At 39.6% G+C, this 121,896-nt stretch overlaps 1 protein-coding gene across 1 annotated transcript; it reads left to right on the top strand.

The window, feature by feature from the left end:
* The first annotated feature begins 451 nt into the window (after positions 1-451).
* Positions 452-73,329, top strand: LOC136875634 (glutaminyl-peptide cyclotransferase). Its single transcript, XM_067149175.2, has 6 exons — positions 452-726; positions 20,189-20,332; positions 20,853-21,125; positions 65,351-65,512; positions 71,787-72,012; positions 72,091-73,329. Exons 1-6 carry the CDS (start codon positions 640-642, stop codon positions 72,240-72,242), a joined length of 1,044 nt encoding a protein of 347 aa, XP_067005276.2. The 5' UTR covers positions 452-639; the 3' UTR covers positions 72,243-73,329.
* Positions 73,330-121,896: the final 48,567 nt, after the last annotated feature.

The raw sequence follows: 121,896 nt of genomic DNA, 5'->3' as shown, positions 1-121,896 counted from the left end.
GGATCAAATAATTAACGCCAGTTGATAATTTTGAAACATTTTTGTAGATTAAAAAGCTATTGGTTATGTTTAATTGCTACATTCTACTACATTACTAGGTACATGAATTTGCAGTAGTATTATGCGACTTCTAAAAATATTTTAAATATTCCGCCTTTATAATATCATTGCGATATTCTATTTTTCTATAGCCAACTCATACGGAGAAAGTTCAATCGTACTTCTTGATGTTCCAAAGCGGGAAAGAAATTGTGAATACACAGGGGAAAATATGAGTCTAAATACATATCTAAAAACGTATTCTATTATTTAAAAATATCTCAATGTAAACAAAGATCCTGACGGTCCTATAAACTATTTGCTTCTGAATATTGCCTGCACTGTATTCCTACAACCTGTTGCAATATAAACACGAACTTGACGTAAGGTTTGCCAGTTCGGGGCAGATCGGGCATGGCTATGCAGGTCTGAGTTAGGGTGTGAGGAAGAAACAGTGTGTCAGGGTCGTAGGTTCGTGACACAAAGTATATTGTAGTCTAACAGGGAGCTGTGCCAGTGTGCCCATATTTTTGAAGGAAGGTGAAAGCAGCCGTGTAATTTCGATAGTTTCCTTACATTTCGAGATTTATTTGAATCAATATGCTTCCGTGCATGTATTTCTCACTTGTGTTAATATTGCTTTGTGAAATTCATCCCGAGAGTGCTGTGAGTTTGCTAAATGAACGTGTGAGTATAACATACGGTTGATTTTAATTTATGTGTAAAATGTGTAGGCCTACATTTAATTTGGTAATCCTCCTTGAGAACTGTAGCTTATTCTACTTGTTAAAATTTCTCTAATTATGAATTACCGTTATTGTTCTATTATTAAATATGATTGCTCATGACATTAGCCTTAGTTAATTTGGTCTCGGTGAAATGTAGGTTTTGTCATCTGCTGTAATTAAGTGAAACCTTCATACCAATCCTAAAGTTTCATGTTTTGGGGGGTATTCTTCAGGAACACACACACACACACACACACACGGTCGTTCAAAACACTATAAAATAAAACCCACCCAGTTTTAAAAAGCATGTTAAACGTAATTTTTTAGTGCTTCTACATAAGACTTATTTCGAGATTTGAGCTTTATAACTTTTTTTCCATTTCTAATTTCAAGGATGCAAGTTTATATTTTTTCTTATTGTCACAGCTTTTTAACCAGCTGTAAGTTTATATATACACCTCCAGAGTATAGTTGTCAGGCTGGTTGGTAGATGTTCCAATTTACTCTTATGGTATTTCATTGTTCATTTTCAATGCTGTACCCATTGGCTGTCAGCCAATCTTGCTGGGTACTTGGGCCCAGTAGGAATGATGAAAACAGTGACATAGCTTATTCTTTGTTCAGAGGTGTAATGAATATGATACTACCGAACTTGATAGCTACCTACAGTCACTACTTAAGTGTGATCAGTATCCAGTATTCGGGAGACAGTGGGTTCGTACCCCAATATCAGCAGGCCTGAAGATGGTTTTCCATGGTTTCCCCATTTTCACAACAGGCAAATGCTGGGACTGTACCTTGATGTTTTTAAAAAACAATTTGTTTTACGTTGCACTGACACAGATAGGTCTTATGGTGACGATGGGATAGGAAAGGCCTAGGAGTGGGAAGGAAGCGGCCGTGGCCTTTTCACCTGGTGTGAAAATGGGGAAACTACGGAAAACCATCTTCAGGGCTGCTGACAGTGGGGCTCGAACCCACTGTCTCGCAGATGCAAGCTGACAGCTGCGCGCCCCTAACCGCACGGCCAACTCACCCGGAGTACTTTAATTAAGGCCACAGGCGCTTCCTTCCCACTTTTAGTCCTTTCCTGTCCCATCGTTGCCATCAGAACTATCTGTGTCAGTGCAATGTAAAAAACAACTTGTGAAATATGATACTGGTCCACCTGCAGAAATGATAGTTGAGCCCCCTCAAAGAAATTGTATGCAACCTATCAGTAACATAGATATAACTGCAACAAATATAAACTCATATTAAATGCAAACTTTTAATGCAGTATGTGCAAAAGACTAACTTTATGAAACTGATCTTAGATTTTATGTAAGTATTTTTTGAGGGATTGAAATAAAACATTAGCTTCTGTTAAAATATTAAAACTTCACTGTACTTGCATCAAAGTGTAATGAAACAGCCATGCTATGTGCTTTCTTCAAAGTATTGGTTTCACTATCATCAGTGGATTTTGCTCTTATACATTTGATGCTCAGGAGGCTGATTTCAGCGAGTCTGTCTGGGGTCGTATCATTTCATAGTTGGTTCTTTATAAGTTATAAGAGTGAGTTAGTTCTTTATAAGTTATAGGAGGGACACGCGGCCAATCAATTTTCATGTTGACCCAACAGTTATCCCGAATGACTCAGAGAGATTTTCGCTTAAAGAAATATAAGAAACTGTTAAACGCCTAAAAAAATGGGAAAGCATGTGGTCCAGATAACATTTATAATGAACATTTGAAAGGGATATTCACAGTGTTGAAAGAATCCATCTGACAGTTATTGAATGAATGTTTACAACAGGGTAGGATACCAGACAGCTGGGCTAAGTCCACAATAAAAATGATGTATAAGGGCAAAGGTGATACAGCAGACCCTAATTCGTACAGAGGAATTGCTCTGGAATGCACACTCTTAAAGACACTGACTCAGTATGTAAGCGCCTCACAATATTAATAGACAAGCTCCCAGATTCCCAGTTTGGCTTCAGAAGAAGATCAACCATTCAAGCAATCAATTGTCTACAACAGTATATTAATGAAGCTCTCGCAATTCCAAAGGGAAAACTTCATGCAATCTTTATTGATTATTCTAAGGCTTTTGATACGATCAATAGAGTTATCGTATTAGAGAAGTTGCGAAACATCATCGGGCCTAGTTGTTATCTACTTCCAATCATCAAGAATCTCCTTACAGATAACTGGGTAGAGATTAGTGATGGCATCACCAAGTCTTATCCGATACTTCAAACCATTGGCGTCCTTCAAAGCGACCCCCTAAGCCCATTGCTTTTCATTGCCACTGTTGTATGTCCGGCGCTCCCTTTCTCGCTCAGCCAGCCAGCTGCACGCGCGCCTGTGTATCATTCTGCTAGCTTCGACGCGCAGCCCTCAGTGCGCGTGCCTGACCATCGAGTGTACTATAAATAGGAGCTCCCTGACTGCTCACTTGCCCACTCGCCCCGGTGTCCAGCTCCAGAATACACCCTACGTCGAGCACGGAGGCTACTCCTCTTGAAAATGTGCTTCGACCAGGTGGACTGAATTTCTGGCAGTACGAGGTTTCACCTCTGGTCACCGCTCCCTTACCTGTTTCCGCTGCCTATGTTCCGTAATTCTTTCACAAGCCAATTTCATTCCCTAAGTTATGCAAGCTCCCTTAGTTTCGCTAGGTGGAATTTCTTCAATCAATTGAACTTGCTTTTTAGGAATTCAGGCACTTCAACAAACAAGGACTCTCAAAGACATTCATGTTAGTGTGCCAGATAGTTCTCGACTATCAACGTGTCAATTCACAAAGACTATCTTTTCAAGATAGGAGTGTATATAAAGACTGTAAACCTGTACATATTGTATAAAGACAGACTTTTCTCAAGATTCAATATTCCTTTTTGCTTCAAAATAAATTTCTGTTATTTATGTAAATATCATAACGTGAAGCAATAAAAGTTGTGATTTGTAAACTTCAACCTTGGTTACAACACAACTCTATGGCGACGAGGTAAAAAAAAACAGCAACCTACAATTCTTCGACACCAGTTGCCAACTCTATGGTGACGAGGTCAAAAGCAACAAACTACACGTCATCAGCCCCAATCGCCAACTCTATAGCAACGAGGTAAACCACGACACTACAATTCAACAGGCCCAGTTGTCAACTCTACGGCGACGTGCTAAACAACAACGACACTCCAACCAGTTCTGACACACAGCTTACCTTACTCTTTCTTGCACGCATCTCGCAATGGCTACTGCGGAACAACTCGCTACGGTCTTCCAAGCCTTACAGCAGCAACAACAACAGTTTATGCAACAACAACAGGCAGCATTACTTCAGGCTATTCAAGCTATTTCTGTCTCTACACAGCCATCAGCTATTCCTCCGTTCTCTGCTTTTGATCCGGCTAAGGAAGAATGGTCAGTTTATTTAGCCCGTTTACAACAGCATTTCATCTGCCATTCTGTCACAGATGATCAACGCCGCCGCGCACTATTTCTTAGTTCGGTTGGCAATGCTACGTGTGAATTACTACGTAAATTAAGTCCGGAAGAACACTTATCTGAGGTACCCTTCACGCAGCTCTTGGCCCGTCTCACGGACCACTATGCCAAAGCTCCTCACATAGTGGCTGCTCGCTATAAATTTTTTCAGAGCAGAAAGCAACCCCATCAGACACATACTGAATGGATAACTGAATTGCGTGGTCTAGCTAAACCCTGCCAGTTCATCTGCTCCAAGGACGGTTGTGGTTCATCCTACACTGATTCTCTCATTCGGGACATGATAATTTTACATACTCCTGAAGACAAAATACGTTTTGACGCTGTCAAGCAGAGTAACCCTTCTTTAGAAGACGTCCAGCGTATTGCTACGGTTTATGAGCTTACTACCAAGACTGCCGCAGCCATAGCTTCTCCACACGAAGTTGCACAAGTCTCGCCTCAGGCCCGCAAGTCCTCTGCTACAGTGAACCGTACGGATAAGGCGCTCTCCACCAAGCATTCTCGCCCGGTTCCCTCTCGTAATGCTACACGGAAGCCCAATTCTAAAAGCACCTCGAAACTCCTGCCTTCCTGCCGAGGTTGTTTCAAGCATCATGAACGTCGTGACTGTCGTTTTTTCAAAGCTACTTGTGAACGATGTAAGAAACTTGGACACATTCAGACTGTCTGTCAAAGTTCGCCCCGCCCTGCTAAGACTACTGCAGCGCGCCGGAAGCATATACAGCCCCGCCAAGACATGGAAGTTGATCAGATCAATCTTATTCTTCCCACAAAGGATTCTCACAAAATCATCATTCCTCTCTCATTCTCTGATCGATCTGTCGATTTTCAATTAGATACTGGATCACCTGTCTCTATTATTAACCTGACTACCTACCACGACTTAGGTTCACCTTCATGCTCTCCAGCTGACATCCAGCTAGTGACATTTAACAAGAAGAAAATTGACATCAAAGGTCAAATCAAACTTCAGGCTAGTTATAAAGGAATTCAGAAGGCCATTCCTCTTCTCGTAGTTAACAACTACACTGCATCAAACATTATGGGTATGGATCTATTTAACTTATTTGGTTTCCAGATACATGACAACATTAACGTCGTATCTACATTGCATCCTACTTCTGACGTTACCGCTCTCCTAGCGCAGTTTCCTGAAGTCTTCGACTCTCAGCTCGGAACAGCCAAAGACTATACAGCTCACATACAGCTGAAATCCGGAGCTAAGCCTCGCTTCCTCAAATCACGTCCAGTACCCCTAGCACTTCAAGACCAGGTCACGAAAGAATTAGAAAGATGGATACAAACTGGAATTGTTGTACCAGTTACTTCTAGTCAATGGGCTACTCCACTCGTGATAATCAAGAAACCTGATGGTAATGTTCGACTTTGTGGCGATTTTCGATCTACAGTCAACGCACAACTCGACACAGATATCTTTCCTATTCCACGTCCAGAAGACTTATTCCGTCGTCTCTCTGGTGGACAATTCTTCTCTCGAGTTGATCTTAAAGAAGCATATCTCCAGCTACTTTTAGACGAAGAATCTAAGAAATTTCTCACACTCAACACTCCTCTCGGACTGCTCCAGCTCCAGCGGCTCCCATTCGGTGTTTCATCCTCAGCAGCTATTTTTCAGCGCTATTTGGCTCAACTCACCGCCTCCATTCCCGGTTGTGCTAACTACCTGGATGATATTATTGTGACTGGAAAAGATCGTCAGGAACATCTCACCAATCTACGCCTCCTTCGCCAGAAATTGAAAGACAATGGCTTACGAGCGAATCTCGCTAAATGTACCTTCTTTCAGCCTCAAATTCACTACCTCGGACATATACTTGATAAGAATGGAATTCGTCCTAGTACACAGAATGTCTCAGCAATAGTAAACATGCCAGCACCTCAGAACCTCAAGCAGCTTCAGTCCTTCCTAGGCAAAGCGAACTATTATAATAAGTTCATTCCACGCTTCGCTACAGTGGCAGCTCCATTAAACGCTCTACGTAAAAAAGGTGTTAAGTTTCAGTGGACTCCGCAATGCCAACAGGCATGGAAAACAATCAACAACGCCTTAATTCAAGCTATACAACTCACTCATTTTCAGCCTGACAAGATCATCACGCTAGCTACTGACGCTTCAGACTACGGTGTCGGTGCCGTTCTCTCCCAGAAGGATCGTTATGGACAAGAACGCCCCATCGCCTTCGCTTCGAAAACACTTAATGACCATCAACGTCGATACTCACAGATAGAGAAAGAAGCTTTAGCCATCATCTTTGGTATTCGCCGTTTCAATGAATATCTCTATGGCAACCATTTCCTGATCATTACCGATCATAAGCCTCTCGTACACTTATTCCATCCTGGTAATAAGATCCCAGAGAATTCCCTCAGAAAGCTTCAAAGATGGTCCATGTTCCTTTCTGATTATTCCTATCAGATTGTATATCGAGCCACATCCCAGCATTGTAATGCTGATGCCCTCTCCCGCTTACCCGTTGGTCCTGATACTGCCTTCGATTCTCAAGAAACTGAATGTCTTCAGTTGGACATAGAACTTGAAGATACTGTATCCAGTTTTCCTATTGATGCTACCTGCATAGCTAAAGCTACGGATAAGGACAGTACACTTGCTACTGTACGTACTTACATCCGCAACGGTTGGCCTCTTCAGAGCACACTTCCTGCCCACCTGGCACCTTATCATCGTATGCAGCATCGTCTCACGACTCGTGCCGGAGTTGTATTACTAGAAGCAGGCACCATCTTCCGAGTGGTTATCCCACTTAGCCTACAGAAACAAGTTCTCGGATTATTACACCAAAGCCATTGGGGTATCTCCAGAACAAAGCAACTCGCCCGTCAACACTGCTACTGGCCCGGTATTGATGCCGCCATCGAAAAGCTAATACGTCATTGTGAGCAATGTCAAACGAATCAGAACGCCCCGTCTTCTGACCTTGCTTCATGGCCTCCTGCTACTACTCCATGGGAACGAGTTCACATCGATTTCGCAGGTCCTTTCCTCAATTCCATGTGGTTAATAGTCATCGATTCACTGTCAAACTTTCCATATGTCGTGGATATGCATTCGACTACTACAACCGAAGCTACCATTCGTGCTCTCCAGAAAATCTTTACTACAGAAGGTTTACCACAAGTACTCATTTCAGACAACGGACCTCAATTTACAGCTACTGCTTTTCAGAACTTTTGTACACATAATGGCATTCGTCATATCCTAGCACCACCTTTTCACCCTCAATCTAATGGTGAAGCTGAACGCTTCGTGCAAACATTTAAAAGAAGTATGAAGAAAGCTGTCTCTTCAGGCTTAACTAAAGACCAAGCCTTGCTCCAACTCTTAAACAACTACAGAACTCTACCCGGCGCTGATAATATCACTCCTGCACAGAAGCTCCATGGACGACCTCACAGAACTTTACTTTCTCTGTTACAGCCTCTTCCGACCCAGCATAAGACATCACCAACGAAGTTCTCCCTCAACGACAAGGTCTACACCAGGACATTCAAATCCAACCCACTCTGGATACCTGGAGTCATCTGCAGATCTTTGGGTCATCGTCTATACGAGATACAGACTACGGAGAAACGTATCTGCCGCCATCAAGATCAGATACGTCTGCGCTACCGCCCCTGTCCAGCTATTGATGCTATTGCTCAACCTGATAAATCTATTGCTGAACGCGCTTTAGATCATTTAATAACAATGGGTTCCTTTCAGGACGAGACAGCGCCACTCCGCCCAGTTCCAGCTCCGGACAATACAACAGCTACTTCAGCAGCTCCGCCCCAGCATCGCAGTCGCCGCCAGCGCCGCCGCCGTTTCACGCCGTACCGGCGTATTTAGGAGGGGAGGGTGTTGTATGTCCGGCGCTCCCTTTCTCGCTCAGCCAGCCAGCTGCACGCGCGCCTGTGTATCATTCTGCTAGCTTCGACGCGCAGCCCTCAGTGCGCGTGCCTGACCATCGAGTGTACTATAAATAGGAGCTCCCTGACTGCTCACTTGCCCACTCGCCCCGGTGTCCAGCTCCAGAATACACCCTACGTCGAGCACGGAGGCTACTCCTCTTGAAAATGTGCTTCGACCAGGTGGACTGAATTTCTGGCAGTACGAGGTTTCACCTCTGGTCACCGCTCCCTTACCTGTTTCCGCTGCCTATGTTCCGTAATTCTTTCACAAGCCAATTTCATTCCCTAAGTTATGCAAGCTCCCTTAGTTTCGCTAGGTGGAATTTCTTCAATCAATTGAACTTGCTTTTTAGGAATTCAGGCACTTCAACAAACAAGGACTCTCAAAGACATTCATGTTAGTGTGCCAGATAGTTCTCGACTATCAACGTGTCAATTCACAAAGACTATCTTTTCAAGATAGGAGTGTATATAAAGACTGTAAACCTGTACATATTGTATAAAGACAGACTTTTCTCAAGATTCAATATTCCTTTTTGCTTCAAAATAAATTTCTGTTATTTATGTAAATATCATAACGTGAAGCAATAAAAGTTGTGATTTGTAAACTTCAACCTTGGTTACAACAGCCACCACAGCTGACATCGTACAAAGAATAGATTCAGAAAATGCCAATATTCTCATGTATGCAGATGACATGGTTCTGACGTCAATTTTTCAGTTAGATTTGCAGACTACTTTTAATAAAGTTACGAAATGGGCAGAAGAGAACCAGCTGAGGTTAAATGAAAATAAGACTGTCTCTCTGACCTTCAGAAAAAGAGGAAAACGGGGAAGATTCTTAATCAATGACCAGCAACTAAAGTCAGTCACAAATTTTAAGTACCTAGGAGTCACTTTTCAAACACCGAGGAACGTGTTCTCTTTACATGTAAAAGACCGACTAAATGCTGCCATAAAATCCATTAACGACATCAGATCTTTGAGCCATCTCTCACTTTCATGTGCCATCGAGCTATTTCATCTTAACCCAGTATGTCCCAGAATTATAATTTTTTAATTAATGAGTAACTCTGTCATAATTGGTCTCAGTGGTCCTAAATGAATATGAAAATAACAATAAAATTATTTTCAGATATAAGATATTCTCGCAGGAGGGTGTTGCCATATGGCAACGCTGGGTCATACTGGGAAATATTGAGGAAAAGAAAGAAAGACAAGAAGAAATGTTTTGTACAATGTTGTGTTTATTTTTGTAGTAACTTGAAGGGTAAATCGATTAATTTAAGGCATTATCAGTTAATTTGTTAAGGCTTTTGGGCCTTCCAATAATGAATAGATCACTGTTTGACTTATTCTATCGATGTAATGGTAACATGCTATTAAGGTCACAATTCTGTTCTTTTTCTAAAGGGATAGTTTACTATGTCTGCGGCCATACTATAGTTTCTACTACTCCTTTCATTCCGTGATGTGGTATTTCACGAAGCATTTGATGCAAAGCCCTACATCACATTTCTTGCAAGCAGTGCGACCGATTGTGGAGCAGTTGTCAGCGGCGCATCTCCTCTTCTTGTCAATGGGAATCGGCCAATGGTTTAGTCCATCGTAGCGTAGGTATTCCCGAGGTGTTATGTCAGATTTCCGTTTACGAGTAGGTCCTGGGTCTCTAGGGCCTTCATCAAAGTGGTTGCAATAGTAAACTGCAATTTGACGCCTAAATTCTAGTTGTGGCATACTCAGATGAGCTACTCTATGCAACTGCCACGCGTTGTGCACACATACGTCGCTCAACCAAGTGAAGATACCACTCCACCACTTCTTGCCTCGGTTCCCAATGCGATACAGAGACACATTCTGGTCCTTGTGATCAGCACCATCCATGTGCTTATTATATTTGCCAATTACATTTGGCCTGTTAACACCTATTTTCTTTCTTCGTTCCTTGGAATAGCGTTGCACTCTAGAAGTGGGATTCATTCCGAATGTGGTAGATGCAGCACTCACAACTGAATTATCGACCCATTGAGTCACACGTATGTCAGTTACTTCCATTTTCACTGAAGTGCAATATCCTTGAGACTTCATTTTTAGGGTCGGTTGGTTCTCAAGTGGACAGTTTTTGGGAATTCTGTTGTCGCGAATAGTACCTGTGCCCGAATAACTTCGAGATTTCAAATAGGCTAGCAACGGAAGGCCGGTAAATACATTGTCAAAATAAAATGAGAATGGTAGCTGCTGTACATCAAAGTGAACATCATCAATCATACTCAACAGTGGAGCTGTAGACTTCCCAAATCTCTCCTCATAAACTTCATTTGCTCTAGGATTTCTACCTTGATAAATTTCAAAATTTATCAGATAACCTGCTGGAGTACATAGTGACCAAACTTTGTACCCGAAGCGTAATGGTTTACCTTTTATAAATTGTTTGCAACCGTGACGACCAAAGTATGCTATCATGCTCTCATCGTAGGAAAGGTGCTGTTCAGGGTGAAAATGTTTGAGCATATTGCACTTCAAATGGTCTGTGATGGGTCGAAGTTTCCACATTTTGTCATTGTCATTTCCTGATTTATGGCTGTCTTCAGAATGAAGAAACTGCAGTATCTGTTGAAAGCGATTTCTGCGCACTGATTTTGAAACAATTTCATTCTTTAGCCTTACATCTGATCATCTTCACCACTCAAAGCACCACTTTCAACGTCAGGAGGCTCGATAAACAACGCTTGAGGTTCTTCATCATCGGACAGTATTTCTTCCAAGTAGTCAAGAGCTTCTTTTAGAGTCAGTTATTGTGCGCAAACAGTAGTATACGGACTGCTATGGCAATGCTAGGAACAGATAAAAAATTGAAATACCCATTATGGCCCAGCGTTGCCATATGGCAACAGCATCATAAATCCTTATATATATCTTCACTTTATAGGAGCCAGCATATTTTTCATTTATACTAACGTAATGCTACAACTTTCGAAAGAAAATAGCAATAACCAGAAAGGAAGAATTCCTTGCTGGAATGTAAATATACCTGTTCATGAAATTGTGGTCCTCTTGATTTGACATTTCTTTTTCTCACTCTAACTTTGTGATGTTACTGCACATAAACCACTTGAGTAACTGACAAAAAAACATTCAGAATTAACAAAACAGGTCCCTATAATGTACAATTCTGACAATGGTTTCATGAAAAGTGAATTGTTAAATAGCCAACAAATAAAACAGACAAATGTAACCCAGCGTTGCCATCGGGTTAAGGTTAGTCCTGTAGCCACCTATGGATTAGAAAATATATGGATATATCTTGGAAAGAGGCAACTACATAGTATAGAGAAGGTGAAAGCATTCTATTTAAAGAAAGTACTTTGCCTGTCAAAGTATACTCCATCACGCATCATATACCAACTGTTGAGGAATTATTCTTTGTGGAAGAGCTGCGTTTGAAATTACTGCTCCCGGCCACCCCAGCATATAAGGAACTCCTACAAGAGCTTCAACAAAAGGGAGACAGCATATGGTGGGACTTTTACCAGTATGATGCGATGATCAACTGCAACTGGACTCAGGGAGGCTATGAGTTGAGACACGTTGTGACCAGACTCTCAGTCCATGGGTTTCACAAACGCCTGTGTATTAAAGCGAGCTTTCATGAGCCAAGTCCGGACTGCAGGTGCAAAAGATGCGGCGAACTTTGTGAACGCTATCACGTACTTAAGTGTAAACTGAGAATAGAATCCTTAACAAAATTCTGTACAGACGACTGCTCATAAGATTTTTTTCCATGCACATTTGTGCGCAATAAAACATTTATTATTTATAAGTTCTAGTTCGAAAATTATCATTTGGCAGAAGAAGCAGTTACTGGTAAAACACAGTGCATAAGTCTGGGACACTTGTAGCTATGATTGAGTTAACTACTACTAATAGCTCTGTTAAGTCACGTCCAGAGGTTGTCATGGTGATTAGATTACAGTACTTTTTTCAGTGCATTTTGTGGGATAGCGTGCCACTCGTTACGAGAGATGGCTGTGCTAGAATCAACATAATAATAATATTAATAATAATAACAACAACAATTGCAGCTAGATGCATTCACCTGATATCTGCTTGATAATTGTAAAAACAATAATTTTCAACCCATTCTACAAAGGCATCATTGTATATAATCTATCCCCTTCAGAATGGCATGTGGGTAAATATTTTATTTATTTTTGCGGGGAAGTATGCGGGCTCCCTTAAGCCGCAGGCCCACCTGCATTGCAGACCTTGCAGGCTCTAATGTTATGCCACTGCCTCTGTTACAGAGAGTAAAGCTGAAGTTATGGTTTCTGTTTCACTGGCAGTTCTCATCAACCATATTTTTGTCAGGATTTTACATTTTATCCAGGAAATTGATTATATATATTCATTCTATTTTAGTGGTTTATATATTGAATAGAAGAGTAGAAAGTAGACCCTTATAATACGGTAATGAAATAATACTAAATAGGTACTATAACACTACCAAGACTCTTCAGAACGGCTAGAACCACAATAAACATAATAGCTGATATGTGACCTTTTAATTGTTGATTATGTCAGGGGCATTCCATGGTAACGGGTGTGACATATGGACTACAAAGTTTACTCTTTGAAACTACAAAAAACATATTTCTAAAATATATTTTCACATTTAATTCATATGGCTAAATGTACAACAGTCACTTAAATCTCCTGTATAAATTTTGACAAAAATATGTTTTTAAACATGGAGAGAATAACTACTGAATCTATGCAATGGGCTGTGATGTGTACAAATACAAACATGAATCTTTCACTCATACAATGATAACATTAAAATTCTGTGATTTTAGTGAAATTAAATCTAATTTTTCTTCATCATGAACTTAAAGCATTTTAGCTAACTTGTAGGCTACCTTATTTCCGATAAATTAAATTTAAAGTGTAATTTAATACGTGTTTAAACATTTGTGATAGGTGTGACGCTTAATAGAGTTGGTGCATTATATATGGTCCATCATGATTTAATACATGAACTTCTTTATACTTCATACATTTTCTGCAAAAACACACTGTATTATGTTAAAGAAATAGATTTTTTTTTTTTCAATTTGGATCAAAACTCGAATTAGAAAAATTACTACATTTAATGAAAATTGTGGTATGAAAACCTCATAAAAGTTATTGGCATACTTTACCTTATGCTAGTTACATTATAGCCAATGAATTGATTGAAAATAAATTAAAATTTACATAGACCTATAACTACCTAACACACCAAGCCTTCTCGCTTACATCCACATTATTTTTGAATTCGTAATAATAGATGCAATTCCCAGCATTTGTGATGGCTGTGCGAGTATGCCTTTTATCTGTTCTACTGTAACATATGCTACGTATTCATCTACAAGTTTAAATAACTTTCAGTAATTCGTCTTGACAGACTTCAAGAAAGTCACTTTTATTTTCTCATCGTCATCAATTTCACTTTGACAGATACCAACATACTTACATTTCTTGGTACATGTGGTTTTCTTCCTGCTCTCAGTAAATAACTCAACCAGCACAGATGTTCCATTTCTCAAGTTATTTACTGTAGCAGGCATCGTTTTCTGAAAAACATTTTCTGGATTCAAGATTTCATCCTCACTTGACTCTGAATTCACATCAGAATATGAAAGTTTGCTTTTTGCTTCCTTTGAGGGGCATATTTTTTGTAGTTCTGACTTAGCTGTGAGCCCAACAACAAGACGAAGGACTCGATTTTTGAAAAGTTGAAAAATGATGCAGAGACTGGAGCTGGGGAATGGGAAGTATATTGTGCCACCTACTACCAGGAATTTTATGAATTAATTTAGTTTCACTCCTTTAATGTGTGTGTGTGCAAATGGGTCTAGCAATCTTCTGCTGAATTTATGGCCTCCTACCTTGCTTTCATATCCACCCACAGTTTGCGATTGATGCGTCCTCCAATACCATCAACCGCACCCTTGCCATGGCTTGTAGCAAGGAAATCCCATTTAAAATCTATGAAGAATTTTTCCTTCATGAAGGTAAGGTTAGCCCATGTATATTTATTTTTAAATTGAGTTGCAGCTCCCTCACTGAAAATCTTTACTTTCTTAATACCTGTATTGATAGCTATAATATCATTCAATATTTTCTTCATAAAAGCATACACAGCATATTTATCATGCTTAAAACAGTCACTTATTACTGCATAAACTGTAATTTTATCACTAGTCCAGGCACAGTCTCTAAAAATGGTCACTTGTTGATAGGACCAGTGCGCTGACTGGATTTAGTCTAGCTGGATGATAGAAAAATTTTCAATGAAGTCCACCTGTAAAACACAACTTCATTTTTGAAATATTAGCTTTTGTCTTTTGAAAGTGCTCTTCTTGGCCATTTTTCACACAACAATGGGTCTTAAATTGTTCGTTTTCTGTGAAGTAATTCAGCTGCACTTGTAGTTCTATTATCTTGTGTCAGTTTTGTTCTGCCATCAATTACAGACCATTGTGACCAAGCAACAGATTGTGATTCTGAGTTATTTAGTACCAAATCATACACAGTTTTACATTCTGAACATAAATCTTTCATACATTTTGCACTTTTTATGTCACAACACAGAGCTTCCAAGCATTCCTCAGATGTAAATGGAAATCCAGGCACTGAATTTAATATAGTTTGCACTATAAAAGTAAAATTAGCATGATACATACACACATAGTGTGGAGTTTCAGAATATAAAAGGACATTGTAGGGATGTAAATCATAAAATATTGACTTGTGCAAATTTATCATTGGATAGGCCTACTCTGCCTGAGTTAAAATAAAGGCTTCAAAGACTGACATTATCAAATATCGCTTTTGTGTGAGCTGGATTTTTAATTGACTTTGCATTCTTACAGTCAGGTGACAACATGCTTACAGCATCTTGACAGTAAAATTCTAATAAAAGATTTTAGTTTCTTCACTTACAGCATCAGGTCCCTTAATTTTTTCTGGTAAGCCAGTACTCGGAATAATGTCTTTGAACAGTTTTCTTATTGCACCTACCTTTTTTACAAGGACTGTTTGGTAGTGCTGCTTTAAGCTTTGATACAGCTTTACTCAGTGATTGCCCAAAAGAATAAGACCCTAATTCTGCAGAGCCTGGAGAGAGAGGAAGTTCAGTTTGAGATAGGATGAGTATGCTCAGTATGAACTGAATAATGCAAATATATAACGCAGCATAACAGGAAACAAACATTTTCCACAGTCAGTCATCACTTTTGTTCCTTTCAGCATCTTTCCTGAAACACTGTTTTCAGGTTTGAACATTTGTAGCAGGAGAATGGAGGCCCCACTTGGTCATTCCATCCTTTTCTAAAACGAATGGAATACAGTCTTCAATCAACGAAAATGCCTCTTCTTCCTCAGAACTTGCAGACGCACTGTGTCAGAGTTAGGATCACTTTCGGTGTTCAAGTCCACTTCCTCCAATGTTTCACCCAGCCATGAAATTATCTGATCAGTGGATGCCATTATAACTTGTGTAAATTCACTAACAGCAGTCACAATATAAAAATTTCACATTAAACATAAGCAAAAGACAAACCATGACTTAGCCTACTACAATGCACAAAATTTTGTAGCACTGTTACTCACTACTGAGCGCACTGCTCACCAAATATGTACTATTACATAAAATCAGCTTCATGGTCCGTATCGCACTTCAATAGATTCACAATTAAGTATTTATTTATTTTCCACCTAGTCGATACAATGATTGCTTAAGGCAATTTTTAATGGTCAAAAGTGGTACATGTTTCGTATATTATCAACATCTTCAGCCACATAACACTGTTTAGATGAAAAATATATAAAATTGACAAAGTAATGCTTTAGAGGAAGTGACCTTAAAATTAACATAAGATTGACAAGATGAAAACAAACAAATAACTCGAGAGAAAATATATAAATTATTTCTACAATAGAAAGCAGTCGTCAAGGAAACACTTGTACAATATTCCATAGAGAAATTGTCCTAATAAATATTCTTTTCTTAATAATTCATGAAAAAAGATCAATTTATAAATTATAAATTATACAATTTATAAGTAATTATCGAAATGAAGAAATCCTGATATCACAGTGCGGCTCTTATTATTAACATAGATGAAAATATAACTACTAATTCCTAGTTGTCAAATCTTATTAAGCCTGCTTTCCTTTGGAACAGTAACTCCTGTCATTCTTTCACAGTTTTGCGCCGGGTGTAATATTGATGATGCGTTCTTCCTTGCTCTTGCACCTGAGGAGGTGGAGGAGCGGGGGATATAGGTGTGTCAAGAATTTCCTTGCTGTCACCTATAGCTTCAACTGAGGAGGAATAAGTTGTAGGGCTATATGTAGGTGGAGAAATTCCAATTCTTTTTTCTTGATCCTTCTCAATTTCTCCACCTACATATAGCCCTACAACTTATTCCTCCTCAGTTGAAGCTATAGGTGACAGCAAGGAAATTCTTGACACACCTATATCCCCCGCTCCTCCACCTCCTCAGGTGCAAGAGCAAGGAAGAACGCATCATCAATATTACACCCGGCGCAAAACTGTGAAAGAATGACAGGAGTTACTGTTCCAAAGGAAAGCAGGCTTAATAAGATTTGACAACTAGGAATTAGTAGTTATATTTTCATCTATGTTAATAATAAGAGCCGCACTGTGATATCAGGATTTCTTCATTTCGATAATTACTTATAAATTGTATAATTTTTAATTTATAAATTGATCTTTTTTCATGAATTATTAAGAAAAGAATATTTTATTAGGACAATTTCTCTATGGAATATTGTACAAGTGTTTCCTTGACGACTGCTTTCTATTGTAGAAATAATTTATATATTTTCTCTTGAGTTATTTGTTTGTTTTCATCTTGTCAATCTTATGTTAATTTTAAGGTCACTTCCTCTAAAGCATTACTTTGTCAATTTTATATATTTTTCATCTAAACAGTGTTATGTGGCTGAAGATGTTGATAATATACGAAACATGTACCACTTTTGACCACTAAAAATTGCCTTAATAAATCATTGTGTATCGACTAGGTGGAAAATAAATAAATACTTAATTGTGAATCAAATATGTACTGTCGCCCCTAATAATGGATTGAGGGTATCTGTTTTCAAAGGTAATGGAAATAACTGACATCTCCCCTTCCTAACAATCTGTTTGAAAGGTATATGGAGTTTCAAAAGTAGTGGTGTTATATTATTCCAACAACAAGCAATATACTATGGAGGTGAGTGCTGTGTTCACCATGTGAGTAACCTTACTTTCACAAAGCATCAAAGATCTGTAAAGTTTCATGCTCATTTTAAATACACTTTTAGCTATTTTATGTAACAGGTGTGACAAAGAATAACATTATTCCTAAATACAAATAAAAGTAAGAAAGACCTTACCTAGAAAATCCTGCTTGTGTAGAAACATTTAAAAATAGTTCCTCCGCTTCAACAATGCTTCCAAACAAAACACAAACCTAGGAATTTCAGCCATATCATTGTTGCCAAATACGATACAATGCATTCAAAATGGCATCCAGCCACCATTCCATTACAGAAAACAAGTCTGTAATAAGTGAAAAGCAGATCCTACACGGTCAATAAAACTGTCAGTACCAAAAAATATTGATAGTAATACTGATTGCGTGTGGACTGGAATGATGGAATGACGGCCAGTACTGAAGCAGATTCAGATTTCCTGATCCGCGAGCGTCAGTACTGTAGAGTGGTGGGGATGCTGACAGTTATACTGACCGTGTGAGTGCGCTCATCATTATTTCTGTCAGTATTAATGGAGCAGCAATGGACGACAAATGTGTTTCTCACCAAGGCCAAGTAGAGGTGCTTGCGGAACCTTCAGGTATTGCAAAAGTTTAATGAACTATATGAAACGCTGCCAGAATAAACGTAACAAAATACTTCACAGGTTTCCACAACTGCTGTACTGATGGCAACTGGTGACATTATAGTGGAAAACTTTAAATCTTCAAAATGTCTACCAGTTGCAAGATACCTCAATGTCACCGCTAATCTCTCTGCCACTGATACTTCAGTGTCACCGCTAATCTTTCTGCCGCCGATAAACAGGTCCGCATTTTGTATTTTGCCTTAGAAAAGGCGTTACCATTCCTAGTAATTTCGCAAAGGTACCCTCACTTATTCGGAGATAGTTCTGATAATCTTCTGCTTTGTTATATTGTATTTCCCTCAACAACTTCATATGAGAATACTCTTCTCTTTTTCTAAGCCAGTCTTTAATCCATTTAACACTGCATTTCATGCAGAGCGCTAACATGATAGCTATAGTACGCAAACCTTTTCTTGAGCCCTGAACTCTATAGTGCTGAATGGGAACTAGGGCTCAAGAAAAAGGTTCACGTACTGTACACATGCCCGTCTTTTATGATCCATTTTGATAGAATACTGCAATGGTAAGCAAGTGCACTAGTACTGACCAAAATATTGACAGTAATAATGATCATGTAACGTCGCTACAATATTGATTCATCCGATTCAGTATTACTGACCGTGTAGGGGCTGCTAAAAAACTTTTGAATTGTTATTGAACACAAATCATACCGTAAGGATTCTACTGTCGATACAAAAAGTTCTTTTCATTTGCTTCAAATTAATTTTTTCATGTTGTGGTTTACTTTACTGTGGAATGGCCCTTGGCAGTATAATATAATAACTTACACCTGCAAACTTTTAATACGTATTATTCACAGAAGAATGGGAAGATAAGTTGAGATTGAGTTGGGAGAAGGTCAGTTTGGCTTCTCAAGAAATGTACGAACACGTGAAGCAATCATGACTTTACGTCTGATCCTAAGAGGACTGAATTAAGAAGGATAAGCCTACATACATAGTATTTATAGCTCTAGAAAAGGCATTCAGTAATGTTGATTGGACCAAGCTATTTGAAATTCTGAAGGTTGTTGGGATCAGATACCAATAACAAAGAATTATGTACAGTCTGTACAAAAATCAGTCTGCAGTGATAAAAATCGAGGGATTTGAAACAGCAATCCAGAAAGGAGTGAGGCAAGGCTGCAGTTTTACACCCTCCTTTTCAATGTTTATATAGAACAGGCAAAATAAAGGATATCAAAGAGGAATTTGGAAAGGGAGTCACAATCCAGGGAGATGATATCCAAACTCTGAGATTTGCTGATGATATTGTTATTTTATCTGAGTCTAGAGAAATTGCTGGATGGTATGGACAGAGTCTTAGGGAAGGAGTACAAAATGAGAAATAAGTCCGAAACAAAAGTAATGGACTGCAGTTGAATGAAGTCAGGTGATGCAGGAAATCTTGAAGAAAGTAGATGAATGTTGTTACTTGGGTAGTTAAATAACTAACGATGGCAGAAGTAAGGACATAAAATGCAGACTAGCACAAGCAGGGAAGGCCTTTCTTAACAACAGAAATTTTCTCATTTCAAACATTGATATAGGAATTAGAAAGATGTTTTTGAAGCCTTTCGTTTGAAGTGTGGCATTGTATGGAAGTGAAACATGGACGATAACTAACTAGCCCAGAAAGAAGAATAGAAGCTTTGGAAATGTGATGTTATAGAAGAATTTGAAGATGAGATGGGTAGATTGAATCACAAATGAAGAGATATGGAATCAGATTGGTGAGAGGAGATCGATTTGGTTAAATTTGAAAAGAAGAGACAAGTTTTCAGACAGTCAGGGCTTGTTCAGTTGGTTTTTGAGGGAACTGTACGGGGTAAGAACGGAAGGGGTAGGCCTAGTATGAATATAACTAGCAGATGTAGAATGTAGTGGTTATGTAGAAAAGAAAAGGTTAGCACAGGATAGGGTGGTATGGAAACTGCATCAAACCAGTCTATAGACTGATGACTTGAACAACAATGTAATATAATTTTCTTAAATTCAAAAGATATAATATTGAAAATTTCATTTCTTTTTGCAGGACCATCATGAAGCAAAACGTTTGACTGACAGCGAGGTGCTGTCCGTTGCAGCTATGACAAACATGAGTCACTTTGAGTATGTTCTGGATACAATTTTAATTCCACGAGTTGTTGGAACTCCAAACCATCAGTTTGTTAAGGAGGTAAATTGATTTAATTCAGAGGTATTTCAAATTTAATTCCAGGAACTGTGCACTTTTCTTGGTGAGCTAACTCTAATGCCTTATTAAGTGTCCCATCAACCTGTCCTACCTAATTTTCCATATTTGCTAAATGAGTATATATAACATGTGTTTAGTCCCATTCTTTTCTGTTGCTTCTTTAATTCATATGATTTTACCACACTCTGGAAAAGTTGTTCAATGTTTTCCTCATTTTGCTACCTAAATTTTGGATTTTTTGTCAAATTATTTTTTGTAGAGGAACTTTCTGGAGTTAAATACCTCATCATTTGTATTTTTCTTAGAAGTGCTTTAAAATAATGTTTAAGATTATTTGAGTATCACAGTTTAGAATAATAATAATAATAATAATAATAATAATAATAATAATAATAATAGGTTCCATAGGTTCTTCCTGAATCTTTTTTATCTACCATTTCGGTAGTGAATCCTTACTTTGAGCATGGATAATAAATATGTTATGTTCTTTAATATGTTTTAGTTCCTCATTAACTCCATGGAGAACTTGGGCTGGGATATTGAAACTGATCGATTCCAAGCAGTTACACCTATTTTTGGCTCACTGGTATTCGAAAATATAGTGGCAAGATTGAACCCCAATGCACGCAGATATCTTGTATTTGCTTGTCATTATGACTCCAAATATTTTAGAGAAGGTGCATTTGTGGGAGCTACGGATTCTGCCGTACCATGTGCTATGATGGTAAATTTAGCACATACTATGAAAAGACCACTGGAAGGAATCAAACATAAGGTTGGTACTTGTAGACACTAAGATGAAGAGAAAATTGTTTTATTGTCTATTAGTATTTATTCATTTGTGTGCAAATGTATTTATAAAAAATTTCTTATCCAGTTGCTGTATTTAGTCTATATTTATAGTTCTTTTTATATACTGCAAAGCCTCCGTGGCTTAGACGGCAGCGCGCCGGCCTCTCACCGCTGGATACCTTGGTTTAAATCGCGGTCACTCCATGTGAGATTTGTGCTGGACAAAGCGGAGGCAGGACAGTTTTTCTCCGGGTACTCCAGTTTCCCTGTCATCTTTCATTTCAGCAACATTTCATTAAATAATTGCATTAACATTTCATCTGTCAGTCATTTATCACTGCCCCAGAGGAGTGCGACAGGCTTCGGCAACCTGCACATTTCCTATCCTTGCCGCTAGATGGGGGCTTCATTCATTCCATCCCTGACCCAGTCAGATGACTGGAAACAGGCTGTGGATTTTCATTTATATACTGAGCAAGTTGGCCGTGTATTTTAGGGTCATGCATTTGTGAGCTTGCATTTGGGAAATAGTGGGTTCGAACCCCAGTGTCGGTGGCCCTGATTATGGTTTTCCATGGTTACTCTTTTTCACACCAGGCAAATGCTAGGGCTGTACAAAGGCCACTTCCTTCCCATTCCTACCCCATCAATGCCATAAGACCTATCTGTGCTGGTGTGACATAAAGCAATTTGTTCAAAAAAAAAAATTTTTATAGATGTGCTTTGTCCTTTCATATGTTAACTTTTATACATGAATTCCATTCAGTTCCTAGATTTTCTTTGAGTCCTCCTTGATATCCATTCTAATGTTATTATTTCAAGTGGGAGCTTGACTCTTCATGAACATTAATTCTTTGACGTAGAGTGTAGCTGGGAAGTTGTGGCATCCAAATGTGCTTGAAGTGAGCTAGGTTGGTAAGAAGTGGGACGGGAAGTGCTGACAGAATGCAAGAGAATGGGACAGTAAGCTCGGCCTTGAACTCTTATTTTGTGAATGTAGGTTTGGTAGTACTGTTCCACTTGAATGTACAGCTGTATTTCTTCCTTGATACACTTACAAATCAAACTTAAAACATGAAATAATCAACTCCAGGAGACAGCAGAAATAACAGTAATGTAATCAAGGAGAGTTACTTAATAATTACATAAGCAGAGGTAATTTTCACATAAAAAAGAATGAATCAATATTTAAAAAAACCCAAAATGTATGCATTATAAAACAAACACAGAACGAGCACTCGGTTTGAGGAATTATCATGTTTATATATTTGGTAACAGTATATTAAAATTCTGCTCTACAACTACATAATAATTAAGATCCCCTAATGAGGTTTAACATCATGGAAGATGAGATGAGAGAAACTATGTGTTTACTTCATAGAGTATAACACAGAGCATTTGAGACTTTCACGGCCGACATTATAATATATATTTTTCAGGCTTATATGCTGTGGTCCAAAAACATGTGGCAGTTCTGACATTTCACCAAAAAATACGTTTGCATTTTTAGGGGGTTTCAGTGTCTTCAACTGCTACAAAGCTCTCCAGAGCCCAGAAAATATAGGTACCTTATATATTAGACCACACAGCAATCAAACTTACCTACTTGACTGCTTGTTACGGACTGAACTGGCGTCTCTCAACGGGCTGTGATGGACAGATCCAAAACTAAGTCTGTACGCAAGTGTCACAATTCTCGTCTTTACTCTACCATGTATAAACCATTAGTATTCTTTGCTAGTACGTCATTTTAAAACAATAACCACTACCACCCCCACAAACTCCATAAAGGCTTGCTTCAAGGAAAAACAGTTAAAGGATTTGTGTGTTGGGCATGCTCAACAACAGTTCATCTACCTGTATCATCATCATAATCATCAACAACTTTATTGGCTACATTGGACCACTTGTGCCTTGTGCCTTTCCTATCTGCAGGTGGTTCACAGTTGTAGGTAATTTCTCAAGGTAATGCTTCAGGATTTTACAGTTGGCCTGTGTGTTTGTCTCAAGTGTCCCGTCGGGTTGATGGAAACAAAGACTGGGTGGCTTGTAGTTCATCAGTTCTTCCCTAAATGTCCTGTAAAAATGTTGTGTGTTGTTGCTTTTGAAATCGTTGTCAATTTCCTCTAATCCTTTGAGATGGTATACCCGTTTAGTACATCTGATTGTTTTAGATATTATTTCAGTACTTTCTTGACTCCAAGATTGTATGTTACAATCACATTTTTCCCACCAGATACTCTTCTGTTGCTGTATGGTTAACACTAGAACAGCTGAAAATCTCACATACCTAGAACAGCGGTAAGGGGTCATTTTGACACTTCATAAGAAATGCTCGGAAACGTTCAAATTAGAACACAAAAAAGAGATGTATTTTCTTCTACTGTGTTTCTACAACTTTATTTTACACATAAATACCTGACATTAGTGTATGGACCTTTTATATTACTGATGGACACATGAATATTCACACACAACTCACCATGTTTCTGTTTCTCTAAGAAGTTTTCACAAAATTAACCAATTGAACACCTTTTCTTAGTTAGTCGTCGATATTACAACGATTATACATTTTCAGTAATTCTTTAGGAAAACTGAAAACACGCTAAACACATTTTGCACACACAACTTCTACTTTTCGTGCACATTTTCCGCACACTGCTTTGAGGCACTTGCTGCAGGCATCGCTAGACTTGTTGCCTTTACACAGACCAACTTGGCACTTCTGCTTTTTAGGTGGACATGGTCCTGCAACTTCCTCCTCATTTTGTTGTTGTTGTTGTTGCCCTTGCTCGCCCCGCCTTGTTAGTTCACTTGCCAGCTGGATGATGAACTTCTTCCGCTTTATCTTCCTACCCGTTACTTGCTTGTAAATGACCCAAGCATTGATAGCTGTTAGGTCAAGGATATTGTAAAAGACATGCATTGGCCACCTTCTGCATGGAGCCTTGGTGGTATATTTACGGGACATTTGGTCTACCACATCTACCCCGTGTTATGTGCCGTTGTAGAATGTTACAGTTTCTGGCTTCTTCTTTCGCTCTGTGCTGATTGTTACTTGAGCGTGTCGTGTGCTGAGAAGAAGGACGTTCTTGTTCTTCTTTCCTTGGTACACTGTCAAGGTGCATTGTGGGTTCCCAGTCTGTCGCAAGATGGTTGTAGAGTACAATTCACACTTGGACTTCTTCACCTCAGTAGGGATTTCCCGACGGATGGGGTTGATTGTTCCCACCAACGAAGTCTTTTTCTCTTGGAGTTTCTTAGCAAGTTGGAGTGATGTGAAGAAGCTGTCTGTCGTCACGTTTCGCCCTTGGTTTAGAAACGGCTCCATGAGGCGAAGTACTACGGACTCTCCCAGAGGCTGCTTATCAGGACGCGCGTCAACTTTACCAAGGTATGTAAAAGCATTGCAGATGTATTTTGAGTTCACATCTGCAGCAATCCAGAATTTGAGTCCATACTTGTCGGGCTTGTTTGTCATAAACTGGGTAAATCTGCACCTGGTTTTGCTGGGAAGTAATTGTTCATCGACTGTAATATTTTCATGTGGGCGGTAACAGCGAAGGCAATTTTCTACGAATTTTTCCCAGATATCAGAGACAAGAGCGAACCTGTTAGTTGGCAGGCGCTCAGCTCGGGTTGATTTCTCGTCGAAGCGGAGGAATCTGAGAAGCTCCCGAAATCTATCTCTTGACATTGTGTCCTTCATGAATTGCTGTCCATAAGAACGTGACCATAATTCATCCACAGACAAACCTTTCGAACACAGGACACCGCAGTATACATGATGGCAATCATAGCCTCCAACTCTTCGAGCGACACGGTCCAGTCCGTGTTCTGAAGTTCTTTCTGAGCGTTTGATTCGGTGTGTCGTTTCATTAGACGAAGCATCGATTCATCAAAGAGGAGACGAAAGGCACTAATAACAGAGTTGTCAACTCGATGGTAAGAATATGTTGTGGGACCTCCCCACTCCCTCAGGATGTTCACTGAAGCCCGCCTTCCAGATGAAGAGTTCGAATCCAAGACCTCCCAATCGGTTCCGTCTCGGGCGACCATCTTCACTGATGAAACACCTAACTGAGACTGAGACATTTGGGACGAGTTCGGAGGCAGATTAGCACTTTCGACTTCTCCTGCGTATAATTCATCCTCTGTCTCGTTATGATCTTCGTCCTCGCTCGTCTCGCTTGTCTCAAGAAAAAAATCACCATCTGAATCGGATAGTTCACTTTCAGACTCAAAGTCTGAATTTTCTAGCATACGAGACACCTCGTCAGCAGAAAGACGATCGTAGTACGACATGCCTATAAGAAGAACACTTTCCAAATGACGAGATGAATACAATAATCCCGCTAACTGGAACACTCATCTGACAGTAAGAGCTCAACAATACTAATAATGGCCGGGTACACACTGTTGCCTGACAATGCAAACTGCTGTAATAAGGAATATTGTACAAGTGTCAAAATGACCCCTCCCGCTGTCCAGGGTATGGCATATCAGAAATCAATGAAAATATAAATATTTTGCTGGGTGCGATACAGCACCGTGAATGGGACGAAAAAAGATGAAAAGTCAAAATATTTGAAGGGAAATGATACAAGAGTGCGCACGTTATTAAAGAAAAATTGAAGGTGGGTGTCATATTGACCCCTTCCGCCGTTCTAGTGTTAAAAACATACCATACAGTATATTAAATAAATCACATTAATGAGGTTATAAATAAAGTTTACAAGTCTTTTCATATGGTTATGAGGATATTTAGGGGTTGTAGTAAGAATGTAAAAGAGATGGCATACAAGTCTCTGGTAAGAACCCAATTAGAGTATGATTTCAGTGTATGGGACCCACACCAGGATTACTTGATACGAGAAATGGGAAAGATCCAAATGAAAGCAGCAAGATTTGTTCTTACAAAAGTGGAGTTTTACGTCAGTGTTGCAAAATTTGGGCCTGAAAGACTTGGGGGTAGGGAGATGAGCTGTTCGACTAAGCAGTATGTTCAGAGTTTTCAGTGGAGAGATGGCGCGGAATGACATTAATAGATGAATAATCTTGAGTGGAAGAGCTTTTAAAAGTAGAAAAGATCATTAGATGAAGATAAAAATTTGAGTTCAAGAGGACGAATTGGGGCAAATATTCATTTATATGTAGAGGAATTAGGGATTGGAGTAATTTATCAATTTGAGTGTTCTATAAATTTTCAAGTTCTATAAAATAATTTAAGAAAAGACTAAGTAAACAATGATAGGGGAATCTTACCTGGGTGACAGCCATGAATGCAGGGGATTGATTGATTGATTGATTGATTGATTGATTGATTGATTGAAGATACTGACCTGAGTATTACCTAGACACTGATTTGTACATTAGGCATTATCTCTTGTAGAGGCAGCATAGACATTCAAAATTGATGTATATTTGTTTAAAATTTTGTGTGTGGGTTAATGTTTTTTGAAAATAATTATGGTAAATTTTCCTTTAATTGCTGATGGCTCTTTATTTAGAGACAAACGGTACTTGAATTTGATCTCGGGCAGAATGCAGAATGTCTAACCAACTGTGTTACTGTGTTGTTGGCTTATCTAATACATTGAGGAACATATTTATTGAGTTCTTCACCTTAAACTTGGGCATGTTAAATATTTTTACCTGTTATTTTAAATATGGATTGAAATGTTTGTTTAATGGTTAATACCTTGAGAGTTGACATTGACTTTCACAGGCCTCAGATCCAGTTCACCTTGTTGGTCAGGGTTACTTGGCCAGACATGTCCAATCTTCTTTGTGTTTATCTGATGCTTATTTAATTTGCAGCTTCATGTCTTGTATTTTAAGTTATTATTGAGGTTAGGTGTTGTTTTATCTGCTTGTACTGCCTTGTCCTTTTTGATCCTTTAGTATGAGGGGAAATTAAAAATAACCTGGACCGAGCTCGATAGCTGCAGTCGCTTAAGTGCGGCCAGTATCCAGTATTTGGGAGACAGTAGGTTCGAACCCCACTGTCGGCAGCCCTGAAGATGGTTTTCCATGGTTTCCCATTTTCACACCAGGCTGTACCTTAACTAAGGCCACGGATGCTTCCTTCCCATTCCTAGGCCTTTCCTACCCCATCGTCGCCATAAGACATATCTGTGTTGGTGCGACGTAAAACAAATAGCAAAAAAATAAAAATAAAATAACCTGGTGTATAAAAAATGTCATATTATGAACAATAGTCTATAAGTCTGTAGTTTACTATAACAATAACTCTCTTGTAATTTAAGTTCATAGTTGATTCACTCATATACTGTATTCCCTATCAGCTTTATACCTCTGTTATTGTAGTATAAATTTTTTTAGTTTTGGTTATGGCAGCCTTTTGTCCATGTACTTTCATATTTGACACTTATTTTGGATTATTTTCAAATCTATTACACCATTGCATAATCTTGCAGTAATAATAATGATGATGATAACATTTATGATGATAACAATACAAAACACAAGGCAAATATGAAAGGAGAGAATCAGTGGAGCGTAAAGGGGAAAGCTTACAAAAAATTATAGAGATTATACTTAGTGCAAGTTACCACAGGAAGATAAAACAGTCACTTATGGAGATTGTGTAAGTGATTCCTCAAGTTAGACAATGAGCTATTAAATACATGAATATCCTTTTTGTTTAGGTATCTTGCTATTCTTTTGATTGGACCATGTAATGCATAATTAGTTCTATGCTAATTGGTATACATGGTATGATTCAACTTTTTGTGTCTGTCTGGAACTTGAACTACTTGTTCTGCAGCTTATCCCATGTCATGTAAGGTCACTGTTTTTAATGAGTCTCTTCCATCATTCTCTGTCATGGGCTACTTCAGTATTCAGGTTCTTTTCTATCAGGTCTTCTCTCATCAGGTCCCACCCACCTCTTCTTTGGGTGCCCAGGCTTTCTGTTCACCTCATCTTGCATGCGTGAATTCTTTATGCTGGTGTAGGAGTTGTGAGCAATTCACCAAGGAGTGGAACGGGTTAAAAATTAAGTGTATCCAGAAATTCATGACATTTAGATAGACTATGTAGATTTAATGATTGTTCTATGGTTCATGTCAGCGTTTTCCGGGTTTGTAGGCCGTGGTCCAGGAGCGAGTGAATGTCCCGACGTTTCACCGAAGACTGCGTTCGGCATTGTCAAGGGTTCCGACTGACTTCGATAGCAGCGAAGCTCTCGGTGGAATGCTTCAACCGTAAGGAGGAATCTGAACGGGTAAACAAAGCCTGGTTTCCAGTCTTGAAAGCTCTAACCCTGAAGGACACGATAGCCACGGCAGACCAGAAGAAAGCAACGGGTGATCAGCTGCCTGTCTCCGCCAAGGCAGGTCAGTGTATATCGGGCTCCCTAACGCTTCAACCATTGGCCGAAGAACAGCCAAACAGCGACCGCCCCCCACCATAGCGGCCAATAGGCGAGCAGCGTACCGTATCCTGCATTATATAAGTAGGTGGAATTACAACAGCACTTCATTCCACTGAGAGCTTCGCTGCTATCGAAGTCAGTCGGAACCCTTGACAATGCCGAACACAGTCTTCGGTGAAACGTCGGGACATTCACTCGCTCCTAGACCACGGCCTACAAGCCCGGAAAACGCTGACATGATTTGTAACGCCGGCCGTGAAAGCCTCAATTGCTACATGTTCTATGGTTGTATAATAACGTTATCATGAGGGAACTTCTCTAAATACATTTCTTTGTTTGTATTCATGTTCAGTTAGATCTAATCTATGGACGGAAGTTGAATATTTGGCTATTGCTATGCATCTGGGTCTGAAAAAAAAAAAAAAGTTGCACCCCTGAAAAAGTAATATCACTGGGCAAGTTGGCCATGTGGTTAGGAGCGCGCAGCTGTGAGCTTGCATCCGGGAGATAGTAGGTTTGAATCCCACTGTCGGCAGCCCCGAAGATGGTTTTCTGTGGTTCCCATTTTCACACCAGGTAAATGCTGGGGCTGTACCTTAATTAAGGCCAAGGCTGCTTCCTTCTCACTCCTAGCCCTTTCCTATCCCATCATCGCCATAAGACCTATCTGTGTCTGTGTGACGTAAAACCAATAGCAAAAAAAAAAAAAAGAAGTCATATGTAGCAGTTGCACTGTACATAATGTGACACACATGCAACATTATCTAAAACATATTTACAAAGTGGCAAATTAACAAAAAAAAATATGGTACATCACAGTAAAGTTGACTAACCTTCAGTAGAGAGTAAAAAATTCCCCTTAAACTCAAAGCCAGACTGCTTGCTAAATGTCTGAAATGAAGGATAGAATGCTTATAAAACTCCACAAATTTTCTAATCGTTATAGAAATAATTATATTATTAAAAAAAAAGGAAAAAAAACTAAAACCAAATTAAACAGAGAATGTCAGTGGTTGAACAGTTTACTCCTTGGTTTATTAGTAGCAAACATAGTAATCACATTTTTAAAGTCTGCTTTCATAATCAGTTAATTTTTTATTGCCAGTTTAGCCATATAATTGAAATGCTCTGAGTCTGAGATACACTAAAATACTTCTTAACTCTTCCAGCAGTGTAGTCTATTGCTAGTATGCTCAAATAAATCTTTAGTGCAACATTGATATTAGGATAGAAACTCAAGAGGTGTTTGTCCCTTTAGCATTTTGCTCAACAGAAGTAAGGAAGGAGAGACTTCACCCCTGGAACTCAAAAGGAAGCTTTTGAGATAGACACATTGTGTTCCATAATACTCCTCCAAACTCCCTAGCTGACTCCATGTTATTATAAAAGGAAACTCCATTTTATTTCTGGCAATGGAGAAAGACTGTGGATATCCCATTATTGTGTAAAAACTGAAAAAAGTTGTAGATGGTCTGTAAAAGTAAAAAAAAGGTGTCAAGTTAGAGCAAGTGGCTCCACTTCTGGGAGGGATTAGAACAAGGGATGAAGAATGCCAGAGGATTCAAGGTCTTGATTCAGTCTTGTAAAAGAGATTAGATTCGTGAGATATTTACTGCTTTATCATATCTTCGGGTTTGAGTCTTTTATGTCTAATTTAGGAGAATTCAGGAATTTTAGCACAGCTGTCAGTTCTTTGCTAATATGCCCGGAATTTTTCATAAATTGTAAAAATTGCTCTTGCAGCACACCATCTGTATTCACATACTAGATAATGACCTGCAGCACATCAGGACTAGAATTCACAACTATAGAGAAATATTTATATTCAAATATTTCCTTCACAGTTTTTTTAAGTAAAAGTTTTCTCCATTATATTAATAATCTTTTCATATATGCTAAATGACAAATATGAAGTCCGAATGTGTTAGATGTTAATGATTAGTTGCATAAGGAGAGACAATGAGGAAGAGTTTAGGAGATTATAAAGTATTCTTAACAGGTGTTAAAAAGGGAAAGACAGAGTGTGGGGTAGGACAGTTCATCAGGAGTACTGTTGCACACAACGTAGCTTCTGTTATGAATGTTGATCAACAATGATGTGGGTAGATCAGCTGGAGGAATTATGATGAGAATTGTCGTTAAAAAGTTTTATGAAGCACTGAGTGGCAGTGTAAACAGTGTCAATAATGATGCTCATGGGCAATTTCAGTGTTATAATGGGTAATAGAACTAAGAGTATGAGAGGGTGACATGTAAATCTGGGGAAGATATGAAAGCTAATAGGAATGGGAAAAGTTTACTGGACCTCTGTGCTGGTATGGAATTAGTGGTTAAGAATTTGTCCCTCAAGCATAAGGTTATTCACTACTACACATAGGAGGGTAGGGACACTATAATCATAACAGACTTTGACTTCAGGAAATCTTTTAGAATGTGCAGTATTCCGGGGATTTTTTCGATGATATAGAATACTTTTTGATCTGCAGTGAACTATCACTAGGCTTGGGACAGAGAAACTGAAATCTGCTGGTGCATAAGGGTACAGAATCTCCAGAAGTACATGGATATGATTAGTGAGCAGTTAAGAAGAAAATAAATTGTTGTAGAGTCCATGAAGAGATTGTGGGAAGATTTTGGTAATATCCTGGAAAAAAGTTGTTCAAGCAGCAGGGAAACAGTAATAAAGAATCGCAGAAAGGGAGGGAAAAAGGAAATGAATAGTGTTTTGGGTAAATCAGATGAACTCATTGTAGATCCAAGGGAATCACTGTGCAGATGGAAGGAATGTTTTTGAAAATCTTCTCAACATAAAAGGAAATCTTACTGTTGAAGTCGCAAATGACAGTGTTTAAGGGGAGAAGAAGAACGAAGGCTGTGAAGTTATACTCGAGGAGGTGGAAAGGATGGTAAATGGATGTCAGTGTCATCAAGCAGAAGGAATAAGTGAAATTAAACCTGAAATGGTAAAATTTAATGGGAAGGCAGGGATGAAATGGCTTTGCAGAGTAATAAGATTAACATGGAATGTTAGTAAGGTACCTTCTGACTGAACAGAAATAGTAATTGCACCTATCTATAAGCAAGGGAATACAAAGAATTGCAACAACTATTAAGGTATTTCATTGATCAGTATACCAGGCAAGAAGATATGTGTTAATTGTCGAGAAATCACACTGATATCTTGGGTAGCAAAAATGGTACTGGAAAACAGAATGAGAAGAAAAGTGGAAGGGCAATTACAAGAAGAGCAATATGGCTTTCAGAATGAAAGATCAACACTAGACTCCATCTTCACTATGAGGCTTTAATGGAAAAACATTGGAAATACAGAAGAGATATTGGGGATGACATTCTTTGGTTTAAAAATTTTTTTTTTTTTTCTGGTGGTTTAACGTCACACTAAGCATTGAAGATTTTCAGCGATGCAAGAATGGGAAAGGGCTTGGAACAGAAAGGTAGTGCCATGGCCTTAACTAAGGTACAGCCCCAGAATTTGCCTGGTGTGAAAATGGGAAACCATGAGAAAACATCTTCAGGGCTGCCGACAGTGGGATTTAAACCCAACATCTCCTGAATATGTAGGAAAGGCTCACAATGATATAACCAGAGATGGGAAGTAATGGAAGAGCAGGGGCAGAAAAAGAGCAGAAAAAATATGTGCAAGCACTGAATGGAAATTGTTGTAGTAGTGTCCAGACACATGTGGGGAGGACACTGCAGTTTTGGAATGAAACTGGAGGACAACAAGGAAGTGTGCTGTCACCACTGTTATTCATAATGGTTACAGATGAAATTGTGAAGGAAACAAATGTAAGATATGAGGAGCGGTAGCTGAAGGTAACACTGTTTGCAGATGATATTTTGGTATGCGGAGCGAACATAAAGGAGGAACAAGGGCGACTCTACAAGTTGAGTAAGATTAGTGAAAATTGTGGAGAGCTTCAAGTATTTGGGAAACAGACTGGTGCAAGATGCACGGCTAGACATGGAGATAAAACAATATAACAGGGAAAGCACTAGGAATGGGGGGAGTTGGGAGTTAGCGGCCATGCCATTGCCTGGTGTGAAAATTGGTAACATACACAGCATGACACCAAAGTGTGAGAAACCTTGTGTGGAGGAAGGAAGTACCAATTAAGTTGAAAGAGGTGATGTGCAAGATATACTACTGCCCAGTGTTGGCATATGCAGTATAGACCTGGATAGTGACAAAAAGACAGGAATATAAAATCCAGGCCAATGGAATTAAATTTTTAAGACGATAGGAAGGATAAGAAAGGACAGAGTAAGAAACGACGACTCCAGGAAGGAAATCTGAGTGGGAAAGCTTTACAGCAGAATGTAGAGGGATAAACTTAGATGTGTGGACGTGTTAATTGGGGGAGTAGGGAGAGATGCTGAAGCAGATGATGGAGACACGGTAAGAAGGGAAGACAAGAGGGAGACCCAGACTAAGGTGTCTGTTTTCAGACACCTGGATTAGAACACAGTTAAGGAGGAACAATGATGATTGCATCGAGGCAGATGAAAAGATGCTATGAACATCTAAGCATGGCGGGAGCAGGACGAGGGAAACGGATGATGACAAAAAGTTACAGACTTGTTTGTTTCTGCTACATCATTGCTTATTTCACTACCTGTTCCTGTCTCTTGAATAGAGAGTATGTTGCATTGTGAACCGTCAATGCGTTTTAACTTCTGGATGAGGAAGAACCTACAGTATCCATCACTTTTCTTATTGAAAAATGACTCCAATTTAGTCTTCTGATGTAACGCATAATCTTTCTTTCTTTTGTGTTCGGTTAATTTTTGATAACCTGTACCACTCAAACATTTTCTGCCATCCATGTTGCTATTAATTCACAATACCTAATTGAAGATTCACCACTTCAGTATAGAATTGTTTAAAAGATAACGCCATATCAACAGTTCAGTAACACAAGCAAACACAATGCAAAGATGCAAGTATTTTTACGAAGCCAGAAAACTATCGATGCCACCATTTCTTCGACTTCAGATCTATCTCGTACATTGATCTTAGCATGTCAGCTTTGTCAACCCCTCTTACTAGTTCATTGTAGTCTTTCACAATTGTTGGCACTTCCACTTCTATTTTTGTACTATCCTTCATTGTTCTTGTAACTACACACGTATCAATGCCATGACAGTTTGGAAGAAAATGGACACTGCGATTATCTTTCCACTTTACATAAAGAACACCTTGGTCTGTTATTGGGTAATTGAAATCCCCTGTCTTGAAATCTTCAAAGCTGGAAGACCTTGTCTCATAGATTGCATTGTCTTGCATGCAAATATGCCTTCAGACTTCAAACTTTCAAAAAATGGCACAGAGTAGAAATAGTTATCCATTACTACAACGTAGTTTATACCCCTTAGTGATGAGGTCAAACCACTGACCCCCCAAATCCGAAATCAGTTTTTACACTGTTGTCACTTTTCTTACTTTGGTACACATCAAACTCGTGTATACATCCGGGCATATCTGAATGACGCCAGAGTTTATAGCCTCTTTTTCTCAGTTTCATAGGGTTGTATTGTTTGATGGATGAACATCCCTTGAATGAAATCATACTTTCGTCTATAGATTGAAACTGATCTGGTTTTCTGAGCCTCTCGATGTTATTATTAAGAGCAACTATCGGTGGCTGAATTTTGTATAATTTGTCCTTGTTGTCAGAGGAAATGGTATCATTATCATACATACATACATTATCATTATAGAATGTTATGCCTTTCAGCATTCAGTCTGCAAGCCTCTGAGAATTTACTAAACGTCGCCACAATCCTCGATTTGCAACTAGTGTTGTGGCCTCATTTAGTTCTATACCTCTTATCTTTAAATCGTTAGAAACAGAGTCTAACCATCGTCGTCTTGGTCTCCCTCTACTTCTCTTACCCTCCATAACAGAGTCCATTATTCTCCTAGGTAACCTATCCTCCTCCATTCGCCTCACATGACCCCACCACCGAAGCCGGTTTATGCGTACAGCTTCATCCATCGAGTTCATTCCTAAATGAGCCTTTATCTCCTCATTCCGAGTTCCCTCCTGCCATTGTTCCCACCTGTTTGTACCAGCAATCATTCTTGCTACTTTCAAGTCTGTTACTTCTAACTTATGAATAAGATATCCTGAGTCCACCCAGCTTTCGCTCCCGTAAAGCAAAGTTGGTCTGAAAACAGACCGATGTAAAGATAGTTTCGTCTGGGAGCTGACTTCCTTCTTACAGAATACTGCTGATCGCAACTGCGAGCTCACTGCATTAGCTTTACTACACCTTGATTCAACCTCTCTTACTATATTACCATCCTGGGAAAACACACAACCTAAATACTTGAAATTATCGACCTGTTTTAGCTTTGTATCACCAATCTGACATTCAATTCTGTTGAATTTCTTACCTACTGACATCAATTTAGTCTTCGAGAGGCTAATTTTCATACCATACTCATTGCACCTATTTTCAAGTTCCAAGATGTTAGACTGCAGGCTTTCGGCACAGTCTGCCATTAAGACCGTCGTCAGCATAGGCCAAACTGCTTACTACATTTCCACCTAACTGAATCCCTCCCTGCCATTTTATACCTTTCAGCATATGATCCATGTAAACTACTAACAGCAAAGGTGAAAGATTACAGCCTTGTCTAACTCCTGTAAGTACCCTGAACCAAGAACTCATTCTACCATAAATTCTCACTGAAGCCCAATTGTCAACATAAATGCCTTTGATTGATTTTAATAATCTACCTTTAATTCCATAGTCCCCCAGTATAGCGAACATCTTTTCTCTTGGTACCCTGTCATATGCTTTCTCTAGATCTACGAAACATAAACACAACTGCCTGTTCCTCTCGTAGCATTTTTCAATTACTTGGCGCATACTGAAAATCTGATCCTGACAGCTTCTCTGTGGTCTGAAACCACACTGGTTTTCATCCAACTTCCTCTCAACGACTGATCGCACCCTCCCTTCCAAGATGCCAGTGAATACTTTGCCTGGTATACTAATCAATGAGATACCTCGATAGTTATTGCAATCCTTCCTGTTCCCTTGCTTATAGATAGGTGCAATTACTGCTTTTGTCCAATCTGAAGGTACCTTACCAACACTCCACGCTAATTTTACTACTCTATGAAGCCATTTCATCCCTGCCTTCCCACTATACTTCACCATTTCAGGTCTAATTTCATCTATTCCCGCTGCCTTATGACAATGGAGTTTATTTACTATCCTTCCCACTTCCTCAAGCATAATTTCACCAACATCATTTTCCTCCTCCCCATGAGCTTGGCTGTTTGCAACACCACCATGATGATTTCCTTTTACATTGAGAAGATGTTCAAAATATTCCCTCCACCTCTCCAGTGATTCCCTGGGATCTATTATGAGTTCACCTGAATTACTCAAAACACTGTTCATTTCCTTTTTCCCTCCCTTCCTAAGATTCTTTATTACTGTCCAGAAAGGTTTCCCTGCTGCTTGACCTAGCCTTTCCAGGTTGTTACCAAAATCTTCCCATGACTTCTTTCTGGATTCAACAACTATTTGTTTCGCTCTGTTTCTTTCATCTACGTACCAATCCCTGTCTGCCTCGGCCCTTGTTTGGAGCCATTTCTGATAAGCCTTCTTTTTACGTTTACAGGCTGCTCTCACTTCATCATTCCACCAAGATGTTCGCCTTTTACCATCTTTACACACAGTTGTTCGTAGGCATTCCCTTGCTGTTTCTATTACAGCATCCCTGTATGCCACCCATTCACTTTCTATATCCTGAACCTGCTTACTGTCTACTCTTCGAAACTTCTCACTAATCATATCCATGTACTTCTGTCTAATTTCCTCGTCCTGGAGATTTTCTACCCTTATTCGTTTGCAGAGAGATTTCACTTTCTCTACCCTAGGCCTAGAGATACTTAGTTCACTGCAGATCAGATAGTGGTCTGTATCATCAAAAAATCCCCGAAAAACTCGTACATTCCTAAACGATTTCCTGAATTCAAAGTCTGTTAAGATATAGTCTATTATGAATCTGGTGCCCCTAGCCTCCCATGTGTAGCGGTGAATAGCCTTATGCTTGAAGAATGTATTCGTAACAGCTAAACCCATACTAGCACAGAAGTCCAGCAAACGCTTCCCATTCCCATTAGCTTCCATATCTTCCCCACATTTACCAATCACCCTTTCGTATCCTTCAGTTCTATTCCCAACTCTCGCATTGAAATTGCCCATTAGCACTATTCTATCCTTGCTGTTGACCCTGACCACGATGTCACTCAATGCTTCATAAAACTTGTCAACTTCATCCTCATCTGCACCCTCACATGGTGAATACACGGACACAATTCTTGTCCTAATTCCTCCCACTGACAAATCTACCCACATCATTCGCTCATTTACGTGCCTAACCGAAACTATGTTACGTGCAATGGTATTCCTGATAAAGAGCCCTACCCCAGACTCTGCCCTTCCCTTTCTAACACCCGTCAAGTACACTTTATAATCTCCTATCTCTTCCTCCTTATCTCCCCTTACCCGAATATCACTTACTCCTAGCACATCCAGATGCATCCTCTTTGCTGACTCAGCCAGTTCTACCTTCTTTCTTCCATAAGCCCCATTAATATTGATGGCTCCCCATCGAATTCCATTTCGTTCGCCAAGTTGTTTCCAAGGAGTCCCTCGCCTGTCAAATGGGAGTGGGACTCCATTACTCCCATAGGTCCGAGGCTTGCTTAAAGTGTTCTGAGCTCGGTAAATTCATGAAGCAGGATGCTGCCCTACTTGCACATAGTCCAAGTGAGGATCTCTCCTCTAACGGGTTATGGACCACCGGTGAATTGTATAGTCCTAGCCGCCTGAGCACAAGGAGGGCCATGACTCAGAATATGTCAGAGATGCCCACTCCCATTCCATAGCAACTGGTATCCCGACTCTCAGGACCACTTACTAGGCCACTCAGCCGTTGGCCATGGTTCACAAACTAGGACGTGACTACAGTAACCCACAAACATGAACCTTTATATGAATATTGGGCAAAATTTGAAAATACTGGTCATGATTCATTGTCTCCTTTATGACAGAAAAACCAAGATCTGGTTCATTTGACTAGTAATCTTGAATCCTTGGCACGTGATGCTAGCCAAAAAAGAATTGTAGGCCTAAAAAGGAATATATTCTTTTTTTTTTTTTTGCTGGTGGCTTTACGTCGCACCTACACAGGTAGGTCTTATGGTGACGATGGGATAGGAAAGGGCTAGGAGTTGGAAGGAAGCCGCCGTGGCCTTAATTAAGGTACAGCCCCAACATTTGCCTGGTGTGAAAATGGAAAACCACGGAAAACCATTTTCAGGACTGCCGACAGTGGGATTCGAACCCACTATCTCCCGAATGTATATTTCATCTGACCTAATGAGTGTTGGGACAAACGCAAACTCCCAGTCCCCGGGCCAGAAGAATCAGTCAGTGGCGATTAAAATCCCCGACCCGGCCGGGAATCAAACCCGGGACCCTCTGAACTGAAGGCCTCAACGCTGACCATTCAGCCAATGAGTCTGACACTGTGGCTCATATTTGTATCCAGAGTAATTTGTATGCTTAACAAAAACAACACTTTCTTCTTCATATTCTGACAACGCACTACGCTACCAACCACCCCCAGAAACATGCAATAGTAATTACATCCCTCCATATAAGGTTGGTGTCAGGAAGGGCATCTAGCTGTAAAACAAGACCAAATCCACATATGGACCAATGACCTTCGATGTTAGGCCCCTTTAAACAACAAGCACAAGCAAATCCACATGTACGACACAGTTCGCACCCGCGACCCCACATGTGTGCGAAAAGTGGTTGAAAAAGAAGACAGATATAAGCCACAGTGTCCTCTCCCAGGTACTGGATGAAATAATCGGTTGGTAACGTCAGTTCATCAAACACCTCAAAGGACACACTGAGAGAAAATATAGGCACAGTCATCACAGCGTTCCTCTTCAACCATCGTCTTCATACTACAACAGAATCGTCCTCAGAACTGGAATTTTCTGCTTCAGGGTCTGTTTCTGGAATAACAGTGGGGTCTCCAATATTTTGACAACACCTATCTCTACTATCCATGTCACTGTCTGGGCATAGCTCCTCTTCATTATCACTACAGTACTGAATTCACTGGGCGTGTCTGTATCCTCAGGTATATTATCCAGCTCATAAACTATGTCACTTACCTTAAGGCCTTTCCTGTAGAGCCATAATGTAAAAAGTAAGAAATAATTGTTTCTCCAGGCGTCATAAGAATGGTAATCTACGTCTTTATCTAAACACTCAACTGCTGAAATAAAGCTAACAAGTAATTTGCACTTGGCACTGATGCTATTTACTATGAATGAAATGTCCGAAAACCCGGAAATACTAATGTAGTTAGCGAATATCAAACATAACGTCAACCACTAATTGTTGTATGTGGAACCTGATGGGACTTCGAAGTTCCCAGTATTTTATAACACCATCATTGGTCATTGGTACGTAATAATAATAAGTTCATAGTGAAGAATTCATAATTTTAGATATTCATTTAGTGGAAACAAAATGTTGGCTTACTGTTTGGGCATTAGAAATGCTATTAAAAGACATGTGTTTGCACTGCAGCATTCACCAAAATGGCTTCACCACTATTGCATAGCACTCCACACTTCAGCCAGATAGCTGCTGCATCTCGTGTGCAATCGATGCTGCCATTTCTAACTGCATTCCAAAACTATTTCTAAAGGTGTCTGAGAAGTCCCGTCCAGTTTCCAGGTAAAATGCAGTTCCTGCAGCGATTTTTAGAAGATGGGACTTTAACATGCCGTCCGTAAACAAAGGGTTAGTTACTGCGTTGATGGTGTGAAAGTTCCTTTTGGGGATCATTGTAAGTACCTAGGTGTTAATATAAGGAAAGATCTTCATTGGGGTTTTCACATAATTGGGATTGTAAATGAAGGGTACAGATCTCTGCACATGATTATGAGGGTATTTAGGGGTTGTAGTAGGAATGTAAAGGTGAGGGCAAATAAGTCTGTGGTAAGACTTCAACTAGAATATGTTTCCAGTGTATGGGACCCTCACCAGGATTACTTAATTCAAGAACTGGAAAAAATCCAAAGAAAAGCAGCTCAGTTTGTTCTGGGTGATTTCTGACAAAAGAGTAGCATTACAAAAATGTTGCAATGTATGGGCTGGAAAGACTTTGGAGAAAGGAGACAAGTTGCTCGACTGTGTGGCATGTACAAATATAGATGGTCCGTTATTGGACATTATAAATTTTCCAGCTAACTCATTCCTGGTTGCCAGCGTTTTGCTTTTTGAAAATGATACAAAGTGTCTCGTAGTGCATGGGCACTGCCAGTGGCTCCAAATAGCCTACGCAGTGGTCTCCAAAGTATGCACTAGCCATGCGTCTTGGTAGGTGTGCTATTTACCAATTGATGAACCCAACTTAGCACACTGGGAGGAAATGCTGGCAACCAGGAATGAGTTAGCTGGAAAATTTATAATGTCCAATAACGGACCAACTATACTGGTATTATAAATTTACTCATTCAGAACAAATATTTCAGGTTCTCTGTAGGAATCAACATCTTCATCATATGTGGTATGTTCCGAGCTGTCAGTGGAGAGATGGCATGGAATGTCATTAGTAGACAAATAAGTTTGAGTGTTGTCTTTAAAAGTAGGAGAGATCACAGTATGAAGAAAAATTCGGAATTCAAGAGGAAAAATTGGGGGAAATATTCATTTGTAGGAAGGGCAGTTAGGATTGGAATAACTTACCAAGGGATATGTTCAGTAAATTTCCAGTTTCTTTGCAATCATTCAAGAAGAGGCTAGAAAAACAACAGATAGGGAATCTGCCACCTGGGTAGCCCTAAATGTAGATCAGTATTGCTAGACCCGCTGCTCAGCCCGAAGGCCTGCAGATTTCGAGGTGTCGTGCGGTCGGCACGATGAATGCTCTCGGCTGTTATTCGTGGCTTCCTAGACCGGGGCCACCATCTCACTGTCATGTAGCTCCTTAATTGTAATTACGTTGGCTGAGTGGACCTCGAACCAGCCATCAGATCCAGTAAAACTCTCTGACTTGGCTGGGTATCGAACTCCGGACCTACGGGTAAGAGGCAGGCATGCTGCCCCTACACCGTGGGGCCAGCTAGTAGGCAGAATAATTGTTCAAAATTTCTTTACTTCTATATTTGTATAAAGAGTGACCTTTAAGTTTGTGAGCTATTACTGCAGCACAGATTAATATCTTTTTCTTTTGGTACACAAAGGTAAGCTATAGTGAGAGATGTTCTGTTGATTGATTGCTTCTAGAATTGTGATTTGAAGATGCTTTCATAGTTGAGGCATTGCTATCATTAAAATGTTTTAATGAGCCTTGTAATGAAAAAGCTACAATATCTAGATCGTTAATCCTAAGCAGTGTTGTGCAGAATTATTGTATAATGTTAATTGCTTGTCAAAAGTTTATTAAATTGCATGTTCTTCATCATAATAGTATTTCAGTACATGCCTGTGGTTTATTAATTTCAAGCAACATTTTAGAATTCCATGAATGAATGATATTTGTATCAAGCGAAACAACATTGCTGTTCTGTGTTCTTACTCAAACTTACATGTGTTGTGAGACTTGCATGATGAGTTCAACTCTGATTGCTGTTCTGATAGTTGAAAACCCATGGGGAGAATCACAATCGCTGTTTAGCATATTGTTTATGTTAATAATATAATTATGGGTATGCTAACATAAAATGCTATAGAGGTCACATATGGGGCTTTACTGTTTTTCTAACCAGTACACATGAGATTTTCAAAATGAGAAGTCACGTACTTATCATTTAGATTTCTTGTAATACTGGAGGTCTCATTGCTATGGTCACAATTTCAATTGTGTAAAACCACATGATGATGATGATGATGATGATAGTTATTATTAGCATTAGCATTCATAGTATCCCCTGCCTGTCATGAGAGGTGACTAAAAGGGGCTCCAGGGAATCTTAACTTGGAAGCATGGGTTGGCAACCCACTGAGGCAGGCACTGCTTTCACTTGCTTGTGCCAGGCTTCTTACTTTCATCTATCCAATTCGATCTCTCTTGGTAAACTCTTGGTTCTTTTCTAGCCCCATTGATATTAGGTTTGTGAATTCTAGGAAGTTTTTAATTTATGTCCCCTTAGAGACCCTTGTTTTTCTTTGGCCAATGCCTTGATTTTTCAAACCCCTGATAGGCTTTGGCCTATCAATCGACCGCTGCTCAGCCCACAGGTCTGTAGATTACAAGGTGACATGTGGGCAATGCAGTGAATCCTCTCTGCTATTATTCTTGGCTTTCTAGACTAGGGCTGCTGTCTCACTAACCAGCTCCTCAATTGTAATTACTAGAGGGCCGATTTTGGCATATTTGCATGTTTTATTTGTTTCAGAATATAATGTGCCCATAAGAAAAAAAGATGATTCATACAAATCGAATAGCGGTGTTTTATAGTGCATATAAGTGCATATATACAGAATATGAGCATATTCTTCATGTATATGCATGTAAATGCATAATTGCAGTTTTATTATTATTTTGTATAAAACAACATATAATATTGCATACTAATATTCAGATCGCTAACATGTTAAAATTCTGTTCGCCGCCAGAAGCCTTTACAATGCGTTGTTGTTCATAGTCAACAGTACTGACAATTTTTCCGATGGTATTTTCGTATTTGGTTCTGATGTTGGAATCGTAGAAAAATAATGTTTTACATGACCTGAAGTAGCAGAGAGGAGAGATCCTTCCTTGATTTGTCAGGGACCAACCTACCTGCCCTAAAAATATTCTTACCGGGCGAGTTGGCCGTGCGCGTAGAGGCGCGCGGCTGTGAGCTTGCATCCGGGAGATAGTAGGTTCGAATCCCACTATCGGCAGCCCTGAAGTTGGTTTTCCGTGGTTTCCCATTTTCACACCAGGCAAATGCTGGGGCTGTACCTTAATTAAGGCCACGGCCGCTTCCTTCCAACTCCTAGGCCTTTCCTATCCCATCGTCGTCATAAGACCTATCTGTGTCGGTGCGACGTAAAGCCCCTAGCAAAAAAAATATTCTTACATAGAAGAATTAAAACAAACAGCCTGAAACTAAATAATTCCACAAATTTCTTTGTCCCTGTAGTCTTACCACTAGCAGGATCTAACTAGTCCAGATCAATTGTCTTGTCCAGACCGATATTTTATAGCTCTAACTTATCTTTACCTTTCGTTAATGATGGGCAGCCTGAGACGTGGTCTCGGGATTTATCGAGACTAGCGCAGGCACTATTTCTTGCGAGAAATTTCGAGAGATCTTGAGAGCGTTGTCCTCGCATTTTGCGGCGAGCAGCGTGTCGTAGGCCTACTGTACAGGTAGTCGGAGCTGATTGTTGTTTGTGCCGAGTATGCCTTCTCCATTTCGTAAATACGTGTCAACAAGCGACCATGGCGTTCATTTTTACCGAGTTCTATTTTGACGCAGTATAACATAATTATAAAGGATACGCATTCTGGCATTGTACGCAGTGGTAAGTACACGAATGAATAGGCTAAGTATAGAAACTGACGGTTACTGTAGGTACACGTACCTGGATACTAGAGGGGTGCATTATTCGAACTCGAGACGAGGCAAGATGCGCATGCAACCACCATTACGCGTGAGTGGAATGTGTAATCTAAAGTGCTTCAGTTTGTTCCAATTCTTTCGACAGATAGGTGTACATCGATATCAGACCCCACATTCAATAACATATGACCACTGCTTGTGTTTACCGATATTTTGGTGACGAAGGATGTAATTCCTTACAATGTTATAGAGTATTCCCGGCATAATTAGGTACTTCGATATATGACGGTGCAATGTGAAATTATACTAGGTGTATGCGACAACTTGAAGACGATGTACGAAACGCAACGTAAGTCGTGGATGTCGGTTATTTTGAAGAAATGCCACATAGAACAGCCCGCTGTGTTGTTTATTCAAAAGAAGTAAAATACGTCGGCAGAAATACTTCTGGGATGATCCGACACTTAAAAATACGTAATATAAATGAAGAGGAATAGTCGCATAACACCTCCGGCCCGGTCTGTATCACAAGAAGCTTCCCTGCCAACAATGATTGTGAGGCATCCGGGCAGGTTTACATCCTAATAACAGTTATTAACAAATTATGCGGGTTATTCAGCTAAGAATTCCACCTAAAATAACTCGTGAACAGTTTAAGATACTGGCATTCTGTTTTCACTTTCGTAAATGGTATTAAGGAGCTCATAGTTCAACATGCAGAGCTTTCCTAGGCTTTTGACAAAATTTATCGTCACACGTGTTTCCATACGAGAACTGCTGATGATAACTACCAAGCTTATACTCGTAGTTACTGGGACGTCGCGTCGCAAAGCTCGCAGCACACGAGAATCGGTCTCGAGAGCGTTGCCCATCATCCCTGCTGAAAGAATTGGAGCAAAGTCGGGCATTTTAGATTACACGTTCCACTCATACGTAATGGGGGTTGCATATGTAGCGAAGTACATCTTCCCTGTCTCAAGTTCGAATAATGCACGCCTCTAGTATCCAAGTAGATGTACACTCTATCTACAGTTATTCACATATTATGCAGGGTTATTCAGCTAAGATGTCCACCTCAAATGAGCCGTGAACAGTTTAAGATACTGACATTCCGTTATCTTTTGTTTGCTATTTTTTTACGTCACACCGACACAGATGGGTCTTATGGCGACGATTGGGTAGGAAAGGCCTAGGAAGTGGAAGGAAGCGGCCGTGGCCTTAAGGTACAGCCCCAGCATTTGCCTGGTGTGAAATGGGAAACCACGGAAAACCATCTTCAGGGCTGCCGACAGTGGGGCTCGAACCCACTATCTCCCGATTACTGCATACTGGCCGCAGTTAAGCGACTGCAGCTATCAAGCTCGGTCATTCTGTTATCACTTTCGTTAACGGTATTAACGGGTTCATAGTTAAACATGCAGTACTTTTCCAGGCTTTTGACAAAGTGTATTGGCTCACACGTTTTCATACGAGAACGATAAGTTTACAGTCGTAGTTACTGGTACGTCACACGCTTGCACTACAGGAGGATCGGTCTCGAGATTCTCGCGAGAGTCTCGAGATCTGTGACGTCAGTCTCGAGAGTCTCGAGCGAGAGCGTTGCCCATCACTAGTCAACAAGTGACTAGGGCGTTCATTTCTACCGAGATCTATTTTGCCGCAGTATGCACCGGTAGGTACACGAATGAGAGGTTCAAATACAGAACCTGACGGCTACTCTAGGTACACGTACCTGGATATTTGAGGAGAGCTTTATTCGAACTCGAGGCGAGGCAAGATGCGCCTTGCTGCATATGCAACCACCATTACGCACGAGTGGAATGTGTAGTCTAAAATGCTTGAGTTTGCTCCTTCTTTCGACAGGTAAGTGTTCATAGTTATCAGACCTCACATTCAACAACATGTGACCACTGCTTATGTTTACCGATATTTTGGTGAGGAAGGAAATAATTCCTTACAATGTTGTACAGTATTCGCGTCAAACCTAGGTACTTCGATATGACGGTGGAATGTGAAATTGTGTCTAATTGTACGCGACAACTTCAGGACGATGTCCGAAACGCGGCGTAAGTCGTGGATGTCTGTTATATTGAAGATACTTCACATAGCACAGCCCGCTGTGTTGCTTGTTCAAAAGAAGTAAAATACGTTAGCAAAAACACTTCTTGGATGATACGGCACTTACAAACGCATATCAGTGAAGAGGAATCGTCACAGAACACCTCCGGCCTGGTCTGCCTGGTGATGGACAGTCTGAGACGAGACTAGCGCAGACACTTTTTCTCGCGAGAAATTTCGAAATATCTCGAGAGCACTGTCTCCGCATTGTGTGGCGAGCAGCGTGACGTAGGCCTACAGGTAGGCGGAGCTGAATGTTGTTTTCGCCGAGTATGCGAATAGCAAACCACGCACCTGCTCCATTCTGTAAATACGTGTCAGCAAGCGACTAAGGCGTTCATTTCTCTCATTTCTAGCGAGTTCTATTTTGACGCAGTATAACATAATTGTAAAGGATACGCATTCTGGCATTGTATGCACTGGTATTGTAAGTACACGAATGAATAGGCTAATTACAGAAACTGACGGCTACTGTAGGTACACCTACCTGGATACTAGAGGCAAGATGCGCCCTGCTGTCTATGCAACCACCATTACGCATGAGTGGAATGTGTAGTCTAAAATGCTTGAGACCGGGCGAGTTGGCCGTGCGCGTAGAGGCGCGCGGCTGTGAGCTTGCATCCGGGAGATAGTAGGTTCGAATCCCACTATCGGCAGCCCTGAAAATGGTTTTCCGTGGTTTCCCATTTTCACGCCAGGCAAATGCTGGGGCTGTACCTTAATTAAGGCCACGGCCGCTTCCTTCCAACTCCTAGGCCTTTCCTATCCCATCGTCGCCATAAGACCTATCTGTGTCGGCGCGACGTAAAGCCCTTAGCAAAAAAAAAAAAAGCTTGAGTTTGCTCCAGTTATCAGACCCTACATACATTATCATATTATGACTACTGCTTGTATTTACTGATATTTTGGTGACGAAGGAAATAATTCCTTAAAATGTTATAGAGTATTCGCGTCATATGTAAAGTTAGCATAATTACACAACAACAAGAGTACAGCAAGCAATTCCATGGAAAGGAAATATTACAAGAAGTACTACTAATTTAACATTCTAAATCCAGCATCATACACAAATTCAGTATTTCCAGTGCTTAACACTACCGCTTACAATACTATAAGTTGAGCTTTCTACTAGCTTAACATTACAAGTGAAGTGAAGTTAAACCATCATTACCCTACAACTATAACGGTAACAACCACGAAAGAAAATATGACAAGAAGTTTAACTTTCTAAATTCAGCATTATTATACAGAAATTCACACAACTTGCGTATTCCCATTACTTAACACTATGGCTTACAGTACTATAGGTTGAATTTACTACTACCTTAACACTGCAAGTGATATTAAAATTAAAGTTAAAACATAACTACCCAACAACTACAACAACAAGAGTACAACAAGCAATTCCATGGGGAGAAAATATTAGAAGAAATACTACTAGTTTAATATTTTAATCCAGCAGAAAATCGCCAATTCAAAGTCCGTTGTGTACATCTTTTACTTTACAGTAGCACTAATCATCTTCTTAAACGATTTGATATCGTCGCCATAAGACTTATCTGTGTCGGTGCGACGTAAAGCGAATAAAAAGAAAGATGATTTGATACTGGGAGAGAATCTATCAAAGACTGCTGCAGGTATTTTACGAAGGAAAACTTGCCCACATCAGTATGCTGGTTATTATTACATTACTGTAAGTGACCATTACCGCAGGGATATTTCCCATTTGCGATGTATTTGTTATTAATAATAATTAGGTGTTTCGGTATATGACAGTGCAATGCGTAATAATTGTACGCGACAACTTGAAGATGTTCGAAATGCAACGTAAGTCGTGGATGTCGGTTATTTTGAAGAGATGCCACGCACCACAGCCCGCTGTGTTGATTATTCAAAAGAAGTAAAATACGTTGGCAGAAATACTTCTGAGATGATCTGACACTTAAAAACACATAATATAAATGAAGAGAAATAGTCACAGAACACCACCTCGGCCGGCCTGCACCACAGGAAGCTACCCTGTCAACAACGATTGCGAGGCATCCAGATAGGTTTACATCCCAATAACAGTTATTAACAAATTATACGGGTTATTCAGCTAAGAAGTCAAGCTGAAATAACTCGTGAACAGCTTAAGATACTGGCATTCTGTCTTAACTTTCGTTACCGGTAATACTATTAAGGAGCTCATAGCTCAACATGCAGTGCTTTCCTAGGCTCTTGACAAAATTTATCGTCACACACGTTTCTATATGAGAGCTGCTGATGATAACTATCAAGCTTACAATCGTAGTTACTGGGACGTCGCACAGCTCGCAGCACACGAAAATCGGTCTCGAGAGCGTTGCCCATCATCTCTGCTGAAATAATTGTAGCAAAGTCGGGCATCTTAAATTACACGTTCCACTCATGTGTAATGGGGTTGCATATGTAGCAAAGCACATCTTTCCCCCGTCTCTAGTTCGAAAATGCACGCCTCTAGTATCCAGAGTAGGTGTACATCCTATCTACAGTTATTCACAAATTATGCAGGATTATTCAGCTAAGATGTCCACACCAAATAAGTCGTAAACAGTTAAAGATACTGACATTCTGTTTTCACTTTCTTTAATGGTATTAAGGGGTTCATAGTTGAACATGCAGTACTTTTCCAGGCTTTAGACAGAATGTATTGGCTCACACGTTTTCATATGAGAACATTATTTCGCGCAATAACTGCCAATGATATTAAGTTTACAGTCGTAGTTACTGGTACGTCGCACAGCTTGCACTACAGGAGGATCGGCCTCGAGATCTGCGACGTCAGTCTCAAGCGAGAGTGTTGCCCATCACTACCTTTCATCTTTCATTTCTTCATTGTATGAAGACCAGTAACCACTAGAAATATTTTGTTATTATTATAATTAGTCATATACAGTCGTATCAGTACACTAAATTTTATTTCAGAACCGGTTTTCGGACTCTAAGGTCCATCATCGGTGTTGAAATTATTTTAAAAACATTTGATTTTACTTGAGGATTGTTAATAAGATAGATTTGATTATTTTATAATGATTGTAACTAGAAATCATGCCAAAATGAAAAGCAGCTAAAGTATTCTGCTTCAGTAGTTGATATTTGGAGAACCAACCTTAAACATAGAGGAAAAAGAAGTCATTTGTTTTTCAAAATATGCAGTAGTGCATGTATTGCTGTTTTTTTTAGTGGATAGCCTTTGTGGGTGGGGTTAACTTCCAATTAGTAACCAGGGGAACCTGACCCCTTCAGAGCGCGTCCCCAGGTGGCTGATAGGGGGTCCCTACAGTACGTAGGGCTGGTTGAAATACCTAATACAATCCGCGGACCAACAGGCAGCCCGATTCCTGGGGGCTTTAAAATACTGGGACACTCTCTCCAGGAGTCATAAATATGGAGGGCCCTTACCGTGGGTTGTGGGTAAAGACCTCAACAGCATCTATGCAGAGCAGGTGAACGGTACGGTGGAGATGGCAGAAGGGGCAAACCCGTAGAGTCTGTACTCCAGATGAGCGGCTACAAAAGGCGTCTGACTCCATGTTAGGAGCGGCCTAGTTTGAACCTGGCAGAAGGTAATAAAATGTTTTTAGGAGTGGTGAACCCATCGTACAAACCGCCTATTAAATGAGTGCGAGCGATTCGAGGCCTCAGAAAATGCTAGGGCGTCCCCCTGAAGTGACGCGCAATTCCCGGTGCTCTGGGGGAACTATGAGAAGTGGGCTACCAGAAAAAAATTAAAATGGATGAAATTCATAAGAACATTAAACAGAGATTGGGGAAGACAGGCAAGAAAAGCCATGTTGTTTGCAGATGATAGTGATATGGGGTGAGAATGAAACTGAAGTGCAAAAACAAGTAGATGTTTGGATTCAAGAGATAGAACAAATTTGAGAAGAAAGTAAGCACAGAGAAAAGTAAAATAGTGATGACAAGGGGAAGGAAGAAAGAGGAAAGATAAAACTGAAAGGTAAAATTCTGGAAGTGGTTAAAAGTTTCAAGTTTTGGGAAGTATGATCACAGAAGATGGAAAGATAACCAAGGAATTTGGGAAAAGATTACAACAAGCAAATAGCTTGTACGAGAGTGTAAGGGGTATTTTGTGGAACCAAGATATCCCGAAGAAATGTAAGTATTATATTCAACCTATCATGAACCTATACTAACTTATGCAGCTGGATCGTGGACTACAACAAAACGAGAGGAGAGCGGAGATGAAATTCCTAAGAGGTATCGAGGTTAAGACCAGAAAGGATAGATTTAGAAATGAAGAGATAAGGAAAAGGGCGGGAATCTTGAAACTTCAAGACAGGATAGAAACAACAAGGCTAAAGTAGTGTGGAGATATGAGAGAGAGAAGTTAACAGGAAAGCGACCACGAGGAAGACCCCGAAAGAGATTGACAGGTTCAGTGTGGGAGTGCATAGAGAAGAGGGGAGGAAAACCAGAAGATGCACTTGAAGAGACAGGCAGTGATGGAGGTCCTCGATTCACAACACAACCCGGGAAGCTGGAAAAGGGAAATGAAGATTGAGATGATGAGGTGCACGCACATTTTCCTGTTTGTAGTGCAAATGAATCCGCCCTTTTTTAATTACTTGGGCTGAGTGGATTTTGAAACAACCCTCAGATTCAGGTAAAAATCTCTGACTTGGCCAGAAATCAAACCTGGAACCTCAAGCGAGACGCAGGCCTTCCTCCCCAGGGAACATGGGGCCAGCGATTGTAAGAAATGCCTGTTGATATTCTAGAGAGAAAATAGAAAATCTAAGTTGTCAATTAGTGTTTACTGCGTATGCGTTGACATTGTAGGTACAAATTTGTTATTTTGTATCTTAAGCCATGTTTATAACTGCCTGTGATGTTGTTATTCTTTTTATTTTGTTTTCATTTTTCGTTTACCGTGCTCTGTAGATTTAATTGACAAGATCAATATAGTTTTTATAATAAATTTTGAAATTTCAACACTTATTTAAAAAGTCTTTTAAATTAATATAGAATGTAATAAAACTGTCGCGTATTACAAATATGTGTTACATGGTACTGTTTTATTATAAAATGCGGCACACCAAACAACACTAAAATTATTGCTCGCCTAATGTCAAAGTTTCCCTAACCAAACCAAACCAAACCCCATGGCACAACAGCTTCGAAGGGCTATGGCCTTGCAAGCGGCTGCTGCTCAGACCGAAGGCCTGCAGATTTTGAGGTGTCGTGTTGACAGCATGATGAATCCTCTCGGCTTCCTAGACTGGGGCCGCCATCTCACCGTCAGATAGCTCCTCAGTTGTAATCGCGTAGTCTGAGTGGATCTTGAACCAGCCCTCAGATCCAAGTAAAAATCCCTGACCTGGCTGGGAGTCGAACCCGGGGTCTCCGGGTAAGAGGCACTGCAGGGCTAGCCAGAGTTTCCCTAGCAACATAGTATGTATATATTATACCCGTGCTTCGCTACGGTATTCTACATTTTATACGGATATCGAAGAAAATTACTGTATACATTTTTTAAATTGCCTGTCTCTTTAGTGATATCCAAGAAACATCATGGGGAGTTCCCCATACGTTGTTTCCAATGTAAAGTGTGAGTTGTGGAGTAGTGATGATAACGGCAGGCTTACTGTTATTCACAATTGAGTTGGAAACTTTTCATTATAACAGAAGGCTCCCTTGTCTACTGTGCGGTCACAATCGCTTTGGGGAGTTTTGTTACAATGGAAGGCCCCCTTTTCTACTTTCAGACACAAATGGGTACGGGAGTTTCGAAGAAAATTGCATGCCTTGCCTTCTGCCAGTTGAATCGGGAAGGGAATTATTCATTACAGTGGTAGGCCCTCCTTACTAATGCCAGTTACACATGAGTTGGAGAAAGACCTGTTTCCTGCTGCCAGCCAAGTCTATGTGGGGAGTATTGATTACAATAGCTGATGCCTTCCTTCTGACAGTCACTATCGATTTGTAAAATATTAATTATAATGGCAGACACACCCCTTCAAGATCGCTACATATTAACTTCATTGAACATACAGAGATTGACATGCAGAAGTATATGCATGTTTACATATTGCAGAGCTTCATTTACAGATTAACTCCTGCTAAACAGTATGTTATATATGCAAACGGACTGCACCATAAGACTCCTCTTTTAGTGACCTAATGGCTGATCCTAAGACATATTCTCGTATCTGCTCTGTTTATGAGTTAGATTGAGTTAGAAAATTTGAATAGGGAGAAATTTGGGTAAGGTTTTCACACACTGCTTTAATTTTCGGATAAGTATGTAACAGAATAAGCATAGGATTTGGCTCATATATGGCTACTTGGGGGGCCAAAGTTCATGCCGAATTTGATGATTCAGTCTTTCCTATAAGTGTGTCAAACTATGAATTATACGTGTTAAAACTGCAAAAGATACGTACAATCGAGAAACACAGCCAAATCTTAACGCATAAGGGATAGAGATACGAAAAAATCTCATAGGATCAAAGTTGTAGATCACTCCAAATTGAACAGAGATTGATCCGTTTTGTGATACAACTTACCGTTTAGCCACGAAATGCATCGAAACAAAAGTCTGTACCGTCATTAAAATTGCCTCCATATTTCGATATTTTCCGGGGTAAAAAGTGAAAAATTTAAACATCGTCACATCTCTGAAATTTTCCGTCGGTTACAGGCTAAAACCTATAATTTTGTCAAATTTCAATTTTCTAGCTTGTTTGGCAATTGTGCCGCCATCTTGATTTTCTGGAGAGGGGTAAAAATGAGGACTTTCAGGAAACGAAAGCTAAAATATATGCTGATGGAAACTGAAAACTGTACAATAATTTAGCCAAAATAGTCAATGTACAGACGTATGGTCGTTATGATTTTATTTATATACATAAGTATCATAATAAAAATACTTCAACACCTATCCCCCTGTGGGTGGTGGCGGTAGAATAACACCCACGGTATCTCCTGCCTGTCGTAAGAGGCGACTAAAAGGGGCCTCAGGGGCTCTGAACTTTGGAGCGTGGGTTGGTGTCCACGGGGCCCTCAGCTGAGTCCTGGCATTGCTTCCACTTTTGACAGACTTCTCACTTTCATCTATCCTGTCTGACCTCCCTTGGGCAACACTTGTTTTTTTCTGACCCCGATGGTATTACGTATGAAGGCCTATGGAGTCTTTCATTTTCATGACCTTCATGGCCCTTGTCTTCCTTTGGCCAGTACCTTCATTTTTCGAAGTGTCGGACCCCTTGCATTTTCTCACTCTGATTAGTGTTATATAGAGGATGGTTACCTATTGTCGCGGCCACGAAATTAGGCGGGTCAGAGAAATTACGCTGTTGCCAAGGTTATGTAGCAACTGGCGAAGAAATGTCTAACTGAACACATCATTTCGGAGCGCGAGGCAAGTTGTTCTCTCTCAAGCTCCTGATGTTACTTCATACAATGTTTCGAAACAAATTATACTACAAGCTTCAGAAAATACTGCTGATTTCAGTGGTATAACTATTTTCCATATAAATTAGTTCAAATAATTATTAAAATTAAATCTTGAACGAGTAAGTTTAAATTCGTAGAATCGTGTATTGAAAATTTCAGTAAGCGGCCAAGTTTTTATTTCTTCAGCCAATAAAATTTTGTCTGCGGGAAAAATGTTAAAAATCACCTGACTTATATTTTTTATCTGAAACATATTTCCGCGAGTCTTGTAATTTTCCTGGAAAATGACCCGGAAAGCGATCATGTAAATATCACAAAGTGAGGCAGTTCTCGGCGCGCGCACCAGCACAGGCTGCAGGACCCCGTAAATACTTTCGGATTACATATTAATCCGTATCAGTTTGATTACATTATAACTTTAAATATTTGAATACTGTATATTGTACTGAGTAATATAGAAAAAGAACTACTGTAAAAGAATAGGTTTACATTAATTTATAATTAAGTAAGAATCGGTTTCTGGCTTCAAGGCAGCTTTAGTCACTGTCATCACTCATCTCACTATCTGTCGGTTCGTCTTTTATACTGATGATGAATGGCTCCATTCTTTCCTCTCTTACTATTTCCTTGGCCCAATCGTCTGTGTGAACATTTTCCGCGCGATTGAAGCACTTTTCCCAATCTCCAGCAGTCACACGGTCGATGGCTTCTGACTTATTTTGAATGTCTTGTTCCTCTGTGCCACTTCTCTCTTGACTTGAGCCCAAATCAATTCACATACACTATCCATCTTTAACTGCACGTACGATGCGAGCTCAACGGCTGCTTGACAGAGAATGACTCGGGTAAGGTGGCCTGGAGCGGATGGGCTTCAGTTTGACAGCACTGCACGATCAGCGTTGCCAATCCGTGCTCAGATGTAAGCGACTCTCGACCATCTGTCGCTTCGCCGTTCCCATATCTGACGACAGCGCAGTTTTCCTCACCCGCCTAATTTCGTGGCTGCGACAATAGTTGTACTTCCTCTTAAAACAATAATCCCATCACCTTCAACCCCTATTTCAATTCTTTTCAAGTCCCCCTTAAGTGGATTTTCCAAAAATAAAAAACACGTGTTTCTCTATTTTTAATGAAGACTCTAAATACAAATTTTCACATCTGTAACATCTTCAAATTTTGAGATATCAGTATCGTAATAAAAATAATTCATCCCCATTTTCAGGCCTTTTTTACCCTCCCCCTTGAGTGGTTTTTCCAGAAACAAAAAATATGTTTTTCTTTATTTTTCAAATAGATTAATAATACCCGTTTTTTCGTCTGTAACATGTTAAGTTTGAGATTTACTGCAGTGATGCTCATTTTAAATTCATACATTTTTCACCCCCCTTAAGTGGATTTTCTGAAAACAAATTATGCGTGTTTGTTTACTTTACAGAAGATTCCAAATACTAGTTCTCACGTCTGTAGAATGTTACATTTTTTAGATATACTTTTGATATTTGTAATCACTTGCTTTTACCAGTTTAAAATGCTAAATGCAGTCATATCACCTGAACGTTTTTAGTAGGCTGGAACTGGTGAATGCGGTTCCACGAACAGCCACTGGAACTCCATCGATGTCAGCACCACGTCGAACTACGTACCATCTACAACGTCGTACCACGATCCATTTCCCTCGCTGTACCACGTATTACATTCCTCGTCGAACTACGTACCATCTCCAACGTCGTACCACGTACTATGTCCCACGTCGAGTCAGGTGTTGGAGTTGATATGAGGATTGGACCGATGACCTTCGATGTTAGGCCCCTTTAAACAACAAGCATCATCATCATCATCGATATGATGATTAACACTCGGTCAAGATTTCTGGTATCGTATAAGGTTGTAAACACACGAGACAATTGACAACTGATCGTGAGTGTAAAAAAAATAGCAGTGATGGTGGTGGTGATTATTGTTTTAAGAGGAAGTACAACTAGCAACCATCCTCAAAGTTAGCACTGTCTGGCTAATTGATTATTCACAAGTCAGTGATAAGCAACATTCATAATAATTGCATTTAGAATCACAGTCTATAACGTGAACTTTGACTCGCAGTCTGTTACGTGCACTTTGGATCAAAGTCCGCTATATAACTTCAAAGTAATGATCACAATTAGAAATAACTATGGCTTTTAAATGAATTAAAGCACAGTCTGAAGCGTTTGTAATTTTGAAACACACGTCACAGTTCGAAGTTTCTATAGTTTTTAAATATTCATACTTCTTAAGTATAATGAGTTTCGAAAACACAGTTCATCTAATTCAGACTATTTACACGAGAAAACTGTCTTTGACATTTAGAACACGTTGCATCAGGTTCGAAACGAAACTTGATGTTTCAAAGCTTGTTGGAATGTTGAGTGTAAGTTCAGTCCATGTCCTACACACACACACACACACACACACACACACACACACACACACACACACACACACACACACACACACACGCGCGCGCGCGCGCGCGCGCGCGCGCGCGCGCGGTGCGTTTAACTGTCTCTGGCTATCACCAACACAAATCTTAAGGACATTTTCAGTGTTACTATTTCATAAAAATCACATAAAATGTCCTTAAGGTTTACTCAATTGTTTGTTATTATCGTTCAAACACAAGTCATATTTGAGAAAATTGTCACTCGGCTACGATAATATCCGAGTTCCTAATTCTCAAAATACTCAAAATTATGAGAAGTCACAGTTCAATGTTAAACACACGCAGAAATTTTATCAAGTTCGGAGATATCACCGATAACAATAGAGTTCGAATTAACACACGCAGTATTTTTTAAAGTCCGTAACACTGCCGAAATTTTACAAGTTATTGAGAATAACAGAGTTCCACTTAATACACGCCGGATTTTTACAAGTCCGCAACACAGCAGAAAATTTATGAGTATCGTCTTAGTACACGCCGGATTTTTCTCGTCTTTTAGCACGGCAGAAATCTTACAACTTCGCGTAACGCGACACGGCGACAGCACCATCTGACATGGTCGAGTTGTGGATTGCAACTGCTGTTTTTGAAGCCACAATTCTCGTTGGTGCCGGGAGGTCCCGGTACCGGTGAGGGTTTATAGCTCATCGACCTATTAAGGCCTTGAGTGCTATTTCTTAATAACTTTTCTACCTATGACTGAACTGTGGTAAGTTTGTGGACTTGAGTATTGGGATTGAACTGGCCAGAATATGGCTTGCACCCCTTAAGGGGGTGGTTTAATTTATGCTGGTTTGGTTAGGATATCCTTGGGCCTACGGTAGCGCAGGGCGTCGGTATCGTAATTCCCCAGGCTGGAGATGAGGGGGTTGGTGCTCAGATGGAGCTTGCTGTAGAGCTGGGTGGCTGTATTACTGATCCTGCTCTGAATGGTAGCGAGCTGGCACCGTTCATGCAGGTCAGTGTTTCTTTCATACCACTGAGCACCTGTCAGGTGGTTCTCTACGCGCTGCACCGCTAACAGGTGTGACATCCCTGCGCCCCCCCCCCCCCCCCCAATATAGGGCTGGCATGCTCTAGGATGGGCCTGATCATAGACTTATACAACAGGAGCCGGTTTTCTATTGTTAGCCCATTATCGGCGTTTATCATCAGCATCATTTTGAAAAGGCGCACATTTGCTTGCGCAGTAATACATTTAATGTGATCGGCAAACGTTAGTCCTCTGTCTAGGGTGGCACCTAAGTACTTTGTTTTATCGGTCCACCTGATGACTTCGCCAAAGAACATCAGGGTCTCGGAGGGTTCGGGACGGCGTTTAGTGAAAACCGTTGCACTCCTTTTGTCTACATTAATTTTGATTATCCACTCTAGCCAGGGCTCGAGAGTGGAAAGCGCGTCTTGGAGGTAGTAGTTAACTTTAGGTGCCTGCCACGAGGCAGAGGATATCGCTGTGTCGTCCGCGTACAAATGTAATTTACCGTGCGTTGGTTTTGGCATGTCATAAATAGGTTGAAAATTACCGATGAGAGCACGCTGCTCTGTGGCACTCCCGCCTCAATGGGGCGCGGGTTCGACAGCGCAGCGCCGACCTGGACCTGAAATTTTCGGCCAGCCAGGTAGTTCGTCAGAAGGCGTAGAACGTAGGGGGAAAAGCCTAATGTCCTTAATTTGTATATACGTCCATCGTGCCAAACCTTACCGAACGCACGCGAAATATGGAGAAAACAGACTCCTGTGTGTCGACGGTTGTTGAAATTCTTAGTAGTCTCCTCCGTTAAGCGAGTTAACTGGTGGGTAGTAGAATGGCCTCGCCAGAAGCCGAACTGTTCCTCGTTCATAAGTTTGTCTTTTGTAATAATGTTCAGTCGGGTTAGAAAAAGGGTTTCAAAAAGTTTGGAGATGATGCTGAGAAGGGAGATGGGTCGGTAGTTCTGTGGGAACGTCTTGTTTTTCTGGGGCTTGGGTAACATAATTATTTTCGCAATTTTCCAGCAGGTCGGGAAGTGGCCGTACTGGAAAATTGCGTTGGAAAGTTTAGTCAGACATGTCAGCGCCTTTCTGGGAAGGTTCTTAAGAAAGTACGCTGACACGTTGTGAAGGCCTGGGGATTTTCTGTTCTTGAGACGTTTTATGGCGGCGAACAGTTCGGACGGCGTTACAAACTTAAAGTCGGCGGGGGGGGGGGGGGGGGGTGTGTAGTCTCATCAGTTTCGTGAAGTTCGTTTTCGTTTTCGACGAATTGTACGAAATTTTCGTCGCAAGGCTCGTCGTTAGGCGTGCACGTGCTCTCGAACGTGTCCGCCAGGGCGTCGGCCTTTTCTTTGTCGGTGTAGGCCATTCCATTCCTACCGTGGAGAGCGGGTATGCCAGACCTATTGTTTGTGAATTTCCGTGCCAACCTGTGGAAGGAGTTATCAGCCACGCTCAGACCCGAGAGCCTAGACCGCCACGCTTCCCTCCTGTGGTTCCATGTCATAATCTGGAGGTTCCTTTTAGACCGGTTCCATTTACTCTTGGTTTCTCGCCACAGCCTTCGTACTTTATTCTTAATTTTGATCTACGCCAGGATCTCTGGGGGGAGCGTGTCCTTCTTTCGTTGGACGACGCTGGGGCCTGGGCATTTTTTTTTGGAGGGGGGGGGGGATGAGGGCCAGAAGCACGCTCCCCCCGCGTGACCATCGACTCAATCTACATGGCCTCCGACATGCTATTATTTCTAAGAAGAAGAGATAGCTGGGAAGAGTGGGAAGTGCTACAAGGAGTATCTTCCGTTTTCTGAGACTCGCTACCACGGCAAGAGTTTGTGTTGGTAAGGTAGTGTTAAGGTGTGGTATTGAAGGGTCAGAGAAAAACCACATAGGCAGAAAAGAAAAACTTGACATCATGTGATAGCACATGCAAGGATGTGGGCTGGATAGGTCCAGTGGTAGTGTTAGTTGAGAAGGGGTATCATGCACCAGTCATGATCCATCGTCTCGCCATTCCATCTGCCAGTGGATCAGTCCGTCTGGGCACTGCCGTGACTAGCGCAGGCCTTGCCGGCTGCGGAACCATGCGTCGAGTACCACTAGGGCCCGGCGCACAGCGCCACCTCCTTGGGGTCCCTCGTACCCAGTCTCCGATTCCGGAGAATGAGGCCAAGCCCACCGGGGCGGGGGCCTTCTGGAAGGGGGTGGGTCATGACGCCGGGCCTCCTTCCTCTCTGCCCGTGCCATGGCCCTGTAGACAGGGCAACTGTGGTGGGAGACCTGGTGGCCCCTCGCACAGTTGGCGCACATCGGCACCTCTTTACGTGCTGCGCAGGCCGTGTAGTGGTGATCACCCCCACAACGGTTGCACCTCACTAAGAGCCCACAACGTTTAGATCTCACCTGATAGCCGCTACCTGCTGAGGTACTCTCCTGTTTGGCTCCTCGCTCGGCTGCTGTCCTGGGAGCAGTCCTGGGTTGCGGCTGGCCGGCAAACGGCCTGGGCAGTTTTTTTTTTCTTCGGGGGGGGGGGCCCCGAAGCCCGCTCCCCCCGCGTGACCAACGTCTCAATCTACATGGCCTCCGACATGCTATTATTTCTAAGAAGAAGAAAGAGATAGCAGGGAAGAGTGGGAAGTGATACAAGGAGTATCTGCCGGTTTCCGAGTCAGACTCGCTACCACGGCAAAGTTTGTGTTGGTTGGATAGTGTTAAGGTATGGTATTGAAGGGTCAGGGAAAACCACATAGGCAGAAAGAAGAAAGAGCCTACATGTAAAACCTGACATCTTGTGATAGCACATGCAAGGATGTGGGCTGGAAAAATACCAGAGGTTGTGTTAGTTAGGAACAGGTAACATGCACAAAAAACATAAACCAATTCCTCGCCATTCCATCGCCTGGGGATCAGTCCGTCTGGGCACTGCTGGGACTAGCGCGGTCCTTGCCGGCTGCGGAGCCATGCGTCAAGTACCACTAGGGCCTGTCGCACGACTCCACCTCCTTGGGGTACCTCGTACCCAGTCTCCGATCCCGGAGAATGAGGCCAAGCCCGCCGAGGCGGGGGCCTCCTGGAATGGGGTGGGTCATGGCGCCGGGCCTCCCTCCTCTCTGCCCGCGCCATGGCCCTGTAGACTGGGCAACTGCGGTGGGAGGCCGGGTGGCCCCCCGCGCAATTGGCGCACACCGGCGCCTCCTTAAGTGTTGCGCAGGCCGTGTAGTGGTGATCACCACCACAGCGGTTGCACTTCACTTGGAGTCCACAGCTAACTTGACGGTGGCCCCACCTCAGACAGCGGAAACACTGCAAGAGCTGCTGAGGGGGACATTTGACTCTCACCTGACTGCCGCTACCCGCTGAGGTCCTCTCTTGATTGGCTCCTCGGTTGACTGCTGTCCTGGGTTGCGGCTTGGCGGTTCTCTCCTGGTGAGCCAGCGACGCCTTCTGCTTCCTGGTGCGGCGTCGTCTTCTTCTTCTTCTTCTTCCCGGGGGTTGCTTCTCGGCGGGGGAAGAGGCCTCGTCCTGGTGGCCCTCCTCCCGGCCTGGTGACCCCAGGGTAGCTGATGGTTCCGCTGCGTCGCCGTCTTCTTCCTTCTCCTGGCTGGCGGCGGCGTTGTCGGTCGCTGCTAACGCTTGACTGCGTTCCCTGTCCTGTGGGGCGCACATCGAGGTCTGCAGCTCGACAGACGTGCTGTCAGGCTGGGCCTGGACAGCAACCTCAGAACGCCAAGGGGCGTCCTCCTCCACAGAAGTCGCACAGTCGCGACGCCAGGGGGCGTCATGCCCCACCTCCGTGGTGGCGTCGCTGGTCGCCGGCTGGGTGGCCAGGACTAGGTCGGTATTAACCGCCCTATTCCTTAGCCTCCTCGGCGTCTCCCTGGTCTCCGTCGCGGCCCTGACTGCGCCGGTGTTCATCCCTGGCACTCCGTCCCTCCCTGGTAGACGGATGACCTGGAACAGAGAAGAAAGCTCCCTCTCTGCGTCGCGCATCCGCTCCTGGTCGTGATGCCTGATGATGAAGCCTCCTGGTAGGAAGCTCTCGACGGCCATGGTTGTCGAGATAATCCTGCCTCCTCGGCGAGGGCGCCGCATTCTGTCCAGGACGAGGCCCCGTTCAGAAGTTACAGGGCGCCCCGGCCTGTAGTACACGAGCAGCGCTTCGTGCGCCGGGTCGGTGTAGCCTTCGGAGAAGAAGAAGCCGTTAGGGGGGTCACACCCGTCCCTGTAAGGCTCCGTCTCCACCTCGATCTCCGGGTCCTCCTGTGGCAGCTCCGGCTCGGGTGCCGGGGTCTCCGGCACAGGTTCCAGCGTCTGCGGCTCCGTGTTGCTCTCCGGTGACGGTGTCATGCCGGTGAAGAGATCTCGGAGCAAGTGCCCGATCGCCACCGCCCGTTCCTGGGTCGTCATCGTATCCGCCTGGTTGTCCATCCTGGTCCTCCTGTAACAAACTCTGAAAGAGAAAGAGACAATGCTCTTTCGAAGATGTACTAACAAGTACAGCTGCCTGACTAGTACTGGGAAAGTACAGAGCGCCTGGCAAAGAGAGAGAGAGCGAGCGGGAGGAACACGTCCTTCCACTACGGCTGTCGAACTCGTCCTTGGCCTGGGCAGCCGAGGCGAGGCTCTTATATACTGGAAGCAGAGCCGGCACTCTTCTTCAAGCGAGAAAACGTGTTTCTTTTCCACCTTAATATCTCGGAAACCAGTAGGTGGATTTTCTTCAAATTTTGGCCACTTCACTTTTAAAATATGAGCTTCATGATGGTGTACTTCATTATTTCGTAGCTATCAGTGTTTAGTAGATATAAAAATTGTTCCAGTAATTTCTAGATGGGTGAGCTGGCAACACGTGGCGATTACGTCATCTGGCCGGTTCTTTGCCTGTGACGTAGCACTGTCTCTCCCACTCCCATAGCTAGCAGCTGAGTCTTGAATGTTCGCCTGGCATGCTGACTCTAAATGCTAGAGCTATCATATCGTAAATAAATTACGAATTAAAAATGCAATGTGCCGGGCCATATGAATTACTGCTACAATATATTTATTTTAAAAATTCACCCGTTATTCACTCCTTAAGTGGACTTTCCGAAAACAAAAGAATACCAGTTTCTTTATTTTTAATTGAGATTTCAAGTACCAATTTTCATGCCTGTAACATCTTAAGTTTTTGCGATATAAGTATACTCATAAAAGTTATTCAACCCCTTTTTTACCACTTTTCATCTCACTTTAGTGAATTTTCCGAAAACAAAAAATACGTGTTTATTTTTAAATTAGATTCCAAATACTAATTTTTAAGTCTGTAAATTATTAATTATTTGAGATATAGATGTACTCGTTTAAAGAGTTCACCACCCTTTTGGCCCCTTAGAGACGGAATATCCGAAAATCCTCCCTTAGTGAGGACCTACACTGTAATATAATAAATGTATCCCCAAAATTTCATTTCTTTATGTCTCATAGTTTTGGCTGGGCATTGATTGCAGCCAGTCAGAGTAGCCTTTTATATATAGAGATTATAGTTTGACATATTGTGAATTCAGTGTTAATTTCTGCGATTGTCTTTCTCACAACAGAGGAGAAGGTGTTATTCCAGTCAAACAGAATGAGCTGACTTTGCTTCACTTTTAAGTGACAGTAGGAGGAGTGATTTAATAAGGAGGCACCAGGCAACAGAACATTGTTAGCTGTCGTTGGCAAGTTCTGACTTAAGGGATCAGTCTTATGTCAACGAAAAGGGACAATAGGGTGTCCAAGAACCATCATCACAAACAAGAATCATGGATAACTTTTCCAATAGGTGTTACAGTTCCTAAAGCATAATCTAATGATGAACATCACTAAAACTCTGAACGATAGGTCTGTGTGGCGGATGTTTTAAGAGCTGGGTGGATTTGCACACTGCATTCAAGTTGCTCAGAATCTTACAGAAGGGGATGAGAGATCCCAACTATAGTATTGCAGCTGAGTGTTGTCCTTGATATATGAGTATCCAGATTCCTTTTGCAACACATGATTTTCAGATGAAAGCCAAATTCACCTTAACGGCTATGTCAACTGGCAAACAATTTTTTTATTTTTTTAAAGGTTTAAATGGTCTGATGTCTTATCACATTTTGAATATATACTGTACCAATGCAATTAAGTAACTTCTCATTATTCTTTGTTTTGCCGCAAATGGTACAAGGCAATCATAGTTTTGTCCTGTGTAATTTATGTAGTCTTTCCAGTGCTACGTGCTATGATTGCACCATTGACACTTACCTGCAGTCGTTGTGGTTTTCAGTGTGTGACTTCATTTACAACGTTGTATTGTTTCTATGAGATTTGCATAATTTCTGACTGCTGTGGTCATTTTTAAGGAGTTTGATGATACACTTAAAACTTCCGCTGTCTTTTGTTAGAGAAAGAAATATAACTCTGCGAGATGATGAACCCCACCAAGTAAATGCATGACTGACCTGATCAAGCCAGGTATGTTAAGCAATGTGAGTTTCTCAAGAAATAAAGCCCACAAACTACAAATTGATGAAATGTGATCTCCTTTCTACAATTTAGTACAATTATGAGTTATTCAGTGATAGCGAGTCCGATAGTGAGTTAGTTACACAAGAAACAGTGAATGAACGCTACTCCGAGACTCCTGTTTCTACAGCTGTTGGCAATAAAAGGAAACGCCAAGTGTATACAACAGTGGTAGGGAAACAGATGATTTTCATCCTGTGATTCACGGTTTTGATTAATAATAGCGGCTTACATGAAACCTTTGGGAATGAACCAAAGCATGTTGATATTCTGTTTAAATTTGTTACTCCTGATATGCTGAGCTACATAATGGAAATAAAATATTAGGTTTACAGCTGTTCGGGAACCTGCCACCTGTGCAACAGCCCTAAATTCAGATCAGTGGTGATTGATGATGAAATCATCAATAAATCCTAGCACTGGCATGTAGTAGTGCATGTTGTAACTGAGCACTTAAGGGTTAATGATCCGGAAGCCAACACATAGTTCTTACTGTCAATGTCACTGACTTATGCTGGGATCAAACTCGCTATCTTGAGTTAATGTGCGGGGCCTTATTTAAGCAGATGTGTTCTACAGTAGACCTTTTCTACAGAAAATACGATATACATGTAGGTTCTATTGTATATTGACTACAAATCACATTCATATCATTTTAAGTCTGTATGTGTTATATAATACAGCATATAAAAATGAGTATTTGTTTGTTCGTCTTGACTCGACTCAAAAACTACTGGAGCGATTCACTGAAAGTTTCACGGCTTGTTCTTGTTACTCCTTGGAGGGTTTAGGAAGTGGTTTGAATGGAATTTGATGGGTATCTTTTCAATGATGAGTGATTTTATGTAATTAATTTAAATGTAAAGCTGCACCAAGCTTGGATCGACTTGAACAAACTATTGCTAGTCAATAGCGACTTACTCTGTACCATAATAGTCCGGTAAAATATTCTGTATATGGGAGGATGGGAACACGCCGCTATGTTTTATGAAGTACCTTTCCTGCTAGGAGGTTCATGACCGTGGTTGTATATAGGAGGGTGGGAAGATGCTGCCATGTTTTATGAAGTACCTTTCCACATCTCCTCCTAAACCATTGGAGCAATTTCAACTAATTTTGGTACACTTCTGACTTACTGTCTACAGACGAACACTGCGGGGGTGGTGGGGTAATTTACTCCTAGCACCCCTAGGGGTGGGAGTGGAAACGGGGTGGCATATAACAATAATCAAAAATAGTGTCCACTCCATAGTTTTCAGTGTTGCTGAGATTAACAGTTTAGTCCCCTTTGGGATGGCAGTGAGAAGAATATGTCCAAAAATGACTGAGATTATGGATGTGTGTGTGTGTTCTAGTATAGCTTTCAACCAAACTTGGTACAAATATGACTTACTCTCTGAAAAAATAAAAATGTACTGTGTGGGCAAGACACCCCTAGAGGTGGGGGGTGAAATGTAAAAATAATAACAACCAACCAATGTTAGTGTCGAATCCATAGTTTTGGGGGTCGCTAAGATGAAATGCGACACTCTGGATGCCATGCAAGTCACAGTTCAACCGCAATTGGAATGGGAGTTAGAGAGAGTGAAAAAGAAAATGACCAACATTATGAATGAATGTATGTATGTTCCAGCACAGCTCTCAAACAAACTTGGTACACATGACTTACTATCTGGAAAAAATACTGTGAAGGTAAGACACCACCTGCACCCCTAGGGGAGGGGTTGATATGTAAAAATAAGTGAAAATGACCTATATTAGAGTTGAATCTATGCCTTTTGCATTCGCTGTGATGAATTGTGACATTCTGGATTTTGTTGAAGTCCAAGTCTAGCCTCCATTGGCATGGGGGTTGAGGAGGGGTGAACAAGAATATGTCCAAAATGACAGATATTTGTATTGAGTCCACAGTTTTCGGGGTCAATAGCCTGATAGTTGTCAGTCCCAGTGACAGATGGAATAGCGTACATAATATCTATTGTGTGAGGTGTAAATACATTGTTATAAAACCCACGGCACTTGACTCCCTTGAAAGGGCCTTGGCCTGCCCAGCGACCGTTGCTCAGTCCGAAGACCTGCAGATTACGAGGGGTCGTGTGGTCTGCATGACGCATCCTCTTGGCCGTTATTCTGGGCTTTCGAGACCGGGGCCGCCATCTCACCCTCAGATAGCTCCTCAGTTCTAATCACGTAGGCTGAGTGTACCTCGAACTAGCTGTCAGTTCGAGAGAAAAATCCCTTACCTGGCCAGGAATCGAACCCAAGGTCTCTGGGTGAGAGGCAGGCATGCTACCCCTACACCACAGGGCCGGCCATTCATTTGTAACTTACTTTTATTATTTGTTTGAAGGGATCAGCTACTTCCCTGACAATCTGGGCTGCTACAAGGAAATAGTTTAACGCAAAATTATCACCTCAAACTAAAACTGAAAATTAAACACTTAACAATAACTAAATTTACAAAGGGTTTGTAAACTATTATTCAACATCACAATAAAAATAAAGAAATCTACAAGAAAATCATTTCAGACAGTTAATACAAATCCTAATATTAAACATTCAAATAAATTGCCCAAGCAGAGCTGGATACTACAGCTAGTTAATATATTGTTTTAAGTTAATAAATGTCTTTTTTGTTTTCAGAATGATGTTAGTCTAAAATTTATTTTCTTTGATGGAGAAGAGGCTTTCCGCCATTGGAATGATAAAGATTCTATATATGGAGCTCGCCATTTGGCTAAGAAGTGGGAACGTATTTCACATCCTGCAAACAACAAAGATGGTACCAATTATCTTCATAGCATAGTAAGTGAACTTTTAATGTGTATTGTACGTCCCATTTAGTACTTTCTGTGTGAGCCAAAAAGTCCCTGAGGGGGCCAGGCTGCTTTTTTTGGTCAAATTAGGGGATCAGCATAAGAGCACATGTATAAGCATTTCTTTAACCTGGTGTTTACAAATTAACATGTAACCATTGCACAGCTTGATACTTTGGGCAAACCGGCCATAGTTTTTATATTCGTTACCAGTAACATGTTAAAGTAAAACAGTACAACAAATTTTCAGCCTTCGTCGACCGTATCTCAGATTTTCATTATTCTTTATCTTCAGTAGAAAAAGATCTTTCTATTCTCCTTTTGAATATATATGAAAATATCCTTATTAATTTAGACCAAAGATTGAACCTTGTAGACATTCTGAATGAGTTATCCGAGAATATCACCATCCTTATAGACTGGTGATTAATAAGTTTTTTGATCGTTCTTTGAATAAGAAGTCTCGTCTGAACACGAATCAGCATTCCACTTTTCCTTCCCATTCCACACCCTCCCTTATGTCCACACTTCAGGCCACTCGCACTCTTCCAGCCAACACACTCTCCGCCTCGCTATCAGCCCCTCCATCATGCCTGCAACACACTCAGTTTGGCACAGCAGACCCTCTACAGCAAGACGTGGATAGATCAGCTTAACCCAGCGAGGATGTAAGTTGCTTTTCTGTCATTTTCCATCCCAGTTTTTCTTACCCCACCCTCTCCCCCAACACTTCTTTTTGGCTCTCAATGCTTACAGCTTTTTTTCTGTTTGTTACAGATATGTTCTTTCAATACCTTAACTTTTAACAACCTGGCTTGAGCATGATTTCACACAACGTCCCACACTGCACAAGCCAAGATTTTCTCTAGACTCAAAAATAGTATTATAACGTCTAGATCAACACAGTCTATTTTAAGAAGAGCCCAAGTTTTGCTCCATATTTTTCGGTCACTGAAAGACTTTTAAACAATAAGAACTTGATATTTTAGCCTTTACATAATTTTACCCATTCTTTGTTATGTGATACCTTTATCATTATTTTAAGTGGTATTTAAGCTACAGCTGATGATGTCCACGATACAAGGACTAGTTGATTTTGATGAAATTGATATTTGTGTTGTAATATGGGATTTCTGTGAACTCTTATGTAACTTCTCGAAATCAAGAAAGTGGGTTGTTTGGTGATGGATGAAACAGTCAGAGTGAATGTGATTTTCATTGGAGATCCACACATTGAGCAAGAAATCTGGATCCGTGTACACCATGGCCAAAAATCTTGCACAGTACACAATCCTGGCTTGCATATCTTGCTTTGTCAATCATTGTCCAACCTGTATTTGGTAAGGAAATCCACTTATGTCTTTAAACAGTTGCTAATGCAATGTATCGCTGATGTTCAATTTCAAGGACGTTTGTCAAAGACCTGATTGAGGACACATCCACGATTCTCATTTGTGGACATAGTTACTGGCATACCAGACATTCCCTTCTCTTGACACTATACACTCACTACCAGTGTGACAACATTTCATAACAATAGATAGCATAACTGTGTTGCTTGGTGCCACATTATTAAACTGCTTGCAATATTGTTCCGCCACTAACTTCACACTTGGCTCGCCTCAGTAGCCATTTCCGTACAATCAGAAATAATACTCCATTATGAAAACTTTTTCTTCTGTTGTGAGCCCCATTTCCAGCTCCACCTCACAGCAGAATGTTCTTTGCTCTACTAGGAACACATAATGCTGATGCAGTTATATGCCGATGGATGGACATGTGCATGAGAGCTGCACGAAATCTGGTACTATATATTTTGGTGTGTATGATAATATCTTTTCTTACATGCAAATACAGTATTATTTAACAAGTCAAAATAAACTGTAAATATTAAAACATTATAGAAATTCTAAATCACAGATTATGCTAATAACAAAATTGAAAAGTAAAAATACCTACTTGTATTCTTTATAGCCTCAATGGGAACATGAGGCTTCCTTTTGTTATATCAAAATTACACCAAAATTATTTACCGTAAATCTGAAAATAAATATACAACTTAGTTTGTAGCTGTCCACTCAGAAACCTACCGAAGCCAATGCTGTCACATCATCTACCTGCAATGCACGCAACTCTTCTGTGTTGACATGTCTTTATCATATCCACTAAGGTAGCATCGGCCAATTTTGTAGTCTTGGAGGTGAAGAGCTGGAAGTTTGTGTTCAGTTCCCAGAAGATTCTTAGCTTTGTGTCTCAGAGGTGTTGAAATCATTGGCAGTCTTGCATGTTTTGCAATCTGAGGCTTCATCAGCTCTCACACAGTGATATCCAGGTACTTTCTTCTAGGTGTAGGCTTATAGTTATGCCTCACGGGTGCACGCTGTTAATCATTGATGCCACTAACATTCAGAAGATCAAAGACCACCACCACAGGCCAGCATTCATTGCAGAAGGCAACCTCATACTTGGCACTCTCCTGATCCAGAATGTCAACTCTAACCTCGGAACCATTGTAATGTGCAACCATGGCGGAGTTTTCTAAATCGCCAGTTTCATTGTCGATCTCCTTGTCAAGAGGCATAGATGAAAGCACTGACACTGCCTTATTCCTTTATTTAGAGCAATAAAACACTAGTCGTGTCTTGATGAAATCCAAATAGTGATGAAAATTGTGTACACTGAGAATTTGGTTAAAACTTCCACGACTGAGTGAGTTGGCCATGTCATTAGGGGCGCGTAGCTGTGAACTTGCATTCCGGAGATAGTGGGTTTCAACCCCACTGCCGGCAGTCCTAAAGATGGTTTTTCATGGTTTTTCCATTTTCATACCAGGCGAATTCTGGGGCTCTACCTTATTTAAGGTTATGGCCACTTTCTTCCCACTCCTGCCCCTCGCCTATTCCATCATTGCCATAAAATTCATCTGTGTCAGTGTGATGTAAAGCAACTTGTAAAAACAAAAAAGGAAAAACTCGTTGCGCAATCAGTCATCTGTTCTGTCGGATGGTTCCAACATATGCCAGCTTCTCATCAGTTAATAACTTCTCTGCCAGAGGAATTAAAGTGAACTGTCTGATCCCCAACACATTTTAATGCATAGCTTGAATTGGCTGGACCATCCTCAGAATGCCAGCAGCAGAGTTTGATATCTGGAACAGACTCTCATCCGGTTGTTTGCAAGTGTAGACCTTGAAATTCAGTGTAAATTCTCTTTGACGTGCTGCAATAGTTAAACTTACTAAGATCTGGCAGAACCGGGCAATATCAAAAGCCACGAAGATGCGCTTGGTAGAATCACTAGTGTTCTCCGTCTTTTTGTACGGCTGTGAGACCTGGACCGTGAATGCTAAAGACAAAAAGCGCATTGATGCCTTTGAGGTGTGGTGTTGGCGGAGAATGCTACGTGTACCCTGGACAGAAAGAAGAACTAAAGTTTCCATTCTGGACGAACTCTACATCAAGAAACGCCTATCTTCCCGTGTGAGTGAGCGTTACCTCCAGTTCCTTGGCCACATTTTAAGACGAGATGGAGAGAACTTGGAAAAGGTAATTTTACAAGGCAAAATTGAAGGCAGTAGACCTCGAGGAAGAACAGCAAGCAGATGGATAGATCAGGCGAAGAAGATCACTGGGCTACCACTTCAGATCATATTAACAAAATGTGAAAACCGCTCGGTATGGAGACATCTTGTCAAGGTTGCAACAGGAAATGATGGAGTTATGAGGTCACGACGCTCAGTAATGAGCACAATGACATGATGATGATGATGATGATGATGATGACTCTTTCACGCAAACTATAGATAAATGTTAACTTTTTATTTAGCTGGTGTACTAGGCATGCATACTTTGAAAGTATACTTTCCTGTGATCTCAACCAACTGTTCATCTTTGGTACAAAATTTATTGGTTGAATAGTGACATTTAAAATTTTGCGAAAACTTAGTGTAGATATCGTGGATAGACACAGATTGGTTAGATTCTTGTCACCAAACATGATCGCATAATTTTTTGCAAAAGAAAGTGAATTCTCTTCTGGCTCACAGCTAAACAGCATGATTCCACTCCATATCCCTGGGAATTGTCCCATACTTGATTAGTATTTCTTCCATTTGCTCCCAAACAACCAATGATCAATAAAATTCAGAAAAATGTTAGTCTCATCGATAAGCCTTTCATCTCATTCATACAAAAATTTATTCTTCATTTCCTTGATATAAAAGATCATGTACATAGTAATTATTCTTGTAATACTGTGATCTAGAAAGATGTCAATATGTTCAAGCTCTGTCTGGGCATTCGTAGCATTCCCTCTCTGTCCTGGCAGAGGGATGACAATCTTATGCACCTGAGGCTGCAGTGTCTCTTTTCTACTTAAAATTGTCTTTTGTAACAAAATACCTGTTTGTTCAGCGTTTTCCTCCCCATTTGAACTAACCTTATCAGAACCCTCCATCGCAGCTGCGGGATTGTCCACTTTGTTTCAGAGTTACGGTACTCCTCTGCCACCTGATCTACTTCACCTTCATCACTGTCACAGGCTATCTCCAGTGCAGTTCTATAATCCTCATCCAACCAGTCCACAGTGCAAGACCCATTGCTAGTCCTGTTAGAAGTCGCTAAGACATGGTCACTGCAATTAAAACACCAATAGTTGTGTGGGCTACTAACATAACCCAACTGGGTTGGAAGCGAAATAACACGGACGTGTTTCCAGTGGCAAGTATCAACTCACACTGAATCTTGAGAAGAGTGGCTGGAAGGAAGGTGCTTGAGACTCTCCACTGCTAAGAACTTGGGAGTAGCAATGTAAAAAAAAAAGAAGAGAAAGAGAGAGAGAGAGAGGTGAGGTGTGGACTCCACAGCTGTAGTCCACACTTATCAATCAATCCTGATCTGCATTTAGGGCAGTCACTCAGGTGGCAGATTCCCTATCTGTTGTTTTCCTAGCCTTTTCTTAAATGATTGCAAAGAAATTGGAAATTTATTGAACATCTCCCTCGGTAAGTTATTCCAATCCCTAACTCCCCTTCCTATAAACGAATATTTGCCCCAATTTGTCTTTTTTAATGGAGGGTTAAGAGCAGAGTTTTAGAGAAGAGCTGTCAGCTATGAAGATGGAAGTTTTGAAGATGTGGGGTTTGTCCTTGTTACTTTGTGTTGTCGTATTTATCCCTCTCTTGCTTCTGTTAATCCTTTGTCCACACCAACTTGTCGTGAGATTTATCCTTTGTTTGCATTCTAAGATTAGTTATTGAATTTGATTTTAGTTGTACATCATCTTTGCGTATTTCATAGACAAATATGAGAAACACCACCTTCTCATTATTTTAGTCTATGGAAGGTAAAGGGAGTCACTTCAGACCTGAAATGTTCAGCAAGGCTGTTACAGAAGATGCATTATTGTATGTGTATACAGTGAACAGGAAACAGTACCAAAAGTTGTCAGACATAATTTTACAGAACAGAGATAAATTTTTAGATCACAATGTCATCTGTCAGTTTAACCATTGTATTACATGGTCATGACAGTGGTGTTCTCAACACCGAGGAAGTGGGTGGAAAGTTTTGTAGGAAACTTTGTTATATAGATATAGGGATTTATATACAAGTGGAGTTTTATGTGCCCTAACTTGAAATATTCATCATTAATCAACATTGGCTTACTGTTCCCTTTTCCTGGGTACTGTCGATAAGGTTCCTCCATTCTTCTCTATTGACGAATGTCTTGTTCTTCATGATATAATCCAGTGTCCTTCCCTTAGCTGCAATGTTGGTCTTGATTACATCTATCCAGCGGGTTCTACGTCTATAAGTCAAGCGTTTTCTATCTCTCTTTCAAGTGCACTTGGAGTTTTTGTAAATTTAAATATGATATTCGTGGAAGATAATTTATTTTCCAAACTGTTCAGAAAGATAAGTATTTATGAATCTTGGTATAGTTTCCTATGCACGATTCTTAAAATTTACTTGGGTTTTGATCTGAGTTGAAAGGATCTGCAGCATATGCTCTTTGTAACCATTCCCATACTTCTTCCTTGGCCTTTTTCTCTCTTTTTCTTTTCTTTTGTGTTTGATTTGGCTGTGGTGAAGTGAATGTCACACTAGTGTGTTTTTTCTGATTTGTATTACAACTTTTTATTTTTCATTATTTGTTCATTTAATGGCTAAGTAGTTTTCCACTTGCCACATAAAGCTGAATTTTGGTAGGTTTGTTGCAAATATAAGTTCCAGGGGATGATTTTTCCTTTCTTTTTTTCCAGGATATGTTGATCTTGCTTGATTTATTGGGTGCTCCAGATCCTGCATTCTATAGCTATTTTCAGAATACTCAGCGTTGGTATAGAACCATGTCCGATGCAGAATCTAAGTTGGCACAACTTGGACAGTTAGAGAACTACTCCAGAGGCAAACCTGAACAGCGATATTTTAAAATGTTATCAAGTCAGTCTCATATTGAAGATGATCATCTTCCTTTCCTCAGAAGAAGTAAGTATTCATTACTTTTTAATCATATGTAAGAGCAATTAATTTCTCCAGATTTTTAATTTTACAAAAAAATTTCAGATGTTCCTGTTTTGCATTTGATACCTGCTCCCTTCCCTGACGTGTGGCATACTGAAGAAGACAATAAAAATATAGTGGATTTCTCAACAGTGGAGAACCTCAACAAGATCTTCAGGGTTTTTTGTACTAGCTATCTCAAATTAAAGGTTTAAAAATTTGCTCAATAACAAGTATGCTAGGTAGATAAGTGTATAGAAGAAATTTATGAATCATTTTACTTTTACATCTGGAACACATTCCTGAATCTTAAAGGTTATAGTTTTAACTGCCCTGTACTTTATTATTCATATTTGGATTGAACCTATACAAAAACATTTCTTATCCTAAGTGTTGAAAGCATCAATTATATTGTTTTGATTATGATTTATGACAGAAACAGGTATGGTTGTAGTTATATCTTTTTCATATCATTAGTGTCGTCATGGACCATCTCAGAGTGTTCGGGTGGAGTATATAAATGCCCTCTACTTATGTCTAGGTAGGTTTCTTTCTGCTGCGTATGCTGCTCCTCCAGCACTTGTTCCTCCACATCTTGCTTGATCTGATCAAACCATCTTTTTCTTGGTCTATCCCTCAGGTCTCTTGCCTTAAACCACAGTTTCCAACCGCTTTCTAACAGTTCTTTGCAGTTTCAACCATTTTAAGTGGCCAAGCCTCCGTAGCTGGGCTTAGAGTTTTTTTTCCTTTTGCTAGTTGCTTTACGTCGCACCGACACAGATAGGTCTTATGGCGACGATGTAAAAGGAAAGGCCTAGGAATGGGAAGGAAGCAGCAGTGGTCTTAATTAAGGTACAGCCCCAGCATTTGCCTGGTGTGAAAATGGGAAACCACGGAAAACCATCTTCAGGGCTGCCGACAGTGGGGTGTTTATTGGCGTAGTTAAAGCCATTAGGCCTTTTCTTACACTAAACCATTGATAGGATGGATTGTAATAATTTGAAATTTGTTTCCCTGAATTATTGACCATACCATCTGATAACCATTACTGGACATATCCTACTTACAGGATATATACTAAGATGTTGCACATACTTCAGGCATGATAAAAGTGTGTTATAATTGAATAGGTAATTTTCAACAGTCATTATATCAGTCTTGGAGAAATTCAGTAAAAATAACAAAACTTGTACCACACTTGGCTTTGGTATGTCAGGTTCGGAGAGAATTCTACATGTATTATTATTATTATTATTATTATTATTATTATTATTATTATTATTATTATTATTATTATTATTATTATTGGTATTGGTATTATTATTGGTATTATTATTGTTGTTGTTGTTGTTTTTGTTTTGTTGTTGTTTCTCTACTTTTTTCCCCTGAAACATGTCAGCAGACCCATCTGTACTACAGTAACTGATGGCCTTCTTATAACAGCACCATTGTCCACACAGGCAGAAAATTAACATTGATTTTTCAGGTGTTGGCTTTCTATTTCCTTGACTATCCCTTTACTAACTGGTGTTGCATACCGATGAAATTTATGGCTTCTTGGCAGACAGGATTTGTTTTATTTGTGAAATGAAGTGTATATCATGTGCAAACGTAATATATTTTAAAGTTTTCTATGTTTTTATGTATGAAATAGCACTGTCAGCTGTCACATAATGAAAATTGGGTGGAATTAAATTGTCAGGCATCTACCCAGATTTCGATGGTTGTATTCCAATTTATATAACTATTTGATGAATTCTTCTTTGTTGCTTTCTATGCCTTCTTTTTCTATCTCGTTTATATGCATGCAGTGAATCCTTTAAAAGATCCTAGGTTAAGATTCTTGAGTTATTGATTAGCTATAAAATATATTTGTATATATTTCTCATTTTCTCTGCGTGGTAGATGTGCCTTGTACTGCATACTTGTTACCAGACTGTGTTCAGAACATTTAACATTTATCAGGAGAGAATATGTACTGGATGCCATGCAGTGGCTCTATGCAGGAAAGAGTGCTGGAACAGCAGTTACGTTGTTAGCACAAACACACACTTGTAACAAGACAAAACTTAATTTGTGTATTCATAGTAATCATAGCAGATGCTAGAAGTGTCGTCCTCGTTTGAAGGTATAGATCAGTCGGTTTATACATATTGTTGAAGACTTCCGCTGATGTTCCTTGTATAACCAACTGCATATAATCATTATTTCCATTTTTTTAATCAATTGCTTTGAACCATAATAATTTTGTAGGGGTACAATTGGGGTTCTTTTTCTTACAGCTAGCTTCATGTTGCATATGCTTAAGAGTTTTCCTTTTTTTTTTTTTTTTAGTGCAGTCTTGAAATGTTGTTCAGTTAAACACATCAGAAACAAAAGTAGTAATCAGTGTAAATTATATAAAACCAAATTGAGTAAGAATTTTACTATTCAACTGAACTGTTGCACGTTACCACTTTTTCAAATGGATGTCATGTCCATAGTCTTCATGTTACCAACTATGAGCAACTGGATCCACAGTGCTTGTGGTGAACTTGCCATGAAGTCGTCTTCTTCCATATCACTTGAGTTAACTGCTAGTGTCATCTCTCTCTCTCTCTCATCGTTCTCTCAATTCTGAGGATCGTGATCTCCGAGGAGACTATTGGTCACTTGTTTCCATCTCTCACGGTCCTCGGCCAGATGAACTGCAACCCAGTTATACTCTTGATAATGTTTGATCATCAAGTGGGAATTCGTCCATGATCTCTTTTGCCGGGAACATTTCCAAGAATGATTAGTTTTTCTGTGTTGTTCATTTCCACGTCGCATAGTGTGTCCAAAGAATTGTAAAACTCTTTGTTTACATATTGATGATAATCTGATTCTGAGGTTAAGCTGCTTTATAATGGAATCATTGGTGTAAATTGCTGCCCAAGGTATGCATAACATTCTTCGCCAGCACCACATTTCAGAAGAATTGGTTTTCTTTAGGTCTGCAGCACGAAGAGTCCACTTCTTGGCTCCGTAGAGAAAAACTGAAAATACCAGACTGAATACTACTATCATTTTCAGTGGTAACGACATAGAGCGATTCTTCCATAAATGGGGCAAATTCATCATTACATTTTTGGCCATAGCTCTTCTTCCCTTAATCTCAGGAACACAGCTACCTAAACTGGAAATGACTGGCCCAAGGTATCGACTTTTCTTTCTGAGATGAGTGTCATACACAGTTTAATTAACCATCATAAGTACCCATGAAGATTCTGGTGACATGCGTTATACAAAGAGAGAGGCAGTTTTAGGTTTTAAATAGCAAATTTCTAGCTTTCAGATCCTGTGATATTGATTAGTTCTAATAGATTTTAGTTAAATCCAGAGACTTCTGATCCCAGCTTGGAGGAAATTTACATGGTTTACAAATCAGTGCGTGTTGGTGTTAAGCCCACTGAGAGGCCCCATTGTGTGTCTGCAGCAAAAACGGTCAGTGGCTCTCACATTGTGGTACATAGCGAGCTGGAAGTAAATTCATGTGCATAGTTTAAGAGTTTTAACAGTAACCGTTACATTACAAATAACAGCTCACTGGTGTTTATGTGCCTTTGACTCTGGTCAAGATTGTCTTTCTATAGATACTTGAAAGGAAAAGTTAAGTTTTCTTGAATGCACACATCTGGAACCCATTCTACAGATAAGCAAATGACACCTCTTACTGGAGTCAGAGACTTAACAAACTGAATATTGTGGATATGAAAATAAAAAAAATGCTATTTGAGTGCGTTCAAGCTAAGTAAAAAAGAAAATCTGACAACTTTCACTTAATTTTTATTTCATATTGCTTTTATGAACTTAAAGCTCTTGTTATTAACAACATATGTATGAAGTTGCTGTGTTGTTCCTTACATCACAAATGCAAAAATGATATGGTCAGAATAGGTCTGTTCGAATATACTTCATTTATTTACAGAGTTGGTAAAATTGAATATGACCCTTCTTATTACCAATACCACAAGTATTGATTTTGGTTGAAATAGTTTTTGAGAGACACCTCTATGTAATTTGGAGTCAAGAAGTATAGTATTCACTGTTTTGAAAGGTGGAAACTAATTTGGAGTATGACTTATGAAACACAAAGAATGAAATAATCTTTTCTCTAGAATCTTACAAGCTGTACAACTATCTTGGAGTTTAGCAAAGTAAATTGGTAGAACATGCAGATGTTAAGAAGAATTTATAAAATGAATGTGAGAAAACTCAAGTCATTCGTGAAAGCTTTCCTGAATTCATGCAACCTCAGTTGCCTGTGAATTCAAATGTGGTATCTGTTATCTCATACAACTTGGGTATAATAAAATGGAGTAACATGAACATCTTGTCCATATAACAAGATCACCGTTCCATCACAAAAAAAGAAAAAAGAAAAAAATGCAATTGAGAGTATACATTTCCTCCAGAAAACTTGGAGGCAATGAGATTGTTGATATCTCACGACTTCTAACAAGGCCAATTGAGAATATGCAGTACTACTTCATCAAAAAATCTCAGTCCTCACAATTGCATGAAGTGATAGGTTTGGCTGATAAGAACTATACTTCACTAAATCTCAGTCAGGGTGACATTCACCTAAAGTAGCCACATTGGAGGAAACTGCAACCACATGTAAACAGAAAATCTTGCATGGGAAATTTGCTGCTGAACTGGCTGATGTTAATGCAGACAAAGAAGGTCGAATACGTGGCTTACAGTGGGCAAAATGTTCCGTGAAACAGAAGATACACAATTGCTATCCATGATCAAGCAGTGGCTACAAGAAATTTTGGGAAAGATGTTGTTTAAGATTTTAACTCAATCGGTGATCGTTGCTGCACATGCAGTATGGAGCAAGACACAAGCGAGACGTATAACATATGGAAAGATATGATGTTACAGGAAAGCTGTTATTTTTAAGATTATACATTGTGTAGTTGCCATAAAATATGGTTTTGTCATAATATCTGCAGAACCATACTACTCGTACAGACTGGCTAACATATTAGTAAACAGATACAAGCTTTTTTTCAACAGGAGCATTTGACAGGAGCATGTCCACATAACAACCAGGCATGTTTGGATAGTTGATTTTGCGTGCTGTGTAGTTGAAATATTCATTCAACTTATCAAATGGAACTGTGGAAATATCAAGTGGTAACACAGTCGGTTAAAGTTTGGTAGCGGGTAGACCAAATAACCACAGTACCGGTTGTAATTGGAGCAACAAAACTGATGCATAACAGCCTGGAACAGTCCATGAAGAAGCTTCAGTTGCTCGTGTGTATGATTGGAGACATAAAATAATTAATCTGTGATCCTTAGCACCTGCAGAATTATGTACAAGTTCTTCAATGAAAGTTTACTCGAAATGTAGAAATTAACCTAAAGTATGATTGTACTTGGTAATTATTTATCCATGCAGTGGTACTAAAATATCAGATAAAAAATCTGTAAGGTAAGTAAATAATAATAATAATAATAATAATAATAATAATAATAATAATAATAATAATAATAATAATAATAATAATATGATATTCCATCACAGCTAATCGGCTCCATTTTTCCTTATCTAACTAAATGACAATTCTAAGTTAGCTCTTTTGTCGTTCATTGTACTCTTGTCATTGATACAATGGGCAAATTGTCTACCTCCATAGTTTAATGGTTAGTGCTATTGACTGCTGTCTTCAGAGGCCTAAGTTTGATTCCTGGTACTGACAGAAATTAGATTGGCCGGAGGGCTGGTATATGTGGTTAAGAAAAGGTAAATGCAGCTCACCTCTATTGGGGATGTGCTTTGAAAAGCGCTGCACCACCTCAGGACAAGAAAACAAATTTACATTTAAAGGGCAAAGTGTCAGGACTTAATCAAGAATATTCCCAGTTAAGTACGAGTTTTTTTTCTCCCCGTGTGGCTATTTCTAGCAGTGCAGCCCTTGTAAGGCAGACCCTCCGATGAGGGTGGGTGGCATCTGCCATGTGTAGGTAACTGCGTGTTATTGTGGTGGAGGATAGTGTTGTGTGGTGTGTGAGTTGCAGGGATGTTGGGGACAGCACAAACACCCTGGCCCCGGGCTATTGGAATTAACCAATGAAGGTTAAAATCCCCGACCCAGCCGGGAATCGAACCCGGGATCCTCTGAACTGAAGGCCAGTACGCTGGCCATTCAGCTAATGAGTCGGACAGTTAAGTCTGAGTGAGCCTTGCAGTTTGTACTGTTCATTTGTGATAAATGACAAATTTCTAACATTAGGCTTTAAAAAAAAATGTAAATAGTATCTTTTGTCCAAATTCTGTGTAATTAAATTTAAAGATGAAATTCACAGCACTGCTTCCCAAATAGCTGAATGATCAAGATATATATATCATTTGAAAGAGATATTTTTTTTTTTTGTCTTGTCTCTTTCCTATTATTGGTGATAGTTAACTCCCAGTTTGAAAGCATAGGTTCAAACATAAATAAAAGCTAAGAGAATTCTCCAAATCTGAGATCAGTAACTGATCACTGACTGAAATTTATAATCATTTGTTTACTTTTCCTGTTCTTATGAGAAAGATATTTTTTGGATATGGGATTTTGGCTTTTTTTGTGCATAAATCATTATAATGGATATTCTTCTCTCTCTGTCCCTCTCTCTGTCTTATTACTGCAATATTGTTGATGTAAAAGTTCATGGCTCATAACTTCTTAACAGGTGTAGTGTAGAAGGATTAATGTTGAATGAGATGACTTGTTGTATCTGAATTTTATGAGAGTAGTATTGTTTGCACAGGTGTTGCTTGTAAATCCTTAAGGTAAATAACCATGAAATTATCAGTTAATTACTTTGAATTACAGCATTTCTCTTTAAATAGTTTTGAGATATCCGATTGTATTTAGGAGTCTGGCATTGTTGATTTGATTTGATTTCTTTCCATGTTCTCTGATTACTTTTGTTAATGAAAATCTTAAGTGATAAAAGTGGGATTTACAGTATATAAAATGTCTTTGTTTGATGACAAAAGCCAAAATACAGGCAACATAATTGAGCTGTGAAAGGAAAAATTGAGATTCAGATTTATTTAGCTATCCAAGAATTGATACACACCTATGATCAGTAGCAGTGCTAAAATCTCAATGAAGGTGAAGCTGAGGGAAGGCTGAAGGTGAAGTAGGAGAAGCAAGAGCCAGGGCAACTTTCAGCAGTGGATTGAAGAATTAAAATACTGTTACATATCTATGGAGAATCAGAAGATATAGAGCATTGAGTATATTGGTCCACTATTGTCTGAATTACTGAGCATTATATTTTAAACAAAAGTTACATTTGAAATTTTGTGCCTACTGTACATGAATTTATCATAAAAGAACTGGTACATTATTAGGTTAGAGATGGCTTCAAAATGTAAAAATGGAGTGATTTTAGATTTTTGGCTGGTATGTTTTCTGAATTCTTACATGTGAGGAAGATAGCAGATAACTCATAACATTATTTGCAGCTTTTATTGAAGGGCAAAGAGGCGATTCTTCATATGAATGCATAGGCAATGTCATCCACATCTAGCCCTCTGGCTACTCTCCACTGTTTTCACTTCCAGGTTGCTCAGTCATGGTATTTTGTAAATACCTTTTTGAAGTTCTGTATGCAGAAGAATGTTCTCTCGTTCTCTCACACCTAGCGTTTTAAAGTAATGTAGTGCAGGATGAATTGGAAGCTTTAGAACACAGATGTTTTGATGGGTCTTGTAAAAGATTGCACATAATTCGGAGGTACGTGCAACTATGTTACGTATAAACAAATATCAATTGTATTTGTATTTCTACATAATGTTAGTTTCCTTTCCATTATTGATTCACTTTGCATGCACTAGAAGTGAAACAAGTATTTGGTCATGACACCGTTTGAAATATGTAACTCTACTCTGTGCTTCAGTGGGAAACAAAAATTTGGTGGGTGGGACTCTCCATTAATCCATTAGCTTCAATTAGGAATGATAATAAGGAAAGCTTTTCTGTAATGTCTTGCTTCAGACATACTCTCTCATCTGCCAGGCTCCTTCCTATTCACAGCTAATACATCACATATCGCTCAGGTTAAAACTCCTCAAGTTAAATTTAATGTCTTTGATGCCCTGATTTTCACATATACAGTAAAATAGAATTTAAAATCAAAATATTCTGAGGGATGTCTCCTTGCAACCAACCCCCTTCAACAAAAGCACTGGCAAGGTAAGCTGTACTGTAATTTCATTCATCACTGGCAAGGTAAGCTGTTCTTGCTCTCTACTTTTCCTTTCACATATTATTCATATGAACTACTATTGTTATCCATTCTTCATTTATTATGTGCATTACTTTTGAAGTTTAACAGAGTCTGATCAGTATTTAAAAATATTACAGTATTGGTTCAGCAAGTATTACAAATGTTACAGCGTACATGAACATGATTTTCTTGCATGTGGCTGATGACATCAGTTTGAATCAACTTCATATATTAATATAGTTTGTAAGTAAAACAATGCACTTTCATTGTTGGTATTGTCTATTTACCGTACATCCTTTTATCTCACTCTGTTCAGAAAAGAAATGCTAACATATTTGATTTTTATGTATCTTTTTTCTTCAAATTGAGCTTATCCTGAATTTCTGCATCTCTGAGAATGTTAAGCTCAAAATGGTATTACTGTTAATAAATTATTATTATTATTATTATTATTATTATTATTATTATTATTATTATTATTAATAAATATAAGAATGCCTCCAGATAGTAAACAGTTGTGTCCTAAACAAGACATTTTAAGATTTTAACTTAAATCAGTGCTTTTTTCCTGGAAAGAGAGGTGCCGGAACTCCTAGAAGAGAGAACGTGTCAAGATTTTAAAAACATTTTCATTTTCACGCAGTTCAATTTTCATTTCATTTTAAACTGCTTCCAGAATTTGGATACATCACTGTCCTCCTTGGTTCATTTCCAGATCATGGTGACCTTGAAGCAGCTATGGTTTGACATACAATAGTTGCATCAAACACAGCAGAGGTACAATGATTTTTATGAACAACTGTGAAATGAGATGAAAGTCTGGCTCCGTGGCTGATTGCTCTGCTTAGGGCACTGGGTTTGATTCCTTTTTAATCTTTGCTGGTTATTTCCTCTGGCTCAGGGACTGGGTGTTTGTGCTATCTTCAGTAATAGATTTCATCCCAGGTTGGGCCACATCCACAGCCGTATAGGTTGCCCACTGGGCATTAGCTCGAAAGACTAGCACCAGTCTTCTCTGGAAGCCATGCACTATTAAATTATTATCACAGTAGTGAAAGGCCTTTCTAGAATCATGATTAGGTTCATTTGGGAAGATCCCCTTTCATGCTTGGTGGAATAGTTACTGTATTCAGAGTCTGTAAAATTTTATGTACTTCCTAGGGCATTTCCCTTTCATTGAATTGATACCATCTTGCTTGTTTGTGTTTCTTCTTCCCACACAGCACACAGACCAATGCAGACACCAGGTGGAAGAATGTTCAGTTTCGTGAATCGAAACAATGAACTTGATGTGCAATCTCGTACCTAGTTAAGCACTTCCTACTACTTTCACCAATGTCTAAACAATGGCAATGAAAGATACTTTAGCGCAGGAGCCTCAAATATATTTTCACCTCATTAATTTGAGAAGTATTTAATCTATCCTATAACTTTATTTTCACATGTTATATTTCAACATAGAAATTGTAGAGCCAGGCAAGTGGCTCAGACAGTTGAGGCGCTGGCCTTCTGACCCTAACTTGGCAGATTCAATCCTGGCTCAGTCCAGTGGTATTCGAAAGTGCTCAAATACGTCAGCCTCGTGTTGGTAGATTTACTGCGTAAAAGAACACCTGTGGGTCTACATTCTGCCACCTTCGCATCTCTGAAAAATGTAAAAAAAAAAATATAGGGATGTAAAAACAGTATTAAATTTATTTAATATTATTTAATATTTAATATTATTTAATAATAATAATGATAATAATAATAATAATAGATTCTAGCATGCACTTCCGGTACGTTCCACCAGAAAAAGAGCCCTGACTTTAATTATAAGTTGAATGTACAAGTGAAAACATTTGGTAAAATTCTTGGGAGGGTGTGTGCCAGTGGCTACTTAATGAAGGATAAATAATATTCATACACAAATGTAGGGGGAGTAAGTGTTGCCAGCTTATTCCACATGCATATAGCACTTTTCAATTTCCACAGTGCTGGCAAGATATTTTTGAGTTACTTTGTTGGCTTAAATTGAACAGTATGCTTTCATTATGTGCGCGTGCACGCGCGTGTGTACGTGTGTGTGAGAGAGAGAGAGAGAGAGAGAGAGAGAGAGAGAGAGAAGGTCTATTACATTTCCAGCATTGCAGTGACTGTTAACCAGGGCTGGGTATTTTTGGTGGTAATTTTTCAAAAATTTCATGAATATATAAAATATTGTGTTTATGGGTACTATGGCAGTAATTTTGTGATAATTTTTAATGCCAATTGCAACGCCCCTAACAATTGAAAGAAATGACGTGCGTCATTGGGACGTGTGCACACAAGATAAATATTAAAAGAGCAATAATTCATAACAAATCTGATAACACAACAAACAAGGAAGAGTGCTGGAACCAACCCAAAATGGTAGAAGAGGAGGGGATCAAGGAACTACGAGGCAAAGCAACATCAAAGTGACACCAATATTAAAAAAAAAAAATACAATTAATAAATAATAATTTACATTACACTAAATTATGAAAAGAAAGAAAAATTCTGAAAAATAATAATAAAGTAATAGGAAGTATAGTAAATTTTCATGAAATAAATAATCTACATGTAAATAATGTTAATTCTGAAGTAAATAAATTCATTACATTCCCCAAGCTACCCTTACACATTTTTGAAAATATCTACATGAAATAAAATTTAAGATTAACACAGGAAAAATGGGTTGGATGGCAAATCAAGGGCCTCTGACAGCACCCAGCGGAGGTTAAGTCCCCACAATACCCACATAAATAAGTTCACCCGGCACATCACGTTAAAACACAAGGGAACACAAATCTCAACATAATGTCATCACACAAGATCCCACAGAAAAAGGAGAATAGCCCAAATAAAAATAATTTATTATCACAGGAGCAATAGAAGGCTAGAGTGATAAATAAGACGCTCAGAACATATCAAAATAGAAAGAGCCAGTTAACTTCACAACACCGAGACCGAAAAACAAATATGACATGAGAAGAACAATTCATTGTCATCCACACGGAGCACGTACAAGATGCTGTTAACTCGGCCAATACCATGCGCAACAATTATGAGTTACATAACTGGCAAGCACAAGAGATAAACAACAATCGGATATGAGATAAGACCAAACCCCAAACATCTCGTGCTAGGGCTGCCCAAGACCCTTGACTTAAACCAGCAGATGTTACAAAGTCATTGTTGAAATATGATGTTAATATTATGCGGGATTACACACCTAATTAAGCAAATATTACCTTAAACACCCGCAATAGAAATAAAACAAGGAATTCCGACCCAATCCAAGAAATAGGTATCCATGAGAAATTAAAAATTTATAAGATCAATAATAATAAATTTTTTTTAAAAAATTGAAAAATTAGTGCAGCCTAGCATTAGCTCGAAACACAGACAAGAAGGCCGAAACATACGAAAGGATGCACAAAAACCAAATAGAGAATCACAACACAAAACACCGGGGCAAACACGAATACAGCAACATTAGCGATACATACCAAATTTTAAAATAGTAACTGCACACACATCCAGGAAATAACACAGAAAACTTGCACATATACGCAGGTAAACAAAAGAATACCTGGGAAAACAATTTTAAACCAATGCAAATGCGAATTTCAAAGGTTACGCAGACAATAATGACCTTCACAGCTGCACAGGACCCTCACTTGAAACTAGAACACCATCACATCAAACTTAGATAAAATTCAAATCATAGTTAAAAACACAACCTATAATATAAATGACACACCACAAGAAAACAACATTAACACAAATAAATTAGAACAGCGTACTTACAGAGAGGTCACATGACTGAGTAACCGCTGTGTTTCGAACTACACTAATACACTCACTAGTAATTATATAATTAAACTTGCATACTATAAAGATAAATATCACCTAGAGCTCGAGGCACAATCCCTAAATTTATTGTACAGCTATGGGATTCTCTCGGTCTCAGCCGGACACGACTTCACGACATAGCTATCGCCGCAATACGAGGTTCAGTGACCATACTCCGTAATCATCTGTGTAACATCTGAAGAACCGTATTGCAAATTTATTCCTGAGCCTTGTGGTGATTTTTCTACCTGGCACACTAGCAAAGTCAACAGTAACTTAGAAGACAAAATACTGTGTAGTCGACATACTTTGTCCTTGTGGCAGTGGGGGAAGTTGTAATAATAAGAATAATAGAAGAATATTAAGGCAAGTACAGTCCCTTGCTGCGGTTCTTAGCCAATATCCGAAGGTAGGTTCATAGTTTTTTGTGCGGTAACCACTCCATTATTAGCAGTCAACGTCCGCTTTCGTTGAAGCCAACCAGTTGACAGGCACACTCAGATCAAGGCCACAAGGAGCGACACTGTCCAGCCTTGCAACACGCCCTAGTGGGCTCCGTGAAAACACACCTTGCGGTAGCAAAGCATGCACATAGCGCAAGACTACATGTTGCTGTCCACAGTACGATCAAACACACTAGATATAACTTGCAGGAACGTTACGCGCTGTCATGATACAATGAGTAGTATTACCATCCACTTAGTCACATGGTGTTGAATTCCAGTTTCAAATAGATAATGGCAATATTACTGCTCATCACATCGGCACATTGTCAATAAAGCAGAGTCCAGCAGTAAAATGCCTAATTCACAAAATGCTACTTGTGCGGATAGTGCACACAATTTAACAAGTGTCGCGTAGACAGTTGATAGTCCAAATTATATTACATAATTAATGTTTCTTTTGCGTAATAACGCCTCACAGTGACTTAAAAATAATGGTGCTAAATCAGTTAATGACTGTATACAAGGCATAATATTTGCAAAATTTCTGAGAAAATATGGTAAAGCTTAAAAATAGTAAACTGTAAACTGTGCCTGCTGAAAATCAACCTCACTCAGTTATATTTAGCTGTACCAGTATATTGCAAAAAAAAGTGGAGTGTAAAACAAAGGTGTATACAAAACAATCCGTCTCTCATTTATTTTCAAACATCAACATACAGCAAGTGAAAACGTTTTGCTCCTCATACATCATCTTGTATCTGATGCTATACGATTGCACTGTGAAAAGGAAAAACAGGAAAAACAAAAACAAAAATAATCACTAACTGCATTTGAGACTGGCATACATTTATCAACAAATTCTTTAAACTTATCACTTCATGCTTTTAATGTGTCCATTATGTCTTTTACATTGAGCTCAGATTTATCATTGAATACACACTTAGCTAATTTTCATAACTCTACATAGACCAAAATTAAGTCACATTGCTCACCAACATTTACAAACTGGTAATTTACCGAACAGTGCATTAAGTCTGTCAGAATTCTTCACCCCTACCTTGGAAAACAACTTTGTTGGTTCAAAAATATAATCCAATGCTTGAAATATTTCAATACTACGTTCATCATTTAGCAGCATAACTTAGTTTTTTAAGTGTTAATTCAGCATATATTTTTACTGGACTGGAGCTCTATTTTAAAATCAACATCTTCAATTAGTCAATTAATTAATTTCTTTATTTACCATCAAATTGGCCATGCTGTATTAGTCCACATTTGATTTTTAGAGATTCAGTTTGTGACTGAACTACAGGCTCCTTACATGTGTGAAATTATAATAAAAGTTTTGTGATCAAGTTTCAATTCAAACCAATGAAGGAAGCCTCCTCTCTAAAGAACCAGAGAAATAAGGAAATGCCATTTAGTCCTTGTTTCAGTGACGGTGAAATCCTGACATTCACCTCCCCGCGGTAGAGAGGGGGCAACGACTGCATATAAAAATAATATTTTATATGCAGGCGGCTAACGAATGAAGGGATCGATTATCTCCCGGTATAAGGAGATCCCCTATACCAAGTGCCAACAGTCTCTTTGAGAGTGGATGAGCGGGTATGGGTAAGGGCACTCTATTGTCCTGGGGACAAGAAATTGTTTCCAAAGGCGGAGGAACCAGTTTGGTCAACGGCATTAGGATGCAGAAGGCAACGGGAAACCACTGCATTAAAGATCCTGAGAGATATTCCAGTAAATCCACATGGCATGGCTGCAACGTCAAGATCGGAGCTGGCCGTGTGGATCGTCTACCTCCGTTTGGAGACGACGGCTTAAGAAGAAGAAGAAGAATGAAGCCTGTGTTTTCAGAATTTTACATTTGTATGAATTACAAAAATATTCCTTAACTAAATTTTTGATCTTGAGGTGATAGTGAATTGTATTGATTGAAAAAATTCTAAAATTGCTTCAAAATTTTCAAATATTCCATGGAATTAATCCAACTTGACCATCCTGATTCATAATGGGAATAGGAAAGACTTTTTGTATGATGTCAGGATAGTTTTATGCAGCAAATCTTTAATAATGTGATTTGATTTTCCTTGTGTTTTGAAAAATATTAGACCTGAAATTACGCAATTAAGATCTTTCTGATTTTTGTGCCTTATGTCTCCTAAGAGATTAAATTTATGACACCAACATGTACATGTGAAAACATTCCACTGACATCCTATCAATACTTTTAGAGTTTTAACACATTTCAGCATGTCAGTAAAAATTGCCTTTACATTTCAATAATGAGTATTTAAATAATTGTTTTTTACTACCACTTGGCTTGTTGTGGTGTCATTTGGTGCTTCTAGAAATTAACATAAACAATAAAATTTCTGAATTCCCTTCTATAGACCCCAGTAAAGACTGCAGATACACAGTTTCCATTAGAATTGGTAATTTCATCACAAAATATCATGACTGTTTTGTCTGCAAGATCTTCATTAATATTGGTCCTAGTTCCTGTGATGTATTTTGATACATTTTTCTGCCTCATCCAACTTGTAATAGGAAGATCTTCAGACCTCTGTTCATACTTCTCATCCATGCCCTCAGGGAAGGATGGCCCTCTTTTTCTAGAGGGTTATTTTCCTTAAAAAAAAAAAAAAAATAACTACTTGTTTCATTATTTCATCCTGTATTTCCTTTGAATTAATTTTCAATTGGCCTTTATCATATAGCTTAACGTACAAATTATGTAATGAAAGCCGTACTGATGACCATGGTTGTTAAGGCATCAATTCTGTATGGTCTGACTCCGTGGATAGCTGGTTCGAGTCCAGTTGGTCAAAAAAAGTTCACCATCAGAATGTTGGCCAGCGGGGTAGGAGATGTGGTGGTACACAATTTCCAATCACCAGATTGCATGCCAAAGCCCTGGGTTCAATTCCAAACCTCTCTGCACTGTTCATATGGAGTGAGGGCATATGACACTGCGATGGTGATTTGTCCGTCGGATGGAAACGTAAAGCTTTTAGCAGACCCTTTGTTGTTATCTGACAGTAGTAGACTATGTGCTGACTGCTAGATTTCATCCTCTCCGTTCCTCATTATCATCATCCCACATCCAGATGCGCAGGGTCAAATAGAAAGACCTGCACCAGGCGTGCTGGATATGTCCTCGGATTCTCCCGGCACTATATCGAAGAGTGGCCCGAACCGCCAACACGGGCTTCGAACCGCCCTCCTCCTACTTTCTGGGTGAGCCTTGGCATTACTTGAGCACTGTCATTGATGGTGACATTCTGCAAAATAGAAAAGAATAAGTAAATAAGAAAAATATTTAAGCTGGAGTCTCATCTAATGTGCAAGTAGGATTTTTTGGGGTTCAGCTATTTACTGAATACTGTTTAGCACTACTAGAAATGACAAGAATCATGGAATGGGGTCACAAATATAAATTTATTTCTGAATTGTGACATAAGGGTAAACAACACTATCATAATAAAAATTCCCGCACCATGAACAAACAAAAACTACAGTACACAAATAGATTGACTCTCTTGAAGGGTGTTCATTGATCTCAACTTATCACAAACTTCATCTGGCAATGAAGTATGATCAAAATCTGGCAATTAAATATCATCTTATCTTTCAGAATTGTCAGAATTGTCCTTTCTTTTGGTCGATCACCTCCAGATGTCCCCAACACAATACACTCTAGTCATAGCATGTAATTAACTGGTCCCTTTTTCTTATTCTTCTTCTTCCATTCCCTTTTTCAGATTCTCTCTGGGTAGGGTAGTGTAGCAAAGCTCTCCACACACTACATAATTAACACATAAGGAAAATATTTATATAAAAAAGTACTCAATGAGCAAAATTCTCCAGACTCACCGTATGCCCTGACACGATGAATATCAAAGAAATAAAATAATACACTGAACAAAAACTAAATGTACATAAGGGCCATTCCTGAAAGAAAAAAGATACACACTTCTGCTGTCCTGGCGAAGAGTTAACTCAAGCTTAACACAAGCTTGCGCAGGCTGGCTTTCCCAGGGTTCAAAACAGGCTCCTGACTGAGAGATACACATCTGGAAATCCCTCTCTACCTGTTTCCTGATACTATTACACATGGGGGGCATATCTTAACTATCATCTAAATCATCAATTATGGTTACCATATTATTATTGAACACCAACGTTCTTAACTGGACTATTGAAAAGAAAAAAGAAAAACGGTGTGTAGTCACAGGACAGCACAGTCCGTAACCTTCTAATTATAGCCACTAATTCCTTTCCTAGGATTCACTTTTTACTGCCAAATTTATTCATTTTCTCCACTTATTAATATCCTCAGGACTTTCCTAGAAACATTATCCACTCATCCATCATTTATTCATCCTTTTACACAGATTTTTTTCGGGGTACTATCACATTCTAGTTCCTTCGTAACTAGTCATTTTAGGGTGCTCAACATTTCTCATTGCTTCTCACATTACATACCGGAGTTCCAAGGGCAAATGGGCTATCACTATACTTTTTCTCAACCCTTCGCATTCTCTCTTCGCTTGCCGTCCAATCATATCATTCACTCAGCCCTTGGTATCCACTACAAGCTCACATTGTCTCTGCACAAAAGTAAAGGAAACGCTCCAAACAGATTCTAGTAAAAATCAGAAATCAAGGAAATTTTGCAAATTGTCCCTAACATTATTCCCCTAAGTAATCACAAGTTTGTATCTCTTTATCTCAGCCAGACCTCTTCTTTCTTGAGTATATCATGCCTTAATACTAATGTACATGTTAGCTAGGTATGCATTGTCTAAATGACCCTTGATCCCCCGGCTGTCTTATGTCCCCACGGCAACCATATTGAACATTAATAGCAACTTCTTGGACATGGTATTCCTCATTCATCACTCGCTACTGTTTCCATCCCATTTAGGAAAGCTCAAAATACTATTCTATCCTTATTCTCATGCACATTAACGTATTACAAGTCACTAATAAAACAAAAATAATCCTCACAAAATACTTAACAGGAAAATGTGGTTTTGTCTGGAAAATGTAGCTGTTATGATTTTACATTAACTCTGACAAAGAGAGAATCAAATTCAGTATCAGGGCATGCATTATTTACAGCTTTTATGTATTAAACAAAAGAAAATCCTACATTATGTCACCCCGGTTATCTTTTATCGTGCTAAGAAATAACATGGACATCAACTCATTTGTTTGGTGGTCATTTTACCTTCCACGTGAAACCCATGGTGGGATTCTACTCGTTCATCCTCTCGGCGCTGTAGACGAGAACCTGGTCTGTGACAGTCTGCCATGCTGGTACGGCTTGTCCAGCTGCTACAAATCTTGAAGTAATCCAATTAGTATCAGCTCCAGCACTCGTCACATGTTCCTTTCTGGCTACGACTCATACACAGAATTTAACACAGGAGTTCCCCTTATGGAGGCTCGGTCACTCTAGTCAAGGGTGGCACACGCTAACAATACGAGTAGGGTGACTCATAAAGACTTGAGACACCTTTACTCTGAATAGCGGAATTGTTCCTCTCAACACTAATCTTCCACCGAATTTTACTGCTCTGAATTTGATGCAACTAATTGATTGATATCAGGTTGTATGAAATATATATTTCTAGCAGTCTACTTAATTATGCACAGAATGTGAGACCTTTGCATAGGCACCATTGGCTATTGTTCAAGTTCCTAATACACAGTTCACAAGATGCACTCCCGGGTCATAAAGTTTACAATCACGACAGACACCAACTTCTTCTTTTGTTTGCTGTCATGTGACTGCTCTGGGTCAGCAGCCAGGCTTGCTTTTTATTGACAGCCGACCTGTACTTGGAGATGGAGGCTCTGACACGCTGAATTAAGAAATTGGCTCTGTTAATAGCTGGAGTTCAAGGCATTTAACTGGTCTGTATTATATGCCTTGGGTCCCTCTTTCACTTGAGCTAATTGTGATCGGAATTCGATCAGTTGGGTTGGATTGTTGCCCTTTGGTCATTGTACCTGCGGGCTAGGAAACTGGAAAACCACAGTGGTGACAATAGTCGTGGAAACAAACGACAAACCCAGTAGAATAATAGAAGTTTGTGTGGTCATGCCTTCCATTATTCTTGCAGCTAATAATAACTTTAAAGTGAATGCATTTCTAAATTAATGAAATGTTCCAAAAGATCACGAAAACCCAATCTGATGATCCTGCAGATCACAAAAGAGAATAATAGACTTAGGGTCAATTTATCTTTCCAAATGATTACTCATTCCTTTGCAGCCATTATCTTCAAAGCAAATATATATCTTATAAAATAAATTTTAACAAAAAATGCAATTTTTGTCATAAAAACAAGGATTTTCACAGAAACAGTCAATTATCATGAAAATTTGTGACATTATTACAGCCGTAAATAAGTGATATTTGTGATAAATTGTGCATATTGTACTTCTTGCTCCATCTGTCTGTAACATTTTACATTTATCGCTAATAATAAAAATACCCTGCCCTGTTGATAACCAACAGTCTAGTACTTATCAGTAATGCTTGTCCGTGTTGCCTTAGCGTCACCCACTGTTTGAGAATTTTATCAAAGGTTCTTTTACTTTCTGAGAATTGTCACACAAACTTCACTTGTTGGTGTTAGTGTACTTGTTAATTCTGATTTTAATTAATGCTAAATTTTGGAAATCAATGCAATAATGTAATATTTGTATGACATTTTCCCGTCCTGAGGGATAGATTCATGTTCCTATATTGAATTTGTACTATTCAATGTCAGTGAGAGGGTGTTGTAAAATATAGGCTCAATTATGCCCTAGAACATAGTAAATGGATGGGTATGGTTCGTATGTTCCTTAAAAGATATTATTGGATTTGAATTTCTTGGCTACCAGGTATTTATCATGTTATATGTTCATAGAATCTGTTCTGATGCAGATCATTGTTTGAAATGATTGAATTATACTTGACATTATGGGTTAAAACGACAGACAATAACTTTGTCCTTTGTTTGCTGTTACACTTGCACAATTGATATACTGTATACTACTTGGATTACCCCTTGGAAACAGTGTTTCTGGATTCTTACATTTCTGTGAAAATTTATATTTTGATGTATATAAAATGTACATTATACTTCTTACATGCATCTTGAAGGATGCATTTTATTGTTCGACTTTTCCTTTATAATTTTGTTTGCTGGTTGTGAGTGTAAAATAAGATTTTTTAAATTTTTATGGTTATGTATTTTAATTGTTGTTGATGTAAAGACCAGGGATCATTTTTGATCCAGTTTGTTATAATTTTTTGGTGTGAAGTTACTTTTTTTTTTCTTACACAGTTATGCACATTTTAAGTTGCATTTTAAGAAAGTAAGTACTTCTGTTTATGGATCTGAAGAAACATATGTTAGAGATATTCTGTATCTCATGTCTGATGATACAGTTGTAGTGAAGGAGGGAGTGAGATACCATCTGAATTGCTTGAAATTGTTTATGAATTGAATGAAATACTTTATTGTGTATTAAAAAAACAATTTCTTCTTTCTGTAACAGTTTTTTTTCTCAAGGATTGCAAAGGAGTGGGAGATTAATGGAACGTTGATAAGTTTTATTGCTTTTGAAGTAATTGTTTGTGATTTTAAAGTAAATTCTTAAAATAATATTTTTTTTACTATAAGTGATAAATGATTGTTGTAGATGAATTATAAATCTTGTAGTATGGTTTAAAAAAATGATTAGTCTTGTGTTTCACTATGATGTTCACAAATAAGTTATTTAAATTGAACTTGATGGTTAACTGTAGTTGTCTAGGGTCATCCGTTACAAATTGGACAATGTTCTCTTTATGATGGTGACTGTTAGTGTACGATACACACCTAAAACATTGTTACTAACTATGTGTGAAATATACTAAATTTCACAGATTCTAAAAGTAAGTAGTGAATGAAAAATTGTATTCACTGGGCATTATTCTACCTTCACCTTTTACTTAAGGACTGCTGTGGAGAGTTCCTTCATTGTTGATGTCGTTCATTGTTTGGGTCATTAGTCCATAGACTGATTTGATGCAGATTTCAACGCTATCCTATCCTGAGCTAACTTTTTCAATTCCACATAACTACTGCAGCCTACATCTATTCTAATCTGTTGGTCTTATTCATGCCAGTGAGGATATAAGGTGAATAATAAAGAGCATTTTTAATCCTTGACTGGAGTTCACTTTTTTTTTTTTTTTTACTAAAAAGAATATTTGCAAAAAGACTGGGACAAATCAAAATTCAGGGTAAATATTAAAAACAATACTAATGTATTCTATTACAAAATCCTCACATTATCACATGAGGAAAGACCATTTTTACTAACACAGACTTGCGTACTGCTAAGTGCAATATTCTGAAACTATTTGTCCTAGATAAGGTACTTGCAAGTTTTATGAATTACTTCAAAGATCTTTGGTTCCTTTGATATTAGATCAAAGAAATCTGTGCATGGCAGTGAATTAAAATGAGTCTTCAAAATTAATGCTTTGACGGTATCAGTCTTCGGTCCATTTCTTCAGTGACCACAAATAATTAACGAAAAAATTGTTCCACTTCTGCATTATTTCGTGGCAATACCAGACAAAAGTCTATGAAGTTTGTCATATTTTTAATGCTTTTATTTTCACTTTTGAAACATCTTAACATGTCCTTCCCTTTGACACCAGCACTTCGATTGCTCACTTTTTCATATCGAATAATTTGCTTTCCCAGTAATTCTGCTCACACAAATTCATCAAACAGCTGATCTTCATTCTCAGGCACAATAATCCCCAGCACTTCGATTGTTCACTTTTTCATATTGAATAATTTGCTTTTCCAGTAATTCTGCTCACACAAATTCATCAAACAGCTGATCTTCATTCTCAGGCACAATAATCCTGATGAAAGTACAGTGTTCATATATGATGCAGTCCATACATTGAAGTTACGACAGAAAAGACAAATACCATTCCTGGATACACTCATTGGTAGTGTCATAGGAGTCATTTCCATACTTAATCTGGTGTGCCAAAGTTATTTGTCATCCTGATTCCAGTTATTTTATGGCTTCAATCACTGTCTAGTTGTAAAGAAATTTTTGCATTTCCTGGAGTGCATCTTATTTCAAAATTTGTTGATTTCATTTCTAACTTTGACTATTGCTATACCTCCTTTTTCAATACATTTAATTGGAAGTTACTTCAAAATAATTTAAACAGGATCACAAGGAAATGGAGGATGGTAAGTGACAGTGGAATTTCAAAAGAGATTTAAGAATGACAGGATACTTACTGTTGTGAAGAAATAGGATTTTAGTGTTTAGAAAACATATCTAATTCTCTCCAAACATGGCGAATATGACAACCATATAATTTTGGAGTGGCTTAACACAGTCTTGTTTCTTTAAAATCATAGAACGATTTCAATGACTCGACACTTACATTACAAATATGAACAATGTATGTGATTAATAATCAGCTGGCAGTCGATTGGTAAGCAGTCTGCTCCTGTTTGAACAACATTATGCATCACATGTGCTGGACTTCCAGTGCCAATCAAATTATTCTTGTAACTTGTGGTACAAGTTGTTCTTCTCCTTTCTTTTCTTCCATCATAATCAGTGTTAATATCATCTGCAGATTTTGCTATTACTTTCTCATCAGTTTCAAACTTTCTTAACACCTCTTGCACAAAGGACAACAGTAAAACTGATGTTTCTTCACATAAGTTTCTTACGTCCAAAACTTTTACCATTACCCATTTCTTCATAACAAAATCTTTCTTACTAGAAATGTTCAAAATGCCCTCCGTTAGCACCGATACTTGCATCAACCCACCGTCGCATCGAATCCCGGGAGCCCTGATGTGTCCCTGCGACGGTGAGTTGATGCATGTATCAGTGCTAACGGAGGGCATTTTGAACATTTCATGTAAGAAATAGTTTCATATGGTATGCTGGTACATTCTGCTTTTGTGTATTTTCCTTCATTTATGTACTATGTAAAGTTGTAGGAGTTCTAACACGGGAGTGAAGCATTTCTGGACCCATGTCCATATGACAAATTTTCTTCTGAATGGACCTTTAAGATTGAGGATGTTTTAAACAATTCTATTTTAGAGTTGTGGACATTTTTCATAGGTGGGATGTCATTGATTGTTGAGACATATTATTGTATAGTGGACATTTTGAAAGTGGACCATATCTCTGATAACCCTCCTAAATTCAACATTCAGTTTGTGTTTCTTGGTTTTCACATGCCTGATAAAATTTGACCTCCTGCCATGTCTAGTATAATAACTTGTATTGAAGTAAGTGGACTCCACATTTGATGAATGGAAACTCTGTTCGTAAGTTGTTATTCATACCATACGGCATGAAGATGTTGATTGAAAATGCTTAAGATAGGTTGTAATACTGACAGCACCTCAGTCGCATGCCTGAGTGTAAAAGTTACCCCGAGTACCTAGTTTTAGTTCCTTTTCTTACTTCCAAGGGGCACTAACACAAAAAAATAAAGTAAAAGCAGAGAAACATTGTAGTCTGTATCTTCGCTTTGTGGGCGACAATGGAGTGACATTTCTTGCCGAAGATCATTCATAGAACAATATCTTAAATGAAGAGGAAAAGCTGAGCATAAATGGTGTTTTCACCTCAACTGGCAAAAAACGGGACATTTGGGTGTCCTGGGACTGATAGGATTCCTATCCTTGATACCTTGAATTTTTTATACATGTTTAATAATATTTCAACTAACTCTTGACAGGGAAACAAATCTTGAGGAAAATTTGACTTATTTTGGCTATGTTGATGCAATTCCGTATTTGACAATTAAGATGTTGAGAGCACAAATAAAATACCAATGATGGCTTTTTTTAACATTTTGAACTACTCATTTTCTTGTTACCTTATAATATGTTGAAATTACAGTACCTAATTGCATCAAGTTCAGTATATTTTATTACTACAGTACTTGATTAAAATTCAGTATGCATTATTTTTCCAGTTATATTGGCTACTTATACTGTATAATATTTAATTAGAAAACCTACAAGTATGGCATTAGGATAATGTATTTAAAAATTACATCAAAGTGTTAAGAAAACTTGATGTTGTCCCATTTCTAGTTCTTACTTAATTGATGGTATCTTAATTTGTTTCATGTTTATCTTATAACATGTAAGCATCTCTATTGTTGTAAATCATAAGAATAATGCACTTTCTTTTGATCCAACAGAAATGTTCATAACTTGTACATTATTTCCATGTAAGCTACCCAGTACAAATGCAGTAGTACTTAATGCCTTCTAACTAAATTACCTAGAATTCTTTAAAGTGTATATGGATTTTATGAAATAGTTCCATATATTGTATTTCCTTTCAAAAAAACATATTTTAAATAGAATTCTTCAGTATTATAATTTCGAATTGAGACATTTTGTGAAAGAATTTGTATAACATATCTTGTACTCAATACTTTATTAAAATATGCAATAAGGAAATGCATGTTGTAATTCAGGAGCTCAATCTCAGTAATAAAAATTATCTATTTTTGTATATTTTAAAGTTCTATTTTTGGAAACCACTTTAACTATGTTACTGCTTTTGAAGTCAACATGGAATTAAAGAAATGCTTTCATTGTACCTGCTTTATTAAAAGTGACCAAATTATGTTTTTTGGGTAGTTAATAAAGGCATCATATTAAATCATGAATTTTTGGTTTGTTTGTAATGTATAATCTGACTGTTCATTACTTTTATATGTAAACTAGCTGTTGTACCTGTCGTCGACTGGTTAATTTTTTACACTTGCATCTAACGGAGATGGGTGGCAGCAGAAGAGACAGACCACACCTCATCTAAGAAAAGTTGGTCTCGGTTATGTTATTATTGATAAGTTTTAGGGATTGTAGACATTGTAGACCATTATTTTTTGTTTCTTGCTGGCATGGCAATATTGGAACAACCAAGGTACAAGAGGTCTCCCTCTCATTCAGTTCCTTCACGTGTTCCTTCTCATAATGAAAGTCATTCTCTTCCCGATTTAAAAGGATGGATTATTACACTATTCTGCACCTTACAAAGTCAGTTACGACTACAACCACCACAATTCCCATGATGCCCTAACATTTCCACATCAGAGATGCTTTTTGTCGATGGATTTGCCAATAAAACTTTGAAATAATGATTACAGTATTTCCATTTAGATTGGCTCTGTGAAACATTTCTAAATAAAGTTGACTGTTTTAAATAATACCAATATGTCCAGCATCTAAAGTAACAAAATTGTAAAATATATGTTGTTTTCATATGCCAAAGTCAGACATATTTATGGTTCAAAGCAATACTATCGTAACTAGCATTTTTCACATCTTACATAACAGTATATTAAAAGTTTGTGTATGCCAGAAATCACCATGGAGATTTATGGCTCTTTATGTTCTAGGCAATACTGACAGTCTGTGGTTATTTCTGGCATACACAAACTTTTAATTTGCTTTAATATAAGATGTGGAAAATGGTAGTTATGATAGTAATGTTCTAAACCGTTGATATATGGAAAGGTTTTTTAACATACGAAGTGATCATTATCATAATGCACAGACAAAATATATATTTTATTAGTCAAGACTACTTTATTCAGAAGTCCTGTATTGAAGGAAATACAGTTTTTAATGCAATATTTGTAGACTTACATATTTAGAAGAAAGTTTGTGACATAATGACCAAAGTTTTATCTTGCAGTTTTCACCTATTTTTCTTAAAAAGATACGGTAACGGTTGTAGTATAGGGGAGAGCTTCTTTTAATCTGGTACCATTATTTATAAACACAGCAATCCAATTTGTAAATATTTAATGTCAATTGAACACCTTATGTCTCTGGTTTATTGTGCCATTTGTTAAGGCTGCATGTGTCCTTCCTGTATGAGATTTAGCATGTACATGGACTTGATGACAACATTGGTTCCCAGTGCTTTAATGAAACTGATCCTTAATAACTTCCAGCATTTTGTTTCTCTAGCGACATTCAAATTTTAGTGGGGTAAGTCATCCTTCTTGGTCTGGTGCTTGGTGTAGCAGATCATCGTAGATCATGAGTTTAATTTCTGGTTTTGCAACAAGTAGGCCTATAAAACTAGTTTGAGGTTCTGGAGTTAAGTTTATTCAATCTTGTCAAGACAATTGGGGTAGTTGTCTCATCTGAAAAGATAGTTGCAAGAGTCTAGTAAAATAACTGTATTGGCAATGGGATCTACTCTTGCATGCGTACATACATTCATTATAGACTGTTATGCCTATCAGCATTCAGTCTGCAGGCCTCTGCAAATGCCACGAAAATCCTCTATTTGTAACTAGTTCTGTGGCCTCGTTTAGTTCTATACTTCTCATCTCCCATTTTCACACCAGGCAAATGCTGGGGCTGTACCTTAATTAAGGCCACGGCTGCTTCCTTCCAACTCCTAAGCCTTTCCTATCCCATCGTCGCCATAAGACCTATCTGTGTCGGTGCAACGTAAAGCCCCTAGCAAAAAAAAAATTTAAATATATATACTTCTCATCTTGAAATCATTAGAAACTGAGTCTAACCACAGTCATCTTGGTCTGCCTCTACTTCTCTTACCCTCCACAACAGAGACCACTATTATGTATCCTGTTCTCCTCCATTTGACTTGCACAAACCCACCATCAAAGCCAATTTATGCGTACTGCTTCATTAATCTAGTTAATTCTTAACTTGGTCTTTATCTCCTCATTCACAGAGTAAGTGGCCATGCGGTTAGGGTCGTGTGGCTGTGAGCTTGCATTCCAGAGAGAGTGGGTTCAAACCCCACTGTCAGCAGCCCTGAAGATGGTTTTCCGTGATTTCCCATTTTCACACCAGGCAAATGGCTGTACCATAATTAAGGCCACGGCCGCTTCCTTCCCACTCCTGGCCCTTTCCTATACCATCGTCGCCATAAGACTTGTCTGTGTCAGTGCGACTTAAAGCAAATTGCATAAAATAAATATCTCCTTATTCTGTGTTCTCTCCCGCTATTGTTCTCACCTGTTTCTACCGCCGAACATTTTTGCTACTTTCATGTCTGTTACTTCTAACTTATGCATAAGATATCCTGAGTCCACCAAGCTTTCACTCCTGTAAAGCAAAGTTGGTCTGAAAACGGACCGATGTAAAGTTAGTTTTGTCCGGGAGCTGACTTCCTTCTTACAGAATACTGTTGACTGGAACTGGGAACTCACTGCGTTAGCTTTGCTGCACCCCATTTCAATCTCTTACTATACTACCATCCAGGGAGAATACACATCCTAAATACTTGAAATTATCTACGTGCTCCAGTTTTCTATTCCCAACCTGTCAATCAGCTCTTTTAGATTTCTTACCTACTGACATCACTTTAGTCTTGGAGAAGCTAATTTTCATATCATACTCATTGCACCTCTTTTGAAGTTCCAAGATATTAGACTGCAGGCTCTCATCACAATCTGCCATTAAGACTAAGTCGAGGGCATAGACCAAACTGCTTACTATATTTCCACCTAACTGATTCCCCTCCCTGCCTCTTTATACCTTTTAGTAGTTGATCCATGTAAACTATGAACGACAAAGTTGAAAGATTACAGTCTTGTCTAACCCCTGTAAGTACCTTGAACCAAGAACTCATTCTGCCGTAAGTTCTCACTGCAGCCCAATTGTCAACACAAATTCCTTTGATTGCTTTTAATAATCTGTAATCTGCCCTTAATCCTGTAGCCCCCCCCCCCCCAGTATGGTGAATATCTTTTCCCTCAGTACTCTGTCATATGCCTTCTGTAGATCTACGAAACTTAAACATAACTGTCTGTTCTTCTCATAGCGCTTTTCAATTACCTGGCGCATACAGAAAATCTAATCCCGGCAGTCCCTCGGTGGTCTGAAACCACACTGGCATTCATCCGACTTACTCTCAACCACTGATCGCACCCTCTCTTCCAAAATGCCAGTGAACACCTTGTCTGGCATACTGATCAATGAAATAACTTGATAGTTTTTGCAATCCTTCCAGTTCCCTTGCTTATAGATAGGTGAAATTACTGCTTTCTTCCAATCAGAAAGTACCTTACTAACATTCCATGCTAATCTTAATACTCTGTAAAGCCAATTCATCCCTGCCTTCTGACTGTATTTCACCATTTCAGGTCTAACTTCTTCTATTTTCACAACTTCGTGACAATGGTATTTATTTACCATATTTTCCACTTCCCCAAGCATAATTTCACCAACATCATTGTGCTCCTCCCCATGAGCTCAGTTGTTTGCGACGCCAACAGAAAGGTATTTTTACTCTGAAAAGATTTTTGAAATATTCCTTCCACCTCTCCAGTGATTTCCTGGTATCTATTTTGAGTTCACCTGATTTATCTAAAACAGTACTAATTTCCTTTTTCCGTCCCTTTCTAAGATTCTTTATTACTGTTCAGAAATGTTTTGCTGTCGCTTGACCTAGCCATTCCAGGTTATTACCGAATCTTCCCAAGACTTCTTGGATTCAACAATTACTTGTTTTGCTCTGTTTCTTTCATCAGCATACAATTTCCTGTCTGCATCGGTCCTTGTTAGGACCTATTTGTTATATGCCTTCGTTTTTACATTTACAAAATCCTCTCACTTCATTATTCTACCAAAACATTTCTTCTCATCTTTACACTCAGTTGTTCCTAGACATTCACTTGCTATTTCTACTATAGCATCTCTGTATGGCATGCATTCTCCTTCTATACCCTGAACCTACTGTCTATTGTTTGGAACTTTTCACCGATCATATCCATGTACATCTGTTTAATTTCCTCATTCTGGATCTTTTCTACCCTTATCTGTCTGCAGACAATTTCACTTCATCATTGGCCTAGAGATACTGGGTTTACACCAGATCGGATGGTGGTCTGGATCATAAAAAAATCCTCTTAATACCCACACATTCCTTACAGATTTCAGGAATACAAAGTCGGTTATGATATAGTCTCATATAAATCTGGTGCCCCTACCCTCCCATTGTAGTGGTGAATAGACTTAAGCTTGAAAAATGTATTGTACCAGGAAATGATTATGGGGCCAGAGCATGGGAAGGATCTCAGGTAGTGTTCAGTTACTTATTGGAGCAGGTACAGAGATGGATAGTTCCGCAGGGCGAATAATAGATGGTAAAATCTATTTGACAATATTTATTAAAAATATTCATGAAAATCACCCTGCAGTCGAGTCATCAAAATTAAATTTGCAATCAATATTTTAAAAAATGCAAAAATAAAATATCGTGCTGTTGTATTCTGAGACATACACTTGATTAAAAATGTTCAAAATAAATATCACTTTCTTGGAGATTGTAAACAGCCTACAGTTCATGTAAGGTTAAATGGATTTAAATACCAAAATAACACGTTGCACATAGGATTTCACTTAACCAAATTTCTAGGCTGCATAAAAATTAAGTCCATCACTTGTGATGCAAACCTACAGTTTTTCTAATATTTTTAAACATAGTATTAACACATACTACCATTAATAATGTGATAGTTCAAATAAAAGTTTCAAACACTTGCTGTATACTTCTACAGTTCATCTAAGTTGATTTTATAAGAAAATAAAATAATGCACTTGCAAGCCCTAGAGTTCATCTACGTGAAATTACTCAACTTATAAAAGATTTTAAAGAAGAATTTACAGTTCAAAAGCAAGACATGAAGCCTTCTTAAATTATTAGAAATAGCAAGCTGAAATTCACACGAAGCACTTTTCTGTTGTTGGATGGAGCACTATGATTAACTGAGTGCTTTGTTAAAAGTCAGTTAGTGTCTAAGTGGAATTACTCGCTCAAAATATAAGAAAATCACCTGGAATCTGCTTATAATGGGTTGGCGAAGTGCTGTCCTGCAGCTTGGTGACTGGAACTTTCTGCAGCCTGCAGCCAAGACTCGAACTCAGCACCAGCAGCGTGACAAATCCGTTCATTGAAGATACCACATTATTATCCCTCGTCGACGTCCCTCGATGGGTACCATGATCGAAGAAACCACGTTAATCCCACGCTGGAAATGACGTTCGACGCAGCAGAATCTCAACACTGCCAAGATTTCCGATGTTCTAATGTCGGAACACGGAAAGTTCAATTGGCACAAATAATCGACTATAGAGCTTTCAATTATCATTAAGATTGGTATTATACACTGACAAAAGTCTCAATGCACAGTTCGTATTCTCGCTTATGTTTTACGACGTTGAATACGTGACCTAGAATATCACAGTCTATGCTACAGTACCGGTATGATTCGTAAGTCAAATTAATGAAGTAATGATCTACGGTCGTTTTCAAAACGGATAACACAGTTTTTCACACACACAGTTTATAGAATAAGGGTTGAACACTGTCACAGTTCATAATAGTCACTGATTATGTCTTAGGTTCGACCGTAGAATAATCATCACAATCCACGAAACACTTTGAAAAAATATCATTAATAACAGTCTCTACAACAGTCTATGGGATAATACTGTTCATAGATTAAGAAGATGTTATGACTGAATTTGTATAACACGAGTCCGTACGACCTCATTTTGCCATAAAAAGTTCTTAACATTCAGTTAATTTCTCCTGGCAGTAATCGAAAGTTCGAGAAAATACACGAAAAAAGTCACATTCAGCCTTGTTAGTAGTTGAATGTTTGGTGGAATAGTACGGTATCTCACACAGTTCGCAATTGTACTAGTATAGGAGAAATGCGTCTCAGAATCATTTAAATGATCATAAATTAGAATTTTAGTGTATCACACGCAATGTAATAGAATTCTGTCACAGTTCAAAATTACGAGAAAATGACAAAGTCCACAATATCGTCAACTGGTTAATGAAATACTTGAATCTCCAATTGCACTTCAATTCACAATTTCTATTGTAACTTCACTTGGTTAACACACTCCTAAGCATTATATAATGACGATTTAATCAGAGAAAATTTTATAACATTTCATTCGTTACGACGCGGTAGAAACTTTACTTTCGACGTCTTCGCACAGTTTCAAAGTGCTCGAGTGTGACTTTTACGTCTTCGCAGAGCGCGACGGAGCATACTGCCATCGTAGAGTTCAAGGTGCACACACTAGCTATACGCTCAGTTCGTTGACCTATTTATATCCGGCTGTGCGCAGCACTCTGTGTCAGGTGATGAAGGGCTGATAACACTTCCCAAACTTCAAATTGTTATATCTTGGAAACCACTGGACGGATTAATCTCAAATGTGCAAGGTTGTACTTTCAAAATATGGGCTACAATTTATATTGTTGTTATCACGTTTTCATTCCCCACCCTGAAGTGGGTGGGGTGGGCCCCTTAGAGAGTGACGCTCTCGCCTGGGCCGGGAGATGCGAAGAGAAGCGGGAGGTGTGAGAAATGAGGAAGGTGGGTAATGCGGTATGAAGAAGTTAAGGAGATAAGAATAACGGATGTGTAGGTAATTTAGTGCTTTGTGGACAGATTTACAAATACTTGTTTAGGAGAGAAGCCAAGGAGGGAAGCTTTAACCAAGGTTGCAAGGGACAAGATGAGGTGCGAGGATGTGATAGGAGGAAGAGAAGTTAACAAGAGAAGTGAGTAGGAGGCTAAGGAGGTGAGAGGTCGGCGATGGTGGCGAAAAGTAACGGGGTGGGGCTGGATAAGGTCGGAGATGTGAACTAGGTGGTTGAGGAGGAGGGGCAGGCCGGGGACGGCGACGAGGTGTGGTACGTCGGGGCGAGGTTTGGGGAGGCGAGCAAGATGGTTCAACTCGATGGTGGCGGTCATAGAGGTTTATCCCGTTGTCGGTGAGGCGTTGAGCGTCTTCAGAAGTTGGAAGATGGAGTCTGACTAAGAAGGTTGGACCGTCGACGTTGTGGATGCGAAACGCTCTTCGCACGGGCAGTCCTGACTGGCGGAGTTTCTGGGCGATAACGTCAGCTGGTATACTTGGTTCCACACCGCGAACGACGCAGCTATACAGGATATTACTGTCCGAATGTGGTGGCGTCGATGGTGGACGTAACATACTTCCAGGAGTATCAGGAGTAATAGTTCCCTCGGCAGGTGGCTGAAGAGATGTGTTCTGGGGACGTGATAGATCAGGGGTGGGAGGGATGGGGAGAGAAGACATCATAAGGGGGAAAGGATGGGACATCGTTGTGGTGGTAATAGGAGTGTTGAGTGAGGTGTGCGCAGAGGTGGTAGTGGTGGTAGTGGTGGTAGTAGTAATGGTAGTAACGGGGGTGGTGTAACTAGAGGACGCGTGTGCTGGTGGTGACAGGTATGGAGGGGTTGCGATGGGCGAAGCGGCTGTAACGGGCGCGTTGTCCATGAGCTGCACGAAGACGTTGGAAGGAGTAGATTCCACTCGGTGAAGGCGATGTTGGATGAACACACCATTGTCGTGAATGTTGAAGTAGGCATCTGCAGAGTCGATATACAGAAGTACATCCGGTGATGGTGCGGGGCCGTCGTAGAGTCGTGCGGCATTATGAACGCCGAGGATGCGCAAATCGGTCTGGATGGCTTCGTCGGAGATCGCAAGGTCTACATCACGGACTATACAGGTATAATACATGGCGGGAAGGCCGACTTCCAACTTGGTGTCTGGCCGATGTGCTTTGTTGGGTCGGCTGGGTGCGATGTTAGAGTTGCTGCGTCACCCGGCCGAATCAAGAATAGTTTGGGATGAGGTAATGGAGAAGACAGTCCACTATAGAGACAGACGACGGAGGCGTGTTGTCAAGAAGTGTGTGATGAACCAGAGCCCTACAATGCAGTGTTGGTCTCATATTTATAGATCCAGTCGTTGAGAATCTTGAAAATGGTTTCGAGAGATTTCTAAGGGGAGGTAAGCTTCAGGCAGTACTGACGTCACTTGACCTTGCTCCACTCATGCGGTCTCCCTCACGCAGTGCAGTGAGAGCGAGAACCTTCTCTCGCACAGCTGTTTGTGCATCGTAACTTAGCTGTTCGCTCATGAATATTTATAACTCGTATGTGCCAGGGCCTGTGCCTTCCTGGTACAGTATTTGTAACTGGCAATAATCCCATACTAGCGCAGAAGTCTAGTAAATACACTGACTGACAGAGCAAATGCAACACCAAGAAGGAGTGGTTCGAAAGGGATGAAAGTTGGGGAAAAAACAGAGACGGCACGGACGAATAATTGATGTTTATTTCAAACCGATATGCAGGTTACACAATGCGCACGGCATCGACTCAGTAGGATGTAGGACCACCGCGAGCGGCGATGCACGCAGAAACACGTCGAGGTACAGAGTCAATAAGAGTGCGGATGGTGTCCTGAGGGATGGTTCTCCATTCTCTGTCAACCATTTGCCACAGTTGGTCGTCCGTACGAGGCTGGGGCAGAGTTTGCAAACGGCGTCCAATGAGATCCCACACGTGTTCGATTGGTGAGAGATCCGGAGAGTACGCTGGCCACGGAAGCATCTGTACACCTCGTAGAGCCTGTTGGGAGATGCGAGCAGTGTGTGGGCGGGCATTATCCTGCTGAAACAGAGCATTGGGCAGCCCCTGAAGGTACGGGAGTGCCACCGGCCGCAGCACATGCTGCACGTAGCGGTGGGCATTTAACGTGCCTTGAATACGCACTAGAGGTGACGTGGAATCATACGCAATAGCGCCCCAAACCATGATGCCGCGTTGTCTAGCGGTAGGGCGCTCCACAGTTACTGCCGGATTTGACCTTTCTCCACGCCGACGCCACACTCGTCTGCGGTGACTATCGCTGACAGAACAGAAGCGTGACTCATCAGAGAACACGACGTTCCGCCATTCCCTCATCCAAGTCGCTCTAGCCCGGCACCATGCCAGGCGTGCACGTCTATGCTGTGGAGTCAATGGTAGTCTTCTGAGCGGACGCCTGGAGTGCAGGCCTCCTTCAACCAATCGACGGGAAATTGTTCTGGTCGATATTGGAACAGCCAGGGTGTCTTGCACATGCTGAAGAATGGCGGTTGACGTGGCGTGCGGGGCTGCCACCGCTTGGCGGCGGATGCGCCGATCCTCGCGTGCTGACGGCACTCGGGCTGCGCCTGGACCCCTCGCACGTGCCACATGTCCCTGCGCCAATCATCTTCGCCACAGGCGCTGCACCGTGGACACATCCCTATGGGTATCGGCTGCGATATGACGAAGCGACCAACCTGCCCTTCTCAGCCCGATCAACATACCCCTCGTAAAGTCGTCTGCCTGCTGGAAATGCCTCCGTTGACGGCGGCCTGGCATTTTTAGCTATACACGTGTCCTGTGGAACACGACAACACGTTCTACAATGACTGTCGGCTGTGAAATCACGGTACGAAGTGGGCCATTCGCCAACGCCGTGTCCCATTTATCGTTCGCTACGTGCGCAGCACAGCGGCGCATTTCACATCATGAGCATACTTCAATGACGTCAGTCCACCCTGCAATTGGCATAAAGTTCTGACCACTCCTTCTTGGTGTTGCATTTGCTCTGTCAGTCAGTGTACTTCCCATTCGTATTAGGTTCCATATCTTCTCCACATTTACCCACCACCTTCTCGTATCCTCAAGTTCTCTTTCCAGTTCTTGCATTGAAATCGCTCATTAGCACTATCCTATCCTTGTTGTTGACCCTGACTATGATGTTACTCATTGCTTCATAAAACTTGTTAATTTCCTCTTCATCTGCTCCCCTCACATGCTGAATATACTAAGATAATTCTCATCCTAATTCCTCCAACTGCCAAATCTACCCTCATTTATGAGCCTAACAGAGACTATGTTCCAGATGAATAGTCCTTCACAACACCCTTTTTAACACCCATCAAGAAAACTTTTTACCGAGTGAATTGGCTATGAGGTCAAGATCGCGCAGGTGAGAGCTTGCATTGGGGAGATATTGGGTTTGAATCCCAGAGTTGGCAGCCATGAAGATGGTTTTCTGCGGTTTCCCATTTTCACACCCGGTAAATGCTGAGGCTGTACCGTAATCAAGGCCACGGCCGCTACCTTCCCAATCCTAGCCCTTTCCCATCCTTCCGTCGCCAAAACCCCTCATTGTGTTAGTGCGATGTTAAACAAGTGGCAAAAAAGGAAAGAAAACAAGAACATTATAATCTCCTCTTCCTCGTTATCTCCCCTTACCCAAGTATTATTAACTCCTAACACATCGAGGTGCATTTTCTTTGTTGGCTCAGCCATTTCTACTTTTTATTGGTGGCTAGTTGACATATTTTACCTTCGCTCTTCAGCTGTATGCATGGCTCTACTCTGCCCAATGTGCCGATACTGGGTGGTTCTGAGGGCTGTACGGATTTCCTTGTCTGAAATGTATATTTCTGGCCACTAGTTACTAATAATCGTGACAATACCATCGACCGGGCGAGCATCATCTTCCAGAGTGTGTTTGTCCCGGACAAATGGGACCAACTCCTAGCATAATGATGTGAGGCGCAATACGGTATAATTTTTGTTCTCCTTTGATGCTTGCGGAAGGTCCGTTGAACAGTACCTGCTACATCCAGGATGCTGTTCGATCTCTCTTGCTGCCACTCATGCAGCAGGTAGGTAATGTACTGTTTTAGCTGGATAATGCTCGTCCACTACTACTACTACTACTACTACTACTACTACTCGATGTGTTCATTGTGGTGTTCGACAACTGCCCTGGCTAGCACGATCCCCAGATCTCTCTCTCACTGAAGATATGAGAGATGATGGGATGCCCTCTGACACGGTCTGTGCGACCAGCTACTAACTTTGCACAATTGTGCCAATAGGTGCAAAAGGCTTGGGACTTTATAAGGCAGGATGATATTCGTCACCTGTTCGATCGCTTACACTACATTGGAAAATACAAGCCCGTGTGGCTGCCCAGGGTGGTACTCTGTATATTGATAAGGCGCTAGCATCTTCAGTGCCGTACTTAGCGTCGATTGCTTGGTTTGGTCTGTATTGTTGATCATGTAATGTCATCAAGTTATTTTATCTCTGCTGTAGGTAGAATTGTAAAGAATGAGGCATACACAGTCACGGTGTTGCAGTTTTTCTCCGCAATAATAATAATAATAATAATAATAATAATAATAATAATAATAATAATAATAATAATAGTGGATTTTGATCTATTTTGATTCTGCATGTGCAGATATCCACTTTCTTTTATCAGAAGGATATATTCAGAAACCAATAATAGGATATATACAATTCTCTAGTAATGACATTGATTTTAATTACACGTGGTTTGGAAGCGAATGTGGCAATTCATCTTGAAACAATACATGCTGACATATATGAGTGTTGGGTGTAGGAACAAAATTTCATGTTGACTCACATTCTCTAAAACCAACAAATGTGATCTGCCCATTTATCACGCTCGCAGTATTTATGTTCATCCGCGAACTAGGGCAAAGGGAATTTATTATGCACGAGAGTTGCCCACAGGAGTACTCACGCTGGCGTTACTATTTCATTATACTTAGGAATCAAAAGTTGGTTTTCTTAAAATATTCTTCGGAAGAATAATACCTTATTCTTTCTCTTAAGAAATGTTCTATTGGAACATATTGATTAATGACTATTTAATAGTGCAAGATATGTTTTGAGCTACTTAAAAAATTCACTACTCCTTCAGATATATGGGGAGAACGTTGAATAATGAGTTCATAAGGACATTACAGTAATGCAGTATTATCTAGGCAATTTAGGTACTCGAATGAATAATATTTGATTTCTTTAGGACCTCCTTAATAATATTTGATTTCTTTAGGACCTCTCTAAGACACTGGGGACTGTGATAGTTGAGTGGTATCATCACTGACTTCTCACCACATCGGCTGCAATTCGAATTTTGGTCAAGGCATGTGGGATTTTTGAAATGGAAAAGTTACACCTCTGTGGTTCGGATTCCTCGTAAAACTGGAGGTCCCGTGACTATCGTCACGATATCAACTGTCACGTTAATCTACAAGCTTGCTATTTCTTAGGACATTACACTCAATCAAACTCATCCACGGATATATTTGGTTCTTGCTGATTTTTGAGGAAATCAAACCTAGCCGTGGTTAATCTCTAAAAACAGTTTTGAAGTGTTAAGGAACTTAAGTAACCTTGTCACATTTAAAATGAACGTTCCTCTAAACTTCATTTCTTTTTTCAGTGCCCTGCCCCCCCCCCCTTCTTTTTGTACATTTTTGTGTAGTAGGAATTTACTTGAAACTGCAAGAGTGCATCCACCAAAAGGAGGATGGGAAAGGATTGGTTAAGTATGGAATTGTATTTGACATGGAATGACTGATGCGTTCGTTATTTCGTTTCATTCAATGATGTCTTCGCCCATACGCTGCTTGAAAATGGGGTGCCTGGAGAGATAGTTTTTAAATACACAGTCATTCAGTGATTTCATCACTTTCTTGCTTTAAGTCATTAAGTTGTGAGTAAAACAATCATCCCCGTAGTCAGTTTGCAAAACTTGAAGTTAAAAAAAAATACTAAAAACTTTCCAGGATCGCAAGATCCCGCTGTATGCACTTTTGCTAAACTTAACTAAACTGTTTTGCGGTACCATTTTTGTAATAGGGTAAAGTGGGGGGGGAGGGGGGATTTCGCCATCGTGGGCAATACCGCCACCAGTTAAATTTGAACAACCGCGCGTCGAACATGCGTGAATAAGCGTGATCTCTAGTGGATGACTACCGAAACACTGCAAGGTATGTCAGTTTCCTGTAAGCAAACGTGTTTCTAGTTGGAGATTAAAAATCTAAAATCATACTTTATCATCTTATTTTGTGACATCAAGTAAACTGAGGTAGGGTAGTTTAATTTAAATTAGCGATCGTCAAATTACGGTTAGATTTAAAAAGAGTATGATCAATATTAAGTATTTTATAATAAACTCTTGTGTTGTTCGATTGGTTGGTTAGGTTGCATTTCGATCCAAAGATAGCCATGTTTTAACGGGGTAATGCCGCCACAGGTGGCGGTATTCCCCCATGCAACTTTTCAGTGGGCGCAATTATATTCTTTTATTTGCAGATGCCTCGAAATAGACTGAGAACAGAAAAGGCTAAATGGACTGCGGAGGATTTGCCAAACGCTATTAAAGCAGTGATTCATGGACAGTCTGTTAAAAAGGTGTCTAAGACGTTCAACATACCAAGAACGACATTTGGAAATAGCTCAAAGACAGTAAATTAGAAAAACCTGCGTTGGTGTGATTACCTTTATTTTCTGAAGAACAAGAGAAAGAAATTCGTGATCATCTGTTGTTCTTACCACGTATATTTTATGGCTTTTCCATTGTTGAACTTCGTTGTCTGGCATTTGATCTGGCAGGAGCAAATGGGATTGTTCGTAATTTTAACCGGACAACAATGCTAGCTGGTCCAGATTTGGTTTATGGTCTGCACCTATGAAAGCCATATTTTGAAGAAGCGAAAAAGAATCTATGTATTATATGTGATGAATATGGAAAGAACAATGAAGTGTGGTATAGAAGCACATATTGCTCTAAGTGGGCCCATGCAGAATACAGTGGTCAAAATTCTCCTGAAAACTAGCTTTGTGATTTCTGTTTGTGTAATTAGATATGTAGCTTCTATCGTAATTGTGCGTTTGAAAATTTGCGGATAGCGCTATTACTCCATTGGTATGGCGGAATTGTCCTCGTGGCATGGGCAATACCGCCACATTCACTGTTTCATAAAAAATAATAAAATGAAAAATTGAAATGGCGTATGGCTTTTAGTGCCGGGAGTGTCCGAGGACATGTTCGGCTCGCCAGATGTAGGTCTTTCGATTTCACTCGCGTAGGCGACCTGCTTGTCGTGATGAGGATGAAATGATGATGAAGACAACACATATACCCAGTCCCCGTGCCAGCGAAATTAACCAATTATAGTTAAAATTCCCGAGCCTGCCGGGAATCGAACCCGGGACTCCTGTGACCAAAGGCCAGTACGCTAACCATTTAGCCATGGAGCCGGACACCTATAAATTATGTATAACAACTAATTATACTTAGCACTGAACAGACTATTATAATAAGGAAATATATTCTGGATTTTTTTACTTACTACAATAAAACATATCAAGACGAAGTGACATTATTCTTAAGGTGGCGCCATGCTCCCATCCTCCCCTAAATGGAAGTTGGATCCATTAATTTTACTATTTTGAAAGACTTCACGTACAGCGCTTTGTATGGACGGTTCCAAATCACAATTGTCATGGGACAGAAAGTCAAACCTATAGCAGTACATATTCCATGAATTTGATGGAAAGCATGTATGTTATATTTTGCTAGATGTTTAACGGCACACTAACACATTGAAGGTTTTCGGTGGCGCAAGGATGGAAAGGGGCTAGGATTGGGAAGGTAGCGGCCGTGGCCTCTAATTATCATACAACCCCAGCATTTGCCTGGTGTAAGCACGCATGTAAAGTTTCAGCAGATTTATTTGGCAACAATACATACACCAGTGGTACAAAATGATCATTACTGTGTCCATGGATGCTGAATATCAAGCAAAATAATGCAGTCCACTATTTGAAAGTAGGCTACTATCTACGTATATCTTCTCGTACTCACAAATTAATATGAAGTTTCTGTTACATGAATGTTATCACGTTACTCACTGTGCATTCATCAATTGTATTGGTAAAGAGCGGTCGTGCCTGTTCCCTCCTTATCTGTCTGGTGCATTGTTGTGGTAGCTTGTATTTTTTGCATGATGAGTGGCAGCTTGACAGCGTAGTGGATCCTGTATCTTTATTCTGTGTGTGGCCTCAAGCCTTTGTGTGTGTGTTTTTTTTATGGTGCTGTGTAGACCATACCTGTAGCTGTGATGGTGATTTTTCTGTGTTTTGGTGCTACTAGCTTAAATATCTGAGTAGAGTTTTAGAAATGGACTCTGCCCCGCCGGGAGGCGGGAAGTCTGGTTATGTAGACGAAAGCTATCTACGAAATGTCACTGTACTATTTGTGTCAAATGGAACGTAATAATTAATTTTACACAAATAAAGCGAAAAATCTGCGGTTAAATGAAGAAATACCGTCGTTACTAGAGAAATATGTATACGCACTTACGGGCTGTAGATAGGACTCCCTTATGTTGTATTCCGCTGCTCGTGCCGTCTTTTGTTTCTTTCTTGAGGTCCAGGGCTAGCACTGAGGAATGAGAGTGCTATGTCTGAGTTCTCATTATCTTTGTCCATATGACTAGCGCGGGCAGTTCAAACAGCAAAATAGCATGATCCCTGGACCAATAACTATATTACTTTTTATGTTGAAAGGAAAATAGCATGATCCCTGGACCAATAAATGTATCTTTTAATCAATGAGTTAGCGCACAAAACGAATGAGCAACATGAAGGAAACGACACCTAATTAATTCAGAAAACTTCAGTGAACAAAGACATCACACACGAAAGTGTTAGACAAACAAAACACACACGGAAGCGCTGCGAAGTAGCAGAAATAGTAGTTGTAAGGCAGTAAAGTATGTATCCATATTATTCTCTGCAAGTAAAATATTTCGCACTATTTCTTAGTTTACAGCAGATTTTACACTTTGTTTGAATGAAATCAATTATCATCTTCCATTAGGGACAGATATTACAGTGACTTTTCGTAGACACCTTTATACTATTATGATTCCTCCTCATGTTCTTCTGGGCCTTTAGTTGTGGGTTTTCCTTCCTCTAACGAGAGTTCAGTCACCGTTCTACCTGATATTGACCCGAAAGTGTTTACTGAATTCGTTAATACAGGCAATGTAGCCTCTAGTCTTGCGACCCTTCCGCCATGGCACCCCATGATGAAAGGGAAAAGGAAGACTGTTTCAAAAATGCGATTAAGAAAACTCACAAAATCTATGCAAAAACCTGTCCCCACCACCAATAAATATAACCTACTTGAATCCCTTCCCAGCAGTGGAGATCAAAATGTAGAAGATTTTACCCGACGCAGTCGGAAATAAGTAACACGACTGTGCAACAGCCTACAAATGTGGTTCAAACCCCAGGGGGCTCTATCATTCACTACTGATCTGCATTTAGTGCAGTCGCCCAGGTGGCAGATTCCCTATCTGTTGTTTTCCTAGCCTTTTCTTAAATGATGGCAAAGAAATTGGAAATGTATTGAACATCTCCCTTGGTAAGTTATTCCAATCCTTAATTCCTCTTCCTATAAACGAATATTTGCCACAATTTTCCCCTTGAATTCCAACTTTATCTTCATATTGTGATCTTTCCAACTTTTAAAGACTTCACTCAAACTTATTCGTCTACTAATATCATTTCACGCCATCTCTCCGCTGACAGCTCGGAACATACCACTTAGTCGAGCAGCTCGTCTCCTTTCTCCTAAGTCTTCCCAGACCAAACTTTCCACAACATTTTTGTAACGCTACTTTTTTGTCGGAAATCACCCACAACAAATCGAGCTGCTTTTCTTTGGATGTTTTCCAGTTCTTGAATTAAGTAATCCCGGTGAGGGTCCCATACACTGGAACCATACTCTAGTTGGGGTATAACCAGAAACTTATATGCCCTCTCTTTTACATCCTTACTACAACCCCTAAATACCCTCATAACCACGTGCAGAGATCTATACCCTTTTTTTACAATCATATTTATGTGATTACCCCAATGAAGATCTTTTCTTATATTAACACTTAAGTACTTGCAATGATCCCCAAAAGGAACTTTCACCCCATCAACGCAGTAATTAAAACTGAAAGGATTTTTCCTATTTGTAAAACGCACAACCTGACTTTTAACCCAATTTATCATCATAACATTGCCTACCGTCCATCTCATAACATTATCGAGGTCATTTTGCTGCTGCTCACAATCTTGTAACTTGTTTATTACTCTGTACAGAATAACATCATGTGCAAAAAGCCTTATCTCTGATTCCACTTCTTTACACATATCATTGATATATATAAGAAAAAATAAAGGTCTAATAATACTCCCTTGTGGAATTCCCTCTTAATTATCACAGGGACAGATAAAGTTTCGCCTACTCTAATTCTCTGAGTTCTATTTTCTAGAAAAATAGCCACCCATTCAGTCACTCTTTTGTCTAGTCCAATTGCACTCATTTTTGCCAGTAGTCTTCCATGATCTACCCTATCAAATACCTTAGATAGATCAATTGCGATACAGACCTATTTACTTCCTGAATCCAGGATATGTGCTGTATCTTGCTGGAATCCTACAAGTTGAGCTTCAGTTGAATAACCTTTCCTAAACCGAAATAACCTTCTATCAAACCAATTATTAATTTCGCAAACATGTCTAATATAATCAGAAAGAATGCGTTTCCAAAGCTTAGATGCAATGCATGTCAAACTGACTGATCTGTAATTTTCTGCTTTATGTCTATCACCCTTTCCTTTATACACAGGGACTACTATAGCAACTCTCCATTCATTTGGTATAGGTCCTTCATGCAAGCAGTAATCAAGTGCCGTAAGTACTTCAGATATGGTACTATATCCCGACCCATTGTCTTTAGTATATCCTGCGAAACCTTCACAATTCCAGCTGCTTTTCTAGTTTTCAACTCTTGTATCTTACTGTAAATGTCATTTGTTGTCATAGATAAATTTTAATACTTCTTTTAGTTTAATCACCTCCTCTATTTTGGACATTATCCTTGCAACCAACAATCTTTACATACTGCTCGCATATACACTCCCCTTGTTCATTAATGATTCCTGGAATATCCTTCTTGGAACCTGTTTCTGCCTTAAAGTACTTATACTTACTTTTCCATTTTTCACTAAAGTTTGTATGACCGCCAATTATGCTTGCCATCATGTTATCCTTAGCTGACTTCTTTGCTAGATTCAATTTCCTAGTAAGTTCCTTCAATTTCTCCTTACTTCCACAGCCACTTCTAACTATTTCTTCCCAACCTGCACCTCCTTCTTAGTCTCTTTAATTCTTTGTTATAATATAGTGGATCTTTGCCATTATTTACCACCTTTAGGTACAAACCTATTTTAACATTCCTCAACAATTGCTTTAAACCCGTCCCAGTCTGTTTACATTTTTATTTACCGTTCTCCACCGATCATAGTTACTTTTTGAAACTCCCTCGTGCCTGTTTTATCAGCCATATGGTACTGCCTAAAAGTCCTAATTTTAATATCTTCCTTTCTTTCACATTTATTTTTAACTACCGCAAAAAAACCAGCTTCGTGATAACTAATACAATCTTACTTCGGTCACTCTATAAAGCTCATCTGGTTTTAGCAACATCACATCCAGAATATTCTTCCCTCTAGATAGGGATCTGCGCTCAGATGGCCTTCACTTAAACCGCAGTGGTACGTATAAGTTAGGAAATTTGTTTGGAAGGGTAACAGGGAGGCACATTCAGGGAAACGGGGTTGTGTATGGGGCGGTGATAAGGGTACAGAGATCTGGAAGTCAAGTCGGGATGACATAAAAATGTTAGTGTTGAACTGTAGAAGTATTGTAAAGAAAGGAATAGAATTTAATATATATATATATACCAGATATTGTAATAGGAGTTGAATCATGGCTGAGAAATGATATAATAGATGCAGAAATTTTCTCACGGAACTGGAGAGTGTATCGCAGAGATAGGATAGGAATGGTGGGAGGGAGAGTATTCATTTTGGTGAAAGTAGAATTTATAAGCTACAAAAAAGTTTAAGATGAGAAACATGAAATTCTAGGTGTAAAGCTCATTTCTGAACATAATAGGCAACTTGATGTCTTTGGAGTGTACAGATCGGGAAAGGGTAGCACTGACACAGATTGAGAATTATTTGATAAGATAATCATCTATGTGGGAAACGACATGGAAAGAAGTGTGATTGTAGCGCGAGATCTGAATTTAGCAAATGTCAGTTGGGAAGGAAATGCGAACGACAGGAAGCATGACCAACAAATGGAAAGTAAGCTAATATGGGAAGGACAGGTGATTCAGAAAGTGATGGAACCAACTAGAGGGAAAAATATCCTGGATGTGGTGCTGGTAAAACCAGATGAAGCAATAGATAGCATTAGTGATCATGAAGCTGTTTTTGTCGTAGTTAAAAATAAATGTGATAGAAAGGATGGTCTTAAAAGTAGGACTATTAGGCAGTACCATATTGTGGATGACAGGCATATGGGAGTTTAAAAAAGTAATTATAATCGGTGGAAAACGGTAAATAAAAATGTAAAAAAACTCTGGGATGGGTTTAAAGCAATTGTTGAGGAATGTGAAAACAGGTTTGTACCTTTAAAGGTGGTACGGAATGGTAAAGATTCACCTTATTATAACAGATAAATAAATAGATTAAGGAGGAGGTGCAGATTGGGAAGAAATAGAGTTAGAAATGGTTGTGGAAGTAAGGAGAAATTGAAAGAACTTATTAGGAAATTGAATCTAGCAAAGAAGCCAGCTAAGGATAATATGATGGCAAGCATAATTGGCAGTCATACAACTTTTAGTGAAAATGGAAGGCAGGAACAGGTTCCAAGAAGGACATTCCAGGAATAATTAATGAACAAGGGGAGTGTGTATGTGAGGATCTTCAAAAGGCAGAAGTATTCAGTCAGCAGTATGTAAAGATTGTTGGGTACAAGGATAATGTTCAGATAGAGGAGAAGACTAATACTAAAGAAGTACTAACATTTACCTATGATAACAATGACATTTACAATAAGATAAAAAATTTGAAAACTCGAAAAGCGGCTGGAATGGATAAGATTTCTGGGGATATACTAAAGACAATGGGTTGGGATATAGTACCATATCTGAAGTACTTATTTGATTATTGTTTGGTTGGAGGAGCTATACCAAATAAATGGAGAGTTGCTATAGTGGACCCTGTGTATAAAGGAAAGGGTGATAGACATAAAGCCGAAAATTACAGACCAGTAAGTTTGACATGCGTTGCATGTAAGCTTTGGGAAAACATTCTTTCTTATTATATTAGACAAGTTTTCGAAATTAATAACTGGTTCGATAGAAGGCATTTCGGTTTTAGGAAAGGTTACTCCACTGAAGCTCATCTTGTAGGATTCCAGCAAGATATTCAGATATCTTGGATTCAGGAGGTCAAATGGACTGTATCGCGATTTACCTGTCTAAAACATTTGATAGGGTACATCATGGGTGACTACTGGAAAAACTGAGTGCAGTTGGACTAGACAAAAGAGTGACTGAATGGGTTGCTATATTTCTAGAAAATAGATCTCAGAGAATTAGAGTAGGCGAAGTTTGATCTGACCCTGTAATAATTAAGAGGGGAATTCCTCAAGGCAGTATTATTGGCTCTTTATGTTTTCTTATATATATAAATGATATGAGTAAAGGAGTGGAATCGGAGGTAAGGCTTTTTGCGGATGATGTTATTCTCTATAGAGTGATAAATAAGTTACAAGATTGTGAGCAACTGCAACGTGACCTCGAGAATGTTGTGAGATGGACAGCAAGCAATGGTATGTTGATAAACGGAGTTAAAAGTCAGGTTGTCAGTTTCACAAATAGGAATAGTCCTCTGAGTTTTAATTACTGCGTTGATGGGGTGAAAGTTCCTTTTGGGGATCATTGTAAGTACTTTGGTGTTAATATAAGGAAATATCTTCATTGGAGTAATCACATAAATATGATTGTAAATAGAGGGTACAGATCTCTGCACATGGTTATGAGGGTGTTTAGGGGTTGTAGAAAGGATGTAAAAGAGGGGATATATAAGTCTCTGGTAAGACCCCAACTACAGTATGGTTCCAGTGTATGGGACCCTCACCAGGATTACTTGATTCAAGAACTGGAAAACGTCCAAAGAAAAGCAGCTCAATTTGTTGTGGGTGATTTTCGACAAAAGTTCAAAAATGTTGCAAAGTTTGGTCTGGGAAGAACTGAGAGAAAGAAGACGAGCTGCTCGACTGAGTGGTATGTTCCGAGCTGTCAGCGGAGAGATGGCGTGAAGTGATATTAGTAGACGAATAAGTTTGAGTGGAGTCTTTAAAAGTAGGAAAGGTCACAATATGAAGAAAAAGTTGGAATTCAAGAGAACAAATTGGGGCAAATATTCATTTATAGGAAGGGGAGTTAGGGATTGGAATAACTTACCAAGGGAGATGTTCAATAAATTTCCAATTTCTTTGAAATCATTTAAGAAAAGGCTAGGAAAACAACAGATAGGGAATCTGCCACCTAGGCGACTGCCCTAAATGCAGATTAATATTGACTGATTGTTCCATCACATTCTGAATCAGATGCCCTTCCCATATTAACTTATTCGCCATTTGTTGGCCATGCTTCTTGTCGTTCGCATTACCTTCTCTTATTTCCATTTGGTAAATTGAGATCACCCGCTACAGTCACGTTCCTTAAATCGTTTCCCACATAGCTGATTATCCTATGAAATAATTCTGAATCAGCGTCTGCGCTACACTTTCCCGGTCAGTACAATCCAAGGCATCAAGTTGCCTATTATCTTTAGAATGAGCCTTACACCTAGAATTTCATGTTTTTCATCTTTAAATTTCTCGTACTTTACAAATTCTTCTTTCACCATAATGAATACTCCCCCTCCTACCATTCCTATCTCTACGATACACACTCCAGTTCCGTGAGAAAATTTCTGCATCCATTTTATCATTTCTCAGCCATGTTTCAACACATATTACAATATCTAGTAAGTATATTGTGACCTTTCACGTATTTCTAAATTCTGGGTTCTTGTTGAAAAAGCTATGTCTCGGCTAGTGTCATGCGGAGATGCAAAAGATTCCACGTGACGTGAAAGTTCATCGAGTTGGGTCACAAAATCGTACCGTTGGCTTGATTTTTGATCTGACTGACGTATGAGGATGTTTGTTAATTAATATCTTAACCTAAACCATCATAATATACCTTACTCTAATAAATGAGAAATCTGGAAATATTTCTTTTCGTGGAAGGATGTTCCGTTTAATAACCAAGGAAATAACAACAGCAATATTAATAAAAGAAAAGCAACACAAATGGACGTTAGTAGTGACTGAACATTAATTGATCAAAAGAAAACAATTCTAATCTCTGACTCTTGTTAATGTTCCATTTTACATCATCATGTTCTTATCATAACAGGTTGGTCGCAACATCAGTAATAATCTTTAAAATTCGCCAGAAAAATCAAAAGGAAAACCAACCTCGCATTGCTGAAAGTTTAATTTTACAAATAACTCCATCATCCTTCAATCTATCTTCTAACTGATGTTAAAAATTCACTGATTTCAAAATACATGTCTTGTGTTGTTGTTTGAGTCATCAGTCCATAGACTGGTTTGATGCAGCCTCCATGCCACCCTATCCTGTGCTAACCTTTTCATTTCTATGTAACTACTGCATCCTACATCTGCTCTAATCTGCTTGTCATATTCATACCTTGGTCTACCCCTACAGTTCTTACCACCTACACTTCCTTCAAAAACCAACTGACAGAGCTCGATAGCTGCAGTCGCTTAATGCGGCCAGTATCCAGTATTCGGGAGACAGTAGGTTCGAACCCCACTGTCGGCATCGCTGAAAATGGTTTTCCGTGGTTTCCCATTTTTACACCAGGTAAATGCTGGGGCTGTACCTTAATTAAGGCCACGGCCACTTCCTTCCCACTCCTAGCCATTTCCTGTCCCATCGTCGCCATACGACCTATCTGTGTCGGTGCGACGTAAAGAAACTAGCTCTCAAAACCAACTGAACAAGTCCTGGGTGTCTTAAGGTGTGTCCTATCATTCTATCTCTTCTTTTCGACAAATTTAACCAAATCGATCTCCTCTCACCAATTCGATTCATTATCTCTTCATTTGTGATTCGATCTATCCATCTCACCTTCAGCATTATTCTGTAACACCACATTTCAAAAGCTTTTATTCTGTTTCTTTCTGAGCTAGTTATCGTCCATGTTTCACTTCCATACAATGCCACGCTCCACACGGAAGTCTTCAAAAACATCCTATATCAGTGTTTGAAGTGAGCAAATTTCTTTTCTTAAGAAAGCTTTTCCTTGCTTGTGCTAATCTGCATTTTATGTCCTCCTTACTTCTGCCATCGTTAGTTATTTTACTACCCAAGTAACAATATTCATCTACTTCCTTTAAGACTTCATTTCCTAATCTAATATTTCCTGCATCACCTGCCTTCGTTCGACTGCACTCCATTACTTTTGTTTTGGACTTATTTATTTTCATCTTGTACTCCTTACCCAAGACTTTGTCCATACCATTCAGCAGCTTCTCGAGATCTTCTGCAGTCTCAGATAAAATAACAATATCATCGGAAAATTTCAAGGTTTTGATTTCCTCTCTTTGGATTGTGATTCCCTTTCCAAATTCCTCTTTGATTTCCTTTACTGCCTGTTCTATGTAAACATTGAAAAGGAGGGGGACAAACTACAGCCTTGCCTCACTCCTTTCTGGATTGCTGCTTCTTTTTCAAAGCCCTCGATTCTTATCACTGCAGACTGATTTTTATACAGATTGTAGATAATTCTTCGTTCTCGGTATCTGATCCCAATCACCTTCAGAATCTTAAATATCTTGGTCCAATCAACATAATCGAATGCCTTTTCTAGATCTACGAATGCCATGTACGTGGGTTTGTCCTTCTTGATTCGATCCTCTAATATCAGACGTAAAGTCAGGATTGCTTCACGTGTTCCTACATTTCTTCTGAAGCGAAATTGATCTTCTCCCAACTCAGCTTCAACTTGTTTTTCCATTCTTCTGTAAACAATACTTACTAAAATTTTGCAGGCATGAGATTCTAAACTAATGGTGCGATAGTTTTCACACCTGTCAGCACCGACTTTCTTGGGAATAGGTATAATAACATTCTGCTGAAAATTGGATGGGACTTCCCCTGTCTCATACATCTTCCACACTAAATGGAATAACCTTGCCATGCTGGTTTCTCTTAATGCAGTCAGTAATTCAGAGGGAATGTCATCAATTCCAGGTGCCTTATTCCTATTTAGGTCGCTCACAGCTCTGTCAAACTCTGACCTCAAAATTGGGTTTCCCATTTCACCAGCATCAACAGCATCTTCTTGTTCCAGAACCAAGTTGTCTACATCTTCACCCTGATACAACCGTTGGATATGTTCCTGCCATATTTCTGCTTTGTCTTCTTTCCCTAGAAGTGGCTTTCCATCTGAGCTCTTAATATTCATACACCTAGATTTCCTTTCCCCAAAGGTTTCCTTGGTTTTCCTGTATGCAGCATCTACATTTCCTAGGACCATACAACCTTCGACATCCTTACACTTCTCCTTTAGCCAGTGTTCCTTAGCTACCTTGCACTTTCTATCCACTTCATTCTTTAATCGCCTGTATTCTTTTCTGCCCTCTTCATTTCTAGCATTCTTGTATTTTCGTCGTTCATCTATCAGGTCTAGTATCTCCTGAGTTATCCACTGATTCTTAATTGATCTTTTCTTCCTTCCTAACATTTCTTCAGCAGCCCTGCTGACTTCATTTTTCATGACTATCCACTCTTCCTCTATTGTGTTTCCTTCAGCCTTTTCATTTAGTCCTTTTGCAACATATTCCTTGAAACAATCCCTCACACTCTTTTCTTTCAACTTGTCTAGATCCCATCTTTTTGCATTCTTTCCTTTCTTCAATTTCTTCAGCTTCAGATGGCATTTCATGACCAACAAGTTGTGGTCAGAGTCCACGTCTGCTCCTGGGAAAGTTTTGCAATCCAACACCTGGTTTCTAAATCTCTGCCTAATCATAATGAAGTCTATCTGATACTTTCCAGTGTCTCCAGGTCTCGTCCACGTATAGAACCGTCGTTTATGGTTTTTAAACCAAGTATTGGCAAGGAATAAATGATGATCAGTGCAGAATTCAAGCAGCCAACTTCCTCTCTCGTTCCTTTGTCCCAATCCGAATTCTTCTACTGTATTACCTTCTCTTCCTTTGCCTGCATTCCAGTCTCCCATCACAATTACATTCTCGTCACCTTTTACATATTGTATTAAATCTTCTCTCTCTTCATACATATCTTAATATTCCCTTATTTTGGAACCGTCCTTTAATTCATCGAAAATCTAGCTAAACAACTTGAACGCACCAATAACCTGTGCATATTCCTACCGTTCAGGTTAAAAAAAATGATAAAAGAAACATAGGACAATATTATAATCCTTTAAAACATTAGCGCTGGGCAATAAAAATGAAATTAATCTCCTCTGAGCTCCATCGGCATCTGCACATAAATAATAAATGTCT

Source organism: Anabrus simplex, chromosome 6, assembly GCF_040414725.1.
Source record: "Anabrus simplex isolate iqAnaSimp1 chromosome 6, ASM4041472v1, whole genome shotgun sequence".
Taxonomy (NCBI): domain Eukaryota; kingdom Metazoa; phylum Arthropoda; class Insecta; order Orthoptera; family Tettigoniidae; genus Anabrus; species Anabrus simplex.
This window is presented reverse-complemented; position numbering and strand designations above follow the sequence as displayed.

Excerpts from the sequence above, each read along its gene's own strand:
- LOC136875634 (XM_067149175.2), top strand. The coding sequence starts at position 640 with ATGCTTCCGTGCATGTATTTCTCACTTGTGTTAATATTGCTTTGTGAA. Across the intron at positions 21,126-65,350 it reads TGGAAGGAATCAAACATAAG|AATGATGTTAGTCTAAAATT; the intron begins GTTGGTACTTGT and ends TTTTGTTTTCAG. Across the intron at positions 72,013-72,090 it reads TCTTCCTTTCCTCAGAAGAA|ATGTTCCTGTTTTGCATTTG; the intron begins GTAAGTATTCAT and ends AAAAAATTTCAG.